The 120,099-nt window shown below is 38.4% G+C and overlaps 2 protein-coding genes and 1 pseudogene across 12 annotated transcripts; 1 reads left to right on the top strand and 2 right to left on the bottom strand.

Moving 5' to 3' along the window:
- Positions 1 to 11,494: 11,494 nt before the first annotated feature.
- Positions 11,495 to 35,439, bottom strand: ZNF404 (zinc finger protein 404). Of its 2 annotated transcripts, XM_055311412.1 has the most exons (4): positions 34,906 to 35,439; positions 24,785 to 24,860; positions 21,839 to 21,965; positions 11,495 to 15,017 (listed from the first exon to the last, which is right to left on the bottom strand). In XM_055311412.1, exons 2-4 carry the CDS (start codon positions 24,791 to 24,793, stop codon positions 13,495 to 13,497), a joined length of 1,659 nt encoding a protein of 552 aa, XP_055167387.1. In that variant the 5' UTR covers positions 24,794 to 24,860; positions 34,906 to 35,439; the 3' UTR covers positions 11,495 to 13,494. The 2 variants fall into 2 exon arrangements, with proteins under 2 accessions (XP_055167387.1, XP_055167389.1); XM_055311414.1 differs by lacking the exon at positions 34,906 to 35,439 and having other exon boundaries at positions 24,785 to 26,002.
- A 6,736-nt stretch (positions 35,440 to 42,175) lies between these two features.
- Positions 42,176 to 42,820, bottom strand: LOC129500119 (zinc finger CCHC domain-containing protein 17-like; annotated as a pseudogene).
- Positions 42,821 to 52,895: 10,075 nt separating this feature from the next.
- Positions 52,896 to 111,621, top strand: LOC129500711 (zinc finger protein 45-like). Of its 10 annotated transcripts, XM_055311402.1 has the most exons (12): positions 52,896 to 53,092; positions 55,906 to 55,994; positions 59,106 to 59,266; positions 59,357 to 59,423; positions 59,996 to 60,090; positions 60,927 to 60,974; positions 64,725 to 64,851; positions 65,886 to 65,981; positions 67,840 to 67,970; positions 97,316 to 97,442; positions 97,993 to 98,085; positions 106,927 to 111,621. In XM_055311402.1, the coding sequence occupies exons 6-12, from the start codon at positions 60,960 to 60,962 to the stop codon at positions 108,318 to 108,320; spliced, it is 1,983 nt and encodes a 660-aa protein (XP_055167377.1). In that variant the 5' UTR covers positions 52,896 to 53,092; positions 55,906 to 55,994; positions 59,106 to 59,266; positions 59,357 to 59,423; positions 59,996 to 60,090; positions 60,927 to 60,959; the 3' UTR covers positions 108,321 to 111,621. The 10 variants fall into 10 exon arrangements, with proteins under 10 accessions (XP_055167377.1, XP_055167371.1, XP_055167374.1 ...); XM_055311396.1 differs by lacking the exons at positions 97,316 to 97,442; positions 97,993 to 98,085; positions 106,927 to 111,621 and having other exon boundaries at positions 52,897 to 53,092; positions 67,840 to 70,429; XM_055311398.1 differs by lacking the exons at positions 52,896 to 53,092; positions 97,316 to 97,442; positions 97,993 to 98,085; positions 106,927 to 111,621 and adding an exon at positions 54,181 to 54,238 and having other exon boundaries at positions 67,840 to 70,429.
- Positions 111,622 to 120,099: the final 8,478 nt, after the last annotated feature.

Here is a 120,099-nt window from a genome sequence, read left to right as displayed (position 1 = left end):
TAGAGACTCAAATTCTCTTCTGGTGTTTGTTTGTTTGTTTGTTTTTGCTATGTATTCCTCAGTGTTGGCTGGGGTACGAAGATGGCTGAGAGATTTCAAGACATCATATACAAGTGTGACAATATTCAGGGAAAGAGTAGGCGTGATCATTTTCTGCGACTCTTAGGAGCAAGGAACATGTCCCATTAGTTAACAGTATGTCTGCTCTTAACTCTAATTGTTAACTTGGGTCATAGGTAATTTCTGAAATAATAAGTGATATACTTTAAATTAATCAGAGACTCCTGAAGGTATTATTTAAATAAATGTAGCAGGTGCATACATTTTATTACCTTTTTATGCATGAATGAAGAAAGAACCAGTGATCCTTTAAGAAAACAAAAACTTTTGCAACAAAAACTTTTACATGTATACATTTCACAAACCAGATGACAATTTAAATTAAATGTATATATTAAGACCATTATGCTTAATTACAGACTAATCAGAGGTTAGTGTTTACTTCAAAAAGAAAAAAATTCTCAAGTATTAAATTCAGTATTATTAGTAAGAACATTTACTAGGAATTTTTTATTATCTTTTTTTTTGTAGCTATGATGGACAGGGAAAATATTAAGAGTTTAGCCTTATAAAAATTTTTGTTCTCCCAGAATCAGAGAAACCTATTCTTTTAATTCCTGGAATTCTGTTAGCTTCAAGGATGAGAAGGCCAAAATTAACAATGTGGAAATGAAACAAAGGCATGATTAGAATTGGGGGGAATGTATTTACTAAGCTCATTTTTATACCACACAAGCATAGTGCAAAACTCAAATGAATGTTAATATCTCCCCTTTTCTCAAGCTATTCAATGACTCCTTAGGGACAACTATGTTTTTCATCATCTTCTGTGTTCTTAGGCAGATAGTCTATGTGAATTAGCAGAATTTATTGTCTCAGAGTTGAGATTCAAAACTTGAAAATATTCCATCAATGCCTCATAATTCAGTGACCTCCATATACAATTATTATGGATTTTACCAATAAAAATTTTGATTCAGTTTACTTTTATGGTATTCCAGAGTGTTTACTATGGAGAAGAGGGTCTGCATTATCATTGGCCATAGTATTTTAATATGATCCATCCTAAACTGGTTGCCTTCTATGCCTGGTGCTCAAGAGATGTGGTCTCCTCTATCACCACCTCTATGTGGATTTTTTTTTTTTTTTCGTTTCTCTCCTATATTGAATTTTTAATTTTCTGTTCATTTAGTTGGTGGAAAACTTCTAATTGTTTTCTTAGAAGGGGTGATTTTGAAATAATTCATGTGGTTGAAAAAATTACCCTTCTGTTTCTAGTGTCTCCTTATCTGGACCATATTGTGTTAAATTTATGCCTAAGTATAAGTGATTGATTTTTTTAAAATTTTTAAAGATGTTATTTGTTTTAGAGAGACAGCAAGAGCAGGGAGGAGGGGCAGAGGGAGAAGAAGGAGGAGAGAAAGAGTCTTAAGCAGACTCCATGCTCAGTATGGAGCCTGAAGCCCAATGCAGGGCTTCATCTTAAGACCCTGAGATCATGACTTGCACCAAAACCAAGAGTCAGATGCTTAACTGCACCACCCAGGCACCCCTAAGTGATTGCTTTTAAAAGATCAGCCCTTGAGGTAAATGCTTAGGGAGGAAGATGGAGAGAAAAAAATCTTAAGCAGGCTTCATTCCTGTCATGGAGACTGACATGGGTCTGATCTCACACCTGAGATCACGACCTGAACCAAAATCAAAGAGTAAGATGCTTAACTGACTGAGCCACCTAGGTGCCCCCATAATTAACCAATTTAAAGCTAGCAATCAAACCCTGCATGTGTGGTAATAATGTTGCCATTATAACAATGAAAAATAGAGCTTATGAACATTAAGCAACTTGCCCAAGGCACACCAATTTCCAAGCGGGATGATATGGATTTGAACTGTATTTATTGTTTTTCAGGGCCTTTATGGCTGAATCAGTCTTTATTATAGAAATATTAAAGAAGGAATGATCTTAAGGATGAAGAAACTTGAATTTCATATTTTTATCAACTAGTTAGAATTAGCCAGTGTCTAATATCAATGTGCCTTTAAAGATGCTGTGTTAAGGGGCAGCCCGGGTGACTCAGTGGGTTAGCGTTGCCTTCGGGCCAGGGCCTAATTCTGGAGACCTGGGATCGAGTCCCACGTCGGGCTCCCTGCATGGAGCCTGCTTCTCCCTCTGCTTGTGTCTCTGCTTGCCTCTCTCTCTCTCCGCCCCCCCCCCGTGTCTCTCATGAATAATAATAAAAAAAATTTTTAAAAAATACTGTGTTAAGGGGATCCCTGGGTGGCTCAGCGGTTTAGCGCCTGCCTTTGGCCCAAGGCGTGGCCCTGGAGTCCTGGGATCCCACATCAGGCTCCCTGCATGGGGCCTGTTTCTCCCTCTACCTGAATCTCTGCCTCTCTCTCTCTGTGTGTGTCTCTCATGAATAAATAAAATCTTTTAAAAATAAAAAATAAAAATACTGTATTAAAAATATAAACATTTATCTACACATTTATATTTTATGGCACATCTGTATCTTTACAAAGTTGGGGAGACCTGTTTTTGTATGTAACACATTTCTTATTTCTTGAGATCTTGTATCAGTCATTATACCTCTACATATATATTATTAACACCTGTCCAGATATCCAGTTGTTGGAATAGAATATTTGCATATTCATAAGTGTTGATTATTCTCAAACCTTGCTAATATAAATAATCATATAGAAAGTATAGTTTTTCACTTTAGTTTAACCAATACTATGAAGTACGTTCTTTTAAATTGGTTGCATTTGGGACACTTGGGTAGCTCAGTAGTTGAGCATCTGCCCTTGGCTCAGGGTGTGATACTGGGGTCTTGGGATCGAGTCCTGCATCAGGCTCCTCACAGGGAGTCTGCTTCTCCCTATGCCTATATCTCTGCCTCTCTCTCTCTCTGTGTCTCATGAATAAATAAAATCTTTTTTAAAAATTGCTTGCATTCAAGATCATGCTTATTTTTAAAAAGGGCATAAAATACCCTTTAAGAAAGCTGTATATGAATTATCTTACACCAAATTATTTTGGAATTAGTAGTGCATAAAATTTCGGTACAATGGATATTATTTTTGTAAAGATTTGCTAGTTTTTAGGCCAATATGGAATATTTAATAACACTATTATATGTCATATAAATTTAGGTATATTTTCATGTACACTTTTTTTAATTAAATCTATTTATATTCTTAGCTCAATCTTTTTCACATCAGTGTGTTCATCTGTGTATTGATATATAAAAACTGCTTATTAGGGTGCCTGGTTGGCTCAGTCAGTAAAGCACATGACTCTTGGTCTCAGGGTTGTAAGTTTGAGCCCCATGTTGGGTGTAGAGATTACTTAAAAATGAAATCTTTAAAAAACTGCTTATTAATTCAGTCCAAATATATTTTGTTTCTTATATGTGGAAAAAAAGATTTTCTCCTTAATTTGGTTTTAACTTTGTTCAAGGGGGTGTTGAAACAGGAGTGTTATTTTCACAGACAAATCTGTTAACTATTTATTTCATGATTTCACTGGGATGTCATGCACTCAACATTAAGAATTATAATAGCCTTGGGATCCCTGGGTGGCGCAGTGGTTTAGCGCCTGCCTTTGGCCCAGGGCGCGATCCTGGAGACCCGGGATCGAATCCCACGTCGGGCTCCCGGTGCATGGAGCCTGCTTATCCCTCTGCCTGTCTCTCTCTCTCTCTCTCTCTCTCTCTCTCTCTCTCTGTGTGTGTGACTATCATAAATAAAAAAAAATTTAAAAAAAAGAATTATAATAGCCTTAATTTCTATTTAAAAATACCTTGGTAGTCTATGTTTTCTTCATTATGTTTCTTATTGTGATAAAATATGTAACATAATGTTTACCATTTTGACAGTTTTTAAGTGCATAATTCAGTAGCACTAGTACATTTACACTGTGCAAGCACTATCACTCTCCATCTCCAGAACTTTTCACCATCCCAAACCGAAACTCTGTACTTATTAAATATATAACTCCCCATTGCCACAGCCTCTGCTCCCTCAAACTCCTGGTAACTACTACTCTACTTTCTGTCTCTATGGATTTGATTATTCTAGGTACCTCATATAAGTGGAATCATGCAATATTGTCATTTTATGTCTGGATTATTTCACTTAGTGTAATGTTTTCAAGGTTCATCCATGTTGTAGCATTTATCAAAATTTTCCTTTCTTAAGGCTGAATAATATTCTACTATATGAAGTAGATATATATAGTGTATATCTATATGATAGATAGATAACACATTTTGTTTAACCATTCATCTATTGTGGCTATTGTGTGTTTTTTTTTTCTACCTTTGGCTTTTGTGGTATAATGTGAACACTGGAGTACAAATACCTGTTGAAATCCTTGCTTTCAGTTTTTTGGGTATATATGTAGAAGTAGAATTGTTGGATTAAATGGCAATTCTATATTTTAAATGTTGAGGAATCACTATACTGTTTTCCACAGCAACTGTGCCATTTTACATTTCTATTAGTTGCACAAAGATTGCAGTTTCTCTGCATCTTCACCAACACTTCAACACTTGTTCTTTCTTTCTTTTTGTAAAATAGCCATCCTACTGTGTTTGAAGTGGTATCTATTTGTGGTTTTGATTTGCCTAATTTCCCTAATAATTGATATTGACCATCTTTTCATGTACTTATTGGCCATTTGCATATATTCAGAGAAATTTTCAATTAATTTGCTCATATTTTTAAAAAAGATTTATTTATTTGAGAGAGAGAGAGAGAGGGCAGGGAGGGGAAGAGGGAGAAGAGAGAGGTCTCAAGAAGACTCTGTGCTGAGCACAGAGCCTCACATGGGGTCCAATCTCACAACCCTGAGATCACTACCTGAGCGAAAACCACGAGTCAGATGTTCAGCCAACTGTACCATCCAAATGCTCATATTTGCTCATTTTTTCATTGGGTTGTTTCTTGTTTTGTTGCTGAGTTGTAGGAATTTTTTTTATATATTCTGGATATTAATCTCTTGTCAGATAATATGAAATATTTCCTCCATTTCTGAGGGCCACATTTTCACTTTGTTTATAGTGGCTGCTGATGTACAAAGTTTTTTTAATTTTGATAAAGTCCAACTCATCTATTCTTTGTTTCCTGTGATTTAGTGTTATACGTGAGAAATCGCTATGAAATCGAGTTTCATATGTTTTCTTCTAAGAGTTCTATAAGCTCTTCCCTTTAGGTCTTTGATCCATTTTGAGTTAATTTTTGTTTATTATCTGATTTAAGGACTTCATTCTTTTGCATGTGGATATTCAGTTTTGTCAGCACCATTTGTTGAAGAAATTATTTTTTCCCCATCAAGTGGTCTTGGCCTCCTTGTCAAAATCAATTGACAATATACTGTATGAGTTTAGTTATGGTCTCTCAATTTTATTCTATTGATTTGTGTATCTATCCCTTATGTCAGTAACAGTTTTGATTATGATAGCTTTGTAATAAGTTGTGAAATCAGGATATTTGAATTCTCTAACTTGGTCAAGTTTTTAAAATAACCCATATGTACTACAGCATGTATTCAGTGTATGTTAAGTGCATGGCTTTTATAATATGTTCATAAGATCAGTATATTCATCATGCAGTTTTTATCTACTTGAAGTATCATTTACTGAGAGATGTGTTAAAATCTCCTATTACATGTATTTGAATTTGTCTGTTGCTCCTTGTAGCTTTCTCGCATCAATTTCATCTCCCAGTCAGTTCATTTTGTAACATCTTAGGTAGCCTCAGCATTATTGATTTTCAGTTTCTGTTTTCACTTTTGCACCAATGCAGGTTTATTTAATATTTGTAGATACTCAGCTATATAAGCATTTAATAGACTCATTCAACATTTGAGATAGTTTTCCTCTTTTACTGAGCATTTCTAGTAATCTGTAGGATTTTTCACTATCTGCTCCAAACAGAAGTTTATTTTATGAAGTCTTGCCAGATTCTGTTTGTTTTCAGTGTCTACCTACCTCAGTCCCCTTTACTATTATTTCATAGCTCTTACTTGTATTGCATTATAAGTATCCTATTAACTGGTCTACCTTTAACTCAACAGGCAGATCTTTGAAGGGACATATATTTCAAATTCATCCCTATGTCCTCAGTAGAAGAGCTATCTATAGGTTAAAATAAGGTTCTTGGTCTATCATTCTGATGGGAAATTAAATCATAAAGTGTCAGAGGTCATGACTGGAACTTATACAAATTTAGTAAATAGTAGGCTGGTGGAAGAAAGACTTGAAATAATTTGTTTCTGGGCTACAAAAGAGAAAGGTCATTCACATGTCTACAGCGATAATTTGGATCTGAGAATTCATAGGAGTACTTACTTATTCCAGGTCTCAGGGCAAAAACTTTGATTCTTGGGGCACCTGGGTGGCTCAATGTTTGAGCATCTGCCTTCAGCTCGGCTTGTGATCCCGTGGTCCTGGGATTGGGTCCTGCATCGGGCTCCCTGCAGGGAACCTGCTTCTCCCTCTGCATGTATCTGCCTCTCTCTGTGTGTTTCATGAATAAATAAAATGTTAAAAAAAAAAAACAAACACTTTCATTCTTATAGTGCCAAGGACATAAATTGTGTATTTGGTTCTTTCTGTCAGGAATTAAGCTCAGGACAGATTAAGGATAGATAGCCTAGCCTAGACCTTAATTCCCAGACTCCTCTCTGTAGGCCTAGTTTCAATTCTACCCTTTTTTTTAAAAAAAAAAAAAAGATTTTATTTATTTATTCATGAGAGACACATAGAGAGGCAGTCATAGGCAGAGGGAGAAACAGGTTCCCTGCAGGGAGCCTGATGTGGGACTCAATCTCTGAATCCCAGTATCATGCCCTGAGCCAAAGGCAGATGCTCAACCACTGAGCCACCCTGAGCCAAGGGCCGACGCTCAACCACTGAGCCACCCAGGCGTCCCTCAGTTCTACCCTTTGTGAGCAAAATTGTAATCCCCCCTCTGCAAACTTTGAATGGATCAATATATGGCATTTAATAGGCTGGAGTTCTGTCTCCACTCTTGAGAGAACCTAGGGTTCCCACAGTTTGAGGTAGCACTTTAGATTTATTAAATCCGAGTTTAAGAATGGAATTATTGTAAATTGGCTATTAGGAAACGCAAAACATGACTGTTCATTCATGGATTGTAGCCCCTCTTTCTCTACCTGACTCAAAGCAGTTTTCTATGTCAATTTCCCAAGGTTAGGCATGGGGGAACCCATCAGTTTAAAAGCCAAGTATAGCAGGCTTTGATAATTCCACTATCATAAGCTAATGCTCACTACTTATGTTTCCCAAGTTTAGAAGCATTTATTTTACTTAAGCTCCTGTCTTACAATATTCTATAAATTAACTTGGCTCCTCTTCCCCAAGGGATGGTCTCAATAGCCTCTCATGCCTTTTCTTCCAAAGTTCATGTAGTCTTTCAAAATGTCATTTGGCACTATTTGAATTCTGCTAGAAAAGCAAAAAACATACCCTAGAGGGGAAATATATCTCCACCTTGCACTCTGAATTTTTGATGAGGTGATAAATACTTACATGGGAATGTTCATATAAAATCTCTGTTTTTGATTGAGATGAGATAGGAACATGTGATAACTGTTCTTAGTTTACAATAATCTGGGTGAATCAGTAAAGTTTATGTTGGCTGTAAGACCCAGAATGACTGGTTCAACCAGGAAAATTTTTCTGTCGCATGAAATTCTGGAGGTGGCAGTCTAAGCCTGGTGTTGTGGCTCTGCTCCAAAGTCCTCCACGTCATCTTATTCAAATCCAGGCAGCAGAATGGAGGCATGGAAGAGGGAACAAAGGGTGATAACAAGGTGTGTTTATGGTAGGTTCCCTCAGGGCAGCCCCGGTGGCACCGCGGTTTAGTGCCCCTGCAGCCCCGGGCGTGATCCTGGAGACGCTGGATTGAGTCCCATGTCAGGCTCTCTGCATGCCTGCTTCTCCCTCTGCCTGTGTCTGCCTCTCATTCTCTCTCTGTGTCTCTATGAATAAATAAATAAAATCTTAAAAAAAAAGGTAGGTTCTCTCAAACTGCCTCATAATTTCAGTTATCTCCAGTTGGCCATAATAGAAGATCCATGGACAAATAAGGTGGGAGAATCCTCATCCTTAGTGGTATACACAAGCAAATAAAGAAGTGATTATTCTTTTATTTATTTATTTATTTTTGATTATTCTTTTATTATGGGAGAAAAGGAGATCAATGGTGTGGGGGTAATTATCAGACTTGGCCCTAATTCTAATACCAACTATGGAATCGGACTTCCTGGATACCAGTATTGAACAAAAGATGTAGTAGGCTAGAATTAAATAATTGAAATGAGGGTTTACTGGTACACTTGCAGTATTTGAGAATCTTTCTGGAATTTGTGGTCTCTCACATCCCATCAAGTCCTGCTGATTCTACTTAATATATGAAAAATATTTGGCTTTTTTCTACCATAATAGCTGTAGTGAATCTTCCTTATGTCCAATCTGCATTATTGTAATACCTAGTAATATTGGACAGATACTTTGTTGTCATTTTCTTATGCTCATCTCATTCCCAAACATCTAATATATTTTATATGGCCATCAAATTGAACTTTCTAAGACACAAAGCTAGTGTGACTGAGAAATTGATTTAAATTTCATCTCATTCTAATTAGTTAAATATAAAAACAAAAGCAGTGTAAAAAATTTTACCATTACTGGCAACTTTATTGTTTTGGTAGGACTACTTTTCACTTCAACCATTGCATTGCATAGATGTAATATAGTGTTCATTTCACATGTATATGTTGTTTCTAGTGTTACACATAAACACATCACTGATCTCGCTGATGTCAAGCAATTGATGTGTTTATTTGGATATTTGATGAAGACAACATGATTTACAGTGATATGAAGGAAATAATTGGTAATTAGATATAAGTAGTTATGATTAAATTATCATTCTAGGTTAGATAAGTATGTATAGATTTTAAAACTTAAAATGAAAGCTTACTAATGATGCATAGTCAAGTAGAGACCTGTACTATGGCCAGAAGAGTAAAAAGTAAGAGACTGGAAGAAGTACTATAAATTTCACAACAAATGCCAATTGCAATTTGGTATGAACAAAGCAAACAAAACCTGTTGTAAAAAAAAAAAATTAAGTAAATAAAGTAGAGAATATTGTGAGACATTTGCAGCAAATACATACATTTGATGAAAGTTTTTCTTTTGATAACCAAAAAGGAATGGATAAAATTAGTTGCCTGAAATCAGAATTAAATGGAAAACCAAAATTTTAAATAACTTTGAAACATAATCTGAACTTATAACTGTATATCTATAAAATGGCTCTGTGTCTTACATATACAATCAAATTTTAGGTGGAAATACAGGAAGACAAATTATTGTAGTTATGGAAGTTTTGTTAGGATATTATGAAAAAGACTAAAAATATACATATTTTTAAAGATTTTATTTATTTATTCATGAGAGACACAAAGAGAGGCAGAGACATAGGCAGAGGGAGAAGCAGGCTTTTGGGACTTGATTCCAGGACCCTGGAAATATTATTATTGAGCCAAAGGCATATGCTCAACCACTGAGCCACCCAAGTGACCCTAAAAATATTTTATAAAAAGTAAACAGAACTTGAAGCCACCAGTCAGCTACCCATAAAAGATCTTTCTAACAATATCAAAAATTCAAAATTATTAAAGCTACATGTATTCTCCTCTAGCTTTAGATGAGTTGTACGATATGAAATATTACCTAGTTAATACTCTGGGTAAATTTTGCCTCAAAAGACTTCCAAATCAAGTAGAAATGTTGTCAATTTGCAGCCTACAAAATCAGATTCATAGCATAGATATTTATTTTTTAAAAAAGATTTTATTTATTCATGAAAGACACACAGAGAGAGGCAGAGACCCAGGCAGAGGGAGGAGCAGGCTCCCTGCAGGAGCCCTATGTGGGACTCAATCCCAGATCCCAGGATCATGCCTCAGCCGAAGGTAGATGTTCGACTGCTGAGCCACCCAGGTGTCCCCATAGCATAGATTATTTAAAAATATTTTATATATGTAAAAAAAGAATTTCCACTAGATATGAAAAAAATAATTTCTCTTATAATTAACCAGTTATATGAGGTTAAAAATGTGAATTCCTTGGAATTTTAAAGAGCTTGATGTCTCCCTAATTGATTGTTCCACAATATGAGAAGTATGATGATTTAATATATGCATGTAAATATTATGAATCATTGTCACTTTATGGAACTTTTGAAACAGAAAACAATGAATTTGTTTATCTTATGTTCTTTGCCAGTGCTCATTGGTTGAATGATTGAAGTTTTACAAAGATTTACTGTATTTTGAACTCCAAGGTTTCCCTAAAAAAAAAAAATACTTGGTAAATATTTCATAATCGGGACCACCCAAAATGACAGTGTGATTTTCTCACCAGTATCACATTGCATATGAACACACAAATCTGAAACTCCAAGGAAAGGAAACCTGTTTTTGTGACCTAGCTAAAAAGGTAGGAATATTTCTTGAAATTGATACTTTTCACAAGTGAATAATAATTTTACTTATTTTTTTTATCGTGAATGAATATATGAACGATTTTCACTGGACTCAAAAGCATTGCCAAATATACAATGAAGAAACAGGAAATCTTAGTAAAGAAACAAACTATAAAAAAAAGCACCAAACGAAGATAATAGAACTGAAAAGTACAATATCAAACATTTGATAGATAAGCTTAACAGCATAATTGAGCTGACAAGAAAAAGAATAAATTTGAAGATAGAGCAATAGATATTATCCATATGAAAAAGTAAAAATGTTGAAGATAACAGCCAGTGACCTGTGGGATAATATCAAAAGATTTAACATGAGTACTTGGAATCCCAGAAGAAGCAAGGGCAGAGAATAAATCTGGATGTAGACAAAAGTTTCTGAAATTTGGGGAAAAGCATGTGTGTACATATTTCAGAGACTCAGAGAACTCCAAAAAGAGTAACATAAACCATCCTTAGACCAGCATACTCAAATAGATGAAAATCAAAGATAATGAAAAATCTTGAAAGCATGCAGAGAGAAATGATACATACAGGGGAAAAATAAGTCAAATGACTTCTCATCACAACCTACAAAGGACAGAAGTCAGTGATACAATATCTTTTTTAAAAAAACTACACAACAAACTCCATAATTCTATAGCAAGAAAGACAATCCTTCAAGAACAAAATAATTCAGTAAAGGTAACTGAAAATTCACTACTAGTAGATATGCACTCCAAGAAATGCTAAATTAAGTTCTTCAAGCTGAAGGAAGATGATATCAGATGGAAATTTAGACCATTGGGAATTGGAAGTGGGAAATCATGAAGAGCATGGGAAAGGGTAAATATAAAATGAGAGTTTGGCAGGTTTTTAAAAAATTTCTTTAAAATAATAGCCTGTTTAAATTTCTCAGTTGGAGTGCCAATGTGACTTTACAGGAATTACTAATTGCAAAGAAAAAATGTACCAATACAATGGAGAGAACTTGTGGTCAATATATGAGTGAAGAGATCAAACAATGTTTCACTTGTATCACTTGTATTTGATATTTTATATCAAATACACTTATCTATGAAGCAGTCTTGTAAAAAATGTTTAATCTGAAACCTAATCAAACCTCTAGACATAAGCTTCAGTTCACAATAAATACAAGGGATAGAGGAACAAGTTAAGCCCACTTTGAGAAAAAGCAGGACAAATATGGAATTATATAGGTTACTTCTTTTGAGTCTTCAAAAAATGTAAGGAGGTGGAGAGTAAATTCTTGATCAATTCTTACTGGACCCAATAAGCCATAGTCATATAAAATATATGGGCTTGGTTTGGTTTTTGGCGTTTTAAAAAGTCAGCACTTCTAGAATACATTGTTTAACCAATCAGAGAAATTTGTAAATGGGCTGAATATTATAGAACAATATAAGGTTATTATTAGTGCTTTTTAGGTAACAATGGTTTAATCATCTAGAATATTATCCTTAATTTTTATTTTTTTTATCCTTAATTTTTAAAGAGGATTTTATTTATTTATTCATGAGAGACACAGAGAGAAAGGCAGAGATATAGGCAGGGGGAGAAGCAGGCTCCCTGCAGGGAGCCTGTTGCAGGACCTGATCCCAGGACCCTGGGGTCACAACCTGACCCAAAGGCAGATGCTCAACCACTGAGCCACCCAGGTGCCCTATCCTTAATTCTAAGAGTTGTATGTTGACTTTTTAGAGGTGAAGTGATATCTAAAACGTTCACTGAAAAAACACAGCAAAATGATATATGTAAATATACTCAATATGTAATAAGAAGGGACACCTGGGTGGCTCAACGGTTGGGGTGCCTGCCTTCAGTTCAGGTCATGATCCCGGGATCCAGGATTGAGTCCCGCATTAGACTCCCTGCAAGGTGTCTGGTTCTCCCTCTGCCTGTATCTCTGTCTCTCTGTGTGTGTCATGAATAAATAAATGAATCTTTGAAAAAAAAAACAATATGTACTGAGAATTATATATGGTATATGTGCATCTGTATATATACATGTTCATATTTATGCGAGAGATATACATTGAATTTAGGTGGAGGCAAACAAATTTCACTGTGACACTATTGTACCTTTTACATAAATTTGAAAACTTTCAAAAACTTGAAGAAAAACTTTTCCAAGTCAACCTAGGTCTTTGGCTGCCAAATTGTTCTTTTTTAATTTCTTTCCATTGTAGGGCATGTGGATTATGTGTTATCTGTATTGTAGAACTTATTGTAAGAAAGTTTCTTCAAACTACTCTCCAATTTTTCAACAGCTGAACTCTCAATATTCAATAAAGGCACAGGGTTTCTTATTATTAGTCTTCAGGATGTTGAGCTTTGAATAAAAAAAGTCTTAATATATTCTATGGAATTTTGTCCAGAATGAATTATCTGAAGGAAATATGGATGAACCTTGATACATTTTTAAAAAAATGCTTATAGTGTCTTCTTTCCACATGAATTTATGTATAGTATTAATAGTGATTATCAGGGATCCCTGGGTGGCTCAGCAGTTTAGTGCCTGCCTTCGGCCCAGGGCGTGATCCTGGAGACCCGGGATCGAGTCCCGCGTCGGGCTTCCTGCATGGAGCCTGCTTCTCCCTCTGCCTGTGTCTCTGCCTCTCTCTGTGTGTGTCTCTCATGAATAAATAAATAAATAAATAAATAAAATATTTTAAAAAATAGTGATTATCATTAAAAACCACAATACTTACTAAGCAAATATTATGTGCAAAATGCCCCTCTAAGCATTTAAATTTTATCTTAAATAATTTTATCTTTACCATAACATCATTAGGTGGTAGAACAGTGATAATGGTAAAAGATGTGCCAAAGCTAAGTGCTTTTTTATTATTAAATCAAGAGTTTCTCACTATTATGAAATCTTTGATGTTGAGTAAGTTGATAGCAACGAGTAAAGGCCTTTCCACATTCCTTACATTTGTGTGGTTTCACACCAGTATGAATTCTCTGATGTTGAGTAAGTCGATCACTACGATTAAAGGCTTTGCCACATTCTTTACATTCATAGGGTTTTTCACCAGTATGAATTCTCTTATGTTGAGAAAGACCTGAGATAGAACGAAAGGCCTTCTTACATTCTTTACATATATATGGTTTTAAACCTGTATGAATTGTCTGATGATAAACCAGTTGAGAATTAAGTCTAAAGGTTTTCCCACATTCCTTACATTCAAAGGGTTTGTCCCCTGCATGAATTGACTGATGTGTTTTAAGGTCTCCAACACGACTGAAGGCTTTCCCACATTGGTTACATTCATATGGTTTCAAATCAGTATGAATTATCTGATGTTGAATAAGGTATGAATGAAGCTTAAATGTCTTCCCACATTCTTTGCATTTATGTGGCTTCTCACCAGTATGAATTCTTTGATGTTGTGTAAGTTGAGAGCCTCTGCAGAAGGCCTTCCCACATTCCTTACAATCATAGAGTTTCTCACTACTATGAATTCTCTTATGTTTAAGGAGGCTTGAGCCCCTACTAAAGGCCTTTCCACATTCCTTACATTCATGAGGTTTCTCGCCAGTATGACTTCTCTGATGTTCAATAAGTAGATAGCTGCGAACGAAGGCCTTTCCACATTGTTTACATCTATATGGTTTCTCACCAGAATGAATTTTCTTATGTTGATAAAGACTTGAACGATGACCAAAGGCCTTCCCACATTCCTTGCATATATAGGGTTTCACACCATGATGAATTTTCTGATGTAGGCACATATGTCGATACAATCTAAAAGTTTCCCCACATTCCTTACATTTATAGGGTTTCAAACCAATATGAATTTTCTGATGTTCAGTAAGGTGAGAATAACGTCTAAAAGACTTCCCACATTGCCTACATTCATAGGGTTTTACACCAGTATGAATGATCTGATGTTGAATAAGCTGTGAATAAAACCTAAAGGCCTTCTCACATCCATTACATTCATAGGGTTTCAAATCAGTGTGAATTTTTTTATGTCTAATAAAATGCTGGAGAACTATAAAATCCTTTCCACATTCCTTACATTCATAGGGTCTCACACCATTATGGTCTCTCAAATGTTCAGTAAGGCATGAATATTTTCTAAAGCCCTTCCTACATTCCTTACATTCATAGGATTTCTCACTAGTGTGAATTCTCTGACGTAGAGGAAGAGATATATGTTTTGTAAGTGTCATTTGACTATAACATCCTATGTTAGGCCCCTGTTCTCTCCCAAATTCAATTCTGCATTGTGGGTCATTTCTGAAAATAAACCTCATGAGGTTGAAGGTTTTACTCCTTTTCATTGTCTCCCGATGGTATGAATTTACTTCATAACTGCTTTCTCCTGAAGATAACTTGTTGGTTTCAGTTGTAAAATCAATGTCTGAAAGAAAACAAGAAAATAAACAAATGCTATTTTCCTGTACAGGGGATGAGTAGGGGGCCTTCTAGAGTAAAAATAGTGATAAATTGAGAAGTATGTGCACAACAAGTAAAAAGGTCATAAAATCCTGAAAAGCTGTCATGAAAATTTAAAAGGCAAGAAGGCCTCAGAAAATTATGAAAGTTCATATTGAGAACTATAAAGTGTGAGTAGGCAAAGAGAAAAAGTCAGTAGTTCTCACATTAGTTGGATCAAAATTATAGAGGGAGCTTCTTATATACACTACCTTTTAGATATCCACTTGAGACTGGGTGAATCAGAATTTAGAAGAGTAGGTTCTAGTCATCTACATTTCTAACATTATCAGATGGCTCTATGTAATTTTTTCAATGTTTTTTTAAATCTTAGAATAAAACCCTAAGTACATAACCATGAATAAAAAGGATCTATGTTATTTACACAAATTTATCTCAAGCCCTTGGCATCTTTTGTTCACTATATATTATCCCAGTGCATTTCTTCAGCTACTAAAACATGCCATAACCTTTCCCATTTCCTGGGGATTCATACAGGTGCTCCACCTTTCAGAAATCCTCTTATCTAGATCCTTTAAATTACTATCTTCAGGTGCTGTAGATTAGAAATCACTTATTCAGAAAGGCTGCCTCTGCTAACTCTAAGTATATTCATATCCTTTATTCTGTGTTCCAACACCTAATTTTTGCCTTCAAAATACTTTTCTCTATTACATATTTATTTTCTCATTTGTTTTACCACTTACTTTCTTATTCTAAAACTCAAAACTTCTTCCAACTTCTACTACAAAACAAGTTCTTACCACAAAGTAAATACTAATTGTAGGATAAAATACTGAATTTTAAAAATTAATTTGGATGAAAGTAAAGGTAAATAAGAATGAAAAGTTTAAATCCTTAAGCTGAGTAAAATATCCATTTAGTTTCTGAAACTTATGCAACAGTTATCAACCATGTCTCCCTGACTAATCTTTCATACCTTATTACAGTAAAATATGCTTTCCTCTATCATTTACCTTACAGGTGAGAAATATGCTCACCCAAATTAGCTCAGTCAAAAATATAAATGGGAACATTTGATATGTGATCATTCTCCAATTGCTTATCATCTTAAATTGATAACACATCTTTATCACTATTTTTCCATATTTCCTGTGCCTAGTCATGATTGGTTTTCTGCTTTATCTCAAGATAATCAGATGGTGTATTACCTTCATTAGTATAATTTCAATATTATTCATTCATCCTACGGATGCCTACTGTTTTGTTTCTCTAATGACTTTCCCAAATTCTCCCTTCCATTTCTTTATAGCCAAAGCCAATCCCTCTTGAATTTTACAGAAATGTATTTCAGGAGGGAGAGAGAACATGAGAGACTCCTAACTCTGGGAAATGAATAAGGGGTGGTGGAAAGGGAGGTGGGCAGGGGATGAGGGTGACGGGCACTGAGGGGGGGCACTTGATGGGATGAGCACTGGGTGTTATGCTATATGTTGGCAAATCGAACTCCAATAAAAAATAACTAACTAAATAACTAAATAAATAAAAGAAATGTATTTCAGGGATTGCAATAGTTAATATTATTTTAAAAGGCTTATGAAAGTCTAAGAAATTAAACTTGAGGATGTTGAGTAAAAATAACTATATGCAACGGGAGTAGACTTTGGGAAACCAAATGCCTGGGACTCTGCAGCAAAGGTTATGTTGAATGTTGGCTAAAAATTGGCCTGTAGAGCAGCCTGAAGAACTCTATAATGTGCTAAGTGGGTCAAGGATGAGTTGAAGGCAAGTGGGATTCTTCTATGAAGTACAATATGTTCAAAAATTTGAAGTAAAGCAATATCCTCTGAACCAATGAGAAACAAGTAGCAATCTCAAAAAGCCAAAACACTTTCTATTGATAAATAAAAATCAACAACTACTGTTTGAGAATGATAAATACAAACTGAAGCCACAGTACTTCTTGAAAACAATAATAAAATTATGATAGATCAGAATCTATGGCCTTTAACTGTAGTGCTACAAACTCATAGACTAAAAAAGGCTTACATCTAATGAAAAATTAAAGAATTAAAATTAATGAATTAAATATTAAATCCAAATTAAGAAGAGAAAAAAATTAGAAAAAGAATGATAAAGTCTACTGAAAGAAAACAGAAAAGGGAAATCAATATAATAAAAACAAATTTTAAATAAAATTGAACAATTAACACCTAGACTACCTATTCAAGGAACAAAAGATAGGAGGAAAATCTAATGCCAGTAATTATATATAGGAGGAAAATTACAATGCCAGTAAGGAAACAGTCATCAATTAGGAAATAGAGAATGTTTAAGAAACCTGTACAAGGCAACAATGCAAATAAATTTGAGATGTACATGAAATGATTTTTTTGAAAACATAATTTATAAAAACTGACCTCAGTTAAATTTACTGACTAGCTTCTAACAAAATATGAAAAGGAAAAAAATAATAACTTTTCAGTGAAGAAAAGTGACAGAAACCACTTTATACAAGTTTTTAAGGTTAGCACCCCGCTGATAAATCATGTTGATCTCACATGCCCCTAACATATAATGAGAAGGGTACTTCTCTGGTATTCTTCCCCCAAATACATAGTCTCAGTTTAATAATAAGAAAACACCAAACACACCAAAATTTGGAGGCACTCTACTAAATACCTGACCAAACAGTATCTTCAAAAGTATCAAGGTCAAGAAAGAGAAGGAAAAACTGAGAAACTGTCACATTTAGAAGAAAGTGAGGACACAGGATGACTAAAAATAATGTAATATCCTGGATTGGATCCTAAAACAGAAAAAAGACACTAGTGCATAAACTGGTGAAATCTAAATAAAATATTTAAAGTATTGTAAAATGTTACTTTGATAGTTTTCACAAATGTACCATGGTTATGTAAGATGTTATCATTATGGGAATGATACATTGGAACTCTTTGTGCCACATTTGTAACTCTTCTGTGAATCTAAAATTATTTCAAAATAAAAGTAAGACAATCACAGAAACAGATTCCAGAAGAGATGGAAAATCTAAACAAACCAATTTCCACAGAATAATTCAAAAATTGTATATTTATCCCAACAAAGAGATGATTACAATTAGCTTCTCTGTTGTCTAAGTTTCAGTCTCTGTAAACTATTTCCAACTGATGTTAATGAGGGTGCCTAGGAAAAACAGCTAATTCCTAGTCCAGGGCAGGGAAGATACAAAGTGAATCTAAGATTTATTTTACTAAAGTGCAAAGAGGCTTTCAAGGATAGAATTAATAACTTGTGCTTTTAGTTATACATCATTAAAAGGGATCAAATTTGCCCTCCTACCTTAAAAACTAGAAAACCAAACAAAATGTATGAAACAGCATCTTTCAAATATTGGAAAACAGATAGTACAGGGTAGAAATCTCCTGAGAGAAGGGAAGCAAATGAAGTGTGCCCCACAAGTACCATTGCTGACCATCTAAAGAGAATTTCTAGAACAGAGCACAGGGACGGGAAACTAAAATAGTGCAACTGTATCCCTGAGTTGAAAAGACAGAGTAGGGAATTAAGGGAAAGAATGAGATGCAGACTGCTGGGGTTTACCCCAAAGATACAGATTCAATGAAATGCTGGGACACCTGCGCCCAATGTTTATAGCAGCAATGTCCACAATGGCCCAACTGTGGAAGGAGCCTCGATGTCCATTGAAAGATGAATGGATAAAGAAGATGTGGTTTATGTATACAATGGAGTATTACTCAGCTATTAGAAATGACAAATGCCCACCATTTGCTTCAACGTGGATGGAACTGGAGGGTATTATGCTGAATGAAATAAGTCAATCAGAGAAGGACAAACATATGGTCTCATTCATTTGGAGAATATAAAAAATAGTGAAAGGGAATAAAGGGAGAAAAAATGAGTGGGAAATATCAGAAAGGGAGACAGAACATGAAAGACTCCTCTAACTCTGGGAAACGAACTAGGGGTGATGGAAGGGGAGGTGGGCTGGGGGTGGGGGTGACTGGGTGACAGGCACTGAGGTGGGCACTTGACGGGATGAGCACTGGGTGTTATTCTATATGTTGGCAAATTGAACACCAATAAAAAATAAATTTATAAAAAAAAGAATGAGATGCAGAATTTGCAAAGTAGGGTACTAGAGGGGAGGGAGCTGCACAGAGAGATCTCTAGAGAACTGTGGCTGTATGTGAATCTGGACATCTGTGTGAAGAATGAGAACAAAGAATGTGCTACTGGGTATGAGTAGACAAAACAACCCCTGGAAGTCACAAAGGGCAGGGGATAAATTCTTGTTTCCACCAACCAGAGTGGAAAGACTCCATAATACATGAAGCATCAGAGTCCCCAGAAGGATATTGCCTCAGTAGTGTGGCCAGATTAGCCCTAGATTAAAACCTGTTCTGTTCTAACAAAGCTAAGCCAACCATGAAAGGATCAACAGATTTCAAATTATATAACTACATCCCAAAATGAAGCCTCAAAATATGTAAAATAATATTAGAATATTAGAAATCCAGCATCCCAACACAGTAAACTTCACAATGTCTGGCATCCAATAAAAAATTAGCAGGCATGTAAAATAGCAGGAAAATATGACTCTTACAAGGAGAAAATTAATCAAAATAAGCACACCAAGGAATGATACAGATAATATAATTAGTAGATAAGGATACTGAAAGAGCTATTATAAATGTACTTCATATTTTTAAAATGATAGTTACTTTTCTATTCATCTCTTAATTTTCTATATTCTTTGTTAGACTCTATACAAAAAGAGGTCATGGGGAAAATTTTCCCAAATTCTTACATGTTCAAACTGTTGCACATAGTTATACTTTAATTACAAACCATCTGGGCCTGAATCTTCTAGTTTATGGGAAGACACTTAATGATGGATTCAGTTCCTTTAGGGCTTATGAGAATTTTCATGATTTTTTTTTCTTGAGTGGAATTTCTTGTTGATTAAAAATTTCTAATTTATTTCATTTGATTTCTCAACGTTTTTGGCAAAATGTTTTTCAAAATATATTTTCAAGACTTCATGGTTTGTAATGTGATGCCTTTTTTCCTTTCATAGATATTTTTCTTGATTCATGTTGATAGAGGTGCACTATTTTTATTAATTCTTTGAGATAGCCAAGTTTATAGTTGTGACTTACTCTTTTATATATTTGGTTTTTATTTCATTAATTTCTGTTTTTTCCTTTATTATTTCCTTTCTTCTACTTTATTTAAGTCTGCTGTGCTCTTCTTTTCCTGGTATATCAAATGGATGATCAGCTTATTAATTTTCAACACTTCTTCTAGAATCAAGAGACTCATTGGGAGAGGAAGCTTGAAATCAAAACGGGTAAACAACAAGAGCCATGAATTGGCCCTGAGGATCTACCACTTTGCCCCTGCCAGAAGCTTACTGATTCTGAGTACAGCTAGCAGCAAAGGCAAAGTAATTAAAAAAAAAAAAAAGGTAGCCGAGAATTACCAAAACTGAAAACCAGCACTGACCCAGCTCAATCCCTGATTGTATTATAGTGACCAGTCTGCCACCCTATTGATTTATAGAGGAAAATGTAAATACTCTGGTGGAAGTATCATCTGGATACCATTCAGTTCTTTTTTAAAATAGATATTTTATTATTTTATTTATTAGAGAGAGAGAAAGCATGCAAAGGGAGGAACAGGGAGAGATGGACAAGGAGACTTTGTTCCAAGCACAGAGCCCAATGCAGGGCTCCATCCCATAACCCTGAAATTACGACCTGAGCAGAAACCAAGAATCAGATGCCCAACCAACTGGGTGACCCAGGTGCCCCCCATTCAATTCTTTTGTACACGTGTCCAGCATACAATAACAATTAGCCATTATCTTGAATAAAAATTACCATATAATGAATAACAAGAGAGAAGAATACATGCATATGCACAGATGAAAAAACAGTAATGAAAAGAAAGTAAATAATGAATTTCAACAGATTGTTTGATGTTATAGGACAAATTGAATTGCTAGAACTGAAAAAGATAACATATGATATGAAAAACCCATCTTTAAGAGCAGACTTATTGTAGCAAAATACAGGATAAGTGAGCTGAAATACAGATCAACAGAAAGTAATGGAGATAAAAGGAGATATACTGTGAGATACACTCAAAAGATCTAACATTGGTATAACTGGAGTCCCAGAAGAGAGGAAAGAATGGTCAAATATTTTCCAAAAACTGAACAAAGACTTTCATTTCTCAGTAGAATCTATAAAATCACTGCAAGCCAACATTTCCATGCCATAAGTATAAAAATAACACTAAAAGGATAATGTACTTGATTCATTCTACACTGTAAAAATTACCAAGGTTCTTTTGTAGCAAGGAGAAAACCAGAACACTATGTTACCTATTTTCCATGTAGGTGGATCAGCAATTAAAACAGAATATTTGTAGATATTCTGACCATATACGTAATATGAAATTTGTTTTCTTTGCCATTGGTTATGCAGAAAAAGTCCTGGGATTCAAACCTTTATTTATTTAGAAAAAGAAGGAATTGCAGGATGGGACAGAGGGGGAAAGTAAATGAAAGAAAGATTCAGGTGCTGAATAGAAATGCTGTTTCTATCTCACAAAGGTTAAAGTAGACCTTTGAGAATATGGAGATTATGAATATGGAGAAACTTATCTGGTTTCTGGACATAGAGCATAAAATATACAGTGGATAAAGCCTCTATTTCAGATAGCAGATTCTACATCACTTCAGGCAGATGTCCTTACCCAGTGAGATCAAGTTAGTATAATTCTCCAACATCACATCTCTGTACAAATCCCTCTGATCGGAATTTAGGCATTCCCACTCCTCCTGAGAAAAGTCTATGGCAACATCACTGAATGTCAATGGCACCTGAAACAACAAACCCATGTATTATTCATAATAGTAAAGAAAAAAATGTTCAAGATGAAATGATTGAATTGCAGTAAGGGGCCAATATAGAAAAACAAATAGACTGAAGTTACAAGATCATGACATGATTAGACAAGAATAAATACATTAACTTCCGAAGTAGCATGCCAACAGTCTAGAATTATGTTGGAGTGCACACAATTTCTTTAAAAATAAAGGACAACTTAAATACCTAAATGTATGAAAATGAATAAAGTAAACAGACTTTCACAGTTAAATGAAACAGTATATATAAGCACATTACCTACTATGTACCTAAATCACATACTATTAGTAAATGCAAGTTCTTATATCTTTTCTCTTCAAGGAACAGGTAAGAAGAATTGTTCATTTTCCCTCAAAATGAATTATAAAATCTCTTCCAGCTAAGATGAGTAACATGGATTAGACTTACCTTCCCATGTGAAATAACCAAAGACATGAACTAATTGTATTAAACAGTGGTTTTTGAAACAGAAAAATGGGCAGTGATCCCTGAGAGACAAGTAACAAATGAAGTGAGCCTTATGATTGCCATGGCTTACTGCTAGGAGACAGTATTACTACACAATTATGTGTAGTATTACTACACAATTATGTGTAGAATGGCTAAAATTTAATAGACTCACCATTTTAAGTGTTGCTGGAGTTGTGAAAAAAATGGAGCTCACACACTGATGGTGGGAATGTAAAGTGATAAATCACTTTGAAAAATAGTTTTTTGATTTTGTAAAAAGTTAAACATATTCCCCTCCTAGTGTTTACTCAAAAGAAATGAAAGCATATGTCCACACAACGATTTGTGCATGAAGGTCCATAGCAGCTTTACTTGTAATAGCCAAAAAGTGAAAAGAACTCTAATATCCATCAACAGAGGAATGGATAGACAAATTTTTATATATGCTGAGAACAGAATACTAATCAGCAATTAAATAGAATGCACTACTAATAAACGCAACAATATGGATGAATCTTAAAATAAATATGCTTAATGAAATAAGGTTAAAAAGGGCATATGATGTATGATTCTATTTATATAAAATATTAGAATATGTAAACCAACTTATAGTGGCAGAAAGCAGAACAGCAGATGCCTGTGCATGAAGGGCAATGTTGGGGGCAGGTAGGAAGGGGCAATTATAAAGGAGCATGAGAAAAATTTTGGAATGATGGATATGGTCATTATCTTGGCCATAGTAATAGTTTCGCAGGTATATACACAAGTCAAATTTATCAAATTCTATACTTTAAATATGAGTAATTCATTGTCAGTTGTATTTCAATAAACCTGCTTTACAAAGACAAAATATTTAATTTTATGTTAATTACATTTCAAAAAGCTGATAAACTTTCTATCTTAGGAAATAGTTTGTGTAAAATTAAGTAATTTTATCAAGATATATGTCAGATTATGCATCATAAGCATTTCCTTTATTCTCACAAATTAATGTTTTCATTTAGGCCCTAAGACATCAGATTTAATCTATTTTAAAGTACTAAAGTAGTATTAATATTATTAAAGTAATATTAAATTTTAAAGTATACTATTATGATATTTAGGTTGAACACAAATCTTAACCTCTTCCTCACTGTTCAGTATCATCTACCACTTGTAGTTCTAGATGATCTTCCTTTCTACAATCTGTTACTGAACTCCTGTTCCTAGTTAGAATATAGGATATAGGATTATCAGAACAACTGATTTACTCAAGACCAGCAATTTCTCTTTCAATACAAAATAGACCTTACTACATCATTAAATTCTCAGTGATTCCCATAGCCAGGGCTCTGATGTCTGTCTCTCTCAGCATGCACCAATACCATCTCTACCCAAACCTAAAAGCTTTTTAAAGCTGAGATCTCATCTCACACGTAAGCCTGAGACCATAACCCAATTCTCCTTTGTCTTCCTGGAAAACTAAGGAGAAAGTTTTCCCTCTTGTGGCCAAATAGGTCAATTTCCTTTTCTTTCTTTCTTTCTTTCTTTCTTTCTTTCTTTCTTTCTTTCTTTCTTTCTTTCTTTTTTCTTTCTTTCTTTCTTTCTTCTTTCTTTCTTTCTTTCTTTCTTTCTTTCTTTCTTTCTTTCTTTCTTTCTTTCTTTCTTCCTTTTTCTTTTTTTTTTTTGTGGGAGGGAGCAAAGGGAGAGAGAGACTCTTAAGCAGACTCCATGTCCAGCATAGAACCCAACACGGGGCTCAATCTCACAACCCTGAGATCATGACCTAAGCTGAAGTCAAGAATTGGACACAACCAACTGAGCCACCCAGGTGCTCTAGGACCCTTATTTCTATATCATAAACTACAAACCTGACAAAGTTAGCTCAAATATTTCCTTCAAGGTACTTCACTCTTGAACTGCGCCAGCACTGCTTTTTGACAGAAGGCTGAACACATAAAAGATGAATGGATTTTTTTAATGAATAATTTCAAATAATTTAGGGATCCCTGGGTGGTGCAGCGGTTTAGCGCCTGCCTTTGGCTCAGGGCGTGATCCTGGAGACCCGGGATCGAATCCCACGTCGGGCTCCCGGTGCATGGAGCCTGCTTCTCCCTCTGCCTGTATCTCTGCCTCTCTCTCTCTGTGTGACTATCATAAATAAATAAAAAAAATTTCAAATAATTTAGAAAGGGAGCAAATGAGGATGCCATCCTTTTCTGTAAGGGAGAAACCATGAATCAGAGATACAGCTTTCATAGTTAGGAGGCATGGGGATAAAGAATGAAAGTTTACATGACTTAAAAATCATAGTATTTCAGGAGGGAGACACACAACCACTTACCCAGGCCATGGCTTTCAAACTGCTGATCTTCCTCAGGTTCTCTCTATTAGAGAAGCCAATTTCAAAGATGCCAGAGCTGGGAGAGGAAAAAGAGGCCTTGAGGTCTGGTGTATCTCAGAACACCAAAAATTATTTAAGGTAATATAGCTTTTCTTCTTTCTTCTTTATTCCTGCTTCCCACTGTCCTTGCTCACTCTCCACCATCCCAAACACATGAACACGTGTCAGGGGATATAGAAATCCAGATAAACCCAGGCCCTTCCCTGTACCTACAGATATAAGCCACGCAAGAGTGTATAAGAGCACAGGCACTCTTGTACCAAAGCTAGATTCAGACACCCACACTGCCTTAATTCTCACAATTATCAAGCCAACTAAACCCAGCCTAGGTTGTTCGGTAATATTGAATAGATCCTCATCTAGGCCTATCTTTCAGGGTAAAGACCAAGCCATACAACGCAAACTACAACAATCTTCATGTGTCTGGGATGGACCTGGACATGAAATCTTTTGCACAGAAGCAGTAGAAATCAACCTAAAACCTTGACCACTGTATAACTATCTGCCCATGTGAAGCCTTTCCCCTATGCTAGAGCTATGACTTTCAAGATTCTCTGGGCTAACCAACCTGGATTTCCCTATTAGGATCTACTTTGCTGCCATGAGTCTTGCCTGTGGCCCCAGAAACCAACACCCCCAGTACCTACTAGAGAAGAGTGAATTCATGCTTACTGAAGCCATATAGCAATACATAGATTTTGGCAGCCCTCTATGTTTTGATAGTCTATACACATTAACATTTAATTCTGCAGTGCAGTTATTACCTCAGTTCAACAGATGAAAACATAAAAGTTCAAAGAATCTTGAAGACATTTTAAAATAATTTTAAAGACATTTCTCCATATCACAAATAATAAGTAGAAGTGATGTGTTTTGAATCACATTTCTATACTTATAAGGCCAATTATTTTTCCAACTATTGCCTTTGAACCCAGATTTTTTGTTTCCTTATGTGAAACCTAAGAATAGGTAATTAAGACATCACCTATCAAAAGATTTACTAAAGAGATGTTTTCAAGCAATAAGGTACTATCATTTATAGGTATTCCTTTTTCAGACTTTAAGGGTTGATGATGCACCACATATAATATGGTTGAAGGGAAAAGAGCATTGTTATGATGTCCTGTAGACTTGTGAAAACCTAGTGCAGTTGAGACAGAGCAGAATTCTGCATAAGAATTTAACCATGAAAGGTCATTTCTGAGTCTCTCTCCAAAGGAGATAACTGTAAAATGAGCCAGTTAATTTTTTTTTAAACAGGAGAGAAATTTAAAGGTACAAAATCTAAAGGTACATAAATGGGTGGCTAATTAAATAAACTACAGTGCATTCATACAGTGGAAAATGAAGTAGACTTTGAAAATGATTGTGCATTCCATTGGTTCTCAATGGGGAAATGTTCAGCAATGTCTGAAGACATACTTGGTTGTCAAAATGTGGGAAGGGGTACCATTGTTTCTTTTTTTTAAATATTTTATTTATTTATTTGAGAGAGAGAGAAGAGGCAGAGGGAGAGGAGAAGCAGACTCCCTGCTGAGTAAGGAGTCTGATGTAGGGCTCAATTCCAGGACTCCTGAATCATGACCTGAGCTGAAAGCAGATGCTTAATTAACTGAGCCACCCATGTTCCCCCAATGCCATTGTATGTATTAGATAGAGAACCAGGGATCCTGCTAAGCATCCTATAATGCACAGGAAAGCCCCTCACAACCAAGAATTATCTAGCTAAAAATATCAACAGAACTGATGCTGGAAAAGCCTGAAGTAAACTCATTAAAGCAAGACAACATAATTCAGAATCTGTATATTATCCACAGTGCCACCATACAAAACAATTATTAAACATGCAAAGAAACAGGAAAAAGCTTACTAATAATCAAGAGAAAAAATCTCTGTAGAAACAGACCCAGAGATAATCTACATAGTGGAGCTAGTAGACAAGGATTTGAAAACATTATGATTAAGATGCCAACAAAATAGAGGAAAACATGGGTAAAGCTGGATTGGAAATGGGCTCAGTTGGTAAAGTATGCAACTACTGATCTCATAGTTGTGAGTTAGAGCCCCAGGTTGGGTGTAGAGCTTACTTAAAAAGGGACGCAGGACCACCTGGTTGGTTCAGTCAGAATGCAAAAGGAAGTATATCAATAGAGATTTAGAATCCTAAAGATTCACATGAACATTTTATAATTATAAAAACATAGTAGTGAAAATTAAGAATGCATTTGGTAGTCAGTGTAAAGTTGAATTAACAATAATCTTATGCAGAGAGAAAAAAAATAGAACATTAAAGAAATACAGGAAAGTCAAAACATGAAATTGAACACCTAAAAAATAGGACAGAAAATTTATTTGAAGAAATAATGTACAAAAATATCGCAAATCTCCATGAAATGTTTTGATGCATAAATTAAAAAATTCATCAAACCAAACCAGATAAATTAAGGAGTCCATATCTAGGCACAGCATGGTCAAACTGTTGAAAAACAGAGTTTAAAAACATATCTTAATAGCATGTAGTTTTAAAAAAGATAACAGTTAAAAGAAAACAACAATAAGAAAGAGTTCATTTCTCAACAGAAACTATAGTGGCCTGATGAATGGAATTTTATCTTTAAAGTGTTGAAAGAAAAAAATGACAACTGTGAAGTTTATACCCAGAGAAAATATCTTTCAGAAATGAAGGAAAGATCCTTTTCTAACAAAAGCTTAGAGAATTTCTTATTAACAAGAAATACTAAAGGACAACAGTCAGGCTAAAGGCACATAATCCCAGGTGGAAGCATGGATGTGCAAAAAGCTATGGCATATTAAATATATGACTAAGATAACTAAACAGATGGATTGTTTAAAGCAACAAAAATAATATTGCTTGTAGGGTTTGTAATACAGGAAGAAATGACAATACTACCATAAATGGAGTTAGACTATTAAAATGTTTTTATATTATTTGATATGTAGTAAAAGCCCTAATTTAAGGGAGATTGTCTTAAAGATGCATTCTATAATAGCTCAATTAACTATTAAAAGAATTATACAAAGATGTACAATCAGAAAATCCTAATAGAGATAAAATGAAATAATAAAAATACATGATTAATACAAAAGAAGACAGGTAAAGAGGAATAAAGAAATAAAAATGGAATAGGACAAAAAAATATATCGCAAGATGACAGACTTAAGTCAAATTGTATCAGTAATTGTAGTAAAATGTAAATGTACCAAATATCGCAATTAAAATATAAGATCTTCAGATTAGATTAAAGAGAAAAACAGGATCAATTATGCTGCCTATAAGAAATACTTTAAATGTAAAGACACAAATATATTAGACAATAATTAGAAAAACACTAGTATTGGTATATTAATAACAGATACAATAAATATATGTCATACAATTTAAGAAGAATCTGGTAGTCCTACATTTCTTATAACATAGCTTTAAAATATAGAAAGCAAAGGTCAACAGAATTAAAGGATAGACAAAGTTATAATTGAAGTTTGAGAGTTTAATATTCTCTATTGGTAACCAATAACAGGAAGAGAAAAAAAATCCAGAGGGCCATAGAAGTTTGAACAGAATTAATCAAATTGACCTAATTGAACATGCTTCTAAATTAAAGACTACACATTCTTTTCAAATGCTCAGAATATATTTATCAGAATGTTCTGAGCGATAAAACAAGCATCTATAAATTTCAAATGATTAATATCAAAAAAGAATGTATATATTTTTAAGCCTTTGGAATTAGAACTTAAAAACAGGTATTTCTCAGATGTTTCCAAATATAAAAAGTTCATCTTTAAATACGTATAGGTCAAAAACAAAATCATAAACAGGAAACCAGAAAATATTTTGAGCTGAATGTCATGAAAGTATAACATAAAAAAACTTGTGAGATGTGCTCCAACCAATGCTTACAAAGACATTTTTTAGCTTTAAATATGTTGTTTTGTTTTTTATAAATGCCACTCATTGTTTAATCTCCATCATAGTTGTTAGGTGTACTACAGATATATTGGCACAGCAAGTATATTAGTAGTGAAATGATGGAAATCCTTTGTCAAATTACGTCAATGCTAAAAAAAATCTGGAATTTATTTTCTCCCAGTGGAGAGCATGAGCATTTGTAATAACTGTTCTCTTAGTTTTTTCTTTCTATTCTTTGATCTCCTTCATCCAAACATAAATGTATGTATTATTTAAGTAGAAAGGTTAAAAATCAATGATTTACCTTTGGAAGCTAGAAAGAGAAAAGCAAATTTAGCCTATAGAAAGTAGAGCATACTAAAAGAAACCAGTGACAAAACCTCACATATACAACAAAGAAAAATCAATAAAGCCAAAAACTACCTCACTGGAGAGATAAAGTTGATAAGCCTCTTACAAGTCAAGAAAATAAGTGTCAATATCAGGAATATGGAAGGAGATATCACTACATATATTACAGACATTAAACTGGTAACAGAATTTCATGAACTGAATTGTTGAAAATATATATGAAATTTTAAAATGCTTTGAAAATATAATTTAACTGAACTAATATAAGAAATGAAAAATCTGAATATTGTTATACTTACTAAAGAAATAAAATCTTTACTAAGGACCTTCTCATAAAAATGTCAGCCTGAGAGGCTTCAGTGGCAAATTCTCCCAAACATTTAAGGAATTTAAAATACCAGTCAAACACAGTATCTTCTAGAAAACAGGAAAAAATGGACCATGTCATGAGACAGAACTATGGTATCAAAACCTGACAGGGACATTAATTACAAGAAAGGAAAATTACAGTACATCTCTCATGAACATAGATGTAAGCATATCAAACCAAATATTAGCAAGGATATTAAACCAAATAAGGAATCACAGGGTGGCTCAGTGGTTTAGTGCCTGCCTTTGGCCTAGGGCGTGATCCTGGGGTCCCAGGATCAGATCCCACATCGGGCTCCTTGCATGGAGCCTGCTTCTCTCTCTGTGTGGGTCTCTCATGAATGATTAAATACAATCTGTTAAAAAAAAAAAAACAAATATTACCGGTGATATAGAGGGCAAGAGAGATTTAGTCTAGGAATATAAAAGTAATTTAATTTTCAAAAAAAATCAATCAACATAACCTTCCAACTTTAAATAATAAAGGAGAAAGCCATTTGTACATGTCATTATGTGCAGAAACTTTGATAATATTCAACCACTGTTCATAATAAAAATTCTTAGCAAACTAGGAAAAGAAGGGTACTTCTTTAATTAGATAAAGGGGATCTATAGAATTAAACTACAACTATCATTATATGAGAGGTGGAATATGGATCACTGTCCTGAGTTCAGGAACAAGGCAAACTGGTCCATTATTACTAGTTGTACTAAATTTTGTACTGTAAGACCTATCCAATACCATATGGAGGGGGAAAAGTAAAATGAAAGGTAGGAAGATTGGAAAAAAAGAAGTAAAATCATTTTTATTTGCAGATAATATGATTTTATACATAAAAATTTCAGTTCTACAAACTATTAGATTAAATGAGTTTATTAGCAAGATTGTTGAATAAAAGGCCAAAGTATAAAACAATTAATTGTATTAAAACAGTTATTGGAAAAGTAAAATTTAAAATCCCAACAGTTTATAAAAAACCTATAAAGTACAATACTTTGGAATAAATCTAACAAAAGAAGTAACAAGACTTTTAAACTGAAAACAACAAAGGGACTGAAGAAGAATTAAATAAATGGAAACATAGTCTGTGTTCATGAATTAGAAGACTCAATTTTAAATATCAATTCTAAGTATCTATTGATTTGATGCATCTCCAACAATGTCAGGAGGGTTTTTTTTTGAGAAAATTATGAAATTGTTCTACAATTATGAAAATGCAAAGAACCTAGAACAGTCAGTGCAATTCTGAAGAACAGAGTTGTCAAAATCACATTAGATATCAAGACATGATATAAAGCTACTGTAATTAAAACAGTGATACTGACACAGGATTGAAAAACATACCAATAGAATAGAGAGTGCAGAAAGAGACTTGAACATATACAGTCACACTTTCACAAATAAAGTCTGACTGCAATTTAGAGCAAAAAGGATAGTCTTTTTCAACAAAAGGTGCCTGAGCAATTGGGGGTCTGTGTGCAAAACGTAATTTTGACATTGATCCCACTATATACAGATATAAATCCAAGATGGATCATATGCCTCAATTTGAAAACTGACACAATAAACTTTCTGGAAGAAGAAACTGGGAAACATCATGATCATGGATATGAAAAAATTTCCTTTTTTGGTTTAATTTTTATTTTCACTTATTTTAGACTTAGAGAAAAGTTGCAAGATGAGTACAGAGTTCTTTTTACCCCTCACCCAATGTTAACATCTTACATAGGACAATTATCAAAATCAGGAAATTAACATTAGTACAATACTAAGGATGGCATATCTTTTTTTTTAATGGCATATCTTATTCAAATATCACCAGTTTTTCACACGAATGTCCAGGATCCTATAAATGATCACACATTGCATTTAGCTGTTATTTCTCCTTAGTCTCTTCCAATCTCCATAGTCTTCTTATGGTAAGTAATAGTTTTCAACTGCTGTTATAAAAAACTACCACAAATTTAACTTAAAAACAACACATATTTACCATCTCACAATTTCTTTGAACCCAGAGTCTGCACACAGTTTAGTTGGATGGTCTCCTTAGGCTGAGCTCTCATAAACTGTAAACAAGGTGTTGGCTGGGATGTGTTTTCATTTAGAGGTTCAACTGGGGAAGAATCTACTTCAGAGTTCATTCAGATTGTTGGCAGAATTCATTTCCTTGCAGCTATGGGGCTGAGGGCCCCTTTTGCTGGCTGTCCACTGGTGGACAACCTCAGGTCCTAGAGGCCACCTGCAGTTTCTGGCAACATGGGCTTCTCCAGCATTGCCACTTACTTCATCGAGCCCACGAAGAGAGTCTCTAGCTCTAGTCCACTATAATGGAGTCTTACATGACATAATATAACCACAACAGTGACTTGCCATTTCTTTTCTTTTCTCTTACCATAAAAGCTAACCTTATCACAGGAGTGACATCCCCCTTACCTTTGCTATTTTCTATTGGTTAGAGCAAGTAACAGGTTCTGCTTGTACTCCAGGCATGAGGATTATGCAATGGCACAGACACGGAGCGGGCAGCAATCAGGTGGTCACTCTAAAGTCTGTCCACCACACCTAATCTTCATGACCTTTTAATTTTGGAGGAGTACCAATCATTTTTTTTTTGTCAAATATCCTCCCACTTGGTTTTTCTAATATTTTGTAATTGGAATGAGTTTGTGCATTTTTGGCAGTATCACAGCGGTCTCGTGTCCTCTTCACATAAGAAAGGGTTCATGACACTAATGCCTTATTACTGGTGATGTTAACCTTGATGGCTTTATTCAACTGCTTCTGCTGGGTTTCTCTACTGTAAAGTTATGACCTTTCCCTTTGTTGTTAAAAAGCATCTTGGGTAGTGGGAAATATTTTTGACCCTCTGCAAATCCTTTTTCTCCTCAAATTTTCACCCACTAATTTTAGCATCTATCAATTGATTGCGTCTGAAACAACTATTACCGTGGTGTTTGCCTAAATGGTCATTTCCTATGTTCCTCTTTCCTTCTACACTTAACCAGAATTCTATCATAAAGAAGAGCTGTCCCTTGTTCCCCAGGAAAAGATGTTTTAAACAGAACAAATATGCAATAACCATACAAGAAAAATATTGGTAAATAGCTCTGTTAAAATCAGGGACTTCTGTTCATTTTATCATTAAGAAAGTAAGAAAGCTAATGAAATATTTTTTTCTTTCTCTCTCTCTTTCCATACACACACACACGTACACACACACAGAGGCATATGTATATGTTTATATATACTCGCAAAGGACTTGTATTCAAAACATACACAAAATTCCTACAAATCAATAGGAAAATGACTAAGAAAGACTAAAAATGGACAAAAGACTTGAAGAGACACTTCATAAGAGTATATCAAAATGGGCAGTATCATACAAAAAGATGCTTATATCATTACTTATCAGACAAATGCAAATTAAAATCACAATGAGATACTACTACACACACATCAGAATGACTAAAATTAAAATTATTAACAATAGCAAGTGGTGGCCAGCTTGAGAAGTAACTGTATCCTGTAGTGGAGTGCAAATTAAGTCAACCACTTCCACCCCTAAGTAGATATCCAGGAAAAACAAAAACATATGCCCACAAGATAACTTGTACAAGAGTGTTCATAGATGGTTTATTCATAATGGTCAAATATGAGAAACAACCCATTATCATGAGAATGAATAAAGCGTGGTGTGGTCACACAAGGGAGTTCTCATAATGTGATCATATTCTGGCCGGGCTGCTAGAGACAGAATGATGTCTCCTCCTATGAACTCCCAAAGCAGGTCACCTGGATTTCTCTAGTGGCATCTCACATATTCTTTTTTTATTTTTTTAAAGAATTTATTTATTTATTTATGAAAGACACACAGAGAGAGAGGCAGAGGAAGAAGCAGGCCCCCTGTGGGGAGCCTGATGCAGGACTCAATCTAGGACCCCAGAATCACCACCTGAGCCAAAGGCAGACCCTCAAGCTGAGCCACCCAGGTTCCCCTTACATCTTCTATCTTACTTATTACTATTCTGGTTTCATTTCCTTACTGGATAACAAGTCATTTGAGGAGAGCAACTATATCTTTCTGTCATTGTATTAGACTGAGTACAAGTATATTGACATATTGTAAATGTCTGGTATTTTACTTGAATTTCAAAACTAGAAATTTATCCTTAGGGACTGATTGTAAAAGGACATAAATATCCATGCATAATGATGTTCATTATAGACTAATTCTAGTTGGTAGTGAAAAATTAGAAACATAATAGCTAACAGACAACAGGTTAAATGAATTATAGAGAGAAGGACTTGGGAGGCCCTGAGAAGGGTGATCCATCTGCATGGCCTCACACACAATTCACGGATTTGCCACTATTAGGCAGGACATTAAAGCAGAAGGAAAAGAAAGGGGATCATATCTTTAAAATTCAAGTGTATTTAATAAATAATGAGGAAACACAAACTCACATGAACTTTAATTTTTAGATGTCTAACAAAAAAAAATCTTTCAGTATCCCCCTCCCCCCTATTTTTAGAGACAGGTAGCACTGGGAAAAGACAAGGAAATTATGAAACATCAGGGTTTTCTTGGATAGCACAGCAACTTGGAAAACACCCTGCATGACTACACACTCTCACCTAGTCCCAAACACACACAGCCAGAATAGTAGAAACGATACTGGAATAGTGTTGACCTTGCAGTATAAGAGAGGCCAGGATCACTGACGTCTAGGGAGAAATCGGTCTCTAATTCACAGCAGGTTGCTGGGGCCAGAGTTCTGGAAATGCTGTGGTTATGAAACATGCAGCTGACGTTTAGCAGTTTCCAAGGGGGAACCTTCCAGGAGGGGCTCCTACTCTTGGGACCTCACCAGGTCTTCCCGGAAGCCTGCCGTGGGGCCAATTCCAGCTTCAAAATATCTCATCTCAAGATCAAGTCTGTGTCATCTTGCTGTGATTCTCCATTCTTCCATTCTAAGGCTCAGAATCTGGCTTCCCTCTTTTATCTGCGGCCGGCCCCAAGTGGCTGTGCGGAGACAGGGCAGAGGATCCGCGGAGCCTGGAGCCACGAGTTCCAGTGACAACCCACACGGCCACGACCGTCGGTCACCCATCAGCCACGAAGTTAAATAAACACAATCAAGTATCTGTCACTGACACACAAGCGCGGACGCCGTCACGGAGACACTGTCACAGTGTCACACACACATAAACACACACACACACGCGCAGGCACACACGTCTCTTGTAAGCACACAAATCCCTGCTGCTCACGCAGACACAGGCCTGAGACTCCGGGGCTCCACACGCCCTGTCAGTTCCGACTGTCCTCGCCTGGAGAGCCTCTCACCCCCTCCAAGGGTTCCCATCCGGCTCTGGTCAGAAACTGTGGCTGCCTCCGCTGAATCTTACCTTTGGATAGGTCCTACTCACCACGTAGGGACCACAGCTGCTCCGACACCGGAAGAGGAGCCAAGGGTCGAGGGGGATGCGAGCCCGGTGGCTTCTGGGAAATGCAGTCCCGCCGGCCGGGAGCGGGAGGTGCAGGCGCCTGTGCTCGAAGTGCGCAGGCGCAGGCGTTTGCCGGCTGCTGGCGGGTAGGCTGAGCCGACCTGCGGAGGATCGGTCTTGATCTCCAGTGGTCCTGCGTGGGTGGAGGAGACGAGTGGAACTTGAGTCCAGGCTGTAGAAAACCGAGCAGGGGCAGCGGACTCCAGAAGCCTCGACCCTGCTTGCGGGGAAGTGGAGGTAGCGGGCTACTGGGGAGGGTGGTACGGTAGGTGCGAGCTCTGCGAAGAGACCGGGAGTAGGACCTATCCAAAGGTAAAATTCAGCGGAGGCAGCTGTCGTGATCCCAGGGTCCTCGGATGAAACCAACCATCCCACCCCCTGTTCAGCGAGGAGACCATGTCTCCTTCTCCCTCGGCCCCTCCTCTCGCTTATACTCGCTCTCTTCCCTCCCTCTCAAATAAATAAATAAAACCTTAAAATAATAATAATGAAACAAATGCATACTTAACCTTGCTGTGCTCCCGGCTCTACTCCGGGCGCTGCTGCTACCCTGGGGTCCTACCTGAGCCGAAGGCAGTTGCTTCACCAAACGAGCCACGCCGTTGCCCCTATACGTTTGTTTGTTTGTTTGTATTTATTTATTTATTTATTTATTTATTTATTTATTTATTTATTTATTATTTATTGAAGTTCAATTTGCCAACATATAGCATAACATCCACAATGATTTGGCAGGTGTAGATGTGTTTGGGTTTTCATTCTCTGTGACACTGTAGAACCCGTTGTGTGTGTGTGTGTGTGTGTGTGTGTGTGCGTGGTTGTGTTTCTGGTTGTGGTTTGTTTCAGAATTTGTTCTTTGAATGTGAAAGTGGCTTGTATTTCAGATTTTGAGATTATATAAAATCTATTAAGCCCTCTTCCTCCTCACACCTACATCGCCATCACTCCTCATGCCCAGTTAAAGTGACTTTTATCCAAGATACATCCTAGCAGGGCTGACTCATTCATGAGTCACAGTGGCAAAATGCTTCGGGCCCACAATACTTTTGGAGGCACACAAAAAGTCATGTATGTATGTTTATATGTATTTATTGTTATTTTTTATTTTATTTTTTAAGTCTTTTCAAAGTCAGACTTAAAAACGAACTTTCAGGTCGAAGCAAATGTTTGTTAAAGAAACAATATATTAATTTATTAGTAGTAGTATACCTGAACAGTCATAAAATATATTGTTTTCTCTTTTTTTATGGAGGAAGGACCCATGAAAATCATAATGCAGGTCAACATCTTAGCCAAATCAAATCAGATTTCTATCCATCCTAATACCTCTTCCAACTCCACACTGGGACTTGGGAATACAGCACCGTACCCTCCAACTTTAGGTGCAACTGCCTGTGAACTCTGAGCTCTCATGAGAGCCCCTCCATGGGCCCAGTATGGAGTGCAGCATTTCCTTCCCCAGCTGTGAGCACCTTGAAAATGAATTTTTTTAAATTTCATTTTTATCTATTCATAGACACAGAGAGAGGCAGAGACACAGGCAGAGGAAGAAGCAGGCTCCATGCAGGGAGCCCGATGTGGGGACTCGATCCCGGGTCTCCAGGATCATACACCAAGCTGCAGGCACTGCCCTGAAGATGAAATGTGAATGTGTGTTTCAGGCTCCTAAGAAAATTTTCTTTCCCAGACTTTTGGAATAAGCAGCAAGTGTGAGTACCATGATGTGATAAATATGAGGGGTTATATACAACTGATAAATTATTGAACACTACATCTGAAACTAACAATGTAATATATGTTGGCTAACAGAATTTAAATTTAAAAAGTTTTACTGAGGGGGGCACTTGACAGGATGAGCACTGGGTGTTATGCTATATGTTGGCAAATTGAACTCCAATAAAAAAATATACTAAATAAATAAATAAATAAATAAAGTAAAAAACTTGAGTGCCCTTGTGACTATACATGGAATTATATAATATGCATTTTTGGAGGTCTTTGTGACTTTAGTTATGAGACTGTGTCTATCTGTAAGACTTAAAATTTATGTGGTATTTTGAAAGATATACTTTTCTTATATGTGCATTCTGTACATACTGTGAATGTGAATCCGTCTGTAAACAGGCTTGTGTGAGAAGCTGCATGACCTTAAGCTGGATATGTGTGATTTCAATTATATAAATATAAAACCCTGTGATGTTAAGACTGTGTTCATTTGTAAGTGACCATAAACCTACTTACTCTTTTCAACAATGAAATAAAGAAAGGAATATGACATCTTTTTGGAGCAAGAACTTTAAGATTTGAGTAAAAGAGGATTTGTCATTTATATGTCAAATCATTTGGATATTTTATGTTTACATATTTTTTTAAGGGGAAAAATACAAATCAGCATATCTTTCATGAAAGAAGGAATTCATAGTGCCATGTTCTATATGCAAAAAGTTGCAGCTTTTGTGTCTACCTTCTGTCCCGAGGTAAGCTCCATTCTCCTAAGCTGTGAAGGAATTTTTATAGATAAGTTTGAAAAGCCCTGTACTAAAGACATAATTTACACATAGAGAAGCAATTTGGCTTAGGGCAGATAATTAGGAGTAGGACTAGGGAGTCATGACTGGAATTCTGTGTCAAGCATCATTGTTATTTCTATTTGCTGAAAAGTAAACTGGTTCAGAGAAGACAGCTGTTTAAGATCATTCAGTTTGTCCATCAGAGAACTGCTTGCCATATTTCAAATTACAGGTAATCAAAACATTGTTATTAGTAATCTTGTGAAAGCTATATAAATAGAACACATTACATAAGGGGAAAATGATACAAATGATTGCTGACTTGTCATTAAAAAATGGAAAGACTGAAGACAATGGAGCAATATAAAGGGCCAAAAGAAAAGAAATGAGAAAGAATAACCCCAAATTATTCATCCAGTAAAAATATCCTTCAGTAATGAAAAGGAAAATGAAGATACTTTTAGATTAAAAAAAGAGAGAGAGAGAATTTATGATCAGAAGACCTTAACTACAGGGAATGCTAAAGGAATTTCTGCAGGCTGAAGGGAAAGATATCAAAGGAAAACATAGATTGTTAGGAAGAAAAGAAGTGTACACAAAATAGTAAATATATGGGGTACCTTATTCTTTCTCAGTGTCTTTAAAACATTTTGTTGTGTGATTTAAGGCATATATAAATGTAACATATGTAATAAGTTCAATATGAAGCATAAAAGTAAATGGAACATTATAGATACAGCTGAGATGGACTAAGCCCACTACAGCCTATCTCCCCAGTGGATTAAAACTAAAAACTCTATACAAAATACAAAGAGCAACTACCTGAGGACTTTGAAAAGCAAATAATATCAGGTAGATTAAGGAGAGAAATAAAAACTTGAAGATCAATTCATATGGCATGGTGAATTTCCTTTTATTATTCATTTTCCCCCTTCTTTTGTCTCCTGGCTTTGAACTGATGGTTGGCCAAACTGGGAAATAGCCTGGGAACAGAGAGGCAAAAATACTGAGAGAAATTTATCTTCTGACCAGAGCACTAGAAAAGAGGGCACTTGTGACTCTGAGAGGATTGGGAGCCCCCTTTTATTGTTTCCCCTCCCTCCCATTTCTTGGTGCCTTCCCAAGGACAGCACCAGAGGTGGAACTGCACTGATGTCAGTGCATATGAAATCCCAAGTTAAAACCCAATTTCTCTAAATGCAGGAACTGAGAAAACAGCTTTTGTTATGTAGAGTGTGGGGAGGAATGGTCATTATATATCTAACTTTCTTTCATCACTGTAACCCAAGGGTGGCCTGGTTAGTACAGAAGTATGTGATAGAGTGGGAGGCTAAAACTGTGAGAGAATCTCATCTTTTGGGTCAAAAAAAGAAAAAAACTTGGAAAGAGGGCCCTTAGGGTCTAAAGTGGGAGAGAACATTCAGAAGAGGTCATTGCTAAAGAAGGAGATACACTGGTTCTGTGAATGAACTGATAGAATTTTCAGGCTCACCCCTAAGCTGCACATTCACAACATACATTTCCAAAGAAATATAGAAAAGACATTGTTCAGCATTCAACTAATTTCTGGGGTGCCTGGGTGTTTTATTCAGTCAATCTGATTTCTACTCAGGCCATGCTTTCAGGGTCCTGGGTTCAAGACAGTGTCAGGCTCAGCACTCAGCAGAGAATCTGCTTATCCCACTTCCCCTCCTTCTGCAGCTCCCTCTGCTCATCTTCTCTCTGTCTCTCTCTCAAATAAATAAATAAAATCTTAAAAACCTCAACTAATTTCTGAATGGCTCAATGAATGATAGACCCAAACAATATATCCAAGGATTTAGAAATAACACATACAGAAAATGAAGTATAATTTGTGATTTGAATCTAACCCAGTTGATTGCCTGCTAAAACAAACAAACAAAAAAAAAAATCGACATACTCCAGAGATTGTAATAGGAACCACGGTTTCATACTGTTATATTAAAAATGTCCAGTATACAATCCAGAATTACTTGATACACAGAACCCAGAAATATCTGATCACCTTCAAGAGAAAAGATGCCAACCCCTAAAAGGCAAAGATTATTTTGTTACAATAAAGCAGATATTATAACCATTCTCCATGAAGTATAGGTAAACACTCTTGAAATGATGAAATATAAAAGGTCTCGAGAGAAGTAGAAACTATAAAAACAACCAAATTTTATTTTATTTTATTTATTTTTTTAAGATTTTATTTATTTATTCATGAGAGAGAGAGAGGCAGAGACAGGCAGAGGGAGAAGCAGGCTCCATGCAGGGAGCCCGACATGGGACTTGATCCCGGAACTCCAGGACCACGCCCTGGGCCAAAGGCAGGTGCCAAACCGTTGAGCCACCCAGGGATCCCCAAATTGAAATGTTAGAACTTCAAAACTGCAATAACTTAAATTTAAAGATTCAACCAAGGGGCATAAAAGCAGAGTACAGAAGAAAAAGGCAGCTCAATAAACTTTAAAAGTGATCAGTAGGAAGTATCCAGTCTGAAGTAGGGAAAGAAAAATTAGAAAAGACTCCAGTAGCACCTGGGTGGCTCATTTGGTTAAGTGTCTGCCTTCAGCTCAGGTCATGATCCCAGGATCCTGGGATTGAGCCCGGGATCAGGTTTCCTGCTCAGCAGGGAGTCTGCTTCTCCCTTTCCCACTGCCCCTCCCTCCAGCTTGTACGCTCTCTTTCTCAAATAAATAAAATATTTTAAGAAAATAGAAAAACTCCACTGAGCCTCAGCAATCTTTGGGCCACTATCAAAAAGCCTAGTATTTGTGTCATATCATTGGAATTCCAGAAGGAGAGAAGAAAGGAATAAGAAATTTTGGAGAAATAATAGTTGAAAACTCCAATTTGGTAAAAGACATGCATTTTTCAGATTAAAAAACCTCAATAAAACCAAACATGTTGGAATGCCTGGGTGGCTCAATGGTTGAGCATCTGCCTTTGTTTGGTTCAGATCATGATCCTGGGGTCCTGGGATTGAGTCCCATATCAGGCTCCCCTTAGGAAGCCTGCTTCTCCCTCTGCCTGTGTCTCTGCCTCTCTCTGTGTGTCTCTCATGAATAAATAAATAAAATCTTTATTATTATTTATTTATTTATTCATGAGAGACACAGAGGAGAGAACAGGAGAGAGAGCAGGCTCCATGCAAGAAGCCTGATATGGGACTTGATCCCAGAACTCTGGGATCACGCCCTGAGCCAAAGGCAGATGCTCGACTGCTGAGCCACCCAGGCGTCCCTAAATAAAATCTTAAAAAAAAAAAAGTGTTAAAAATCAAAGAAAATTACCAGACTTAACATAGTAAACTATAAAAGACCAAGTAAAAATTTTAAATGCTTAAAAGTGTGTAGAAAAAAATTGCACTTTAAAAGCTTTGGAAAAAAAAAAGCTTTGGACAACAATGTTTCACATCACTGCATATTTCTGATTAGAAACCATGTATGTGAGAGGATAATGGAATAACATCTTAAATGCGCAGAAAGAGATGAATTGTCAATCCAGGAAAACAACTAAAAAATGAGACAAAAATAGACATTTTCAGATGAAAACTAAGAGAATTTATCACAGCAGACCTACTCTAAAAGAAAGGTTGAGAAATGATCACAGATGAAAAATCTCAGGAAGAAAAGCAGAGCAATAGAAATGGTAAATATTTAACTATATATAATACAGTATTTCCCCTTTTATTCCCCTTTTAAGTTTTTTAACATATGCATGATGGTTGAATAAAAGATCATAATGTTGTCTGGTATGATTTTTCAATGTATGTAGATATAATACATATGACCATTATAACATAAAGGGGGATGACGAAAGGACCTAGACAGTTGTAAGGCTTCTGTATTTTTATTGTTTGTTTGTTTTTGTTTTTGTCTTAGTGCCAGGAATTTAAGCAGAGACCCAAGGTAAAATCAATTGATCTACACAGTAGTAAATATAAAGTAAAGCAATGATCTTGGCTTGAGCTATCTGGTTCAGTGTTCTGGCAAAATGTCACACACAAGCTTGGTTGCTGCAAACAATGGTTTTCTCACTGTCACTTGTAGCATTGTAGAATCATACTAGAGAGAGGGAATGGAAATAGTGAGCACCACTTCTTACCATGTTCTCCCTCACCCTCCTGGTCTCCCTTGGCCTCTGTGTTGGATCCTGCAGAGATCACTCACCAATCAGGCCAGGAAAGACCCAGCAGGGAGGGGCCAATCTGTCCTCCAACTATGGCCACACTTGCCTCCACAGCAGTATCTGTGGCTATAGCGTGGGCCCCTGTGCAGGAAACTGGCTCTGGCAATGGCAGCTGGAGAGGGTAATAGGACCTGTGGCTGAATGAAGGCAGTTGAGTGAATGAATGAATGAATGAATGGGTGAGCAGCAGGGGTCACTTGCAAAGAGACCAAGAATGATAAGTTAAACACTCATTCAGGCAGATGCTTTTGACATCTAACTCCCAAACCTGTCTGCTGCATGAGGGAGCCATCTCTCTTGGGTGAGAAGTCAGTGGGGTGGGAGGCTATATTCTCACTAAGTCTTTCCAGGAGCCAGGGCTTCTAGGCACAAGGCTCCTGATTCTAACTTCTCTCAACTACCCCCTCTACTCTCACTCTCACTTCTTGTGCTCCTCCTGCTCCTCCTCCTCTCCTCCCCCTCTTCTTCTCCTCCACCCCCTCCTTTGCTGCCTTGCTCTCTTTTGATGTATGTCTTGCCCTCATGACTGTGTCATTCTCATAGTCTTAGCTGCCAGAGTCAGATGACTTCCTTTTTCTGTGCTTCTTTTTCTTCTTTTCCTTCTTTCTTTTTCTAGAATCCCTCATGGGGTCAAGCTTCTCAAACTCTGCTGACTTTGCCTCTTCCTCTCTTCCTCATTAGATATCAGAGAATATCTGGTCCCTCCTGGTTGCATAAAATAATCCACAGCCACACTTCTTGCAGGTAGTGTTCAGGAGAGCCTTGAGGGTGATCTGCCCAGTGTAATCCTGGAAGGACTGCCCCCACCTCTCTTCTTGCTTAGTGATAACATTGTTGGGGCTCAGGTTTTTTCTAGTCCCTTGATTGAGGATATCCTCTCATTTTTCATCCCTTGATGAATTAGCTTCACCCACACTTTGTCTCCAACATCTGCTATCTCAGAGGGCTTTTCCGTGTGACAGGATGACCTGTGAGTTTGATGGTCCAGAGTTTGCTTCTGACTGTGGGATTTTGATAAAGGCTCCATAGTCTGTCACCATAGCAACCTGTCCTTGGAAAATAGTGTAGAGAGCAGGCAAGTTCTCAATGGTCTTGGGTCTTCCTGAATTTATCCTTAATGTTCTATGACTTCTATTTCTCTTCTGCTAAAGTTAATTCAACCTTACCTTTAAGGTTCTGGGTCAACTCCAGGTCTCCCAAGACTTCTGTGTTTTTTGTCAATTCATAAAATATTAACTTGAAAAGTTACATACATGTATTTATCTGTACATATATATACATGCATACATAAGTATATAAAGTTTCCCAGAGCAACACTAAAACAAATAGAAAATAAAAAACCAAACCAAAATAGTAAAGCTAAAAAGACATATAAATAAAAATGAAACACTCAATGGGGATCCCTGGGTGGCTCAGCGGTTTAGCGCCTGCCTTTGGCCCAGGGCGCCATCCTGGAGTCCCGGGATCGAGTCCCACTCCAGGCTCCCGGCGTGGAGCCTACTTCTCCCTCTCCCTCTGCCTGTGTCTCTCTCTATGTCTATCATAAATAAATAAAATCTTTAAAAAATGAAATACTCAAAAATATAGAAACAATCCAAAAGAAGACGAAAATGTAAAACATAGGAACAGAAAAAGGCAAACAAAATAATAAAATGGTAACCTAAATCAAACCATATCAATAATTAAATGTAAACTCTAAACACACTGAATAAAGACAATGTTTATCATACTGTTTACAAAAACGTGACCCAACTATATACTATCTTCAGGAAAATCACTTTAAATATAATGATATAGAGAGATTGAAAATCAAATGATAAAAAAAATGCACATAAAGACATGAATCAGAAGATAGCTGAAGCAAGTGTTGCCATGAATGTGGAAAAGTGGAACTCGGGCAGCCCGGGTGGCTCAGTGGCTTAGCGACGCCTTCGGTCCTGGGTGTGGTCCTGAGACCCGGGATCAAGTCCCACGTCAGGCTCCTTGCATGGAATGGAGCCTGCTTCTCCCTTTGCCTGTGTCTGTGTCTGTGCCTGTGTGTGTGTGTGTGTGTGTGTGTGTGTGTGTGTGTGTGTGTCTCATGAATAAATAAATATTTTTAAAAAGTGGAACTCTTGTGCATGTAGAAATGGAAAATGGTACTGCTTCTGTGGAAAATGGGATGGCAATTCCTCAAAAATTAAACATAAACTTACAATTTGATTAATCAATTCCACTTCTGGGTATATAAACAAAAGAACTAAAAGCAGGAACTCAAACAGATATTTGTACACCAATGTTCATAGCAACATTATTCACAGCAGCCTATAAAGGTGGAAATAACCCCAAATGTCCATAAACGGATGAATGGATAAACAAATTGTGGTAAATACATACAATAGAATATTATTCAGCCTTTAAAAGGAATGAAATTCTGACACATGCTAAAATATGGATGAATCTTGAAGTCCTTATGCTAAATGAAGTAGGCCAGACACAAAAGGACAGATGTTGTATGATTCCACTTATTTGAGGTACTTAGAATAGTCCAATCAGTAGAGAATGTATAACAGTGTTTACCATGAGCTAGGGGGAGGGAGGATGGAAAGTTACTGTTGTTGTTGTTCTTAATATTTTATTTATTCATGAGAGATGCAGAGAGAGGCAGAGACACAAGCAGAGGGGGAAGCAGGCTTCCTGCAGGGAGCCAATGTGGGACTGGATCCCAGGACCCCGGGATCACAACCTGAGCCAAAGGTAGATGCTCAACCACTGAGCCACCTAGGTGCCCCGGAAAGTTATTGTTTAATGAGTATAGGTTTTTTATGAGATGATAAAAAAAGTTGAAGATCTATAGTAGTGCTGGTTGCACAACAGTGTGAATACACTTAAAACTATTGAATGGATGAATAGTAGGAACACTTGGGTGGTTCAGTTGGTTAAATGTCTGACTCTTAATTTCAGCCACGTTGGGCTCTGCACTGACTGCGGAGTCTGCTTAAATTCTCCTTCTCCCCCTCCCTCTTACCCATCCTGATCTCTTTCAAAAATTAAAAAAAAGTAAATAGTAAATTTTATGCTATATATATTTTACCACAATAAAAATATAAATGATGTGATTACATTAATATCAATCTAGACTATAGAATGAGGAAAATTAGTAGGGATAAAGTTGGATATTATACAATTATAGAGAATCAATCCACTAAGAAGACCTTATAATCCCAAATACGTTTTATTTAACAAAATAGCTACAAGATATATGAAGCAAAACTGATCAAAATTGAAAGGAGAAATAGATAAGTACATAGTTAGAAATTGAAAGTAAAAGTAACACTAGCATTTTTAAAAATGAAATATTCCTAAAAGGCAGTCTCTTCAACAAATGGTGATGGGAAAATTGGACAGTCACATGTAGAAGAATGAAACTGGACCATTTTCTTACAGTATACACAAAAAGAAACTAAAAATGGATGAAAGACCTAAATGTTATATAGGAATCTATCAAAATCCTAGAGGATTTTGACCTCTATGACCATGGCTGTAGCAACTTCTTGCTAGATATGACCCCAGAGGCAAGAGAAACAAAGCAAAAATGAACTATTGAGACTTCATCAGAATAAAAAGCTTTTGCACAGCAAAGGAAACAACCAACAAAACTAAAAGGCAACCTACAGAATAGGAGAAGACATTTGCAAATGGCATATCTAATAAAGGGCTAGTATCTAAAATCTATAAAGAACTTATCAAACTCAACACCCAAAAAACAAATAATCCAGTCAAGAAATGGGCAGAAGACATGAACAGACATTTCTCCAAAGAAGACACACAAATGGCTAACAGACACATGAAAAAATGCTCAACATCACTCATCATCAGGGAAATACAAATCAAAACTACAATGAGAAGCCACCTCACACATGTCAGAATGGCTAAAATTAACAACACAGGAAACAACAGCTGTTGAAGAGGATGCAGAGAAAAGGGAACTCTCCTACACTGTTGGTGGGAATGCCAACTGCTGCAGCCACTATATAAAACAGTATGGAAGTTCCTCAGAGTTAAAAACAGAACTACCCTATGACCCAGCAATTACGCTACTAGGTATTTATCCAAAGGATACAAAAATTGTGAATTGAAAGGGTACATGCACCCCAATATTTATAGCAGCAATGTCCACAATAGCTGAAATATAGAAAAACCCCAGATGTCCATTAACAGATGAATGGATAAAGAAGATGTGGTATACATGTATAATGGAATATTAGCCATAAAAAGAATGAAATCTTGAGATTTGCCGTAATGTCGATGGATCTAGAAGGTATTGTGCTAAGCAAGATAAATCAGATAAAGACTGATTCCACTCATAAGTAGAATTTAAAAAACAAAACAGATGAACAAAAGGGAATGGAAGGAAAAAATAATACAAAAAAAAAAGAGAGGGAGACAAACCATAAAAGACTCTTAACATAGGAAACAAATTGAAGGTTGTGGGAGGGGAGATGGATGGTGGGATGGAGTAGGTGGATGATGGGCATTAAGGAGAGTACTTGATGTAATGAGCACTGGGTGTTATATGGAACTGAAGAATCATTAAATTCTACCCCTGACACTAATACTCTGTATGTTACCTAAGTTGAATTTAAATAAAAATTTTAAATGAAATATTCATATGTAATTATGTAGCTACTCTGCCCATAAGGGGGGAGCATAACTCCTCATTTTCTCATTTTGGGGTACACAGTGACTTCCCTTCCAAAGAGTGCAATATGGAATGGGAGAAAGAAGAGAAACTTTATAATGGAGAAACCTGACAAACCCTACCTCATCTGGATAATCAAGGTCAAAATCAATAGTCACAAATCATATTGATTGTGCATCTTTACTATGATGTGATAATGAGGCATTTTCTTCTGTGATAGGCTGAAATTAAAAAAAAAAAAACCTCCCAACCAGGACAAGGATATCCTTCAGAAATGAAAGAGAAATGACTTTCCCTCACAAGTGAAAACTGAAGAACTTCATCACCAGTAGACCTGCCTTACAAAATGCTAAAAAGAGTTCTTCAAGCTGAAATAAAATGATGCTAACTAGTAACATACGAAAACATATGACAATATACAACATACTGGTAAAGGTAAATGTACAAATTAAGAATACTCTAATACTTTAGCATGGTGGTGTGTTAACCACTTAACTATTGTATAAAGATTAAAAAACAACATAAAAATAAGTGTAGCTACTATAATTTATTAATACAAAATACAAGAAGAGCTAAATTGTGACATTAAAACACAAAAGTGGGGGGGGTGGTTTTGAGTTTTTGGATGTGATCAAAGCTAAGTTGCTATCAGCCTAAATAGACTGTTCTAAGATGTTTTATGTAAGCCTGCTAAAAACCACAAAGCAAAAGTCTATAGTTGGTTCTCAAAAGATAAATAGAAAGGAATCAGAACATACCACTATAGAAAATCACCAATTCTCTAAAGAATGTAGCAAGAAAGGAATGGCACACTACAAAATAGCCAGAAAAAATAAAATGGCATAGTAAGTCCTTATTCTATCAATAATTATCTGAATTATATAATCAGAAAGCTTAGGCCAAATGAATTTTTTAAATGACCAAGCAATATGCTGTGTAGGAGACTCACTTTAGCTTTAAGAACACATGTAGGATCAAAATGAATGGCTGGAAAAGGATATTCCATTCAAGTGGAAACCAAAAGAGCAGGGATAGCTATACTTATATCAGACAAAATAGACTTTAAGCCAAAATGGGAACAAGAGATAAATAAGGTCTTTATATAATGAAAAAGGGGCCAATTCATCAAGAAGGTATCAGAATTATAAATATATACAGACCAAACATTGGAGCACTATACTATACTATAACTATACTAGGCAAATACAGATTTAGAGAGAGAAATAGGTAACAATGCAATAATAGTAGGGGATGTCAATACCCCACTTTCAACAATAGATAGATTATCCTGACAGAATATCAACAAAGAAATGTTGGACTTGAGTCATATTTTAGACCAAATGGACTTAACATAAATATATAGAACATTCAATTTAACCATAGTAGAATACACATTCTTCTCAGGCACACACAGAACATTCTCCAATAGGTCAGATAATAGATCACAAAATAAGTCTTTGCAAGTTCAGTGAGAGTGAAATCATATCAAGTGTCTCTTCTGACCACAATAGTATGAAACTAGAGATCAGTAGCAGGTGGAAAGCTGGAAGATCTTTTTTTTTTTAAGATTTTATCTATTTATTCATGAGACACACACACACACACACAGAGAGAGAGAGAGAGAGAGAGAGAGAGAGAGAGAGAGAGGCAGAGACACAGACAAGAGAAGCAGGCTCCATGCAGGAAGCCTGATGTGGGACTCGATCCTGGGACTCCAGGATCACGCCCTGGGCCGAAGGCAGGCGCCAAACTGCTGAGCCACCCAGGGATCCCTGGAAAGCTGGAAGATCTAAAAATATGTAGAAATTAAACAGCATACTCTTGAACAACCAATGGGTCAGAGAAGAAATCAAAAGGGAAATCAAAATACATATTGAAATAAGTGAAAGTAGAAACACAACATACCATACCTATGGGATGCTACTAAAGCAGTTCAAAGAGGGAAACTTATAGAAACAAACCTCTAGATTAGGAAAATATAAAAGATCTCACACAACCTAACTTCACACCCGTAGGAACTAGAAAAAGAACAAACTAAGCCCAAAGTTAGAAAAACAGAGGAGAAAACAAAGACTAGAGCATAAATAAGTGAAATAGAGACCAAAACAAGAGAAAATATCAAACTAAGGGCTATTTTTTTAAAAGATAAGATTGACAAATCTCTAGCTATATTAATAAAGTACTGATACAAAGTCTCAAAGGAAAGAGGACATATTATAACTGATATCACAGAAATTCATAGAATCATAAGTAAGAGTATGACCAATTATATGCAAACAAATTAGATAACCCAAGAAGAAAAGGAAAAATTTCTAGAAACATACAACCTACCAAGACCAAATAAGAAAGAAATAGAAAATCTGGGCAAACCAATACTGAATAAGGAAAAAAAAAAAAACCAACAACACCTCCTCCCCAAATCCAACACAGCTCAGGACTAAATGGTTTCACTAGTAAAGTCTACCAAACTTTTAATGAAAAATTAACACCAATCCTTCTTAAAGCCAGATAGGGACACTACAGTCTCAGAAAACTGCAGACAAATGCTATTGCAGACAAATGCTATTAATGATTATGGATGTAAAAATTCTCAACAAAATATCAGCAGACCAAATTCAACAGCACTTTATAAAAATCATACACCACCACTAAGTGGGATTTATCCCTGAGATGCATGGATAGCTCAACACATGCCAATCAATAAATGTGATATACCACATTAGCAGAATCAAAGATAAAAATCACATGATAATCTGAACAGAGGATCAAAAAGCGTTAGAAAAAATACAACACCCTTTCACGATAAAAGCTCTCAACAAATCACATGTAGATGAAATGTACTTCGACAGAATAGAGGCCATATACATCAAATCCTCTTACTCAATGGTGAAAGGTTGTAAGCCTTTCTTCTAAGATCAGGAATAAAATAGTGTACCCACTCTCATCATTCCTATTCAACACAACGCAGGAAGTCCTAGGAGAACAATAAGGCAAGATAAAGAAATAAAAGACACCAACTCAGAGAGGAAGAGGTAAAATGATCTTTGTTTGCAGATGATATGATCTTATATATACAGAAAATCTGAAGACCTCTCCCAATCAGTGAATTCAGTAAAGCAGCATGGTAAAGAATCAACATATAGATATCAAGTGGGTTTCTATACACTCAATGGGATATATAAAAAAGAAAGAGAGAAAACTATTCCATTAACAACAGTATCAAAAATAAAAATACTTAGGAATAAATTTAAACAAGGAAGTAAAATACTTGTATACTAAAAATGATAAAACTTTGATGAAAGAAATTGAAGACAGAAATAAATGGAGAGAGATCTTGTATACATGAAGTAGAATTAATATTGTTAAAATGTTCCTACAACCCAGTCAAAATTCTAGTGGCATATTTCACAGAAATAGAAATAAATTATCCTAAATTTTTTTAAAGATTTTTTATTTTATTTATTCATAGAGACACACACACAGAGAGAGAGAGAGAGGCAGAGACACAGGCAGAGGGAGAAGCAAGCTCCATGCAGGGAACCCGACGTGGGATTCATCCATGGTCCCCAGGGATTCGATCCATGGTCTCCAGGATCACGCCCTGAGCTGTAGGCGGCGCTAAACCGCTGCGCCACCGGGGCTGCCCATAATCCTAAAATTTTAAATTGAAAGCATAAAAGATGCCTAATAGCCAGAGCAATTAAGATAAAGAAGAATAAATCTGGAGGTATCACACTTCCTAATTTCAAACTGTCCTACAAAGCTATAGTAATTAAGACAGCATGGTCCTGACATAAAAGTAGATACAATGGAACAAAATTGAGAGCTCAGAAATAAACCCTGCATAGTCAACTAATATTTAACAAAGGATCAAAGAGCACTCAATAGAGAGAGGATAGTCTCTTCAAAAAATGGTGTTGGGAAAACTGGATAACCACATGCAGAAAAATGAAATTGGACCTCTGTTATACACTACTCACAAAAATTAACTCAAAATGGAATAAAACCTTGAACATAAAACCTGATACCATAAAACTCCCAGGGAAAAACATTGGGAAGAAACTCCTTGACATTGGAATAGGCAATGATTTTTTGGATATGACACCAAGAGCACAGGCAACAAAAGCAAAAATCAACAAGTGGGGTTATGTCAATCTAAAAAGCCTCCTACACATCAGCAAAAGACAAGTACCATATGATTTCACTAATAAGTGGAATTTAAGAAGCAAAACAAATGAACATGGTGGGGCAAGAGGCAAGCCAAGAAATAGAATCTTAACTATAGAGAACAAATTGTAGGTTACTGGAGGGGAATGGGCTTGGGAGATGGGTTAAATAGGTGACGGGTATTAAGGAGGGCACTTGTGATGAGCACAAAGTGTTGTATCCAAGTGATGAATCACTGAATTCTACACTTGAAACTAACATTATACAGTATGTTACCTGGAAGTTAAATAAAAGCTTGAGAAGAAATTTAAAACTAGAAAGCCTCTGCACAGCAAAAGAAATAATTTTAGAGATTGTTTTTATTTATTTGAGATAGAAAGACAGAGATAGTGAGAGAGAACAAGCCAGGAGGAGGGGGAGAAGCAGGCTCCCCACTGAACAGGGAGCCCAACGCAGGGGTTGATCCCAGGATCAAGGGATCATGACCTGAGCTGAAGGCAGATGCTTAACTGACTGAGCCACCCAGGCACCCCAAGAAATAATATTTTTTAAAGATGAAAAGGAAATTTATGGAATGGGAGAAATCCTACATCAGATAAGAAGTTAATATATATAAATACATATATATTAAAATATAAAAACTCATACAACTCAATAACAACAAAAACCAAATAATACAATTTTTAAAAATGGGCAGAAGAACGAACATACATTTTTCCGAAGAAGTGATCTAAATGGCCAACGTACATAAAAAGGTTCTCAACATTGCTAATTATCAGGCAAATACAAATCAAAACCACAGTGAGATATCACCTCACACCTGTTAGAATGGCTACCACAAAGAGACGATAATGAGTGTTGGTGAAGATATCTTTGGTGAACTCAAAGATATTTTTTAATTTTTATTTATTTATTTTTGTGTATATTTTTTTATTGGAGTTCTATTTGCCAACATATAACACCCAGTGCTCATCCCGTCAAGTGCCCCTCTCAGTGCCCGTCACCCAGTCACCCCATCCCCCCCCACCTCCCCTTCCACCACCCCTTGTTCGTTTCCCAGAGTTAGGAGTCTCTCATGTTCTGTCTCCCTCTCTGATATTTCCCACTCATTTTCTTTAATCCCTTTAACTATTTTTTATATTCCTTGAATGAATGAAGCCATATGATGTTCATTGTCCTTCTCCGATTGACTGACTTCATTCAGCGTAATACCCTCCAGTTCTATCCACGAAGAAGCAAATGGTGGGTATTCATCCTTTCTAATGGCTGAGTAATATTCCCAAAGAAGATTTTTTAAAAAGATTTTATTATTTGAGCCAAGGTGGGAGGGCAGGGGGACTGGGCCGAGAAAGAGAGAGAAGCCAACTCCCTTCTGAGCAGGGAGCCTAAGGCGGGGCTTAATCTCAGGACCCTGAGAGACTTGAGCCAAAGGCAAACACTTAACTAAGCCACTTGGGTGCCCCTCAAAGATTTTTTTAAAAAATATTGTATAGGGTGGACCTTATTCTATATTTTCTCCAATCCCATGTCAATGCAAGAAAAAAATTCCTACAGCCAAGGAAAAGCAGAGAATTTTGCTCCTTCTGTTTTATATCCTGCTGGATGGTTGCATATACTTAAAAAAAAAACTATATTGCTTTAATTTTTTTAGAGTAAGTGCATGAGCAGGGGAAGGAGAAGAACTAAAGGAAGAGAGAGGATCTCAAGCTGACTCCATACTGAGCACACAGCCTGGTCCCAAGACTCCAAGACAATGATCTGAATCCTAACCAGGAGTGAGATGCTCGACTGACTGAGGTACCCAGGCGTCCCTTGTTATATCTCCTTTTTAATGGGTTCTTGGTCATAGGTGAAGTCAGGTCCATGTAATAAAGTAGGCTTGTTCAGTGCAGCTCAGCCTGCCCCTTTTATGGTCCCTTTTTTTTTTTTTTTTTTTACCTAACACATAGCAACCTTTGTAATTATTTTCCTTTTTTCTGTTTCCAACTATGTTGCAGTGAAAGGCAGCCGTGAGAAAGAAAAGAAAAGAAAGAAAAGAAAAGAAAAGAAAAGAAAAGAAAAGAAAAGAAAAGAAAAGAAAAGAAAAGAAAAGAAAAGAAAAAAGAAGACAAGTCCAGTTCCACAGCACCCAAGAGCTTATTTAGACTCCACTTGCTAATTCAAAAGGGAAATTGCAGGTAGGCGGGAAGCCCACGCATACAGAGGATTCTGGGACGTGTAGTCCAGTCGCTTTCAGGCATTGGGGCACTTCCGCTAACGGAGAGCGCAAATCTATTTGCTGTGCTGAAGAAACAGAATATAATACAGTGCTCTGCGTGTTCGGAGGCATTTCGGCCACCGGACGACAAGAATGCAAACCCCTCTCCTTTCGTGGACTCCAGGAAATTGGATTCAGGCCGTCGCGGGGTGCGGGACAGCGACTCGGGGTCCTCTGGGGAATGCTGGGAAATGTAGTCCAGGAGCCCCGCGTAGTCGGAGGTATTTCCGCTGCGGAAGGTTAAGATCGCGGCCTTCGGTTTCTTTCTGGGAGGTGAGTGATCCCCGGGACCCCGCGACCTCTTTTAAGTTTTTGGCCTGGCCGTGGGATCCGGCGCGCCGGGCCCTGGGTGACAGGGAGGGAAAGTCTCGGCCAGTGGCAGCGAGATTGAGGGACGGGGCGGCCGCTTGCCTTCCCCTCACCCGAGTCCTTCGGAGCGGTTCGGGGTCTGCGGCTGGGAGGCGGACCCGGCTCCGCGGAGGTCGAGGGTCTCGGGGCTCTTGCTGCCCAGCTCGCCGTCCGCTCACCTTCCACACGCTCCGTCACTTCTGCAACTTAATCTTTCTGTGCCTCAGTTTCCTTTTCTGGAAACGGGGATATTACCTACCGCGTACATTTGCCTTGGGAATTAACTCTATAGGACAAGTGAAATGTTGAGAACAGTTCAGACGTGTGTCATCATCAGAAAACTTACCTCTCTGCAGCCTCTTCCAAGTACCGCGGGCTATTCTCAGTGCACGAAAGGGGCTGTGCCTGGACTACTTCTGATTCGTTTTTTTTAGAGAAAGAGAGCATCAGCCATAGATGCCTTCTGTGGTTTTTCTAGGGCCACAGACAGGATTGTAGTATCTCAGACTCCTTTCTTCCTCCTGTCCTGATTCCTTTTTTTTTTTTTTAAAGATTTTATTTATTTATTCATAAGTGACGCACAGAGAGAGGCAGGGACATAGGCAGAGGGAGAAGCAGGCTCCCCATAGGGAGCCCGATGTGGGACTAATCCCAGGACCCTGGGATCAGGACTTGAGCTGAAAGAAGATGCTCAACCACTGAGCCGCCTGGGCGCCCCCAAGTCCTGACTTCTCTGAAAGAGGGCTCCTGGCAGCAGAGCCCCACTGTGACTGTACTTAGGCTTTTGTCTTCCTTTTCTGCGGTGGTAGAGGTATTTCATTCATTAGCAAATGTTAAATAATTGGGGAAATATGTAGAATAGGTACAGGGCATTAGTGATAGTCGTAATGTTTACAGCCTTGAATGCTAAGCATCGTCCTGAGGGTTTTATAACAATGAACATTTCTAGTCTTCACAAAGCCCTGTGAGGTGAATACTGTTACCGCCTCTGTTTTACAGGTGGAGGCAAAGGAGCAAAAGTTACATGTTCTATGTTACAGTGCTAGTGGATGAAGTGGATTTGAGTCCAGGGTGTGTGTTCTTTATGTGTGTGCGTATCCTTGGTCCCAAAGTTTAAAGTCCCCAAATTGGAATTAGGAAACATAATAGAAAAATAAACTGTATAAATATTTAACCATAGGAAACTGGCTTCAGAGGAATGATTTGGGATCAAATTATGGAGGTAGATTGGAATTTTTATTGTAGAGTAGTTTGTTTTTTAAAGATTTTATTAATTTATTCATGAGAGACACAGAGAGAGAGGCAGAGACATATACAGAAGGAGAAGCAGACTCCCCATGGAGAGCTTGATGCGGGGCTCCGTCCCAGGACCCTGGGATCACAATCTGAGTCAAAGGCAGATGCTCAACCACTGAACCACCCAGGTGCCCCTATTGTAGAATATTTTGAAAGCAGGATTCATTAGTCTGGAGTTCTTTATACAATTTTGGAAGCATTCTCTTTTTATTTTATTCCAGATAATATAATTCTATTCCCATTATGGAAGATATACACACTCATTATAGAGAATTCAGAAAATATAGAAATATATAAAAAAAAAAGCATTCAGAATAACTGCTGATACTAGAATATAGATGGTTTAAATGTGTATTTATTTATTTTATGACATTCTTCTCTCAATATTCATAGTTCCTCCCTAAATTCTTTGCTGTAGAATTTTCCATACGTATCCAAAATAAAGTGTAATGAACTCCTTTGTAACAATCACCCTGATTTAATCATTGCTAATTTTGTTGCTTCTCTACTCTCCATATATCTATTTCTCCTATTTTAAAAGTTTTTATTTATTTATTATTATTAATTTTAGAGAGAGGGAGTGAGAACCAGCAGGGGGAGGAGTAGAGGGAGAGAGAGATTCTCTAGCAGATGCTATGCTAAGTGCAGATCTGATATGGGACTCGATCCCAGGACCCTGAGATTGTGACCTGAGCAGAAACCGAGAGTTGAACACTTAAACAGACTGAGCCATCCAGGCGCCCCTATCCTTGAGTATTTTTATTTTATTTTAATTTATTTGAGAGAGCATTTGAGAGCACATGAGAGAGCTGGAATAAATGGGAGGGAGGGGTAGAGGGAGAGGGAGAAGGAAGGGCAGGCAGCCCATGTGGAGCTCTATCCCAGGATCACGACTTGAGCCGATGGCAGACACTTAGCTAACTTAGCCATGCAGGTGCCCTTCTCCTTGACTATTTTAAAGCAAACCCAAGATGTTGAGTTGGTGGGACTGAAAAACTATCACAAATTATTTATATGTGAAAACCAGTGGAAAGGAGATTGTGTTAATATGTCAGGACTAGTGTAACAAAATACCCTAGCCCTTGGGTGTCTAGATTTCCTCTCACTAGACATCAATCAGATTGGCTTAGGGCCCACACTAAAGAACTTATTTTAAGTTAATCACCTCTTTAAATGCCCTATGTCCAAATATAATCACATTCGAGGAACTGGGGTTTAGAACTTCAACATAAAAGTTTTAGGGGGGTCATAATTCAGTCCATCAAAGAGATGTTGGCAGCAACTCTAAGGTTTTCACTCTTGGGAACTAGAAGAATGTTACTCTTAGGAGAAAGTTAGAAAAAGTTGCAATTAGGCAAGATGATGGATTGTCTTTCCTTCTTCGGAGTTGCTCTTGCCACTGGCATGTAACTGATTTCTTTTGTCTCTCCTGTTGGCTGCAGGGACCACTGTTTCCTGGACCTCATCATACTCTTTTTAGAGTGCCTAGCAGCAGCAACCGAGGAGTTGGCCAAGAAGAGTTATTCAGTCAGTAAGTGGGATTCATGTTGCTCTCCAAAAGGGAGCCACAGCCTGGGATGAGGGAGCAAAATAGAAAGATAATTCTAATAGAAGATAACAACTACATTCATTGTCTTTTATCTCACATGTGGTGGGCTGCAGATTATACCAACGTTTTCAGAGTATTCAGAGGTTGATGTACAATTACGCATAATATGTCATGATCTCAAACAAATCTCCATAAAAACAAGTTGATGCTGATGTTTCATTTTTTTGCTTATTGCATGGAGGTCATAATGGGAATGAGAAGAGCTAACTTGTTGGGCACCTCTGACAACCTGGAGAAGTTCCAATGCTTTACATGTACTCATATATTTATTTTTCATAACAATGCTATTATTGTTCACCTTTTAAAAAGGAAGAGATAGGGGTGCCTGGGTGGCTTAAGCATCTGCCTTTGGCTTAGGTCTGATCCCAGGGTCCTAGGATCCAATCCCTGCATCAGGCTCCCCACAGGGAGCCTGCTTCTCCCTCACATGTGTCTCTGCCTCTCTCTGTGTGTCTCTCATGAATAAATAAATAAAATATTTAAAAAAATAAAATAAAATAAAAATAAGGAAGAGACGGGGCGCCTGGGTGGCTCTGTGGTTGAACATCTGCCTTTGGCTCAGGTCTGATCCCAGGGTCCTAGGATCCAATCCCCATATCAGGCTCCCCAAAGGAGCCTGCTTCTTCCTCTGCCTATGTCTCTGCCTCTCTCTCTTCTTTTCTTTAAAAGAAAAAAAAAGAAAGACCGGCAGAGACAGATGACTGTTGGCACAGTTAGCGGGGCGCAGAACAGGATTGAACTTGAGCATTTGAAACCTGGCTCTAGCACTCTTCCACTGGATGACCTTGGGCAAATTATTTAACTTGTCTTTTCTTCAGTTTTCCTACCTGTCCAGGTAGGGCTCTCAGTACCTACCTCCTAAAATTTTTATGAAGATTAAAAGATATGCTAGGGGGCAGCCCAGGTGGCTCAGCGGTTTAACGCAGCCTTTGGCCCAGGGTGTGATCCTGGAGACCCAGAATCAAGTCCCACGTCGGGGTCCCTGCGTGGACCCTGCTTCTTCCTCTGCCTGTGTCTCTGCCTTTCTCTCTGCCTCTCTCATGAATAAATAAATATAATCTTTTTTTTTTTTTAAGAGATATGCTATGTAAAGTGCTTGAAGTAGGGCTGCCTGGGTGACTCAGTCTGTTAAGCCTTTGCCTTCAGCTCACGTCATAATCCTGGGGTCCTTGGATCGGGCCCTGAGTTGGGCTCCCTACTCAGTGGGGAGCCTGCTTCTCCCTCTGCCCCTCACCCCTCTCGTGTTCTCTCTCTCACTCTGTCTCAAATAAATAAATAAAATCTTTTTAAAAAATAGAGTGCTTGAGATAGTGCCTGGTACGTTGTTAATCATCTATGTATTATAGACTAAAGTTGTCCTTTTCCTGTTATGGGTGGCTATGAGACAGGAAAAATGTAGCAAGTTACTAAAACAGCAGAAGATTTTAAGGTATTCTTTTTTGTTTCACCTGCCTGCTGTTTTCACTGCTTCAATTCTATCATTCAGTTGAAAAATTAATAGTTTCAGTAATAGCCATTGGTTAAATGTAGAACTAAGGCTGATTTGCTGTCCTTTGAGCCCAGAGAGTCTCTGAGGTATGGTTGTATGGTCTCTATTGCTTTAAAAAGGTTCAAGTCATCACTATCCAATATGGTAGCCATCAGGCACATGTGACAAATGAGCACTTGAAATATGGCTAGTGTTAATTGAGATGTGCTGTGAGTGTAAGACACACAATGGATTTCAAAGACTAGTATGACAAAAAGGAATGTAACATCTCTCAGTAATTTTTATGTTGATTGCACATTGAATTGGTATTATTTTGGATATATGAGGTTAAATAAGAAATATATATATTTTAAACATTTTATTTATTTATTCATGAATGACACAGAGAGGCAGAGACATAGCCAGAGGAAGAAGCAAGCTCCCTGTAGGAAGCCTGATGCAGGGATTTGATCCTAGGACCCCGGGATCGCAACCTGAGCCAAAGACAGACTCTCAACTGCTGAGCCACCCAGGTGCCTGAAAACCTCAAGTTTTTAGTCTGTCTGAAAATATCTGCAGGGTAGGTTAATTCATCAAGACACTGACACTGCTTGGGTGTCTCCTGAGCAGTTTCTGTTACACAACATACTGTTTCAGGTGCTTGAGATATAAAGCTGAGTAATATTAATTACAAGATTGATTTACCAATTATCCCCCTTTCTCCAGAGGTGATGAAGAGCTCTCCCCGCAGAACACTCTTACTGAGCAGAAATCATAGGACAAATAAGAGTCAGAACAAAATGAATCATAAATCCCAAAAGGGTATTTCTTCCAAGATTGGGAAGCTTTCCATTGCCCTTTTCAATATGAGGGTTCTTTTATCTAAACATGGAGAAATAACTAATAGTAATGAACTAATAAGTAATAAATTAACCAACAATTAACCAACAATAATCCCTTAGCCTGAGTATTGTATTGTTTCTACCCTCCTGAGAATCAGAATCCTAGTATGAGAGCAACAAGGAGAACATGTATTCAGGCCACCAGTGTGGTTGGGCAGGTCACTCACTGCCCAGGGCTTTCAGCTGGAGGGAGTGTGGTCTCTGGAATCTTGCCCACACTCAACTTGTCAAGCAATATGCAGCTGCAGCCACCCCGAGGAAAGGGTTCCTTGGCTATTCCTTGTAAAGCAGCCATACAGGTAACTTGTATTGAATATTTAAGCTGCTGGACGCTGTCCTACATGTTTGATATACAGTCACTTAGACCTACTACCCTTCCCCTGAGGTTGGTAATATTATTGTTGTCATTATCATTATTATCTCCCAATTTATAGATTGGAATTAGAGACACAAAGTATTAGCAAGTTGGGAATGCCAGGATTCACAACCTGGTGGTCTGATTCCAGAGCCTACACCCTTCACAATTCTATTCTTTTCTCCCTGAAGCAGATCCTTTGGCTTTAGAGTCCTCTCCCTGGTTCTGTGTCTATCATCCCTGGTCCTCAGCTCTTGTTTCTCCTTCTCTGAGACCTCAGAGTCCCATCTGCATATTTGTGTCTTTAGAAGCAGCAGAGAGACAAGATCTAGAATACCGATTCCAGTGTGAGAGCTGGATTCCAATTCCACCCATGTGTTGTGACCTCACCAAGTCCCAGCTTCCTCATCTCTTAAATAGGAACAACAGTCCTCATCATCATTGATTGAGAACTTCCTAAAAATGCCAGGTATAGTGCCGGGGCATTGCATGGATTAGCTCATTTATTCCCCCACAGTAATCCTATGACTGAAATTCTGTCATTATCTCCTTGTTATAGCTGAGAACAGAGGTGTAGGTGATTGGATCAGAGTCACACAACTAGTACCACAGTAGCTTCTTCACAAGTAAGTGGGCGGGACCTTCTGGAAACTGTGTGCCCTGTGCTTTGTGAGGCCCCTGACACATACTTGGTGCTCACTGAATGCCAACTGTGTTGCTGTTTTTGTTGTTTTTAATCACTTCCTATGATTACTGTAGCTCGTTAGTCTGAATGACAAACTGATTACCCAACTTACGGGTAAATAAATATGGCCGCATCACAGGTTTTTATTAATTTTTCTTCATCTTCATGATAGAGTCTTTTCAATGCCCTGCTGTTAACAGAGTAGTTTGGGCAAGATTATATATCTTTTAAAAAACAGTTGCTTGTAAAAAACAACAACAATGGCAAAACCCACAGTTGTCCGTATAGTTAAATTGACAGAGAGAGAAAGTAGAATAGTGACTATTGGGGGCTGAGGAGAAGGGTTATGGGGAGGTGTTGTTTTATGGGTATAGAGTTTTAGTTGGGGATGGCGAAAAAGTTCTGGAGGTGGATGGTAGTGATGATCGCACAGCAGTAGGAATGCACTTAAATGTAATGAACTGTACACTTACAAATGGTTAAAAGGGTAAATTTTATGTTTATTTTACACAGGAAAACGAGTCATCCTTGTCACCTTAAATATTACTGCAAAGACATCACGTTAAGTATGACAGACCAGAGAGAATAACATATTTCAGAAGTTAAAGGTGATTTTCATATGATGGAGTGATGGTCTCTAAAGCCTTCATAGATAAAAAACATTTATGAAAACAAAAACATTTATGAGGACAGGTTTTATGTTAGTGAATATTTTGTGCTTTTCTACAGCTACTAAGAAATAAGATACCCTGAAAGTGTTCTGTGTGCTCTCTGCCTTCTGATTTCATTCTGAAAACCATCCTGTGAAGTAGACATTGCTAATCCCTCCATTTCTACAGATGAAAGAATTGAGGCATGGAAATTTTTAAAGATTTTATTTATTTATTCGTAAGAGACACAGAGAGAGAGGCAGAGACATAGGTAGAGGGAGAAGCAGGCTCCCCGCAAGGAGCCCAGTGTGGGACTCAATCCTGGACCCTGGATTCACGCCCTGAGCCAAAAGCAACACTTAACTGCTGAGCCACCTTGTCCCTGAGACACAGATATATCAACAATTTGTCAGAAGATTTCACAGCAAATAAGTAGCAGTACCATAGACCTAAAATATTTGGCCCTAGAGATTACTCTTTCAACCTGGGTACTTTACTCTGTGTGTTCACCCTCCCTATAATCAGATTCCTACCCTAAAAGCAACAAGGAGAACTTGAGTTAGAGACACCATATGTAGTTGGGCAGGTCGTTCACTGTGTAGAGGCTCTCCGCTGTGGTCTCAGGAATCCACCCCATGCTCTGCTTATCAAGCCCCATGAAAAGGGCACCATTGATATTTTATGTAAAGCATGAAATACGGGTAATGAGTATACGTTAGCCATAATGGGTTAACAACAGTCTTGGCTCTACTCTGATCGCTTTCTTTTCTCCTTCCCCTTTCGTACCTTCTCAGGACTCAGCCCTTCCCTGGAAGGAGAAGAACAGAATGACCAAGTTCAAGGTGAGTTGGGCTTCCTTTCCAGATTTTAAACCGTTGTTTCATTTTTCAGTGACTAGATGCATTCTTGAAAACGGTAAAACAGAATAGTAAGCATTTCAAAACCTCTTCTGTTACCAGAGGATCACGACTTTTTATTTTAGTGTAGTTTAATTATTGTTATTTTATTTTATCACCTTTTATAGTTTCATAAATAAAATAGAGGAGAAAAGTGAATAGCAGTTACGAAAAACCTCCTCCCACTTTACTACTGTTTTCCTTATTATAAAAAGTTTTCATTTTCCCACATTCTGTCCCTCATATGCATTCATAACTGTATATTTGTAATAGATCTATAGTTAAAATTTTCAGGGGATCCCTGGGTGGTTCAGCGGTTTAGCGCCTGCCTTTGGCCCAGGGCGTGATCCTGGAGACCTGGGATCGAGTCCCACGTTGGGCTCCCTGCATGGAGCCTGCTTCTCCCTCTGCCTGTGTCTCTGCCTCTCTATCCCTCTCTCTGTGTATCTCATGAGTAAATAAATAAATAAATAAATAAATAAAATAAATAAATAACATTAAAAAAATAAAATATAGTTAAAATTTTCAAATTATGCCTTTCCTAATTAATTGATATTCTATTCCTTACATATTTAATGGCTACATCATATTCCCTTGAATTGATGTACTCTATGGATGTGTCTTAACTTTTGCCCCATTCGTAGACATTTAGGTAATTTAGAATTTTTACTGTGTTGAACATTGTTGTAGCGAGCACCAGGTGTTGCAAGGAAATGTTGAATCACTATATAGTACACTTGAAATTAATATTACACAGTATTTTAACTAACTGGAGTTTAAATAAAAGCTTCAAAAATAATAAAACCCAGGATGCCTGGGCGGCTCAGTGGTTGAGGGTCTCCCTTTGGCTCAGGTCATGATCCTGGGGTCCTGGGATCAAGTGATACATCGGGCTCCCCGCAGGGAGCCTGCTTCTCCCTCTGCTTGTGTCTTGCCTCTTTCTCTGTCTCTCTCACGAATAAATATTATCTTAAAAAACAAATAATAAAACCATCACTTATCACATCATGTGCCCTCCTTAATGGCTAGTAAGCATTGGGTATTATACGCAACTGATAAATTATTTAACACTGCATCTGAACCTAATGTTGTACTACTGTATGTTGGCTAATTGAATTTAAATTTTTTTTTAATTTTTATTTATTTATGATAGTCACAGAGAGAGAAAGAGAGAGAGGCAGAGACATAGGCAGAGGGAGAAGCAGGCTCCATGCACCGGGAGCCCGATGTGGGATTCGATCCTGGGTCTCCAGGATCGCGCCCTGGGCCAAAGGCAGGCGCCAAACCGCTGCGCCACCCAGGGATCCCGGCTAATTGAATTTAAATTAAAAAATAGTGAAGAAAAAAATAAAACCAGGAAAGTGAAATAGTAACAAATTCTGTTTTTGACATAATTTTAAAAATATATTTTACTAACAGTTTTCCTAACAACCATTTTCCTTAAAAAGGAATTTGGAGGAGTTTGCTATTCTTTGTTCTTAATGTTTTAGGACTCGAAATCAAAAAAGTACACTTGATATGCAGTATATTGGGGATTTTGTACATAGAACACTCTGATATGGCATAATGCTGTCAGGTATAATCGATGTATCACAGAGAGAGAATATTCGTTCATATTTTCCCATAAGAAAACTAGATTCTTTTAAAAAAAAATTATTTATTTTAGAGAGAAAGAGCAGGAGGGGCAGAAGAAGAGGGAGAAAGAGAATCTCAAGCAGATGCTACAGTGAGTGGGGAGCCAGACACAGGGCTCAATCTCACAACCCTGAGATCATGATCTGAGCCAAAGCCAAGAGTCAGATGCTTAATTGACTGAGCCACCCAGGCACCCCCAAAGCTAGATTCTTTCTAACCTATGTCTCAATCCTATTATGTATGTGTTATTTACTGATATTTATTTATTTATTTATTGATTGATTGATTGATTGATTGATTGATTTTGTTTATTTATTGGAGGGAGCAAGAGGGAGAGAGCAAGAGAGTGAACATGAGAGGCAGAGGGAGAGGGAGAAACAGACTCTCCACTGAGCAGGGAGCCCGATGTGGGACTGGATCCCAGGACACTGAGATCATGACCTGAGTGAAAGGCAGACACTTAACCAGCTGAACTGCCCAGGCGCCCCTGATTTATATTTTTAATTTACATATTGATTTATTTTTATCAAAGTAATAATTTTCTTAATTTTAAAAGCCTAGTAGTTCAGGAAGACATACTGATGCTTTTCTTACTGCCTTTGGTTTCCGATCAACTTTAAGAGGCAGTCCTTGGTCACCCCTGCATGTTAACTACAAAGAAACAAGATTATAGCATGTTAGAAAACTCCAAAGGTTAAACTGATCCAAAAAGTCTCCTAGGAGTTTTAGTTAGATAAAGAGGGAGGTGAGGGAAAATAATTTTTCTCAGGGACTTAGCCCTTTCTGTGTGCTTCGCTGCTATAGTACATGGAAGACACCGCAGACTACACTTCCTCTTGTTGGTCACTCTTCAGTAACACCTTCTTTATGATCTCTGTTGCTCATTTAGGGCACCTGGCTGTGCAGGGCTCCAGTGAGGAACACACAATTTCCATATGAAAAATTATGACTGTATTGTACACCAGCAATTATTTTTTTAAAGATTTTGTTTATTCATGAGAGACACAGACAGAGGGAAGAGAGATAGGCAGAGGGAGAAGCAGGCTCCTTCTAGGGAACTCAATGTGGGACTTGATCCCAGGACTCTGGGATCACGCCCTGAGTCGAAGACAGATATTCAACCTTTGAGCCACACAGGTCCCCTGTACATCAGCAATTCTTAAGCATGGGCAAATTTTGTCCCTAGGTAATGTCTGGAAACATTTCTGGTGTCACAACTTGAGGGAGGCTTCAGCATCTAGCACATAGAAGCCACAGATACTGCTAAACATCCTACAGTGCATGGGACAGCCCTCACCCCACCCCACCCACACACACAACAGTTACCTCCATGTGAGTAGTGTCAAGGTTGAGAAACCATGATGTACACAAAGCTATATAAGTACAATGGCAAAATGTAGGTGACAACACTTATATAATATTTAAAAAAACCGCTCAAAGTCTCTAACAGAATTTTTAGAGTCATAAAATAAACCCCCAAGTAGAATATAAGCAAAGAATATTGACTGGCAACAGACAAAAGAAATAAAGATGGCCAGTAGATAATATGATATATGAAAATATGATAGCTTGTTAATTATCAAGCAAGTACAAAATGAAAAATAAGTTGCTTTTTCAGATTACCTAGGACTTAAAACCACTGGTTATATTCAGTGTTGTGTATGGTGTAGAGAATCAGAGCTACTACTTACATTCTCTTGGGGGAGGGATAAAATATAGAAAAAGTTGAAAAGGAAACCTACCATTCTACATAGTAATTTTGAAGTAGCATATTTGATATTGCCATTTTTCCTTCTTGGAAGTTATCCTAAGAAAATAATTAAGACAGGAAGCTAATATTTATTTAAAGGTTGTTCTTTTTGGTATTTATTTTGGAAAAAAGAAAAAATCTAACGTGATATGGTATGTATTATTTGAAATGTTTTTTTATTGTAGTAAAATTGACTTTGGTCTCTTAGACTCAGGAACTACTTCCTATACATCCTTTCCAGTTTTCTCGGTGCTCTTTCTCCCAGTGGCCACCAGGTACAAGACTGAGGTTGCGTGTTCTTGGTGTTACAGGAGACGGTGACGTTCAAGGACGTGGCTGTGATCTTCACGGAGGAGGAGCTGGGGCTGCTGGACCCTGCCCAGAGGAAGCTGTATGGAGATGTGATGCTTGAGAACTTCAGGAACCTGCTCTCTGTAGGTGAGGACAGGCGCTCTGTGAACTTTACCCTATGGTGTTTATTGTATCTTTGGATGTGTGGGGCTTTGGAGCTCTTGAATTGGATGGCATTTTTTCTGGTCTTTCTCTTCGTTAGTGTGTTTTGTAAATGAGCCATAAATGGACACTATGACCGCCTCTGTATGCATTTTTGGCCTTTCTCTCTCTCTCTCTCTCTCTCTCTCTTTTTTTTTTTTTTTTTTAAGATTTTATTTATTTATTTATTTATTTGAGACAGAGGGGGAGAGAGAGAAGCACAAATGGGGAGGAGCAGAGGCAGGAGAGAAGTAGGCATACTCCTCACTGAGCACAGAGCCTAATGCAGGGCTCCATCCCAGGACCCTGAGATTATGACCTAGACTGAGGACAGATGCCTAACCAACTGAGCCACCCAGGTGCCCTTTTTGGCCTTTCTTAAGTTGTGGTCATCTCTGAGTAGTGGGTAATGACACACATTTAGAGCATTACACCAACATTTTATTTTTTATTTTTGAGAGAGAATGAGAACTCACAAGTGGGGAAAGGAGCAGAGGGTGAGGCAGAGAGAGAATCCCAAGCAGACTCCATGCTCAGCACACAGGGCTCAATCTCATGACCCTGAGATCATGACCTGAGCTGAAATCAAGAGTTGGGTGCTTAAATGATTGAGCCACCCAGGTGCTCCTTGTACCAGCTTTGTGTAATGAAATAAAATAGAGTAGAAAATAATCAGAGCCCTTGGCAATAACTGCACGTTGTGGCAGAAACTACAGCCTGTTGCTAAAAATCATGTGGGAAATGGTAGAAAGGGCCTGAAAGAAACAGACCTTTTTTTTTTTCTCAATGATTTTTTTTCCAATGATTTACACTTATGTCTCCATATCCTGGATTTTTGCATAAAACGTAGTCCTCTGATAGGCTATTTGGAAGTCACTAGTTTTGATGTCCTAAAGATGCTGTGGTGAGAGCCACATTTTTAGGTTAGTTATTTTAGTAATTTTTAGTAATTTTAAATGTGCGTCCTTGCCTTTTGACAGGGCATCAGCCCTTCACGCCAGATGTAATGCTCCAGTTAGAGAGGGGAGAAAAGCTTCGGATGGTGAAGACGGCAGCCTGGGGTCCCAGCGCCTCAGGTGAGAGCCATGGGGCTGCATCGGCCATGCTTCTGGTTCCTCCATCACTCTGCCTCGCCACTCAGTGTCTCACCTGTGAATCCTGCAGCACTTTTCCACCCTCTCCCTCTCTGCATTTGCTACTTTTACAGTTGTTCTCCATTCAAAGTGATTCTTTTTTATGTGTGTTAGATCTTGTCCTCTGTTTCCATCTCCAGTAGCTTCTTATCTGACTCAGAGTAAAAGCCACATACTTCAAGTGGCTCCTGATGTCCCACCTGCCTGCTCCGTGCTATTTCTCCACCCTTCTGCACATGTGCCTTGTCACTTGCCCCCATGTCAATCTGTCCCATCCAGTTTCGCCACTCTGCTTGCCACCCATGGCCCTGCCTCATCACCCTCTACTTGTTCTTGCTTCTGTCATGAGTGCTCTTTCTCTCTGTCATCCTCTCGGCCCCTCCTTTACTTCATGTAGGTTTCTTCTCAAATCATAACATCATAAGAAAGACCTCCCATGACCACTCTGTTCATGACCCTTTTTCTTCTTCCCCCGTTCTCCTTTCCTTACCCTGCCCAAGTGGTGTCTAGGCATTTATCACTACTTGGTGTCTAGGCATTCATCACTACTTAACCATGTTAACATATATTTTTGTTTATCTCACTATATTCCCACTAGAATATAATTATCAAGAGGGAAGAAATTCTGTTTTAATTTTCATTTTTTTTTTAAGATTTTTATTTATTCATGAGACACACAGAGACAGGCAGAGACATAGGCAGAGGGAGAAGCAGACTCCCTGCAGGAAGCCCACTGTGGAGCTTGATCCTGGGACCCTGGTATCACAACCTGACCCAAAGGCAGACACTCAACTATTGAGCCACTCAGGTGCCCCAAAATTCTGTTTTCTTTATTGCTTTGTCTTCAGTGTATAGAACAGACTTGGTAGAGGACAGACATGCTGTAAATACTTGTTGGCTGACTGAATGAGATAATCATGGTTTACATGGACTTTTTTCCATTAGTTGTAGACATATTTAATGAGTGATAAACAGAAATGTGATGAAGGCATAGTCTAGAACAGCACCCCCTCCTCATGATTCTCTAATCTAATTCTAATTTATTAGGTGCTTTTGGATAAATGTAGGTATGTATCCAGAAAAAAAAAAAAAAACACATCTAGGGCACATCTGGTTCCACCTGGGTGGAACTTTATTGCTGTGAGGTTTTAGAATAATTTATTGTACTATAAACCTTTTCTGCCATTGCCATCCTGAAGACTATTTCCCAGTAAGAGGTGAAAGACCACTCCCTACTTATACTCTGAATTTTAGGCACCTAGGTGATATGATGTGTTCTCCCCAAAACATGTCTCTTTCCAGCCAACCTAGTTCTTCAAGGCTTCTAACATGGAATAAACTTCCAATGAAATAGTTTCAAACAAAGGTTTTCAGCATTGCCTGGGGACACCTTCTGATCATCTGTCTATAAGGGTCTTACTAGACATTTTGAGCATTGGGTCAGATGTGCATCCAATCGGCAGAATTGTGGAAACTATTTATCAGACACCTGCTTAGCAAAGAAGACAAGGCTTTTAGTAGGTGCAGCTTCTTCTTGGTAAAGACTCCCTAGGTAGTATTTTTCTTGATCTGCACCCACCTGCTCCTCACATGTAAAATTTAGTATGATTCTAAATGGATCTCATTAACATGTAGTGAATGGGAGCTGGGTGGACTGCCTCTTGGTTTTTGATGATGGAGTAAAATGGAATCTTCTCCTGATTCAAGATAAGCCTTAGGGTATGGGCCTAAGTTTCTAGCCTTGACATCTCTAAACAAAGTGTTTACATGCCTCATCTCTAAATTCTCTTTATCATTTTAGGAGACAAGAATCTAAATGACACGGAGACTCTTCAGGAAATTGGATTAAAGTACCTGCCACATGAAGAGCTGTTTTGCTCCCAAATCTGGCAACAGGTTACAAAGGAGTTAACCCTGTGCCAAGATCCCATGGTAAATATTCAAGGAAATGGCTGTCAGTTGGAGAAACAAGGTGATGCCCTCTATAAAGATGAGGAGTTGGGTAAAGGCTTTAATCAGAATTTACATCTTCAAGTTCACAAAGACCACAGGGGAGGAAAACCTTACCAGGGGGAGGAGTGTGAGAAAGGTTTCATTCATCACTCTCGTCTTCAAACTAACCAGACAGCCCACGTAGGAGAGAAGCCCTATAAATGTGAAAAATGTGAAAACACTTTCCGTCGGCTTTCAAGTCTCCAAGCCCATCAGAAGGTCCATAGCAGAGATAAATCATATAAGTATGATATCTCGTGTAAGGGTTTCAGACAGAGGTTGTATCTTCACCATCATCAGAGAGTCCCCACTGGAGAGAATCCACAGAAATCTGAGGAATGTGGGAGGAACGTCAGGAAAAGCTCACATTATCAAGCTTCTCCAATAGTCCACACATTAGAGAAACCTTATAAATGTGAGGAGTGTGGGCTGAGCTTCAGTCAGGGTTCATATCTTCAAGTCCACCAGAGAGTCCACATGGGAAAGAAACCTTATAGATGTGAAGAGTGTGGGAAGGGCTTCAGTTGGCGTTCACGACTGCAGGCTCATCAGCGAATCCACACTGGAGAGAAACCATACAAATGTGAGGCATGTGGCAAGGGCTTTAGTTATAGCTCACACCTTAACATTCATTGTAGAATCCACACAGGAGAGAAACCCTATAAATGTGAAGAGTGTGGAAAAGGCTTCAGTGTAGGTTCACACCTTCAGGCACATCAGGTAAGCCACACTGGAGAGAAACCTTACAAATGTGAGGAGTGTGGGAAGGGCTTCTGTCGGGCCTCAAATCTTCTGGACCATCAGAGAGGCCACACTGGAGAGAAACCATATCAGTGTGATGCATGTGGAAAGGGTTTTAGTCGTAGCTCAGATTTTAACATTCATTTTAGAGTCCACACAGGAGAGAAACCCTATAAATGTGAGGAATGTGGGAAAGGCTTCAGTCAAGCCTCAAATCTTCTGGCCCATCAAAGAGGCCACACTGGAGAAAAACCATACAAATGTGGTACATGTGGGAAGGGCTTCAGCCGGAGTTCAGATCTCAACGTTCATTGTAGAATCCACACTGGAGAGAAACCCTATAAATGCGAGAAGTGTGGTAAGGCCTTCAGTCAGTTCTCGAGTCTTCAGGTGCATCAGAGAGTCCACACAGGAGAGAAACCATATCAGTGTGCAGAGTGTGGGAAGGGCTTCAGTGTGGGTTCACAGCTTCAAGCCCATCAGAGGTGCCACACTGGGGAGAAACCATACCAATGTGAGGAGTGTGGGAAAGGATTCTGTCGGGCTTCAAATTTTCTGGCTCATCGTGGAGTCCACACAGGAGAGAAGCCATACCGGTGTGATGTGTGTGGTAAGCGTTTCAGACAGAGATCCTATCTTCAGGCCCACCAGAGGGTCCACACTGGAGAGAAACCGTACAAATGTGAGGAGTGTGGGAAGGTCTTCAGTTGGAGCTCCTACCTTCAAGCCCATCAGAGAGTTCACACTGGAGAAAAACCGTACAAATGTGAGGAGTGTGGGAAGGGCTTCAGTTGGAGCTCAAGTCTTATAATTCACCAGCGAGTGCATGCCGATGATGAGGGTGATAAGGACTTTCTCTCCCCGGAGAATTCACATAGGAAAGAAGCTCCATAAAATTATATGTTCTAATACCTCAAATGGGTGCTGAAACAGTCCAATGATCAGACCTGTCCTAGAAGACAAAGCATTGGCTTATAAAAGAGTCAGTATTTAGCCAGGGCTTGACATGTCAACAGTGGTTGAGTGGCCACACAGCAGGGAAGCCTCATGAGAGTGGCGACATAAGGACTTCATTCAGAACCTTGACATTTAGCAGATACTACACAAGAGGAGAGGCTTAGGAAGGACAAATCTGATCTGAAATTCACTGAAGGGCTGTGCTGGAAGTGCCAGGATTTCTTCCGTTAGAATACAAGCTCCAAGAGAATAGAGATTTGTTGACTGCCATATCTATTCAGTCTTCTTAGTGCCTAACACATGATAGGTATTTAATAATGTTAAATGAATGAAAGGGAGAACGGTCATGTTTGAAATTTTTATTCAGTTCTCTAAGAACTTCTATGAAATGTACTTAAAAGACGAATTCTGCAAGGCTTGGAGGACATTTAAGTTAGACACATAAGACTCATTTTCCCAACCCTGCAGGTCCTGTGAACAAGTGTTTATCAACCTGCCAGTAGGTCCAAAAATCACTTCAGGGGGTTGCGACCAGCACTTTTGTATGCTAATACTTTATTGAGGTATAATTTGCAGACAGTAACACATGTAAATCTCAAGCTTATAGCTTCATGAATTTTGACAAATGTATACACTTCTGTAATCATCACCAAGATCGATATATACAATATTTCTATTAAACCAGAATGTTTCCTTGTGTACATTTCTAGTTATTCCCACCTCCAGTGGCAACAAGTATGATTGCTATACCTCATATTAGTTAAGTCTGTTTTCTTGAGCTACATGTGGGTTCAGTATGCGTTCTTTTATGTCTGGATTCTTTTGATCAAAATATATGATCATTTTAGTAGGTTGAGGGAAAGTAAAACACAAAATTCAGTATCCATTCATGCTAAAAATTCCTCAGTGAGATACAAGGCATCTATGCAAAGTCTACAATCTACCGTTCTTTGTAAAATTATTATTAAGGAATAGTTTGTATACACTAAAATCGACTCTGCTGTATCATTCTGTGTTTTGGCAAATGCTTACTATTGTATTATCACCACCATAATCAAGACGTTTTACACTTCCAGGATCCCTTGCCTTGAAATTCCTTCCTAGTCTCATAGTCAAACCCTCTCCTTGTCACCTCTCCCTGCCTTTAGCAACCATCTACCTGTTTTCTGTCTGCATAGTTGTCCAGAATGTCCTAAAATGGAATCACACAGTGTATAATCTTTGGAGTCTGGCTTCTTTCACTTTATGCTTCTGAGATTCATCAGTCTTGATGTGTAGATCATAGTCATTTTATTGCTGATTGGTATTCTAGTATGGACATACTAAGTTTGGTTTATTTATTTATGAATTCAAGGATATTTGAGTTTCCAGTTGTTAGTGATCATGAAGAAAACAGTGATAAATATTTACATACAGGTCTGTGTGCCAACACAAGTTTTCTTTGTCTTGGTAAACACTGAAGAGTAGGATTGTATAGTATGTTTAACTGTATGGAAAGCTAACAACCCTAAAAGGTTATACCAGTTTGCATTCCCACCGTCAATGCATATCAGGGTTTTGTTTTGTTTTTACCATTTTAGTGGGTATATAGTGGCACCTCACTTTGGTTTTAATTTGCATGTCCCTAAAGACTATGTTGAGTATCTTTTATATCTGAATGTGTCTTATGTGTATATCTGTTTTCTTTGGGGGAACTGTTTTCTTGTTCTTGTTTTTGGGAGTTTATATGTTCTGGACATATGTCCTTTGTCAGTTACATGTTTTGCAAATATTTTATCTCCGTGTATTTTGTATTTTTAATCCCATTCTCAGTATTTTTCATAGAGCAGAAATTTTGTTTTTGACAAAGTTCAGTTTTGCATTTTCCATGGATTGTGCTTTTGGTTTCGGATCTAAGAACTCTACCTAATCCAAGGTCACAAAGATTTTTCTCCTTTTTTATCTAAAAGTTTTATGGTTTCAGGCTTTACATTTAGATCTATGATCCATGTGAGTTTGTCTTCTAAAGTGTAAGGTCAAAGGCCATTTCTTTTGGCCTGTAAGCATCCAATGAATTAGCCTTTTCACATCAAATTTCTGTTGGCCCTTGTGGAAAATCTATCGATCTATTGATGTGTGGGTCTTTCTCTGGCCTCTGCTTAGTTCCATTAATCTGTGTGTCTATCATTTTTACCAATATGTAGCCTTGTATAATAAGTTTTGAGATGAGATGGTATGAGTTTTCCAATTCCACTCTTTGAAATATTTTGGCTACTTTAATTTGTTTACTTTTTTCATAATTTTTAGAATAAGCTTTGTGATTTTTAAAAATAAACTCATTGCTGGAAATTTTATTGGGTTTGCATTGAAAAAATATATAGATGACTTTAGGGAGACTTAGCTTCTTAGCAATACTGAATATTCTAACTCACAGACACATAGTATCTGTCTATTTGTGTAGGACCCTTCTAATTTCTTTTATCAGCAATTTGTAGTTTTCAGCACATAGATCCTGCACATATTTTATTAGCTTTATACCTAAGTACTCTGCGTTTTTTGGTATTAAATTAAATACTATTTTTCAAATTTCAACTTCCAGTTGTTTATTGCTAGTATATAAAAATGCAGTTGATTGTTTTATGTATCCTATAATCTTGCCAAACTTGCATATTAGTTAAAGTAGCTGTTCTATATAGAATCTTTGGGATTTTCTGTGTAGATAATCATGTCATTGCAGAAAGTTTTATTTTTCTATGCCAGTTGATGTACATATTACTACAACTTCACTGTGACGTAAGGAAGCATCCCCACCAATGTTAGATTTGGGTGACAAACTCATGATGGTAGTCCTTTGGGATGATCAGAGGTGGAGGAGGTAGCTGTCCAGGAGAAGGGCCAGAACAGAAAGAATGGTCAATGTTCAGATGTTTTATACAGTGGAAGTCCTCCCTGAACAAAGTTTAAAAAATGGTGGGAGGTTGTACTTTGGAAGTGATAGGTGAACCTTATCAGAATTGTGAAGAGGCAGTAGACATGGATAGGAGATGAAGCTTTTAAGTTGCTGACATTAAATCAGATGTCCAGGTTTCTTTCTTTCTTCTTCACAATCCACTCCTGACATTTGGTCTAGCAGGGCAACCTTCCAGGTATTCCAGTAAATAAACTGGTACTCGAGAGGGCACATTTGCAAAGTTGACCCAAAATAATTAGGTTTACAATTATTATTATAGCTTTATGAAAGATAATGTGGGACCAGATAATAAAAATCCAGGTAGAATAAGGATCCAAGAGAAGAAATCAATGGGGATTCAAGAAATCTCATGAAGTATTTTAGTAACTTGGCAAAATCATTGACTATTTTGGTTTGTTGTTTTATCTATTGAACTATTTTACAGACTTCCTATATTATTGACCTATATACAGCCAGAGGTTCCCTACAAGGATCTACTTTGAGATGCCAATGGAATATGTTGTAAACTCCTACAGCAGCTACAGAACTTTCTCTCATATTAAAGGTTTCTAAATCTTGGGTTTCTTGATATATGTGGTCTGCCAGGAGTTGTGACATTGTTTGGCTGGCTTTTAGGTACTAAGGCTGTGCTACAGAACTTCATGAAAAGACCTAGACTTGTACCTATTATACCAAAAATTATGAGTGAGGCCTAATTTATAAGAGATTTAGGCGTGCCTGGGTGGCTCAGTTGGTTGAGTATCTGCCTTCGGTTCAGGTCATGATCCCAGGACCCTGGGATCCCTGGGATTAAGTCCCACGTTGGGCTCCCTACTCAGTGGAGAGCCTGCTTCTCCCTCTCTCTCTGCAGCTCCCCTTGCTTGTCTGTCTGTCTCTTGTCTGTCAAATAAAAAAATAAAATATTTTTAGAAATTTATAATAGATTTAAAGAATAGCCTATGTGTACCCTATTGTGAGTGTATCAGTGTATACATATGGGGGTCATATACTTTCAGTAGCTATATATAACAGCAATTGTTGGTAGAGGCTAGGTAGGGCATGAGATTTGTGAAAGGAAAGATAATGAGGAAGACCCTGGTGAGGTTTAGGAAGTGCTGGGGAAAGTACAGGAACTGGAGGGTGACCAGAGAGGATAGTGAGTGGTTAATATGGATAGCAAAGCCCACCAAGGGGGTGAGAATTAGTTGTATAAGTGGTTACCCAAGCTGGCATGCCTGGTCCATCATTGGAGTTTTATCTTTTGGGTAGCATGTTAACTGTTTTATAGATAATCTCCAGCAAGTGGAGGAAAGTAGGAAGTGGTCTGGTGATGTGGGAATAGTGGATTGTTGAATGAAAGGATTGGTGCTGTTGTGATTATGAGGGTCATAGTGGAGAGTGGTGTATGGGCAGTTACCATTTCAAGGTCCCAACTGTTAAGCATGGAAGGAGGTGGGGTTTTAGATTTGTGTAGGGCTACTTTCACCTAAAGGTGAAATTAAATGGTGAGGCACCAGTGTATATAAATTGGCTAATTTGCAGAATACTAGCTTGCAACAAAGGGGCAACACAGGAAGAGGGAAAAGAATAGTTCAAGCACAAATTTAAATAATTTACTTGGGTTCTTTGATGCATTGGAGCAGGTAATAGGCAATGGTAGGTCCTCATGTGCCTCATTAGGACCTGGGTTATGTTTAGGTAAGTAAGGGCCTGGCAATAAGCTTTAGTTTCTTACATTGTGCTTACATTCTGTAAGGGAGGAGAATATAGAGGTTGCAGAGATATACATAAGCAGAGAAAGTGGGAGCTTCAGTTAAGTTGTCTATGATAATATTGTCATTGGCTAGATTGGGAACAGAGTGTAAGAAAGGCTGCATAGATTGAAACTTTGGAGATAAGGCAGAAGGTGAGTGATTTCAAAAAGGGACCATTGGGAAGTTAGAGTGGCCACAAAAGGGTGTACAAGTTGGTTGGGAAAACTATATTGGAACAGAGGGGGTGTCAGAATTTTTATTTGATGGGCTATGGAATGAAATTGTGATAGAATATTTTGAGTCAGCATCAAGGTTGGAACTGTTGGTTATGTTGAAATTATCATTTGGGATGCTTTGGTCTCTTGGGTTGAGATCTTCATCCCTGAGTTGATGGTTGTACTGTCGTCTGTGATTGACTTGTGGATAATACCTGTAAGGACCATTGTGTAGTAGTAGATAATGGGAACTCCTAATATGAGCCCTGGGCTAATTCCCAAGACCTTAAGGCAAAATTCTAATTTGAGAAACTACTGCAAGAGTGATCAAAGACCAAGGAATGCTCTGGGACACATTGGATATGTCAGGTGACCACGTATGCATCATATGTAGAATATAAGTAGCCTAAGAGCACTACCTATGCAGATACACATTTTGTCTTCTGTCACTTTTGCCTCCATTTGTTATCAAGTAAAGCTGTGAAGTAATTGAATGCCCCAAACAGATGGAGATGCCAAAGGAGTTAGGCACTGAACTGGAGTAAGTGAGGACAAAAGGAAGCCCAAGGAGCTTGGCATTGAGCTGAAATGGGAGAATCCCAGGCCCAGATGATGAGCCAAATGAGATAAGTTCAGGCCAAGTAGAGCCATAATATCCCACAATGACATATTTTTGTCTCGGATGTATGGGCCTCAGCATGCTGGGGGTGCCTGTTTATTATGATAGGAGTCATGGGTATTGTCATCCCAGATCCTATAGTGGTTCCTCCATTAAGTATTTCCATAATGGGCTGACGCCAGAGCTGGTGTCCTATTTAAGATTGTTGGTGCTGGGCACTCAATAGGCTGAGTGTCCGACTCTTGATTTTGACTCAGGTCATGGTCTTGGGGTCATGAGATCAAGCCCCGTGTTGGGCTCCATTCTCAGTGTGGGTTTCTCTCTCTCCCTCTGTCCTTACCCTTCCGCTGCTCACATGCATATGTGTGTTCATGTGCATTTTCTCTCTCAAAAAAAAAATGCTGGTGCTGGAAACTAATTTAAGATATTCTTGTTTGAAAAGCTACACAATTACTTAGGTATGGAACTAGGTACCAAGACACGTTTCCTGTAAAGAAAGACCTTGCATTAGCCAACTTTTATACTACTGGGGAAGGGTAGCAAGTTTGGCAGAGACCTTTCTTGTGGTCTATAGAATAATCTTTTCAGGTGTCATGGGCCCTCAATTCTCAGGGGATCCCATTCTATTATCTGCCCTAAAACTGGATGCCAATCCAGCACATGTTGTACCAGAATTGAAAAGAGGCAGGACAATGGGGGGGGGGTCAGTAAATGAAAAAGGGAGTTTTATCTGGGTATTGTAGAGATTGGAAAGAAGAGGGACAGTCCCCTGATGGCAATTTTGACAGTCTTGGGACCTAAAGATTGAAAATTCAGGATAACTAAAGTAACATGCAAAAGAGAGAGCCATTTGGAAGCCATTATCCATTTTGTGATTTTAATAGGATATCCTTCAGTAGACCATCATTTCTCTATCTTTAGATGATAGGACAAATGAATGTTGCAAATGATGCTTTCTTGTAAGGTCTGTGCCTGAACTGAGCATTAAAGTGTGTATCCTGATCAGAGTCAATGATATCTGGGGGCCCAGAAGAAATTAATCAGGTTAAAATGAGGCCTATTATGGATGATGTTGGCAGAAGCACACCATGAAGAATAACTCAGAAAATCAGTTTACTTAATCTTACATGATATTATGAAGGATATGCGTCAAGAACAGCCAAATGGAAAACATGCATAAAGAAAAGTATGAGTGAAGGGCTTGAAGCCTCCATGCCCTCTCCAAGTGCACCACCCTCCTAGCACTTAGATGTGTTTACTAAATCAGAAGCTCTCCAAACCCCATTGTTTGGGGAGTTCTATGGAAGCTTCCTTATGTGGGCATGATTGATTAAATCATTGATCATTAGTGATTGCACTCAATCTCCATCCCCTTTCCCCTCCTCAGATGTTGGGGATATGGGACTTGGACTAAAAGTCCCAACCCTTGAATCATACCTTGGTCTTTCTCGTGCCCCCATCCTGAAGCTATTAAGGAGCACATTAAGAATTGCCTCATTAGAACAAAAGAGGCACCTATTACACTGGATATTCCAAGGGATTTAGGAACTCTATGCCAGGAACTGGGGATGAAGACCAAATATGTATTTCTTATTATATAACAATATCACAGGGCTTAAATTAATATAAACACCCATTGGTTAAAGCATCTAACCTAATACTGAGTTTGGCAATTTCATAGGGACCACAAGTTTATTAGTGCCTATGATAAGAGAGGTTTTGAATTCCATGGACTTGATATCCAGTGACATTCCTAGTAGTGAGTGATTTTCCCTTTTAAACTCTGAAGGGTCACCAGGCACCAATGTGATAAAATAAAATTTACAACATATAACTTTTAATAAAATTGGATATTTTGTGGGGACCAAAATACCACCCAACAATGAAATATATCAGCATGTATTTCCAGACTAGAAGTCTCTAGTCCCTAACCAGGGTAAGAGGCAAGGAATTGCCATTGATGGAGGTTGGTAAAGGGATTTGTTGTGGTTCTAAGGCTCATTGAGGCTATGGGAGGAGACCTCATGCATGTCGATGAGTGGCATGGTGGCTGGGGCATCTGTAAGGATATTAGGAACAGTGGAAGAAGTGAGGTTTATACTTAATAATTGAATGGCCTGTCAGGAATAAGCCTTGCATTTTTAAGTTGGACTTTTCTGTGATTCGGATGATTGAGGAGTCTCTGAATCTCCAGTAAATAACAACAAAAATAAATAATTCCCCCTCCCATTTTTTAATTAGTCCTGATGAGGAAGCTTGTTTGGTAGACTCTGTTTTATTTTTGTAACCATCACAATAATGTAAAGGTTTATATAAACCACTCTAGGATTAATATAGTACATGGTGGCATCCAACAGATGCATTTGTTGCTATAGTTCTTTTTTTTTTAAGAGTTTATTTATTCATGAGAGACACACACACAGAGAGAGGCACAGACACAGGTAGAGGGAGAAGCAGGCTCCATGCAGGGAGACTGATGTGGGACTCGATCCCAGGTCTCCAGGATCACACCCTGGGCCGAAGGCGGCACTAAACCACTGAGCCACCCAGGCTGCCCTATTAGTTCTAATTAATTAAGGGCTTCCCTAGTATTGGTATGGCCTATTAATGAATAATGAGGCTGGTTAATTGGTAGGAGCTTCCTCATCCTTTCCATATCTTTGGGGCCTGTAGTGCTGTTCCTTCTTCCATTCGTGATGTGGGTAATATTTTATCTCTTCTTTTTCTTGGTTATTGTCATTTGAGGTTTATCAATTTTATTGGTCTTAACTAGCTTTTAGTTTTGTTGATTTTCTCTGCTCTTTTTTCAATTTTATTGATTTTTTAAATTTTTGCTATGTTCTGCTTGCCTTTCTTTTTTTTACTTCACTCTTCTACTTTGTTAAGGTAGAAGTTTAGTTCAATGATTGGAAACCTTTTCTGATATAATCTTTTAATTGTATTTATTTTTCTCTTTAGCTATATGGTACAAACTTTATATTGTGCTTTCACTTCCATTCATACAAATATGTTTTAATTTCTATTGTGATTTCTTCTTTGACTCATGGATTGTTTAGAATTGTGTTTTTAAATTTCCATATATTTGGGCATTATCCAGATATGTGATCCTGATTTCTATTTTAACTTAATTGTGATCAGAGCAAATATTTTATATGATTTCTGGGGTTTTTTTTTCAATTTGTTGAGGTTTGTTTTATCACCCAGAATATGGTTTCTTTTGGTAAATATTCCATGTGTACTTGAAAACAATATGTATTCTGCTGTTGGGTAGTCTATAAATGTCAGATTAATTAGATCAAGTTTATTGATAATGTTGTACAAGTCTCCTATAACTTCACTCATTCTCTGTTCTATCAGTTGCTGAGAGAGGAGTATTTAAGCTACATGTCATTGTGAATTTGTCTATTTCTGTGTTCAATTCTGTTAGTTTTTGCTTTGGGTACTTTGGAACTCTTAAATCTATAAACTAAGATAGTTAAGGTTCTTTTTTTAAAAGATTTTATTTATTGGAGGTATCCCTAGGTGGCTCAGTGGTTTAGCGCCTGCCTTCATGCCCAGGGTGTGATCCTGGAATCCCAGGATCAAGTCCCACATCGGGCTCCCTGTGTGGAGCCTGCTTCTCCCTCTGCCTGTGTCTCTGCCTCTCTCTCTCTCTGTGTGTCTCTCATAAATAAATAAATAAAATCTTTTTTAAAAAAAGAAGTATATTGTCAAATTCTCCTAGTGGTGTATCAATTCCTTAACTCTAATATAAAGTTTAAAAGAAAAAGGCATTAAAAATAATTCTAGGTTCCTCAAAAAGGACCTTTTAAAAAAAAAAAAAGATTTTATTTATTGGAGAGAGAGCGGCGGGGGGCAAGTAGGGGAAGAGGGAGAGGGAGAAGCAAACTCCCTGCTGAGTGGGGAGTTTGGCTGAAGGTCCGATCCCAGGACCCCAAGATCATGACCTAAGCCAAAGGCAGACACTGAACTGACTGAGCCACCCAGAGTAGTTCTATTTTTAACTTTTTGAGGAACCTATAATTATTTTTAATGCCTTTTTCTTTTAAACTTTATATTAGAGTTAAGGAATTGATACACCACTAGGAGAATTTGACAATATACTTCTCTTTCTTTACCTGTGAGGGTCATACATGTTCGTTTTACTAATTAGCATCTTTTCTTTTCAGCTTGAAGAATGCCCTTTAGCATTTTTTGTAAGGCAGGCCTAGGGCTGGTGAACTCCCTCAGCTTTTGTTTGTCTGGGAAAGTCTTTATTTCTGAAGGACAGCTTTGCTGGGTAATATTGGTTGCCAGTTTGTATGTTTTTTGCTTTCAGCACTTTGAATGTATCATCTCTCTCCTAGCCTGCAAGGTTTCTGATGATATATTCTATGGTGGTAAGTTTCTTTTCCTGTGCTGCTTTCAAAATTCTGTTTAATTTTTTAACAGATGTATTATAATGTGTGTCAGTGAAGTCCTCTTTCCGTGGACAGTATTTCAGGATCTATGAGATTCATGTACCTAGGTGTGCACATCTCTCCCCAGATTTGGAGATTTTTTTTTTTAGCCATTATGTATATATTTTAATAAGCTTTCTTCTCCTTTCTTTCTTCTTCTAGGACTACTATAATATGTATGTTGTTTTCTTATAGCTCATAATTCACAGGGCCTTTCTTCACTCTTTTTCATTTTCTTCTCCTTTGATTGAAAATTTCTAATAACCCATCTTTGAATTAGTACATTTTTTATTCTGTATGATCAAGTATAATATTCATGCTCTCTGTTGCACTTTTCATTTCATTCATTGTATTTTGGGGCTCTAGAATTTCAGTTTGGTTCTTTTCTTCTAACTTCTACCTCTCTGTTGACCTTCCTGTTTCGTTGATGTATTATTTTCCTAATTTTGTTGGGTTGTCTATCAGTGTTCTCCTCACTAAGCTTCCTTAAAAGTTATTTTAAATTCCTTATCAGGCAGTTTTTCACTCTCCATTTCTTTGAAGTCACTTACTGGAAAAATATTGTGTTCCTTTGGTGGTGTCATGTTTCCTTGATTTTTCATATTCCTTGAAGTCTTGTGTTGCTGTCTTCTTATTTGAAGAAGCACTCTCCTCCTCTAGTCTCTACCAACTGGCTTCAGGAGAGAAATACTATCACTAGTCAGCTGTCTAGGGATTCTGAGGCTTTCTCAGAACTTTTCTATGGATGTATCCACACCACACTTTACCTTTCCTCTTGATGGGGGACATCTATAAGATTGTATGCCTTTTCTCTATACCACAAAGCTAGACTTGGTGTTGAGAACCTCCCTTTTTCCCCCTTATGATGTTTCTCTGAAGTGCTTATGTTTGCATTCCTTTTCCAAATCCTGCAGAATTGAGCAGTCTTTCTATGTGTTTGCTAGAGGTCTGCAAAGGCTCATGCTTATCATCTGCTGGGGTGGGTTTAGGGAGCCAGTCACAAGGTAGAAGAAATTAGGCACATGAAGCGTTGGGGGTGCCAATAGGCAGTTTGAGGAGACTGCAGGAGAGACATCCCCGGCAGCTTGTGGGCAGGCTTCCTACAGTCTGTGAAGCATTTAGTAGAATCTGTGTACCTTTGATGAGTTCCAAGCTGTGGTTGTTATGCTCCCACCCTCTCCCAACCCTTCAGCCATGTAGGTCACCTCAGTATTCTGGGTAGAACAGGAAAGAAGTGGGCCTGTTGAGCAGCATTCCACACAGCTGGGGAAGCCAAGAATACTCACTCACATGATCTTATTTTCCCACATGGAAGAAATTGCAGGCCAGTGGAAACTCTTGTCAGTGAGCTCTGCTGGCTTAGAGGAGAGATGACACAGGTAAAGTGAAATTGTTCTTATCCTCTTCAGTCCATCTATTCTCAAATGTGTTGCTCCTACACTGCTGAAACTTTTCTGTTGGAATACAGAATGCCTACAAATGCCCTCTTGTCCATGAGTGATTGCTCCCAGCCTCTGAATTTTGCAGTCAGCCTTGCCACTAGAAGCAGCCATTCCACTACTGCCTAAGGAAATTGACCTAACTTTTATGCCTGAAGAACATGCAGTAGTTTCCACTGAGATAGATACCTTGAAAGACACTACTGATTCTTCTCAGGACCAAATCTTGCCATACTTCTTTGCTTCCACATCTGTACTTAGATTCAAGTCACGCCAGGTACCAGAGACTTAGGTATACATTGGACATTGAAGTGGTACTCCACACATCAAAATAATTTCATGATTTTTCAATTTATATATACAAATCTGAGAACATGTTTGGGAATGGATCTTAGGGGCATGGGATCATGGTACAAGAAATATAAAATTGGATGAGATGTATATATTGAAATAAATTTACTGAGCAGAGATTCTGGATTCAAAATTTTAGCTCCATAAGTTATAAAGGGGTATTTTTTGTTGTTGTTGGTTGGTAGGTTGTAAAATGGAAGGAAATGTAGTTACACTAAGTTGAATTGAAATTCCAGAATTTCTTTGGTACAGTGTGGAGGAAAATGTTCAAAGTCTTAGGGAGATTTGAATGTTGGAGCAGATTTATCATGTCAGACATGCTCATTCACCTTGGAGGAATAAAGGAATCATAATTCACCATGAGAAATAATTTGTGAGAAGAATCTCAGCATCTTTGAAGAGCTCAAGGTTGTTCTACTCTGTAGATGAGGTATTACAATGGGAACACCATTGAACCAGGATCCTTAAGTGAAATTAAATGATGGGATCCTAGTGTGGTATCAGCCAAGTGGTGGCATTTAATCCCCAGACAAGTTGGGCAAGGATACTCTATAAAGGACAGCAGAGCCAACATAGGTTCAAAATAGCCTGATATATGACATTGGCTATTGACTTTAATGTCCCTAAAACAAATGGATGTTTAGAGTACTAAATTCTTATTTGATATGTATAAATAGAATAGTTTCAGGTCATGTGAACAGAAGTCCAACTGCATCCACCAAAAACAGATTGGACTACCTCTTAAACGCACCCAGACATGAGCCAATTTTTACACCCATAATTTATTGAATTAAGGAAAGGTTGCATCTTCCTGATAAGTACCCTGCTACCCTGCCAAATACTGCAGTTTTAATCTTTTCCTAGGCTTCCCCAAAGGGACCATTTACCTGGGATTGCTGGATCCTGTCTCTGAACTGGCACATTGATTGATGCTGATTGGCCCTGATGAGCAGGAAGTCACTGTTATCGTAGGCATATTGGTAAGACTGCATGCCAGAGGGTGGGAAATAAATTCCCTAAAAATCTAGGTGCCTTCCACTTCAGTAAAACTTCTAGGTGTCATTGGTGTTGGCATGTCAAAATACCACATCTAAAGTAAAGGACAGGTTGCATCTGGCCCCTCCTGCAACCAAAAGAGTCATCATGCCTAGTATGCTCCTCGGATTTTTGAACAAGTGTATTCCTCATTTGGGGAGGGGGATGACCCTGCTCCTTTTTTTGTGTGACCTGAAAACTTTCTGACTGGAGCCCAGGGAAGTAGGCTCTCAACAAGTCTAGACTGCCATATATAAGCTGCTCTGCCATTTGGGCCATATGATCCAGCAGATTCAAAGGTTCTTGAAATGTCAGTGACAGAATGGTGTTTGGAATGTTTGGCCAGCTCCTATAGATGATGCATAGCACAGACTCTTAGAATTTTGGCACAAACCCCTGCATCCTCTCCAGACACCTACCTTCTCTTTAAGAAACAGCTTTGGTTTTACTATTGCACTTTAGCAGTGGCTGAAGAGTTAGCCATAAGCTACCAAATTACCATATATACTCTGACCTTGTCTTCATGGACTAGTTGTCATCTTACCAATGTGGGCTTAGATTTGGGTATTTACAGAAGCACTCCATTATCAAATGAAAGATATATATGAGAAGTAAATGGAAGTATATATGAGGCATTGAAAGCATCAGTACATGGCCCAAATGTCCATGGTCTATACTTGTGCTACATTACTTTCTCCCAGTATGTCCCTGTGGTTTTACAGAAAATTCCTTATGACTAGTTTCCTTAGTGAGGTAGGAAAAACTCACTCTTGACCAATCTTCTGATAGTTCTGTGTGATATACAGCACTGACCTGAAATTGTTCAACTGAAACATAACACTTTCTAGGACATCCTGGAGGACAGTTGTGAAGAGAAATTCCCCCAGTGGGTAGAACTTTGAGCAGTACACCTTGGTTGCTCATTTGGCCTGAAGGAACACATGGCTAGACTTAAGGGTCTATATCGTTTCATGGGTTATGGCCAAGGATTTGGCTGGATTTTCAGGCTCTTCAAAGATACATGATTGGAAAATTGGTCGCAAAGCTTGCTAAGGGAAAGGTATTTTGGATAGACTACTTAGTGGGGAGAGAATGTGAAGATAAGTGTGCTCCATGTAAATGACCACCATAGGGCACTTTCAGTAGTGGAAGGTTTTAATAAAGAAGTAGTTTGACCTAGTGTGTTGATAACTTTTAGCTTTTGTCAAAGCCACTTCTGTCATTGCCCAGTGGACTCGTGAGCCAAGTAGCCACAATGACAGGAATGGAGGCTATCCACAGTTTCAACAATTTAAACTTCCCTGTACCAAGGCAATCCTGGCTATAGTCATTGCTGAGTGCCCAGGAACCAACACTGGTTCCTTTATATAGTCCCTTTCTCCAGGATATTTTTGCAACTACCTGTGGGAGTTTGATTCCATTAGATCATTTCCATCATGGAAGGGGCAGTACCTTGTTTTTAATTGAATAGACACTCTGGACATGGATTTGCCATCCATGCCTGCAGTGCTTTGCCCAAGCTACCAATTGTGTACTCTGATAGTTCTTTTCCACCATTTTAGTATTCCATACAGCATTGACTCTCTTTTTTAAAAATTTATTTTAATTTCAATTCCAGTATAATTAACAGTGTTATATTGGTTTCAGAAGTACAATATAGTGATGCAGTAATTCCATATATTACTCAATGCTCATCAAGATAAGTGTACTCTTAATCTCCTTTACCTATTTCAACCATCCCCCCTCATCTCCTCTTGGTAACAATCAGTTTGTTCTCTATAGTTAAGAGTGTTTTTTGGCTTGTTTCTTTTATCCTCCTTTGTTCATTTGTTTTGTTTCTTAGATTCCACATATGAGTAAAAGCATAGAGTATTTGTCTTTCTGACTGGCTTATTTTGCTTAGCATTATACTCTCTAGATCCATCCATATTGTTGCAAATGGCAAGATTTCCTTTTTAATGGCTGAATAATATTCCACTCTGGATATGGATATATATATCCATATCCATTCATCTATTGATGGACACTTGGGCTGCTTCCATAATTTAGCTGTTGTAAATAATGCTGCAGTAAACATGGGGCTGCATATATCTCCTGAATTAGGGTTTTCATATTCTTTGTATAAATACCCTAATCTAGTGCAACTACTAGATTATATGGTAGTTATATTTTTAATTTTTTAAGGAACCTGCACATAGCATTGCTTCTGATAAAGGAATTCACTTCATAGCAAATGAAGTGGGGCAATGAGCCTGTCCTCATGGAATGCATTGTTTCTGTTATGTTCCCCATCACCATGAAATAGGTGAATTGATAGAAAGTGGACTAGCCTTTTGAAAACTAACTTACATTGCCAGGTAGGTGACGGTATCTTGTTGGGCTAAGACAATGTCCTCATATATGCTGTATATGATTTAAATAAGTGCCCAGAATATGGTGCTCTTTCACCAATAACCAAGTTTCACAAGATCAGGAATCCAGGGGTAGAAATTTGAGTGATTTCACTCACTATTACTTCAAGTGATCCGATAGCAAATATTTTGCTTCCTGTCTTCATGAACAGTCTCCATAGAATCTTAGTTCCAAGGGGTTGAATGATTCCATCAGAAGACAAAGTAATAATTTCATTGAACTTGAACTTGGTACTTCCAGTTGGGTATTTGATGTCTCTTACTTCTGAATGAATAGTCAAAGAAGGGAGTTCTTTTACTGGCTGGGGTAATTGATCCTGACAACAATGAGAGAATTTAGTTGCTGCAAAACAGTGGAGGTAATCAAGACTATGTCTGGAATGCAAAAGATCACTGTGCTCTTAAAAGCGCATCTTATGATTTAAAACCAATGGAGAACATACAACAGCACAATTCAGGCAGGACTGTTAATGTCTCAAAACCTTGAAGAACGAAAATTTGCTTCATCCTGCTAGGAAAAGAACCACAATGAACTGAGGTGTTCGCTGAAAGCAAGGGGGATATGGAATGAGTAATGAAAGATGATAGTTGTAGATAATAACACTATTACATCAGTTCCAACAATGATGGCTCTAATAGTTACAGATATTCATTATTCTGTTATAAATATTCTCACATACATGTTAACCAAATATTTATTTTTTATCCCCAATTTTATTGAGAAATGATTGACATACATCACTGTAAAAGTTTAAGGTATACAGTGTGATGGTTTGATTTACATATACTGTGAAATGATTACTACAATAGGATTAGCTAACATCCATCTTCTCATATAAAGAAAAAGGAAAAAAGCATTTTCTCCTTGTGATGAATACTCTTAGGATTTACCGTCATAAGAAGTTTCCTATATATCATATGATAGTGTTGGTTATAGTCATTTTGTACATTACATCCCTAGTACTTATTTATAATTGGAAATTTATACCTTTGACTACTTTCCCTCAATTCCCCCTCCCCCCACCCCTTCCTTTGGTAATGACAGATATGTTCCCTTTTTCTATTAATTTGTTTTTTGTTTTAGGTTCCACATGTAAGTGAAATCATGCAGTAATTGTATTTCTCTGCCTTATTTCACTTAACAGAATGTTTTCAAAGTCTTTCCATTTTGTTGCAAATGGTAGAATTTCATCATTTCTTTATTTAGTATATGTGCTGCCAAAGTGAACTCATCATTGCTTTTTATGGCTCAGTAATATATACCAAAACTTCTTTATCCATTCACTCATTGATTAAAACTTGTTTCCTTGTGTTGGCTATTGTGAATAATGCTGCTTCCAACATGGGGGTTCAGATATCTTTGCAAATTAGTGTTTTCATTTCCTTTGGATATATTCCCAGAAGTGTAATTGCTGAATTATATAGTAGTTATATTTTTAATTTTTTTTGAGAATCCTCCATACTGTTTTCCACAGTGGCTGTATTAATTTACAGTCTAACGAACAGGGCAGAAGTGTTTCCTTTTTCTTATCCATGCCAGTATTTGTTACCTTTCTGATGATGGCTATTCTAACAGGCATGATATGATATTTCATTGTGATTTAATCTGGGTGTAACTAATGACTAGTGAGATTGAGCATTTTTTCATGTATGTGTTGGTCTTTTGTGTATCTTCTTTGGAGAAGTGTCTGTTTAGGTCCTATGCTCATTTTTAGTTAGGTTATTTGGGAGGGGGGGGTTGCTTGTTTGTTTTGTTATTGAATTGTATGAGTTATTATATATTTTGGATATTATCTTCTTATCAGATATATGGCTTGCAGATTTTTCCCCATTGCATAGGTTGTCATTTCACTTTGTTCATGGTTTCTTTTGCTGTGCAGAAGCTTCTTTGTTTGATAAGTCTCACTTGTTTATTTTTTTATTTTGTTTGTGCTTTAGGTGTCATATCCAAATTGTAACCAATATCCATGTTAAGGAGATTTATTCCTATTTCCTTTTAGGAGTTTCAAACATTTAAGTCTTTAACTCATTTTGAGTTAATTTTTGTGAGTGGTATAAGTCATGGGTCCAGTTTTATTCCTTTACATGTGAATATCTAATTATCTCAGCACCATTTATTGAAAAGATGGTCTTTTCTCCACTGAGTGTTCTTGACTCCCTTGTCAAATATTAGTTTACCATATATGCTCAGGTTTATTTCAGGGCTATCAATCAGTTCTGTACCATTGATCTATTTGTTTTTTTATGCCAACACCATACTGTTTTGATGACTATAACTTCATAGTATAGCTTGAAATCAGGAAGTGTGATGCTTCCTGATTTGTTCTTTCTCAGGCTATAGGGGTCTTTTTTGGTGCCATATAAATTTTAGGAGTTTTTTCTACTTAGGTAAAAAAATAGTAATTGCCATTATAATCTTGACGGGATTGCATTGAATTTATAGATGGCTTTTGGTAGTATTAATATTTTAACAGTATCAATTCTTCCAATCCATGAACATGAATACTTTTCCACTTGTTTGTATCCTATCAGATGAGGGCCCATGATAATGACCTATTTAATCTTAATTGCCTTCTTAAAGACCCTGTCTCCAAATACAGTCACATTGGTGTTTAGGGCATCAACATATGTATGGCAGGGGGCACAATTCAGTCCATAATTGTGAGTGAGAAATAGTTTCAAACAGGCCAATCTCTTTTTAAAAAAAAATTGAGATATAATTCACAGACTTTAATATTCACACTTGTAAGGTGTAGGATTGCGTGATTTTTGGTATATTCACAAAGATATAAACTATCATCACTATCTCATTCCAGAGGTTTTTCATCAGCTCACCAACCCCTGCCCCCTCGCCACCACCTACCCGTTAGCAGCCATTCTCCACTCCCAATGGACAAGTCCCTGATAAAAACAAATCAGATTTCTTTGATCAATGCAGATTTATGTATTCTGTGCATTTCATATAAACAGGATCATAAAACACATTATTTATTGTGTCTAGCTTCTTTCACTAAGCATGATTTCAAGGCTAATCCTTGAACGAATCAGTACTCCATCTTTTAATTGCAGAATCTTACTTATTTACTAGGTAAATTTTCTTTACCTAGTTATTAGTAATTGGACATTTGGATTGTTTCTACAATTTAGCTATTATAAATAATGCTGCTATGAACATTTTTGTACAAGTGTGGACATATGTTTTAATTTATCTTGGGTATATACCTAGGAGTGGAATTTCTCTGTCATCAGCCTGATCTTTTTAAAGGCCAGTTTTGGTGATGTCAGGCTAGGGCTGACATCATAGATAAAGATACTCAAGGCTGTGCAACTTATAAGACTATGTGTGCTTAAATAGGTACATGCACCTTGATGTTTATAGCAGCATTATCAACAATAGCAAAATTATGGAAAGACTCCAAATGTCCATTGACTGATGAATAGATAAAGATGTGGTATATATAAACAATGGAATATTACTCAGCCATCAAAAAGAATAAATCTTACCATTTGCAATGACATGGATGGAGCTAGAGTGTATTCTGCTAAGTGAAATGGTCAGAGAAAGACAAATACCATATGGTTTCACTCATATGTGGAATTTGAGAAACAAAACATTAACATATGGGAAGGGAGAAAAAAGAGAAAGGGAAACAAACCATAAGAGACTCCCAAGGCTAGAAAACAAATAGAAGAGTGAAGGAGGGAGGTGGGGTGGGAGATGGGTTAGATGGGTGATGGGTATTGAGGGCACTTGTAATGAGCACTGGGTGTTGCATGTAAGTGATGAATTACTGACTTCTCCTGAAACCAGTATTACACTGTATGTTAACTAGAATTTAAATAAAAATAAAAGACTATATATGTTTAAAGAGGTGAGATTGTCAGAATAAGAGACTCTATAGCTCTTAGATCCAAGTAGTTGCGATCCAGTCCTGTGCCTCAGGAGGACCCATGCTATGCAACGCCAGTATTTTCTATGTTGCCCTCTGCTGCCTGATTCTGGTCATTACTGATAGTGAATGTCCTATTGGGGTGCCTAGAACCCAGATTTGGACCTGTGTGTGTCCAATCTTTTTCCTCCTCCTGAGGTTGTCTCTGGCCTTTATCCCATGTGAGTGGTCTACCAAATACCCCAGGAAACTCCAAGACTTATAAGCCCATGAGGTTCTGTTGAGGTGCCTTGGCTATTCCTGTTATTTTAATTTTTTAAAAAAGATTTTATTTATGTATTTGATAGAGTGCCCGCTCGAGAGAGAGCGAGCACAAGCAGGGAGAGTGGCAGGTAGAGGAGAGGGAGAAGCAGGATCCTTGAGAAGCAGGGAGCCTCATGCTGGACTTGATCCCAGGACCCTGAAGGCAGACACCTGACTGAGCCACCCAGGCGCCTTTGGCTATTCCCATTAAAGGCGCTTCTTGGTGGTATAACAATTTTTTAGGCCATCACATAATAGTGTACAGAGAATGGAGGTGACTCACGGATTTGGGGTGTTCAGACTAAGGTGGAAGAGGTGTAATAATGAATCAACCAAATTACCATATCTCTCTTGGGCCCACGAATTTTGTAATATAGTTTTAAACTAGTGTTTTGGGTTTTGTGTGTGTGTATGTGTGTGTGTGTGTGTGTTAATCAACAGTTCTGCTGTGTAGATTTCCAAATGTACAGCTTCTTACACCCTCACCTAGTGCCTTCTTCTGAGGCTCTGAAGTTCCTTACCGCAGTTTAAACTTTCCAACGATATATTATCTAGGTTTGCTGTTACAGTACAGAAGAATTAATAGCAGCAAAACATAACAAAATATTTTCTGCGGAGGGGCTAACCCTAGCCGCAGCGTAGGAACGCACGTTAGCGCCCAAGCACCTGACAACACGAACTCCGCCCCCACGACCACGGTGGGAACTATAGAGCCGCGTCTCCCAGGAGTCGCAAGCACTTCCGGCCCAGGAGGGTGGGAATGGGGCTTTTTGGGAAGTGTAGTCCGCCAACCAGTGCCGTAGAGACTCGGACGCTTCCGCAAGGCAGCGGGGAAGGGGGGATTCTGGGTAGTCGAGCCCCCCGCGCAGTCAGGGGCGGGGCGGCCCCAGGCACTTCCGCTTAGGGGGCCGGCGTGCGAGGGTTCTCCGGTCGCTGTGGTGAGTGGGTTGTGGTGTCGGGACCCTCCTGGTTCTTCTCTGGGCGCCGGTGCCACTGCCCATTGATTTGGGGGAAGTTGCTGCGTGAGAGAGAGAGGTGGCTTGAGGGTCCAGAGACCCTCTTGGCGTTTGGGGCGGCGGAGCAGCGCTTGGCCTGCTGGAGGGTCTCCCGGGCCCTCCGCCTGCGGCGCTGCCTCCCCGGGCCGCCCACACTCCCTCGCTCTGTCCTTTCGCGCGGGGGAACTTTGGGCCACCCACTTACCTTTCTCTGTCTCCACTGTTTTCTTTTTTTTGGGGGGGGGGTGTTTGTTTTTGGTAAAATGGTGATGGCATTCTTACCTTTCTATAAATACAGTGGTTCGAGAATCAAACGAGGTGGTGTAAATAACAGTCTAAGGACAGTTCCTGCCCCGTGGTGAATGGTGGTGGTCTCTTGGTATTTATCTTTAGAATTGTTAAATGCTTAGTAACCTGAAAGCCATGAATATCGGACGGGGTGAGAGCTCCAGCCCTTCTCTTTGATCCCTGTAGGAAGATTGATAGTCCCCAACCCCTTCTGAGGAGTTACTCCTGTGAAAATTAATAAAAGGAAACCTCCTTTGGAATGGAGTCAGAAGTGGCAGGGGAGAGCGCTCGTACCCTGCCTACCACTCTGGTCAGTTGCAGACTCACTTGGAGGAGACCACCTGATCCCATATTAACCATTAGTATCCCAGAGGGAAGAAGACGGGCTTTCCTCCCCCGGCCTCAGCCCAGCCAGTGAAAGGCCACTATACTTCCAAGCCCCAGGTTAGTCCCGTAGACTTCGTTTATGACAGCATTCCCAAATTTTGTAAAATTTCCTCTGTAAAAGAGTGTCCTCTTCTTTGTTCTGTGGACTTGCCTGTGGTTTTCCCATATCTTACTTGTCCTGGACTGCATTTCTCTGCTATTGCAGTAAAATAACTGGCAGTTCTTTTTTTTTTTTTTTTTTAAAGACTTTATTTATTTATTCATGAGCGACAGAAAGAGAGAGAGGCGGAGACACAGCCAGAGGGAAAAGCAGACTCCATGCAGGGAGCCCGATGTGGGACTCCATCCCGGGACTCCAGGATCACACTCTGGGCCCAAGGCAGGCACCAAACTGCTGAGCCACCCAGGGATCCCCGGGTTCTTTTCCGGCTGGAGCGGCGGGACGGAGGACAGAGTATCTCCCAATTTCTCAGGGACAAGGACATAATTGTGGTATTTCAGAGCCTCCTTTCTTTCCTTGTCCTTTGTCTCAAAAAAGACTGCATTTCTTGTCATACCATTGTCTCTAATGAGTTGTCTGAAAATTGCTGATATTCTTGAAATTTTTTACAATGAGGTGAAAACACCAAGGCCTATCTGCTGCCAGCTGTCAACTATCCTTGCCTTTTTATCCTTCATGCATCTTTTCTTCCCAAAGATTTTGAGATTATGCCGTAGACAATACCTCTTTGTCCCTAAATGTTTGTATTATTAACAAAAATTCAGCTGAGTAAATTTGAAGACTCAGTTGACCTTGTTAAATGATTCATAAACTGGGCAGCATTCCATAAAGCAAGTAGAAGGAAGCTTTCAGGAGTTGTACAAAATGGAAGGTTTTTGTAGGAAGAAGGGTGGGCCAAGGAAATTATTAGCAAGAGGAGAGAAACGATTGTTTCAGGCAAGGTCACTTTCCCTTTGAGGGAAAAGCAGGGGATCTCATGCAGATTACCTCATCTTGAAGGGATGGAGAGAGGGCTTCTGTGACAGATTAACTTCATTGGTGCTTATCAGAAAATTCCTTGAGTGACTGGTTAACACTGTTTCTGGGGAGGTTGAAACTGGAATTATAGAAGACATTACAGGCAACTGGATGGCTCAGTGGTTGAGTGTCTGCCTTTGGCCCAGGTGGTGAGGGTCCTGGGGTTGAGCACTGCATCAGGCTTGCAGGGAGCCTGCTTCTCCCTCTGCCGGTGTCTCTGCCTCTCTCCATGTGTCTCATGAATAAATAAATAAAATCTTTAAAAAAAAAAAAATTAGGGCAGCCCCAGTGGCGCAGTGGTTTAGCGCCACCTGCAGCCCAGGGCGTGATCCTGGAGACCCGGGATCGAGTCCCACATAGGGCTCTCTGCATGGAGCCTGCTTCTCCCTCTGCCTGTGTCTCTGCCCCTCTCTCTCTCTCTCTCTCTCTCTCTGTCTCTATGAATAAATAAATAAAATCTTAAAAAAAAGTTAGACATTAAATCCCAGTTTGGTGACTTGGCCTAAGTGACACCATTTTAGGCCTGTATTTTTCTCTTAAATGGTGTTTATTTTCTAGGAACAAGGATATTCTCTTATACAATGACAGTATCTTGATCAAAATCAGAAAATTACACTGTTGATGTGCTATCTGACCCACAGTCCATATTTAAATTTGTTCTGTTTTTCATTTAAAATTCTTATAGTGTTTTCCCCTAATTAAAGTGAATTTCATGTACTGCCTTTTGCTGGCATGTTTCCCTTGTCTCCTTTAATGTGGAATGATTCCTCATCCTTCATTATTTTGTTCGTGATGTTTTTTGTTCATGATGTGTAGGCAGATTTATATCAGAAACGTCCAGCTTTTGAGGTTTACGTGATATAGTCCATGGTTTGATTCAGATTACACGTTGTTGGCAGCGATTCCACAGAAGTGGTGAGGTGGCCTTTTCAGTCACCATAAAGGGGGCTGAAGGATGCATTTTGGTTTTATATCTGTGATGTCAGTTTTGTTCACTTGGTGAAGGAGATTCTTTGCCATTTTACCACTGGAGTTACTAGGTTTCTTTTTGTAATTAAAGTTTCCGGGATCCCTGGGTGGCTCAAGTGGTTTAGCGCCTGCCTTTGGCCCAAGGTGTGATCCTGGAGTCCCGAGATTGAGTCCCACGTCGGGCTCCCTGCATGGAGCCTGCTTCTCCCTCTGCCTGTGTCTCTGCCCCCCCCCCCACCATGAATAAATACATAAAATTAAAAAAAATATCCTGTGGAAAGACATGTTTTATTAGCAGGCTTTCTGCTGTAAAGGTCATCATCCCTTTTCCTCCCACTTCTTTTTTCATTCAGTCAAATATAAATTCTTTATGGACTCTGAGTCCAGTTTGGTTAATTTAAATGAGATGTTACTTATCAGATGCAACTTGTTGATCTATGTTTTACATATAAGAATTTTCCTTTAGCAGGATCCCTGGGTGGCGCAGCGGTTTGGCGCCTGCCTTTGGCCCAGGGCGCGATCCTGGAGACCCGGGATCGAATCCCACATCAGGCTCCCGGTGCATGGAGCCTGCTTCTCCCTCTGCCTGTGTCTCTGCCTCTCTCTCTCTCTCTCTCTCTGTGACTATCATAAATAAAATAAAAAAAATAAAAAAATAAAAAGAATTTTCCTTTTGCATGTGAACAATTCAGTGATTTTTGTAACATCAAGTGGTGCAACTATCACCATAATTCAGTTTAAAACATTTTTATTCCTATGCTAAGACCCCTTGTTACCATTTATCGTTAATCCCTGTTCTCAACAACCCTGGCCAACCACTAACTTCTTTTCTGCCTTTATATTGTGAACCCTTTATTTAAATGGGATTATAAAAAAAATAAATGGGATTATATAGGATATGGTCTTCTTGTGACAGGCTTCTTTCACTTGTAATATTTTAAAAGTTCATCTCTCTTGTATCCATCATCATTTTATTCCTTTTTATTACTCACTAATATTTCATTGTGGACATACCACTGTTTGTCCATCACCTATAGGCAGACGTTTTAAACTTTTTTTTTAATTTTCTTATTTATTTATTTGTTTGTTTGTTTGTTTATTTATTTATTTATTTATGATAGAGAGAGAGAGGGAGAGAGGCAGAGACACAGGCAGAGGGAGAAGCAGGCTCCATGCACCAGGAGCCCGACGTGGGATTCGATCCCGGGTCTCCAGGATCGCGCCCTGGACCAAAGGCAGGCGCCAAACCACTGCGCCACCCAGGGATCCCTAGGCAGACGTTTTAGTTATTTCCAGTTTGGGGTTCTTATAAATAATAGTTTTATAAATACTTAAGTACAAGTTTTTGTTTGGAGATATATTTTCTCCTGGGTAGATATCGAGGAGTACAATTGCTTGGCTGACTGGTAGCTTTTGGTTTAACTTTTTGATAAACTGCCAAAAGCATTTTCCAGATTGGCTACATCATACTGTTCCCCTCCCTCCCAGCCTTGTGTGTGTGTGTGTGTGTGTGTTTTAAGATTTTATTTATTTATTCATGAGAGACACACACAGAGGCAGAGACACAGGCAGAGGGAGAAGCAGGCTCCATGCAGGGAGCGTGACATGGGACTCGATCCCGGGTCTCCAGGATCACGCCCTGGGCTGAAGGCAGCACTAAACCGTTGAGTCACCCGGGCTGCCCAAGTCTTGTGTTTTTTTTTTTTTTTTTTTTTTTAATTTTTTTTAATGTATTTATGATAGTCACAGAGAGAGAGAGAGAGAGGCAGAGACACAGGCAGAGGGAGAAGCAGGCTCCATGCACCGGGAGCCCGATGTGGGATTCGATCCCGGGTCTCCAGGATCGCGCCCTGGGCCAAAGGCAGGCGCCAAACCGCTGCGCCACCCAGGGATCCCAAGTCTTGTGTTTTTAAATAGATACTAGAAACCCATGTTGTTGTTGATTTAGAAAATAGTTGTCTACAACAATTTAAAATTTATTGCTAAGGTAACACAATATTAGGGAAAATAATGAGGAAAAGTTAACTGATTTTTCAGAGGTTATGAGTGACCTTCATGCAACGGAATAGTGTGTCAGAGGTTCAGGTATCCTACAATGTTTTTGGTAGAAATCACATATATAAGAGCAATTTCACACTGAGTGTTATTTTTTTTTTTAACTATAGCTACAAAAATAAGAAACCCTGAATGTACTCAAAATGTCGTCCAGTTCTCAACAGTTCTATGAGTTGGAAATACTATGTCTTGGTTGTACAGAAGATAAAACTGAGGAAAAGAGATGTTACTAATTTGATGATACAGTAATTGAGAAGCTGAAGTAGGACTTGAGCCCAAATATTGTTGCCCCAGAGATGATTCTTGCTTGATGCATTATGTTTTCTCAGTTTCCATCATATCAGAATCTGCTATCTTGGGAGCCACAAGATAGCACAAGGCAACATACAACAATCCGTATGTGTGTTGTGTAGGAATGAAGTATCCATGCCAGGACCTGCTCCTCACGTTGTAGACAGCAGCAGCCACCCCAAGGAAGGGGCTCGTTGGCTAAGTCACAATAAGCATTCATGTAGACAAACATCACTAATCACCCTATCACCCTTTCATGTCCTTCTCTGCCTTTCCAGACACCACCAGACACAGGTCTGCCTTACCAGGACTTTGTATTCCGGGAATCTGTACATCTCCAGAAGTAGGAAGGAAAAATGACCACATTCAAGGTGCATATGGCTTACCTTTCTTGCTGTTAAAATTCCATTTCACTACTCAAAATGTTAGTGTTGGGGCGTCTGGGTGGCTCAGTCAGTTAAGCGTCTGACTTGATTTTTGGCTCAGGTCATGATCTCAGGGTTGTGAGATTGAGCCCTGCCTTGGCTCTGCTTTGAGCAAGGAGCCTACTTTGGATTCTCTGTCTCCCTCCTCCCTCTGCCCAGCTCACACTCTTATTTGTTTTTCTTCTTTTATTGAGATGACTCAAGAACACCAGGTTAAATGATCTCTGTATTTGTTTTTAGCATTTGTTTTGTCACTATTCATTTTATTTCAAAAACAAATGTGGACAAATTAATAAGAAAGACCAGTTCTGCTTGTTTTACCACTGACACATTCACTATTTTTATTTTCTCATACTCTTTTTCATGTATATTCATAGATTTATTAATATTCATGATATACATCTAATATTGACTTGTGCTTTTTTGTTTAACGTTATAGAACATTACATATGGTTACATTGTGTTCCTACTAAATTGATATGATTTTTAATTTTTAACTACCTACTGCTTCTAGACATTAAGGCGATTTAGGCGGTTTTAAGCAATGCTGTAGTGATTGTTTTCCTGCTTGCAATCTTTTCTCCAAAAAGTCACTTCTCTGAACAAGCTGCCTATTTTTTGTCCTCATTGTACTGAGGACTCAATAATGAAAAAGTGCATTTGATACATGCCACATTAGAGTTTTATAGATAGAATATTCAAATACCTCACAGTGCAATAGGCTCTAACTTCTGCTTAATGCAAATATTGTTGGAGATTTTCACACAGGAAGACCTAGAATTTGTCTGTCTTATGTCTGAGTCATTCCCTGCATGTCACTTACTGGTCTACTTTTATTCCTTCATATATTTTTTTTTCATATATTTGTTTTTTCGAAGTAACCTTAAGTGTGTAAATATACATAGGCTTTATTTTTTAGAGCAGTTTAACATTCACAGTAAAATCCAACAGAAAGTACAAAGATTTCCCACCCTGCCCTCATGTACCCACAGTCTCTCCCACTGTCAGCATCCACCACCAGAGTGGTACACTTGTTACAATCAATGGACCTGTATTGGCCAGATTTCCAGAATCCATAGATTACCTTAGGATTGACTTTGATGTTCTTTCTGTTGGTTTGGACAAATTTGTGTCTCTGTTGATACAGTGTCCTACATAGTAGTTTCACTGCCCTAAAAATCCTCTGTGTTCCACCTATTTATCCTTCCCTTCCCCTAACCCCTGCCAACTATGGATCTTTTTATTGTCTCCATAGTATTACCTTTTCCAGGGCGTCATATGGTTGGAATCATACAGTATGTAGCATTTCAGATTGGCTTCTCTAACTTAGCCATATGAATTTAAGGTAACTCCATGTCTTTTCATGGCTTGATAGCTTTTTTTTAATCCCTAAATTGTACTCTGGTCTGGATGTAGTATTTATCCGTTCACCACCTGGGACATCTTGGTTGCCTCTAGTTATAAATTGAGGTATAATCTTAGTTTAAAACATCCAGTTTTGCTGGATTTACCAGGCCCTTACTTCTGCTTCTGCATTGACTCCTTAGAGCTGCTATAGAAGGAGGTTTCTGATTTCATATTCCACCTGGCATATGTAAAATATAAGAAACCAGGTTCATGTGTGAACCCTTGGTTCACACAGGAAACCAAGGGTTAGGAATGTTAGCCATTCTGTTGAGTAAAAGTGACAGGTAAGAAAATAGTGTCTCTCAGTGCTGTCCCTCCCAGTGAAGGTTGCTTATAAGATTGAGATTACATGTGCTCGGTATCATAGGAAGCAGTGACATTCAAGGACGTGGCCGTGGTCTTCACAGAGGAGGAGCTGGGGCTGTTGGACTCCGCCCAGAGGAAGCTCTACCGAGATGTGATGCTAGAGAACTTCGGGAACCTGGTCTCTGTGGGTGAGGTCTTGAGCCCTCTGTAACTGAATGTTAGTCTCCAGGAGTGGCTTTGTATCCTTTGTGTCCTTTGAGGCCCTTGAAATGGTTCCCTGATTTGGGGCATCTGACTTCCCTAATATATGTGGGACACACAGAGTGTTTTTTGTTTTTTTTTTAATCAACAGGCAAATTTTTGTTTTGTTGAAGAACTATAGATGGATGGTATACAGCTAGCGCTACTTGATGTATTCCTTACCCTATCATGAATTATAACACCAGTACAATGAATCCTATTGTCAACTTTTAATGAAATAAATAAATCAGATAATAGCAGTCCTTCTCACATTCTTCCAAAAAATTGAAGAATAAGTACTTCCTAACTCATACACTTCCTAACTCTATATATGTGTAGGAGACTTGGCAAATTATATTTCTTCAGATGAGTCATGAGAAAAGAATATTTGAAAAACGTTGCTTCTGATTGCTTGATGAGTATGTAATGGGAACCTCATTTTCCAGTGAATTTTACCTAGAATCTGTTGACTTTAAGCATATGACTTTGTGTTCACAGGGCATCAACCATTCAAACGAGATATGATCCACTTGATAAGGGAAGAAAAGTTTTGGATGGTGAAGTTAGCAACCCAAAGAAAAGGCAATTCAGGTAAGAACCAAGTAAGTAAGGGTCTTGCAGGCAGTTCTACTGTCTGTTTGATATTTCTCCATGCTTATTTCCATATTCTAAACTGCCAAGCCTCTTTCCTGGATTATTATAACAGCCTTTGTACAGGTTGCTGTGCTTCCACCTTCCCATCCTACATCTGTTTTCTATGAGCAAAGTAATTCCTAGGCAATGTAATTGAGATTGCCATTCCTCTATTCAAAATCCACTATGGCTGGGCACCTGGGAGATTTAGTCGGTTAAGTGTCTGACTTTGGCTCAGGTCATGATCTCAGGGTCCTGCAATCGAGCCCTGCATCAGGGTCCCCACTCAGTGAGGAGCCTGGTTTTCCCTCTCTCTCTCTGCCCCTCTCTCTCTCTGCCCTAGCTTGTGTGTGTGCTCTCTCTCTTTCTCTCACTCAAATAAATAAATAAATAAAATCTTTTTAAAAATTCATAATGGCTTCTTTTTTTTTCACCTTAAATTTAAAACCACTTACAGTGACTCTTAGAGTCTGCTCTGTATCCCCAATTCCTCTCTTTTGAATGCATCTGTCCTCTTTCTATCTTTCTCTATTTTTATTTTTTTAAGGTTTGTTTTGTTTTTAAGTAATCCTACACCCGACATGGGGCTTGAACTCACAGCCCTGAGATCAAGAGTCACACGCTCTACAGATGGAGCCAGCCAGGTGCCCCTCTCACTGCATTTTTCCACCCACGTTGTCCTCCGTGCCGTTACTCAGACCTGCCAAGGATACTGTACATCGCCTATTGCTGCCTTATCAAATTACTATGAATGTAGCAGACTAAATGATAAACTTTTATTGTATTTTTGTTGTTTAGGTATGATCTCTGACACATCTCATGGGGATAATATGTAAGGTGTCTACAAGGCTGCATTCCTGTCTGCTACCTTGTCAGGACCCTTCTGATGACATTGCTCCCTCCCAGATAATCCAGAATGATCTTCCTGTTTTTCTGATCAGCTGATTAGCATCTTTCATTGCATCCACAACCCAATTAACATAGCATGCTCACAGGTTCTGGGGATTGGGCATGGACATCTTTCAGGAACCATTAAGTCTGTTACAGAAACTTCTCCCTTTGGGACCTGTTACTTTTTCACACTGCTTGGAATATTCTTTCACTGAAAATCCTACTGGTTCTTCTCTTCTTCAGTTAGGTCTCTGCTAGATTTTAATACCATGACACAGGCCTTCTGACCATTCTGCATAAAATACAATGCTGTCTTTACTCCTCTTGCTTTCTATTGTGTCTCATACATTTTTGTTTACCTCTTACTTCTCTCTCCCCAGTGGTTATAATCTGCAGGAGGAGAACTTAAATTGTTTTGATTATTGATGTGTCCTCCATGCCCAGACTAGTCCAAGGATGAGGCAGTATTTGCAAATATTTATTGACTTCATGAATGAATAAATGGATAGGAGAACTTAACTGTGTTAACTGTCATCGGTGATGTAGGATAGTTTATTTTTCTGAATGCTTATTACAGGCTTTTAAATTTATTTCACAGCTCAGTAAAGGTTTTTAGTTTGCAATTTGTGAAAAACTGATGCAAAATACCAATTTAACTTTATCCAAAATTTTTCCACTCTATCTTCAAAGAACCCAGAAGCCTTGTAAGAAACCAGTGCATAGGCTTCCTTTTCACTAGTCACTCCATGACTCATGAAGCAATCAATAAGTGACCATAAACCAGTGGGTTTTTCGTATATAGCCTTTATGATGTTGAGGTATGTTCCCTTTAAACCTACTTTGTTGGGGGTTTTTACCATGAATAGATGTTGTACTTTGTCAAATGCTTTTTCCACATCTATTCAAATAGTGATATGGTTCTTATCCTTTCTTTTATTGATGTGATGTATCACACTGATTTGCAAATATTGAATTACCCTTGCAACCCAGGAATAAATCTCACTTAATTGTGATGATTTATTTAATATATTGTTGGATTCAGTTTGCTAGTATTTTGTTGAGGATTTTTCCATCTATGTTCATCAAAGGTATCAGCCTATGGTTCTCTTTTTTTGTGGTGCCTTCATCTAGTTTTGGTATCAGGGTAATGCTGTCCTCATAGAATGAAGTTGGAAGTTTTCCTTCCTTTTCTATTTTTTGGAATAGTTTGATTTGACAGAATTCATCTGTGAAGCCATCTGGTGCTGGACTTTCATTTGTTGGGGCTCTTAGATTACTGATTCAGTTTCTATGCTGATAATTGGTCTGTTCTAATGTTCTATCCTATCTTAGTTTTGTTAGGTTAAATGTTTCTAGGGATTTATCCATTTCTTCTAGGTTGTCCAGTTTGTTGGCATATAGTTTTTTGTAATTCTCTCTTGTAATTATTTGTATTTCTGTGGTTGGTTATTTCTCTTCTCTCATTTGTGATTGTATTTATTTGAGTTCTTTCTCCTTTTCTCTTGATAAATCTGGCTAGAGGTTTATTAATTTTATTGATTTTTTCCAAAGAATTAGTTCCTAGTTTCTTTAATCTGTTCTATTCTTTTAGTTTCTATATCATTTACTTCTCTAATATTTATTATTTCATTCCTTCTACTGGTAGATTTTGTGTGTTGTTCCTTTCCTAGCTCCTTTAGATGTAAAGTTAGGTTGTTTGAAATTTTTCCTGCTTATTGAGGTCAGCTTGTGGTGCTATAAACTTCCCTCTTAGAACCACTTTTTCAGCATCCCAAAGGTTTTGGACTGTTGTGTTCTCATTTATTTCCATGTACTTTTTATTTCTTGGTTGACCCATTCATTGTTTACTAGCATGTTATTTGACTTCCATGTATTTGTGGTCTTTCTAGATTTTTTTCTTGTGACTGACTTTTAGTTTCATAGTGTTGTGGTCAGAAAAGATGTATGTATATGATTTTGATCTTTTTGAATTTGTTGACACTTGTTTTGTGGCCTAATATATGATCTATCTTGGAGAATGTTCCATGTACACTTGAAAAGAATGTGTATTCTGCTGTTTTAGGATGGAATGTTCTTTTTTTTTTTTTTTTTGGATGGAATGTTCTTAATATGTCTGTTAAATCCATCTGTTCCAATGAGTCATTCAAAGCCATTGTTTCCTTGTTGATTTTCTGTTTAGTTAATCTGTCCATTGATGTAAGTGAGGTGTTAAAGTTCCCTACTGTTAATTTATTATTATGGATTAGTGCCCTTGTGTTTGTCATTAACTGTTTTATATACTAGGGTGCTTCCATGTTGGGTGCATATTTACAATTCTTGTATATTCTTGTGGGATTATCTCCTTTATTATTATTATTAGTGTTCTTTTTTTGTCTTTGGTTATAGTCTTTGTTTTAAAGTCTAGTTTATCTGATATAAATATTGCTATTCTGGTTTTCCTTTCACAACCATTTGCATGATAGATATTTCTCCATCCCCTCACTTTCAATCTGCAGATGCTTTTAGGTCTAAAATGAGTTTTTTATAGGCAGCATATAGAAAAGTCTTGTTTATCCATTTTGTCACCCTATGTCTCTTGATTGAATCATTTAGTGTGTTTACATTCAAAGTAATTTGTTGATAGATATTATGTATTGCCATTTTATTACTAGTTTTGCGTTTGTTTCTGAAGATTTTCTCTGATCCTTGTCTTTCTTTCATGGTTTGCTGATTTTTTTAATCAGTATATTTGGATTTCTTCCTCTTTATTCTTTCTATATTTATCAGTGGTTTTTCATTTGTGATTATTATTAGGTTTGTATGCAGCATCTGTGTATAGCAGACTACATTAAGGTGATGGTCATTTACAATTGAACTCATTCTTTACTCCTCTCATCCCTATGTATTAGGTATATGGTATCATATTTTTCATCCTTTTATTTTATGAGTTCCTTGACTGATTTTTTAATAGAAATATTCATTTTTATTGCTTTTGTGTTTCCTACTTTTATACTGTCACTTCTGGTCTTCCCAAAGTGTCCCCTTTTAATATTTATTGCAGGGCTGGTTTAGTGGTCATGAACTCCTCTGATTTTTGTTCATACGGGAAACTCTTTATCTCCTTATATTTTAATGGTAACCTTGCTGGATAGAGTATTATTGGTTCCAGATTTTTTACTTTCAAGACTTTGAATATCATGCCATTTTCTTCTGGCCTGCATGGTTTCTTCTGAAAAATCAGCTAATATCCTTATGGGGTTTCCTTTGTATGTAACTGTCTTCTTTTTGCTTGCTATCTTAAAATTGTTTTCTTTATCACTACATTTTGCCATTTTTTTTAAATTTATTTATTTATGATAGTCAGAGAGAGAGAGAGGCAGAGACATAGGCAGAGGGAGAAGCAGGCTCCATGCACCGGGAGCCCGATATGGGATTCGATCCCGGGTCTCCAGGATCGCGCCCTGGGCCAAAGGCAGGCGCCAAACCGCTGCGCCGCCCAGGGATGCCCACATTTTGCCATTTTAATTACAATATGCCTTGGTATGAATCTGCTTTTGTTGATTTTGTTGGGGGTTTTCTGTATCCTGGATCTGGATGTCTGTTTCCTTCCCTAGATTAGGGAAGGTTTTAGCTATTGTTTTCTCAAATAAATTTTCTACTCTCTTTTTTCTCTGTTCTTCTTCTGGGATACCTATAATACAAATGTTACATGTTTTATGGTTCATTGAGTTCACTAAGTCTATTCTTATTTTGCATAATTATTTTTTCTCTCTTTTGTTCAGCTTGATTACTTTCTATTACTCTGTCTCCTAGGTCCTTAATTTGTTCCCCTGCTTCTTCCAGCCTGCTGTTCATGCCATCAAGTATGTTTCTCATTTCATTTATTGAACCTTTATCTCTGCTATGTTATTCCTTCACTCCATGGTAAAGGTCTTACTGATTTCTTCTACTGTTTTCTCAGGTTCAGTGAGTATCTTTATGATCATTGCTTTAAATTCTCTATCAGGCATATTAGTTGGATTTGTTCCACTTAGGTCTCTGGCCATGGCCTTGTCCTGTTCTTTCATTTGGAAAAATTCCTTTGTCTTCTCCTTTTCTGTAAGTCTCTGTGCCTGTTACTGTGTGTTAGGAAAGTCAGCTATATCTCCTGTTCTTGAGGGTAATGGCCTTGTGAAGAAGAGATCTTGCAGTGTCCTCTGTTTCCCAGGGCCTGGTGCATCAGGGAGTATCTCTATCTCCTATGTATGCTGCATGCACTCTGCTGTTATGTCCTGGCCTCTTCATCCTTCAAGATAGTCATCTGCAGAGGCTCTCTTTGCCCACTGTGGGCAGTGTTTGATCCTGGCCTGAAAATGGCAAGTTTTAGCTAGGTGTGCTCAGGTCTGTTCATGAAAAGAGACCTGTTGCCACTGCCGCCAGCACTTGACGCCCTGCAAAACTCCTGAGTGGGAGACATGGTGTGGGCAGGGGTTTGGCCAATCTTCTAGGGGAGGAGGCCTGTCATGCTGGCACTATGGCAAGTATGATTGGGAAGGACAGTTCCAGTGGAGTATGAGGGAGTGTGGCATGGAGCATGGCAGGTTAGGTAGCAAGTATTAGCATTGTACTGGTTCCTGCAGGAGGCCCTGTGCTTGTGCTTAGGGCCTGGGGAGGGAAATGTCACCTGCCAGTTCCTTTGTTTCTGGGGGATCTCTCTGGGACATGCTCCAAGATGAACAAATAACCTCCCCACTGTGTGTCCCAGGTACTCTTCAGATTGCTGTTCCATGCTGTATGTTCATGGGCTATTTCCCCTGCCTTCTCTCCAAGGGCAACCCCAGTGGCTCCAGACTGTCCCCAGGACAAACCTGCTGACCTTTAAAACTCAAGGCTTCAAACACTGCTGTCTGCAAGAACTCATAAAATTTGGCCTCTCTTGCCTTTTGCTATGCGAATATATTTTCCCTGTGCACTCTCCTGTGTGCTAGTCTGTGTCACTCCCTTCTTCATAACCATGGCTCCCTCTTCTCCACAGCAGCCACAATCTGTTTCTTTCCCAAACCATGTTTCCATGCTTCCTAACTTCTTTGATGTAGCCTCTTTACTTTTAGTCGTAGAGTTTGTTCTGCCAGTCTTTGGGTTGATTCTGGGGTATTGAGGATGATTTTGTAATTACCTAGTTGTATTTGTGGGGTAGGGGCAGCCTAGTATCCTCTTACTCCATTGCCATCTTCCTCTCTTCCTCAAAAAATACTTTTTTTTTAAAGGTTATTTATTTATATATTTATTTATTTAGAGTGTGAGTGGGGGGAGGGGTAGCAGGGGAAGGAGAGATAGAATCCTAAGTAGGCTCCATGACCAGTGTGGAGTCTGACATGGGGCTTGATCTCACCACCCTACAATCATGACCTGAGCTGAAATAGAGTTAGACACTTAACCAGCTGAGCCACCCAGGCACCCCAAAGGTTTAGTTTTTTTATATAATCTCTACTCCTAACGTGGGGCGCAAACTTACAATCCCAAGATCAATAGTCACATATTTTACTGACTAAGCTAGCCAGGTGCCCCAAAAAATCTTTAAAATGAGGATTCTGATGTCTGTTCCTGAACAGATCCCCCACAAATGGGGGGGGGAACCTTCAATAGCAATCAGCTTGAAAGTTGTTTATCCTTTCCACAATTTGCCCTCCTCTAGCTCATTTGCTTCTTACAAAGCCTTTGTCCACATCATTATAGCCAGGCTTCCCCTTCATGTACCAGAAGTGGATATGATGAAAATAATACCACTCACACAGCTGAATATTGTCTATTCCTGATCATTTTTGTTCAAAAATATGGTATATATTTCTGCACCTTTATTTTTTACAAATGTAGCCATTAAATAAGCTTTAAAGAATAATGATTTCACATGATTTCCATATATTTATTAGGAAATCTATTGTTTCATTTTCAATTGATGAACATTATGAACATTATTATAACCTGGAAAGTATCAGGAAATGGCCCACTCAAAATTGTCACATCCTCAGACTTTTTTTTTCTCCTTCATCCAAAGAAAACTATTTTAAAGGGACAATTTATTAAATATAACCAAGAGGTGCACACTCACCTATGGATATTTTTCAAAGTTTTTATACTTAGGACTTACTTTTCCATATGAACCATTTTTTGAATGAGAGACTTGCTGAGTTCCTGAACTAAGTTCAAACTTTTTAGAACACAAGCCCCACTAGGAAATGCATCTTTCAGTATATCCAAAAATTTTTTTTTCAAAAGAAACATTTTATGTGTACACAGATTTATACGAATGACTTTATAAGACAATTCATGCAATCACCCCATTCCTGAATAATGATGTTCAGATAGTTTCTGTCCCTTTTTCCTAAATACTTATTGCATGGTTTAAAGTTTATTTTACAGATGACTAAACGGCTGCAGTTTTCAACTGGAAAAACTGATGTGATAACCCAATTTATTTACATCCAAAGATTTTCCATACTTTGTTTTGAATTAGACAGTCCAGAAGCCTCAGAAGAAACCAAATGCATAAACCTTCATGTAGTCTTTTCACCCCTAGTGGTTTGCCACCTTTGGTTCTTTTATCAGTAATACTACCCTTGTGGATATTCCTGTAAGATACAGACTTCTGATTTGACAGCAAAACTTCAGTTTCCTTTCCCTTTTTAATTTTAGATATCTTAAGTTACCATGTGTATGAACACAGTTAAATAAGAGGAACTACACACATTGTGTAGAATGCAGGAATACTTAAAATATGTAGCTATAGTCAGTTCTGGCTGTTTGACAGAAAGATTGCAAAGAGTGTAAGCAACTACAAAGTTTAGAAGGACAGTTTACACAGACCTCCTGCACTTGACTTCAACTATAGGTTTGGGAGATTCCCAAAATTGCCTTCAGATTGAATCATTTTCTAAAAGGGACCACATTCACTGAATGCGGTTATACTCAGAGTTAGTGTTTGTTACAGGGAAGGATACACCTTACAATCAAGCAAGAGAAAAAGCACAAGAGAGGGAGTTTAGGGAAGTACCAGATGCAGAGTTTCCATTGTCTTCTCTCCATGGAGTCAGAGATATGTTATTGTGTTACTTTCCCAAAATGAAGGTGTAGTTATACACAGGATATTGCCAATTAGGGAAACTCACCTGATCTGGTGTCCAGAGTAATTATTGGAGCTCTGTCATATGACCAGTGTAGACTGAATGGGTTCATGTGGTCATGCTTGGTCCACACCAGGAGGTGATTGAAAGCATCACCCCAAATAATTCTTGGTCTTTCTGGTATGGTCATATCATCCCTAAATCATATTATTAAACTTTCTAATGTGACCCAAGATGTTATAGCACTCCTTTCAGGCTTGACATTGCAAGGGCTTAGAACTGTCTCTCAGATGTTGAGGACAAAGGCTGTCATTGTGTATATAATTTATTCGCTGCATAATTTATTGTTTAAGAGTTTACTGGGAGCATCTGTATGGCTCAGTCAGTTGTGTCCAATTCAATCTCAGCTCAGGTCTTGATCTCAGGGTTGTGAGTTTAAGCTGGGTGTTGGCTCCATGTTGGATGTAGAGCTTTTTTTTTTTTTTTTTTTTTTTTTAAGAGTTTGCACTGATTTTTGAAATTCAGTAGAAACAGCAAAATTAACATGTATCATCATTTTGGTATTCAGTCTTTGACTTCTAACTTGTATGTCACATATGAGACTAGTGGGATTCTAAATTTGTTTCATTAGTGCTTAGTGAATAGGGGCCTACTAGACTACCTCTTGGTTTATGTAGACATTTAAACTAGAGACCATGATAAACACTAGAAAGATGTAGGGAATATTCCCTTGATTCATTAAAGTCCCATGCTCTTCCCTAACTGTTAAATCTTGAAGACATTGAACAAAGCCTTCATTTCTCCACATCACTGCATTCTGTCATTTTAGGAGACAAAGTCCAACATGAAATGGAGACTAGTCCTAAAGCAGAACCACATGAAGAACTTCCTTGCTGGCAAATCTGGCAACACATTGCAAATGACTTAACCCGATGTCAAAACTCCATGATAAAGAGTTCTCAATTGTACAAACAACGTGATTTACCCAGCCAGGTGGGAGCAGAACTGTCTATAATCCGCACAGGCCAGAAAACTTACCAGGGAAATGGGTGTAAAGAATTCTTCAGTGATACTTCCAACTGTGATCTTCAGCAGTTAAACTCTGGAAAAAAGTCTCATACATGTCGTGAGTGTGGGAAATGCTTCTTTTATAGTTCAGCACTTCGTATTCATCAGAGAGTTCACCTGGGAGAGAAACGGTATAGGTGTGATGAGTGTGGTAAAGAATTCAGTCAGAACTCACATCTGCAAACTCATCAGAAAGTCCACACTATAGGGAAGGCATTCAAATGTGAAGAATGTGGGAAAGGCTTCAGCCGTAGATCAGAACTTAGTAATCATTGCAGGTTACACTCGGGAGAGAAACTTTATAAGTGTAAGGGATGTGGGAAGGCCTTCATTAATGCTTGCCATCTTCAGGACCATCAGAGAGTCCACACCGGGGAAAAGCCATTTAAGTGTGATATCTGTGGTAAGAGCTTTCGTCGTAGGTCAGCACTTAATAGTCATTGTGTGGTCCACACAGGAGAAAAACCATACAAATGTGAGGAGTGTGGGAAGTCCTATACTTGGCGTTCACGTCTTCGTATCCATAAGAAAGTCCACATGGGACAGAAACCACACAAATGTGAAGAATGTGGAAAGAGCTTCTTTTCTAGGACACATCTTTATTACCATCGGAGGTTCCACACAGAGGAGAAACCCTATAATTGTAAGGAATGTGGGAAGAGCTTCCGATGGATCTCACCTCTTTTGACACATCAGCGAGTCCACAGTGGAGAAAAACCATTCAAATGTGAAGAGTGTGGGAAAGGATTTGGTCAGAAATCATGCCTGCAAGCTCATCAGAAAGTCCACACCAAAGAAAAACCATACAAATGTGAGGAGTGTGGTAAGGGCTACAAGACAAGCTTGGATCTTGATGTGCACCAGAGTGTTCATATGGGAGAGAACCCATATACATGTAGGGCATGTGGTAAGCACTTCACTAGGACCTCAAATCTTAAGGTTCATCAGAGAGTCCACACTGGAGAGAAACCATACAAATGTAATGTATGCAGTAAGGTCTTTAGTCAGTCTGGACATCTAAAATCTCATCAGAGAGTTCACACAGGAGAGAAACCTTATAAGTGTAAGATATGTGGTAAGCAGTTCAGTTCAAGTTCATATGTTAAAATTCATCACAGAACCCATATTGGTGATAAATTTCATCCAGTCTCATAGGAGAAAAAACTTTGTATTGGTAAAGTGAATCTATCAGCCATAGCTAAACACATCCCAGTGATCCCAGGATCACACAAGTGGTGCAATAAGGGCTTTAGTTAGAACCTTTACAGTTACAGTTATCACTCAAGAAATAAGCTGTTGAAATAAGAATCTCTTTAGGCACTTATCAAACTCTAATGGTGGATATTAAAATTGATGTCCCTTGGAATATAAACTCCATAAGGGCAAGGAGTTTGCTGCTGTATCTATATAATCAACATTGAGTAACACTCAGTATATGCACTTAGTATTTGTTTATAAAATGAATCAAAGGGAAGAGAGAGAATTAGGGAAGATGGCAGAGTAGGAGGACCCTAAGCTTGCCCCCTCTTATGGATACCACTAGACAACACTTCTATCAGCATAAGTAACCCAGAAACCGACCTGAAGACATAAACTCATCAACTAAAGGTAGAGATGAGGCAATATTAAAAGAGGTAGGAAAGGCAAAGATGCAGTTTGAGAGTAAAACAGACTGGCAGTCAGTGGTGGGGACAAAGCCAGTGGTGCAGAGAAGGCAAAAACCAGACTATCACACTGGGGAGCCCACACAGGGAAGACAAATCCCCATGACATCTGGCTTTGAAAGTGATGGGCCAAATTCCAAGAATTCTTAAAACCAGTGGGACTTAACTGGATTTTCAGTTTCTGTGGGCTGGGCTCTGGGAGAGCACGATAACCAACCAGTGGAAATAGAGCCAGGAATCAGCAGTTTGAAAAGTGCTAGGGGCAGATGAGAGGGAGAGTGATTTACTCATCTCCGAGCATGGCCTGGAGAGGCAGGGATTATGAGAACACCCCTCCAGGAACAAAGGAGTAGTAGGCACCATTTCTCTCCCCGGCCCCCCAGCATAAACATGGCCACTTGCTGGAACCAGTGCGGCACCAACACACCTTACCTAACTTGCTTACACCAAGCCCTACCCGTCTAATCCAGTGGATCACTTTCCCAGTCACTCTTGCTTCAGTGCTGGCACTGTGAGCCCCTTTCCCCAGGAGACCAGATAAAATCCCACCAACACCTCATCTCCTGACCTGCATGTTTTATGAGAGATCATTTCCAGACGTGGCAGTGACAGCAGGTCTCATTACACAAGCAGACCAGCATATATTAGGCTGTGATCTACCCAGCTGAGGACCAAACCCTGTCCACAACAAGCAAAGAGAGCCTCTCCAGATGACTAGACCGGAGGAAAAAGGCAGGGACACAACAGCAGGCACAGGCAACACACATAGGAGACACTGAAACGACAGGTCCCAGAGCACAGGCGATAACGCGCTGCAGGGCACTACAGGACCCCTTCATAAGGCTGTTACCTTCAAAAGGAAGAGACCTAGCTGACTTTAATAATAAATAGAGAAAATGAGGAGAGGGACATATCTCCCAAATGAAAGAACAGGACCAAACCACAGCAAGAGACCTAAGCAAAAACAGATGTAAGTAATATACCAGATAGAGAATTTAATGATCATAAAGATACTCCCTGGACTTGAGAAGAGTGAAGGACCTCGGTGAGACCCTTACCACTGAGGTTATGAAGAACCAATCAGAGATGAAGAACACAATAAATTAAAAATACATTGATGGAGGGGATTCCTGGGTGGCTCAGCGTTTTAGCGCCTGCCTTCGGCCCAGGAAGTGACCAAGGAGTCCCAGGATCAAGTCCCACGTCAGGCTCCCTGCACAGAGCCTGCTTCTCCCTCTGCCTGTGTCTCTGCCCTTCTCTCTCTTTGTCTTTCTGTCTCTCTCTCTCTCTCACTGTCATGAATAAATAAAATCTTTTTAAAACTAAAATAAATACATTGATGGAATAAACAGGCTAGATGACACAGAGGAATGTATTATGACCTGGAAGACAATAATAGAAAGTAATTAGCTGAGCAAATGAGAGGTGAATTTTTATTTTTAAAGATTTTTATTTATTTATTCATGAGAGAGAGAGAGAGAGAGGCAGAGACACAGGCAAAGGGAGAAGCAGATTCCATGCAGGGAGCCTGACGTGGGACTCGATCCTAGGTCTCCAGGATCAGGCCCTGGGCTGAAGGTGGCACTAAAGCGCTGAGCCACCCGGGCTGCCCAAGAGGGGAAACTTATGTAAGTTGAAGATAGGGAACTCTGACTCCATCAAGCATAATAACATTTGCATTAAAGAGATCCCAGAAGAGAGAAAAGGGGCCAAAAAAAAAAATTATTTAAAGAAATAATAGCTGAAAACTACCTTTTTTGTGGGAGAAGGAAACCGATCCAGAAGGCACAAGAGCACTCCAAAAATCAGCCCAAGGACGTCTACACCAATATACATAGTTCTTAAGATGGTGGAAAGTAGTGATAAAATATTTTAAATGAATCAAAAAGAAAATGTATGATATTTAAAAATTGTATCTGGAAAAGGAAACTAGAAAAAAATTCAGAGAAACAGTTGAAATGCAGAAATATATATCACTGCATTCCACAGCATTATTTTGGTAGTATCTTATTGCAGTTGGCTCCTGGCATACCCTCAGCCATCGATCTGAGTTTGGGTTATTTTTGGGATCTTGATTTCATGTTCCATTGGTTTATATAGTAGAAACTCAATTCTATTTTGTGATTTTTCTCACATGGCAGACTGAAACAATTTTAATTTTGCAATAACTGGCTACTGCACACAGCTTACTTGAATTTTCTCAATGTTAAGGCAAGGGTTCAAAGTAACATTAAAAGAGATTTATGATGATAAAAATGATAAAAATTTTCTTAGTTTTGAGTTCATCATTGATTTTTAAATTTCTGCATTACCATGTAATCTTTGATATGATTGTTTCTAATTTGTAGCATTTTTAAAAAATCAAACTTCTCTGGTAGAAGCTATGCCAAATTTGAAGGACAGCTTCCCATATTCTTCCCTCATCCCCATGAAATAAATAGAAAAATCTGGGATTTGGTGGTTTCATCAAATATATTAAATACTACTGCAGAAATGGCAGTTATATGTTTTTCTTCCTGATGATAATATACATCTTTTGAAAAGCAGTATATACCAATGTGAAATGTGTAACTCTGACCTGGAAAAAAACACTAGGAATATATGATAATGAAGTTCAAACAATGAAAAGATGAATATGCATCAATAAAGTTACAATTTCTAAAATGGAAATGATGAGTGTTCACCGATAAGGGTTTGTTTAAATTTCATATGTTCCCATAGTTTCATGGGGCTGTTTAAGTAATGTCAGGGACATGTAATATCAGGAGAACATAATACAGGCTTTGTGAAATCAGACCATAGCCTTCCTAGTATAATAAAATTCATAAATCTCTGTGTATATGTGTGTGTTCTGTGTATATCCATACATAATATAGAATTGGATACTCCTAGTAATATTCTCTGGCAAGGAGTATTTGGTGGCATTTAAACTGTCACCAAATACTGGAATAACTCATTACCAAGCTAATTATTTGTAATAAATCTCGTCAGATTAAGCCAAAAGTACTTAACTTCTAAAACTGAAAAGACCACAAGTAGGGCTTACACCTAACCTGCATAGCTGGGGTTCTCTTAAAGTGGTTACAGGTAGCAACAACACCTGAGACTGGCTGGCCTGTGTTCATGTTCATGTCTCAAAGTGCATGAGGCCTAAAATCCCAACCACACTCAGTAGTAAATTCTTAGATAGTATCTAGTTCCAGATCTTTAGTGAGGCCATTCAGTTTCAGTTCCCTCTTGTGACCATGGAATTCACTTGTTTTATGTGGTCCCTAGGGATTTCCCTATCTTAGCTTTGAACTTACCTACATTTGATAGAAATTGTTCCAGGTCATCTTTTCTTTGTTTCAAAAGAGGCTTCCCAAGTTATTAACATCTAACTAAATTGATGGGATATCCATTTGAAGATCTGAGTCTAGTACCACAATATTTCCTTTTTATTTGACAACACTATGACTGATTGTAAAGTTAGCAGTCTCAGAACCTCTGCCTTAACTCATCTGGAGATTGATATTTTGTTACATTTGCCATGTCTTAATACAAATATTTAATTCTTGAAAGGATTGTTTATACTTTCATATTCTTTTACTAATGAGAATAATATCTGGACGTTAAAAAGAAGTACATCAGTAGAGGAAAGTCAAAAGAAAGTGGGAGGTATTAGGTAAATTCACCACTATTAATACTTTGGTTTTTTTTAATAAATTTTTATTGGTGTTCAATTTACCAACATACAGAATAAACCCAGTGCTCATCCCGTCAAGTGCCCCCCTCAGTGCCCGTCACCCATTCACCCCCACCCCCCACCCTCCTCCCCCTCCACCACCCCTAGTTCATTTCCCAGAGTTAGAAGTCTTTATGTTCTGTCTCCCTTTCTGATATTTCCCACACATTTCTTCTCCCTTCCCTTATATTCCCTTTCACTATTATACATATTCCCCAAATGAATGAGAACATACACTGTTTGTCCTTCTCCGACTGACTTACTTCACTCAGCATAATACCCTCCAGTTCCATCCACGTTGAAGCAAATGGTGGGTATTTGTCGTTTCTAATGGCTGAGTAATATTCCATTGTATACATAAACCACATCTTCATTATCCATTCATCTTTCGATGGGCACCAAGGCTCCTTCCACAGTTTGGCTATTGTGGACATGGCTGCTAGAAACATCGGGATGCAGGTGTCCCGGCGTTTCATTGCATCTGAATCTTTGGGGTAAATCCCTAACAGTGCAATTGCTGGGTCGTAGGGCAGGTCTATTTTTAATTCTTTGAGGAACCTCCACACAGTTTTCCAGAGTGGCTGCACCAGTTCACATTCCCACCAACAGTGTAAGAGGGTTCCCTTTCTCCGCATCCTCTCCAACATTTGTTGTTTCCTGCCTTGTTAATTTTCCCCATTCTCACTGGTGTGAGGTGGTATCTCATTGTGGTTTTGATTTGTATTTCCCTGATGGCAAGTGATGCAGAGCATTTTCTCATGTGCATGTTGGCCATGTCTGTGTCTTCCTCTGTGAGATTTCTGTTCATGTCTTTTGCCCATTTCATGATTGGATTGTTGTTTCTTTGGTGTTGAGTTTAATAAGTTCTTTATAGATTTTGGAAACTAGCCCTTTATCTGATATGTTATTTGCAGATATCTTCTCCCATTCTGTAGGTTGTCTTTGAGTTTTGTTGACTGTATCCTTTGCTGTGCAAAAGCTTCTTATCTTGATGAAGTCCCAATAGTTCATTTTTGCTTTTGTTTCTTTTGCTTTCGTGGATGTATCTTGCAAGAAGTTACTGTGGCCAAGTTCAAAAAGGGTGTTGCCTGTGTTCTCCTCTAGGATTTTGATGGAATCTTGTCTCACATTTAGATCTTTCATCCATTTTGAGTTTATCTTTGTGTATGGTGCAAGAGAGTGGTCTAGTTTCATTCTTCTGCATGTGGATGTCCAATTTTCCCAGCACCATTTATTGAAGAGACTGTCTTTCTTCCAGTGGATAGTCTTTCCTCCTTTATCGAATATTAGTTGACCATAAAGTTCAGGGTCCACTTCTGGGTTCTCTATTCTGTTCCATTGATCTATGTGTCTGTTTTTGTGCCAGTACCACACTGTCTTGATGACCACAGCTTTGTAGTACACCCTGAAATCTGGCATTGTGATGCCCCCAGGTATGGTTTTCTTTTTTACAATTCCCCTGGCTATTCGGGGTCTTTTCTGATTCCACACAAATCTTAAAATAATTTGTTCTAAGTCTCTGAAGAAAGTCCATGGTATTTTGATAGGGATTGCATTGAACGTGTAAATTGCCCTGGGTAACATTGACATTTTCACAATATTAATTCTGCCAATCCATGAGCATGGAATATTTTTCCATCTCTTTGTGTCTTCCTCAATTTCTTTCAGAAGTGTTCTATAGTTTTTAGGGTATAGATCCTTTACCTCTTTGGTTAGGTTTATTCCTAGGTATCTTATGCTTTTGGGTGCAATTGTAAATGGGATTGACTCCTTAATTTCTCTTTCTTCAGTCTCATTGTTAGTGTATAGGAATGCCATTGATTTCTGGGCATTGATTTTGTATCCTGCCACGCTACCAAATTGCTGTATGAGTTCTAGCAATCTTGGGGTGGAGGCTTTTGGGTTTTCTATGTAGAGTATCATGTCATCGGCGAAGAGGGAGAGTTTGACTTCTTCTTTGCCAATTTGAATGCCTTTAATGTCTTTTTGTTGTCTGATTGCTGAGGCTAGGACTTCCAATACTATGTTGAATAGCAGTGGTGAGAGTGGACATCCCTGTCTGGTTCCTGATCTTAGGGGAAAGGCTCCCAGTGCTTCCCCATTGAGAATGATATTTGCTGTGGGCTTTTCGTAGATGGCTTTTAAGATATCGAGGAAAGTTCCCTCTATCCCTACACTCTGAAGAGTTTTAATCAGGAATGGATGCTGTATTTTGTCAAATGCTTTCTCTGCATCTAATGAGAGGATCATATGGTTCTTGGTTTTTCTCTTGCTGATATGATGAATCACATTGATTGTTTTACGAGTGTTGAACCAGCCTTGTGTCCCGGGGATAAATCCTACTTGGTCATGGTGAATAATTTTCTTAATGTGTTGTTGGATCCTATTGGCTAGAATCTTTTTTTTAAATTTTTTTAATTTATTTATGATAGTCACACACACAGAGAGAGAGAGAGGCGCAGAGACATAGGCAGAGGGAGAAGCAGGCTCCGTGCACCGGGAACCCGATGTGGGATTCGATCCTGGGTCTCCAGGATCGCGCCCTGGGCCAAAGGCAGGCGCCAAACCGCTGCGCCACCCAGGGATCCCCTATTGGATAGAATCTTGTTGAGAATTTTTGCATCCATGTTCATCAGGGATATTGGTCTGTAATTCTCCTTTTTGGTGGGGTCTTTGTCTGGTTTTGGAATTAAGGTGATGCTGGCCTCATAGAATGAATTTGGAAGTACTCCATCTCTTTCTATCTTTCCAAACAGCTTTAGTAGAATAGGTATGATTTCTTCTTTAAACGTTTGATAGAATTCCCCTGGGAAGCCATCTGGCCCTGGACTTTTGTGTCTTGGGAGGTTTTTGATGACTGCTTCAATTTCCTCCGTGGTTATTGGCCTGTTCAGGTTTTCTATTTCTTCCTGCTCCAGTTTTGGTAGTTTGTGGCTTTCCAGGAATGCGTCCATTTCTTCTAGATTGCCTAATTTATTGGCGTAGAGCTGTTCATAATATGTTTTTAAAATCGTTTGTATTTCCTTGGTGTTGGTAGTGATCTCTCCTTTCTCATTCATGATTTTATTAATTTGAGTCTTCTCTCTCTTCTTTTCAATAAGGTTGGCTAATGGTTTATCTATCTTATTAATTCTTTCAAAGAACCAACTCCTGGTTCTATTGATCTGTTCCACAGTTCTTCTGGTCTCAATTTCGTTGAGTTCTGCTCGAATTTTAATTAACTCTCTTCTTCTGCTGGGCGTCGGGTCGATTTGCTGCTTCTTCTCTAGCTCCTTTATGTGTAAGGTTAGCTTTTGTATTTGAGTTCTTTCCAGTTTTTGAATGGATGCTTGTATTGCGATGTATTTCCCCCTCAGGACTGCTTTTGCTGCATCCCAAAGATTTTGAACAGTTGTATCTTCATTCTCATTAGTTTCCATGAATCTTTTTAATTCTTCCTTAATTTCCTGGTTGACCCTTTTACTTTTAGCAGGATGGTCCTTAACCTCCACGTGTTTGAGGTCCTTCCAAACTTCTTCTTGTGATTGAGTTCTAATTTCAAGGCGTTATGGTCTGAGAATATGCAGGGGACGATCCCAATCTTTTGGTATCGGTTCAGACCCGATTTGTGACCCAGTATGTGGTCTATTCTGGAGAAAGTTCCATGTGCACTTGAGAAGAATGTGTATTCAGTTGAGTTTGGATGTAAAGTTCTGTAGATATCTGTGAAATCTATCTGGTCCAGTGTATCATTTAAAGCTCTCGTTTCTTTGGAGATGTTGTGCTTAGAAGACCTATCGAGGGTAGAGAGAGCTAGATTGAAGTCACCAAGTATAAGTGTATTATTATCTAAGTATTTCTTCACTTTGGTTAATAATTCGTTTAAGTATTTGGCAGCTCCCACATTCGGGGCATATATATTGAGGATTGTTAAGTCCTCTTGTTGGATAGATCCTTTAAGTATGATATAGTGTCCCTCTTCGTCTCTCACTACAGTCTTCAGGGTAAATTTTAGTTTATCTGATATAAGGAGGGCTACCCCTGCTTTCTTTTGAGGACCATTTGAATTGTAAATGGTTCTCCAACCTTTTATTTTCAGGCTGTAGGTGTCTAAAATGAGTCTCTTGTAGACAGCAAATAGATGGGTCCTGTTTTTTTTTATCCAGTCTGAAACCCTGCACCTTTTGATGGGGTCATTAAGTCCGTTCACGTTCAGAGTTACTATTGACAGATATGAGTTTAGTGTCATCATGATATCTATTTAGTCCTTGTTTTTGTGGATTGTTCCACTGAACTTCTTCTTAAAGGGGAATTTTAAGAGTCCCCCTTAAAATTTCTTGCAGAGCTGGTTTGGAGGTCACATATTCTTTCAGTTCCTGCCTGTCTTGGAAGCTCTTTATCTCTCCTTCCATTTTGAATGAGAGCCTTGCTGGATAAAGTATTCTTGGTTGCAGGCTCTTCTCATTTAGGACCCTGAATATATCCTGCCAGCCCTTTCTGGCCTGCCAGGTCTCTGTGGAGAGGTCTGCTGTTACCCTAATATTCCTCCCCATAAAAGTCAGGGATTTCTTGTCTCTTGCTTCTTTAAGGATCTTCTCTTTATCTTTGGAATTTGCAAGCTTCACTATTAAATGTTGAGGTGTTGAATGGTTTTTATTGATTTTAGGGGGGGATCTCTCTATTTCCTGGATCTGAATTCCTGTTTCCCTTCACAGATTAGGAAAGTTTTCAGCTAGGATTTGTTCAAATACATATTCTGGCCCTCTGGCCCTTTCGGCGCCCTCGGAAACCCCAATTAAACGTAGGCTTTTCTTCCTTAGGCTGTCATTTATTTCCCTTAATCTGTCTTCATGGTCTTTTAATTGTCTGTCTCTTTTTTCCTCAGTTTCCCTCTTTGCCATTAACTTGTCTTCTATGTCACTCACTCGTTCTTCCACCTCGTTAACCCTCATCGTTAGGACTTCTAGTTTGGATTGCATCTCATTCAATTGATTTTTAATTTCTGCCTGATTGGATCTAAATTCTGCAGTCATGAAGTCTCGTGAGTCCTTAATGCTTTTTTCTAGAGCCACCAGTAGCTGTATAATAGTGCTTCTGAATTGGCTTTCTGACATTGCATTGTAATCCAGATTTTGTAACTCTGTGGGAGAGAGGGCTGTTTCTGATTCTTTCTTTTGAGGTGAGGTTTTCCTTCTAGTCATTTTGCTCAGTGCAGAGTGGCCAAAAACAAGTTGTATTGGGAAAAGGAGAGAAAGAGAGAGAAGGAAAGAAAAGAGAAAGAGAAAAAAGGAAAAAAAGAGAAGAAAAAGAGAAAGAAAAAGAAAGAAGGTGAAAAAAAAAGAGGGGGTGGGGGAAGCAATCAGAAATCAAAAAGAAAAGAAAAAAGAAAAAAAACACGGGGGAGTATCTTCTGAATCTGTAGACTTTAAGTCCCTTGACTTCCCCTGGAACTGGTCCGTCCAGCTGGTCTTCTGGGGGAGGGGCCTGCTGTGCTGATTTTCAGGTGTTAGCACTTGGGGGAGCTGCTCTGCCCCTGCCTGCTGCAGGGCTCAGCGGGGGTTGTTTACCCTGTGGGGCCCCAGGAGGAACAGCCGCAGTTGCTATGGCAACTCTAAAAGCCTGGATTCAGCCTCCGCAGGAACTTTGGGGCTCTCCGTCTGCAGGGCCTGGAGGCTCCGGGGCGGGGCCGCTGATCTGCTCAGCTCGGGGCAGGAGCGTCCTCGCTGTCCTGGGCCCTCCCGGCCTCTTCCTGTCCTGGGGGAGGCCGGATCCTGGGCTGTGTCCCAGCGCCCTGTGCTCCCGGCCTGCGCTGTTGGATTCGCGCTCCCGCCCCGCAGCCCCCTCCGTGGAGCCGCTCCCGAGCCCCTCCGAGCTGCTCCGGCCCCGCCGTGCGCGCTGCAGCCCTTAGGGAGCTCGGAGATGCGCTCGCAGGTGTCTGTTAGTGTCCCAGGGAGCCCGAGGGCATCCCCGCCCTCCTGGGTCCTGCTCCAACTCCCTGGGAGCCCCTTTCCGCCCGGGAAGGTTGGTGCAGCTCCTGCTTCTCCGGGACGGGGCTCTCCTGTCCTGGGGACACTCGCCCCGGCCTTAGCCCGGCTCCTCGCGGGGCCCCTCCCCCTTGGATGCCTTTTGTTTCTTTATTTCTCCCCCCCCCCCCCCCCCGTCTTCCTACCTTGATAGAAGCGCGAACTCTTCTCACTGTAGCGTTCCAGGTGGTCTCTCTTTAAATCTCAGGCCGAATTCGTAGATTTTCAGGATGATTTGAAGGTTATCTAGGTAATTTGTTGGGGACAGGTGATTTGGGGACCCTACTTTTCCGCCATCTTGCCCCTCCTCCACTATTAATATTTTGATGAGCGTGCAAAGTAAGAGTTGTATAGAATTTTATAAGGAACCTAAAACATACTATTTTCTAATTAGAGTTTTTTGCTAAATGGAAACAATTCTTGAGGGTCACTTCAATAAATTTACCTACAACCTCATTTCTAGTGTCTATACAGTATTCTGGTGTACCAAGTATCATTTTTTCCTTAACCAGTTTCCTGCTGATGAAGATCTATGTGATGGTCAACTTTATGTGGCAACTCATCTAGACTATGGTCCCCAGTTATTCTGTCACAGACCTAGGTGTTAGGAAGGTATTTTGTAGAATATGTGATTAAAGTCCAGAATCAATTGACTTTGAGTAGGGTATAATATCCTAACTCCATTTGGGTTGGCCTGATATAACAAGTTAAAAGTCCTTAGAGGCAGAGCTGAAACTTCACTGAGAGAAAGCATTTTCCTGCCTGTTGATGGCATCTTCAGCTTGTGACAAAGAGGTCCATTTTGGTCTTCCTGATGTCCTCTTAGGGGTTTTGACTTTGCCAAGCCAGCCCCACCCACAATCTAGTAGGTCAGTTTCCTGGAATAAATATCATTATTTCCTAATAATTTTTTCTTTGGTTGAGTCTTTATGAAAAAAAGGATTTTTGTTCCAAAAATAGTTCTAAAGAACAGAATACTAAGAATAAATTTTCTGAACTGTGTTTTCTAGAATTGGTTCTTGCATCTTACTAGATTTAATGGTACTAATGACTCCATTCCCCCATGGAAAATAGGGCATTGGTAATCAATGGTGTGACATGGCAAACATATATGAAATATACATTTGATACTCCTAAAGAACTAACTATTGAAGACAACGTTTTGGATTACCATGAGTTGTTACCTTAGAATATCTTGAACAAACTAAGGAGCATAAGGGGGTTATTCCTAACTATAGTGTGGAGGGAAGATGAGTACATGGCCTCAAATTCCAGCTCAAGCATTAAGGACCCAAAAGCTTCAAGTCATCATGCACTGGCTTGACTTTTCCTTGTTGATCTTGGTGTTCATAGTGAATAGATAGGTGGGAAATCTACTCAATTATTTTATCTACATAAAAGTGGCAGAGCTTAAGGTCAAGTAAACAGAAGTCTAACTTGAGTCATCAAAACAGAGTCACAGCTCTTAAATCAATTCTAGGACATGGCCAGTTTAGAAACCCAGAATCCTTTGCATGAAGGAGAGTGGAGGCCAGGTCTTCTTG

The sequence above is a fragment of the Nyctereutes procyonoides genome, unplaced genomic scaffold (genome assembly GCF_905146905.1).
Source record: "Nyctereutes procyonoides isolate TBG_1078 unplaced genomic scaffold, NYPRO_anot_genome, whole genome shotgun sequence".
Taxonomy (NCBI): domain Eukaryota; kingdom Metazoa; phylum Chordata; class Mammalia; order Carnivora; family Canidae; genus Nyctereutes; species Nyctereutes procyonoides.
Note: the sequence above shows the minus strand (reverse complement) of the source record. Positions and strands in the feature narration are given on the sequence as shown.

What these genes read in the sequence shown, in the direction of transcription:
- ZNF404 (XM_055311412.1), bottom strand. An exon ending in TACTAACTTGATCTCACTGG is followed by an intron (nt 15,018 to 21,838) that starts GTAAGGACATCT and finishes GTTTTCTTTCAG; the next exon opens with ACATTGATTTTACAACTGAA.
- LOC129500711 (XM_055311397.1), top strand. An exon ending in CAGGAACCTGCTCTCTGTAG is followed by an intron (nt 64,852 to 65,885) that starts GTGAGGACAGGC and finishes GCCTTTTGACAG; the next exon opens with GGCATCAGCCCTTCACGCCA. An exon ending in CTGGGGTCCCAGCGCCTCAG is followed by an intron (nt 65,982 to 67,839) that starts GTGAGAGCCATG and finishes TTATCATTTTAG; the next exon opens with GAGACAAGAATCTAAATGAC.